This window comes from Megalops cyprinoides, chromosome 19 (genome assembly GCF_013368585.1).
Source record: "Megalops cyprinoides isolate fMegCyp1 chromosome 19, fMegCyp1.pri, whole genome shotgun sequence".
Lineage (NCBI taxonomy): Eukaryota > Metazoa > Chordata > Actinopteri > Elopiformes > Megalopidae > Megalops > Megalops cyprinoides.
In genome coordinates this window covers 15,734,044-15,846,862 of record NC_050601.1, presented here as the reverse complement: position 1 = coordinate 15,846,862, position 112,819 = coordinate 15,734,044, and the positions used below count along the sequence as shown (strand labels likewise).

At 42.6% G+C, this 112,819-nt stretch overlaps 2 protein-coding genes across 4 annotated transcripts; both read right to left on the bottom strand.

The window, feature by feature from the left end:
* Nucleotides 1-11,984: 11,984 nt before the first annotated feature.
* On the bottom strand, nt 11,985-76,196 carry LOC118794209 (signal transducer and activator of transcription 5B-like). 2 transcript variants are annotated; one of them, XM_036552414.1, is made up of 20 exons: nt 76,137-76,196; nt 35,323-35,385; nt 28,756-28,893; nt 27,917-28,073; nt 27,100-27,189; nt 26,020-26,194; nt 25,510-25,640; nt 24,802-24,953; nt 24,296-24,451; nt 21,133-21,312; nt 20,665-20,752; nt 19,949-20,071; nt 18,990-19,082; nt 18,310-18,516; nt 17,705-17,799; nt 16,956-17,098; nt 14,960-15,115; nt 14,462-14,513; nt 12,732-12,836; nt 11,985-12,137 (listed from the first exon to the last, which is right to left on the bottom strand). In XM_036552414.1, exons 3-20 carry the CDS (start codon nt 28,881-28,883, stop codon nt 12,014-12,016), a joined length of 2,355 nt encoding a protein of 784 aa, XP_036408307.1. In that variant the 5' UTR covers nt 28,884-28,893; nt 35,323-35,385; nt 76,137-76,196; the 3' UTR covers nt 11,985-12,013. The 2 variants fall into 2 exon arrangements, with proteins under 2 accessions (XP_036408307.1, XP_036408306.1); XM_036552413.1 differs by having other exon boundaries at nt 76,007-76,174.
* A 7,969-nt stretch (nt 76,197-84,165) lies between these two features.
* LOC118794210 (signal transducer and activator of transcription 3) lies at nt 84,166-109,788 on the bottom strand. 2 transcript variants are annotated; one of them, XM_036552416.1, is made up of 23 exons: nt 109,687-109,788; nt 101,094-101,253; nt 98,869-99,112; nt 98,414-98,506; nt 97,949-98,030; nt 97,617-97,717; nt 97,056-97,207; nt 96,103-96,261; nt 95,685-95,777; nt 95,418-95,477; nt 95,234-95,263; nt 95,000-95,093; nt 94,659-94,706; nt 94,251-94,334; nt 92,980-93,078; nt 92,648-92,783; nt 92,172-92,224; nt 91,978-92,072; nt 91,423-91,562; nt 90,704-90,919; nt 90,366-90,408; nt 85,610-85,716; nt 84,166-85,445 (listed from the first exon to the last, which is right to left on the bottom strand). In XM_036552416.1, exons 2-23 carry the CDS (start codon nt 101,219-101,221, stop codon nt 85,393-85,395), a joined length of 2,310 nt encoding a protein of 769 aa, XP_036408309.1. In that variant the 5' UTR covers nt 101,222-101,253; nt 109,687-109,788; the 3' UTR covers nt 84,166-85,392. The 2 variants fall into 2 exon arrangements, with proteins under 2 accessions (XP_036408309.1, XP_036408308.1); XM_036552415.1 differs by having other exon boundaries at nt 90,707-90,919; nt 109,687-109,759.
* Nucleotides 109,789-112,819: the final 3,031 nt, after the last annotated feature.

Sequence of the window (112,819 nt, the reverse complement as noted above, 5' to 3'; positions counted from 1 at the left end):
AAGGGAAATGAGATGGAGGGTGAGAGCAGCGGAAATGAACTTCCTCCACAGAACTCTTCGTCATAGGGTGAGGATCTCTGATCTGTGCCCCCGCTCCACCCATTTGAGCTTCCTCCACAGAGCTCTCTGTGATAGAGTGGGGATCTTCGATCTGTGCCACAGCTCGACCAGTTTGAGAGGAAGGAGTTGAGCCAGTTTGGTAAAGTCACCACTCGAGGAGTTCTTTATGGAGCTTTATTAGATGTGATGCTCTGGGCTGGGCCTCTGAGGTAGATCTCAGACACACTGAAGGTAAAAAAAATCTCTTGAAGGCCCTGGGTTTGGCTGGGAACCAGCCAGGAGGAGCTGGAACCACTTGCAGGGGGGAAAGGTTATCTGGTCCTCGTTTTGTGACATGCTTCTGTTTCAGCTTTCACTACTCAAAGAATGATGGATAAAAACCAATCTCCCCTAATGTAGGTTTCCCTTGTGGTCCAGCAAAGTACTATGATAATTATGCTTGCATTACACTGAATAATTATCATAGCCTTTCTCGCCAGGTACACAACAGCACTTCAGACGTAAGTCTGCAGTCATTCTTCATATTAAGCACATTTTTCCAAGTAATATGCATGTCTGTCAATTCCAACACTACTAACAGTTACTGTCTGTACTCTCAGATTATTGAATGATATAGCATACCAACAATAAAGAGAACAAATGTATTTGCATAATATCAAAAAGTATCTACAGCACAACCAAGTGAATGTAGAAGAAAACAGAAGATATTTTATCCCCACAACCATATGAGATTGCAATAAAATTTGACAATTATTGTCTCTGGGGATATATCGTACAACCACCTCCTAAACAAAGGAGTTATAAGAAGACATATGATGTCTTTATATGTGTAAGGGTCAGGGGTTAAGAGGAGAAAAATGTACAAAACATGGTGCTGAGTCAGTCATACAACCCAAAAGAAGAGCACATTTCAAGCATCCAAATGTGTTTTATTTAGAGTTCTATGTATGCCTCACAGTCATTTTGAAATATAGATAAATAAACTTTGTGGAACATTACATAAAGTGCAAATTACTTGTCCAGCACCATTAAGACCACATTGGTGATCATACATTGATTGTAAATGTAAGCATTAGTTATACAGAGAGAGAAATAAAATTCACACGTGTTATTTGTCTTAGGCTCACCCTATATATTCACAGATGATCATAAAACTGAGTCATTAGCATAGGTAGTTAATGTTAAGCAGTTAGCTAACTTTGCTGAATAGCACCAGCAAGGCAGATGACTAAACAGCCACTCTTGTAATATAAAGATGCCAATCCTAAATAGACGATCTGCTGTGTCACATGTACACATTATCACATAGTATTTATGTATGTGTAGTTTTGTATTTATATCCCATTATTGTGATTTAGCAGATGCTCTTATCCAGAATGAATGACAATTTTATCCATTTATGCAGCTGGATATACTGAGGCAGTTGTGGGTTAAGTATATTGCTCAAGGATATAACAACCATGCCCCATTGGCGAATTGCACCAGCAACCTTTTGGTTATGAACCCTGTTCCTTACCACTGCATTACACTGCTACCCAATCAGTGTTAAACCTGCATGTATCTAACATGAATACAATTGTTGTAACAACCATAATGCATATGCACACAGCGTTACCTATGTGGGTACAGTGTAATTAGGTATTGATGTAAATTATGATGGTATGTCCTAATTAAATTGTGAATAACCTGCATCCATATGATGTGCAGTTCTGTTTCATGTTTCTGTTACATATCACAAATCAGTCCAAGCACTTTACAGACACAGTGACACACAATAATGATTTCTATAGAGTTTCAGTGCTATACAGAAAATCCTGGCTGTATTTTCCATAAAAAAAGCTGATATTATTTGCATGGATCAAAAAAGCAGCATAGACATACAATACATTTTTTTCTAAACACAAGCCAGCACACTGCTCAGCAAATATAAAATTTTTAAACATTTTTTACATAAATGTACACTGCTGATTTGAAAAGCCAAAGAAATCCTATTCACATCAAAGGTTTCACCTTACTTCACCTTGACTGAGACTGACATGTTCTATATGTCTTAGGAACACTAGACAGCGCATGCTGTAATGAGATGAGCAAGGTGAAAAATTGATGCCTGGATATCTCCTTTTATTGTTGAGAATGCCAGAGTCATCCTTCTATTCCGGGCAGGGATAATGCATTATGCAGTGGAGGTGGGGCTGGAGTGAGGGTTGTGTCTTCTCGGACAGCGTTTCTCAAACCTCTCCTGGCGGCCCACTGTCCTGCGTATCTTCTATCTATCCTTGCTGCTTGATTAAATCAGGTGTGCTCAGCTAATCAAAAGTGCCACTGATGAGTTCAGTCAGGTAGGTAGACAGGTAGAAAGGATAGACAGAAGATATGCAGGACAGTGGGCCTCCAGGAGTAGGATTGAGAAACACTGTTCTAGGACCATGGTCATTAGGATCCAAAGTGGACTGCACTAATACGTTCTTAAATGAAAGTATAATTTGTGTGGTCCTGGGGGAATGAATCCAGGTTCTTGAAACCACACAGCACAACTCCCTACAATGGAAAGAATCAGATGAATTAAGTCTAACACCCGTGTGACTAGCACAGGAAACCAGTTGCGCTCTTGCACTATCTCTAAGTGGTGATGTCACCTTCTACAATGGACACACATGTATGCTGAGACAAATTAGACAAATTTCACTCAAGTCACTTTTTTTTTGGGTCAAAAAGTACCACCATGGGAAATATACAGGCTTAAAGTCCCTTAAAGACCCTGACCCAAATGTACAGTTGTCTCATTCCTCCAAATCTGCAACTGAGATCGAAGGATTTAAAACTAGTTGAGTCCTCTTACAGTAACTCAGCTGGCTGTTGGAAGGAAGTGCGGGGGGGGGGGGGGGTGGGGGGGGTGTCGGAGGAGGCATAGATGGTGAGAGGGGGGGCCCCTTGGTTCATGCATAATGTATCCTTAGAAATAATTCACACAAACTCTGGCCTGCTCGCCAGCCTCCCCTACCCAACCATTTCCCTTTAATGTTCAAACTGCAGCCAGCATCAGTAGCTTGAGGGGCTGGAGGATCCCTCCCAGCTCCAGCAAGACGCTGCAGATGCTGACTGAGAGCTTCATCTCACACGGAGGAGCCGCTGGCTTTCTAAAACGGATGCCCACAGTGTGCCCAGAGACAAAGAAAGGACAACGGTGAGGGTGCTAACACTGAGCAAGGGGAGCCCTACACAAACACTCTCCTCGGGACATCAGAGAGGGCCGCCACCGCCGCCGCCGTCGTCTGCGATGCTCTTACTGTAAATGAGGCTTTCTGTTTTCATTTGTGGGTGGTGCGACTTCCTGTGGTGGGAACAGAGACAGAGCAATGCGCAGACGCATTTGTTTTGTTCTCAGGGTTCTAGTCACCGGTTCTTCCGATTTCTCTGCAGGCATTGCCATGCCACCCAGTTTTACCATAAACTTTTGGTGGGTCTATTACAGCAAGTGCAGAAAAGCAGACCTCCAGGGATTGATGGAGCCAGGTTGTAGGCATGGAGACAGTTCCTTCCAGCTGGGAACGCAGAGTTAGTCTGTTGATCATCTGACCAATCCAGTTTAAGAGTAACAAATTAAAAAAAGTGTTAGATTTTATTCTTTTGTTCACTTCGGCAAACTGCTACCTCATAATATTCTGTAAGAGACAAAAAAAGGAACACTCAAGGGGAAAAACACACTGTAGTCATTGACATTTATCGCAGGGTTAATATTCAACTGATTCATGTTCCCTCATTAGGGTGTGGTGAAACTGTCTGGTATCAGGTGGAAGGTCAGGTGTCACAGATACATGGACACACTTCTGTGAGAAAATGGACTGTTCTGTCCAGCTGCAGCCGTTGCTTTCTGTGACCCAGCGCAGTACTTGCGCAACAGGCGCAGTCTGGCTGCACAGCTGCCTTCCTGGGAAGAAGACGATGCGCAGAGAGGTGGAAGAGAAGCGGGGTTCGTTCCCGGGGCGTATTGGAATGATGAGTCAGTCTGCTGATCTTTTCAGGAGCTAAGATGGTTCCCCTGTACTTCCTCTGCCTCCTCACATGACAGAGATGGGAGGGAAATGAAACCGGCCTTGTGCTGCTCTTATTGTAACATCATTCCTGGCTATTAAACTGTCAGCATTCTCCACTGATCTCAGAGCATTCAGGTGTCTGCAGGCCCCCACCAAGAACCCTGAGTGATTTGATTGGCCACTTACAGCACAACACTTGGGTTCAAGTCGATTGAGTGGACTGTTCTAATCACTGCCACATGCCAAACAATAGCCCACAAGAGGACAGAAAGTACAGCTAGCGCTAGCAGATGCAAGGTTATCTGAGGACTGAGATTCAGAGTTACCAGATTAGTGGAACTTGTGGCCTAGCTGCTGAACAGAAATAGACAAGGGGTATTTGCTCAGCGTGAGGTCATTAATCAGTATTAGCTTAATTAATGAGCTTTTGTGGACATTTCTTTCAAGCGCGATGTTGAAGGAACCAGCAGATCTGCTAGGTATTCTCACCAACACTCGGCAACTCAGCCAGCTCCTATATAACTGCATATTATAGGAGCCTGTTTTCGCCAGCAGCATCGGCTGAGCAGCACTGCAGTGGAATGATGCAGCTGTGGATGCTGACCCACTTTAAACTGTGGCACTGTTCCGTAGGCAGGTTCCTCACCACCCTTTAGCTCCAGGGAGACCTGATACTGGGGTCAGAACCCCAAAGGACTGGCCCACATTAACATTAGCTATGGAGCACCCTTACACAAAACTCACAGACACACAGCAACCTTGCTACAAAGGACCCTAAGGTGTCTATCCACTTCCCACAGCAGGGGAACTTCTGCCAGAGAATTAAAATCTGCTGTGCATGTGATGTACCTGACAGAGTATGTAACAGTTGTGCCAGTTTAAAGTGAGAGAGGGGGATGTAAAAGGGTAATCATTTATAGTGAATAACATAGCAACAGTATAAATTTATAAGTCAACAGAATTGATCAGCTTAAACTAGCACAATTGGAAATTATTACTATTACCTTCATGAGAGGGGCAAAGCTATGTTAGCTATGACAGTTGAAAACAAGAATGAAAATATTCGATTACAGATGTTGCTGGAGCCAAAGAAACCTCCACAACTATGTTCACAGAAACCTCACTAACATGTCCAAACTTATACTAGAAGCACATGAACCCAGAGCATACACACCTGGCATGGAAATAACAAAAATGCTATATATCCTGTAGTAGATTCACAGAATTTCTGATCTGAATTCGTGTTGGGCCTGACCTGAAACGACACAGCTAGGCATTGATTGCATAATCCAACCACTTTTCAAGGACGAAGTGTTCTTTGTGTGTATACGAAACCATAACGAGAATCACTGCAGTGTTTTGGTACACATAAACCACATAAGCTTTACTGGTTGCTGACCTGAATGGTATTATTATGTCAAGTAGGTTTTCGGTTCCTCCTGCACAGAACACCCGCTTATTGCTCATGAAATCATTTCTTAATCATGAATGGCTCTTTAGGTTTTACTGACATCTAGTGGTTGCTACTTGAAGCAACAACTTTTGTCAAACGAATTAAGCCAATATAATTGCTGTTGGTGATAGTAAGCACAGGGGTGCAGGCTGTTACCATTTTTATTTCGTTTTTCAGTAAACAGTTGCAAGCTTCAGGTCAGAGAGTTTGATTTAAAGACATTACCAGTGGTCTGCAGAAAATAAAAAAGGAACAGGAAAACATGTTGGTTCAATGAATAGTTTAGGCTTTCCCTCTAGACTTGCCCTCAGCAGCTCTTTGTCCAAACAGCGGTTCTTGTTAACACTTAATGTCATTTTCTTCTCTAAATTAAGAGAGACAGTTTGATTCATTTCAAATAGCATTTGATAAATAATGTTATATTTGTCAGTGATTATCCAAATTCATGGAACAGCCAAAAGGAGTTATTTACACCAATGTAAACAACTGGTGTGGTCCTGATCAAGACAGATTTCGTGCTCTAGCAGAGGGTTGAAGCTCATTCTTTGTAAAAATGGATTGGATGTTTGAGCTAATGTCATGTCATCTTACAGGCCCCAGTCATGCCAGTACTGTGATGTCCCTTGACGTAAGCCTTACAGCTTCTCCGCCATTGGCCCTGACAGTGGCTCTCGCCATTCATTTCCAAGTATTTGACAGCTGGTCATTATCCATCCCTGTCCCTTTAGCCTCCAGATCTCTCCACCCATATGCCAAGCCACCAGAGACGCCACAAGATGGCAGAGAACCATCCTGAGCAGCTCTGTTAGCTGGGGCAGGCATTGACAGAGGCCCCCATTAACCAGGGCATGAGTTGTTATAAAACCCTGTTTCGCAGGGCATGTATGTTATAAAGCATGGCTAACTATATCCTTGTCTGTCATGATAATTTCACCTGTTTGACAGGACTTTGACAAAAAGCCTGACTCAAAACCAACACATTGCTGGTATTCTGAACACATAGATACGTAGGCACCGCTTAATTGAGACGTGATTGAACAAAGCTATAATACCATGGAAGACACTGACACCTTCTCACAGTGCTCATTCCATCTGATATGCATGGACACCACAGACAAATAAGTATCTTTCAACATTGAACTACCTCAGTGTTTTCCCTCTTTATTTAATTGATGTCAGATCATGCACTGATGTAATTGATAAGTAATTTACATAGGTCCTAGTCTGAATAAACAATGCATCTCCATTTGGAACCATAACGCACGTTACACAGTTACTTTACGTAAAAGGGATTCGTAGGAACAATCACTCTTTATCCTGGTTCGAACAGCCACTTACCGTGATGAACATGGAGCTGGTGAACTGAATCAGAGAAGCACTGCATAAGGAACAAAAGCACTGAAAGAAAATTTGACCAAGTTCAAGAGTTCTCCTTGCATGTCTTGACAAAAGCTGTGGATGGAGAGCAGACTGTGACTCACATAAACTGCCGTTTTCTGTCAGTCACCGAACTGTTCCACAGGGCATCCTGTGCTGCCACTCATCTACAATCCTGAACCTACCATTTATTTCTTTTTCTATAACTGCTGAAGATTTACATATCACACTTCTAATATTTATGCCAGTCAGGCATCTCCCCAGATGAAGGCATCCCTTGAATAACAATAATAATGAATAAAATAAATTGGGTGCCATGACAACCAACTCTAAGGGTAATGGTCTGCTTACTGGCATCAATCCAGCTGAATCCGAAAGCCCTGCAGGCCAGACCAAAGCCACTGGGGAAATGATTAGTTTACTTTACCTAACTCTTATCAGCGTTATCTGTGAATAATCAAACATTCTCAATCTGTGGAGAACGAGAAGGAAGTCTTGTGATAGATTGTGTGATTACTACACAGCCTGACATAATATACATCATATTTTTATTACTGTTATTAGCAATGGCTTACATAGCTCCTTTGTAATATGAGGTATGTTTTTTTCCAGAAACAATGTATCCTTGATAAAAGGTATATCAACAGTGCCTCACCTACAACCTCCAAAATGCTGGTTACAAGGTAACATCTTCAACCACCACATTACTCCAGAATTTGTCATATTACTGTGCTATTAGCCTTAAGTAATCAATGTTTTTTTTTTTTTTTAATATATTGTTCTCATACATGTGCTCAGAGCACAGTAAACAGGTATATAGGTAAACAGATGATTGGTGTTCAAGTGGAGTATTGGTATTCATGAAAAATGTTTTGCATTTGAAAAGATTGATTGAATATAACTAATTTTATATTGAATACTTTGAATGAATAGGCAAATTGATTTTTATAGAAGAAGAAAGATTTTCAATGTGTTTCAGAATCTCAACAGCTTGAAGAGGGAAAAAAGGATTAGATAAAATACTGGACAGAAGGTATTCTATGGTAGTATTCCAAGAGCATGTAACCTCTAGTCAACTGCTTGGTTTGAAAAATCCCAAGATCCTTTCTTAATAAAGCCAAAGGCACTTCTTCAAGTCTGTTGCAGTGCTCCCTAGTTTAACTTGATTTGGTGCCAGCGGTTGGAGACAGTAGAGTATAGAAACAAAAAATTTCATTTTAGAATTGCATTGAAAACACAACTTGTTCCATGTATAATAGGTGGCCTCATTTTCTTTGTACTCAAGCCACTGCATCTGATTGGAGGAGGCTGGTTGTTAGAAGAGAGCAGGCAAAATTCCAGACATCCATACATAAAACAGGTTCAATTTACTGAATGTATAGTAAGCTACTTGTACGATGTTGTACAATTCCTCAGCCTGTAATTGTCCAATGGCATTGTTCACTATTCATAGAAGAATATGAGGCACAACTAACTTGTTATACCATTGACTTTGCTTATATACAAGTTTAAATACAATAATTCCTTTTCCAGAAGCTGTAGAAGACCATGTTACACAGCTATAACAACAGTATCCAGGCAGCAAGTGCAATATATTATCTAGACAGCCCTCAGGTATTGCCAAATACTAACCTGCAGACAGTAATTGCTTTACAGTATTGAAGTTCATGGCCACAAGCAGTTAAACATTCATTTATATTATCTGATTTGATGACAGAGAATCTCAGAAAACATGAATTCATAACTAATCTACAATGACTATTTGTAGTTTTTAGTATTTGTAAGCAAGTTGTGCTGAAAATAGCATATTTTATGAATAATTATGTTAATCTTGCATATATCAAGTTTAATTTCACGTAGACTGTAGGTGCTTATTGTTTCTGCATTTCATCTGAGTACAAAAAAATCATTCAAGTCAGTGATAGGTTAGTAATTGCATATTTCCGCCAGAGGGTGGCAGTAGTGAGAAGATCCTTCTAAGTGCAAGTGTGGTCCTCTTTTTCAGGCTAGAAAATTTGAGTTCCCTAATTTGGAGAAGACCTCAGGTAAATTCAACAGGCTACCCGACAGAAGCGTAGCGCACACACTTTCAGTTAGCCCTCCTGTGCTCTTTACCAGTTCTGCTTCTTGGCTTGGCTGAGAAGTTACCACGCAAGAAAGCAGCGCTAGAACAATACAATGCAAGTCCACTATATAGGATTTTTGCCCTCGCTAATGTACAGCAAATCAATCCTTGAAAAACATCTATAAATAAATCTTTAAAGCACTGGCAAGAAGACTGCACACACAACTAAACTTACAAGGCTAACTTGAAAATGCCTTGAAAATGCCTGGCATGTTCAACCTAAAGCTTTCCCTGTGTGCAATCTTCTCACACAACCACCCTTATTATCTTTCATGACAAACTGTGTTTGTGTACAGACAAAGTGTGTATGGCCAAGGGGTAATTCACCTTTAAGATATCCAGTGAACATTAACAGCTGAAATTGGTGTGTGTTCAGGTAAGACTGAACAGTGAATGCTCCATGTTTATTTAAGAAGCATAAATTTTCACTCTTCAATTTATTTATAAAACTTTATTTCCAATTGTTGTCTTCTTCGCATACATCCAAGTACTAAAACCAAACACAAAATGAGCGAGAGACATGGGACAGACCACAGCGCCATCTACAGGTTCAAAATGACACAGAGGAGGCTAGGTGTGAAAAGACCAATTTAAAATCAGTAACAGTTACATTAAAACAAGAGACACCACCCAAATTCACATTAAAACTCTGGACTTCATCTTCCAAACGGCATTAATGAAACAAGAATCGACATCAAATACAAAAAAATTGGAGACAATTTGGATTTAAAATAAAAAAAAACATCTTCAGACAAGCTAACCCAACTAAACCGCATCATCTACAATCGGTTTCTTTGTTTTTTTAATTTTTTTTCTTCTCCAGGTTCTTGTGATGAAAATCTACAAAATTGTGGCCACCATTTTTTAAAATCTTTTTATTGTTCTATGAGGGTCACATTCAGAGTGGCAAGCCGGCGTCAAGTGGTAGTAAAATAGTATTATGTTAATGAAAATAGATGCATATATACTGTATTGATAGGCTTTCTATAGATAGAAATTTCTTTATTAGCCATTTGGATTTGTATGACACATTTAATATAGTATCCTTTCCTGAGACTGCAGGGGCTGGTTAATGACTGTTATCGACAGCAAGGAGAGGGGTGGGGGCTTGGCTTACAGCAAAGTCAAGGCAACAAATGGCTCCAGTGGCTGCACATGCTCAGCAAGCCTTCTTCAGAAGACAGGGCTGCCTCTACGGCCCTGGGAAATACCTGCGTGGCCTCTTTACCTCCATCTTTGCGAGGGTGGAGGGGGGAAAGACCTTTACAGCACTGACAGAAATGCTGAGAACTTAATCACCGCGTTGGAGATTGTAAACTTTGGTGTGGCAGTTGAATGTGGAACAAACAGAATCGCGAGCTGGTTTCGTTGGAGAGCTCAGGCTGCCAAAGGAAGCAGAGATGAACCGACGGCATGCGAGTTCCTGCTTGATCGAACTCCACGTCTGCTATGTCAGCCTCCCATTTTGCTGCGCCTGTAGGGCTTACCACTTTGTACCCTTCTGATTCTGAGGTCTCGTGCAGTTATACAACTCCTCCTATTCCTATTATAGGTTTCAAGTTAATAGAGCTGAGCGTTAGTGCAGGGAACAATGTTGACAGTGTCACAAGAGCACTGCCTTCTGTGCACGGGCACACGTGACCCACCCACCCACCCATCCACACACAAACACCCCCCACCCACCCACACACACAAACACACACACAAACACACATAAACACACACACACACACACAAACACATACATTTACCAACCACTGTGACGCAACAATCCATAATCATTATGAATGACACGAGGTGTACTGTTGTACTAGACTGGAGGAAACCGCCTGTGTAACACCACATTGGACAGCAGGCAGGACAGCAATAAGAGAAGTGGCTGTATGGCAGCTGGATCCCCCAGTGACTTGAGAGTAGTGAGAAAACACAAAACGAAGGTAAAGATCCTAAATCATGCCAGACATAACCAGTGTTTTAGTGTACTATTGGAAATGAAGCTATTTCAGGGGTGGAAGGGCTGGTGGGTTTCCTCAATTTGAACAGTCACCCAAGGGAGACGTGCATTTTGTCCGGCCAGCTCCACTCACCCTACTCGCAGACAGGGGCACAAGGAGACGAGATACGGATGTTATACTACCACAAACCACAAATACTGTACCTGCAACAAATAGTAGCACGTAGCATCAGTGGCTTGCATGATAACCAAAAAGGTGGAGCTTCCATAGTTTTTTTTTTTTTTTTGGAGAGCCAATCAATGTCTGCATCTGGGTAAACAGCTCTATTTGCAAAAAAAAATAACCAAATGAAATACAGAGCGAAATAGTGGGCCACAGTTTCACTTGTTATTGTAACAGTTTTACACTTTTCTGGTTAATCCTGGTCAGTTATTTCCCAGCTATCCAAGCCTTTAGATTCTACATGAATCTTTGAAACGGACACTCCAGCAGATTTTGTGTCAAGAGACCTGACAGTGATGACTGATTCCTTTCAATACGGAAATTCCTCATTGAAACTACATTGTCAATACTGAAGTTGTTTTGGATTTACTTTGGACAAGAAATTATAAATCAAATCTAACCGTAAACTTTAGGAGCCACTGCCAGAAATACACACAGGTCAAGTCTTTAAAGGGCTTTTCTTGCACAGTGCCTTGTTTTTTTGTTTTAATTTTGAGAAAAACAAATAATTAAATAAAACCATGCAGGCTGTGAGGGGGCCTTCTACATGACATTTTTTCCCTCCATAATAATTAGTCTGTTTACAGATACACAAGGGAACATATAAACTGATAATATCACTTTCACATGCAGTTAGCATGCTGAAGAGAGAAACGAAAAAAAGGATTCACAACCCTTGTTAACATTTCACATTATTGTTAAAATAAAATAAAACATGAGAAAAACAAAACAATGGAATTAAGCTATCAGGATTCTGAAGGGTGCTTTCTTTTGACGGGGTCAGCGGTCACGACTGCTGGCCGCTCCACTGGGTCTCCATCGGCCGCCGCAGAAGCTCCTCCACATGCCTCGCTACATCCATGGTGTCATCGAGGTCAAACTCACCGTCTGCATCCAGCATCGAGTCACTCCTGTCAGGGTACAGCACGAAGGGGTCACGCACAAAGGCACCAGACACTGTGCACACTCACACGCATTCAATTCTATGGTGGTCTCTGTCTCGCGTCCAAACACGCACCACACACACACACACCACACACCACACACCACACACCACACACCACACACAGACACCACACACCACACACGCAAACACACACACAAACACACACAAACACAATACACACAGACACACAGACACACAAACACAATACACAATACACAGCCACACACACACACACACGCACACACAGACACACACAAACACACACAAACACAATACACAATACACACAGACACACACATGCACACACACACACACACACACAATACACAATACACACAGACACACACACACGCACACACACACAAACACAATACACACAGACACACACATGCACACACACACAAACACAATACACAATACACAATACACACAGACACACGCACGCACACACACACATACATACATACACGTGCACACACATATGGGAGCACAATGTCAGGACCCCCAGTATTGACTATTGACTCTGCTCTCCTGTCCCCCTTGTAGCTGCAGTACTCACATGGCTGGGTACATGCCGTAGTTATGAGGGTGACTGACAGCCGGAGAAGCTTGATCCATGTACGTGGGGTTCCCACCAATCGGGTCTGGACTGGCTGTAGCAAACCTGGGACATGAAACAAAGGCCTGGAGGATGAGCAATGGGCATGACGAGACGCACCACCCAGGAGACAGCACACACCATTACAAAATTGTCCTACTTTGTGGGCCTTCCTTCATAAATGCATACATTTTGAATACAAAGAACTGCAGAGCTTTTAAAAAATGAAATGTGGACAAATCCACAAAAATATGAAAAAATGTTAAAAGTATATCTATAGAAAATTACACAATGTCAGGATTTGGAGTTTGACAATGACTGCAATTCTTTATGGTACTGTTGATCACAAAGGTACATATAATCATTCTACATGAGCTTGTTATATGATTGCTTGTTTTTCATTGGTTAAAATCAGCAGCACTTCAACAGCACCATGCTGGCACTGGATGAAAAATCCAGAAAGATAAGATGACCTCAGCAACAGCTGTCAGCTCCTGCTGTGTTACAGATTAGATTGGCCAGGACATTTCGTCCTGGTAATGTGCAGACTGTATTTGTGTGGAGAGAAGGAGCCCACTCGGGGGCCATTAATTGGAAATCTGCATTTACAGGGTGGGGGGGTATAATGGCTGATCTGCATTCAGTGCTGGCTTGAGGGTTATCAAATCATGGCACCGAGGAGGGAGCCGAGTGGAACTAACATGCCACACTGTGAGGGGCCTGGACTGTTAAGTCAAAGACGGACCGTTCCCGAAACAGGCAGTTAATGAATCAGCTCTCAGCTGGGGAACAAAATTAGATGCTAGAAATGAGACGGATCATAAGGGCTGGCCAATCACCCTTCTGCTGTGCCAAGTGCAATCAGCGCTCCCCTGAAGCTTCAACTCGCACATTCTCCACCCACCCTGAGAGCCCAGCTGAGTTAGAGCTGCTTAATTAGCATTAACCAGCCCTTCCACCATCTTTTCACATTCAAGCCTTTGCTGTTTCAGCTGTCTACAGTCCTGGGTATGATTCCACTTGAGCTTTGAGCCCCTAAGCGCTGATTTCAAAAATAGGTTTTGGAAAACTAAAACGTGAACTGCGTCAGAATAATCTTTATCCTTTTCAAAGACTAAATTAATGAGCTGAAGTCAAAAGACAAGTTTCAAATATTGTAATGATACAGTAAATATGTGGGAATCTTAAGATTGGCACTGTCCCTCATTTATATTAGCCTTGTGACCAATGCGATTATGGAAATGTGAGCATAGTTTTGTGTAAGCCGATGGCAACGTTCATGACGCAGGTGAGAGAATTACATTGATGCAGACAGCACTGCTCACCAGTTAAACGAACCTCTGATATTTCTCTGGTGAGGAGCTAAAACTGATTTAGGGCCAGTCCTTGGGAGTACCATTTATCTCCCCAGAGAAGGACAGATAGATGTCATGTGCTTACAGTCTCTTACACCTAATATGCCTACAGTTCTTCCTAAAATTGTCATTGCCTTAGTGGAAGGGAAAAACCAAACTGAATGGAAAAAACAAACACTGACAGTTCATGATTACCTTGGTATGTATATAACACGGAATAAGGAAACCTACATGATGGATAACATATACATTGTATACAAATACATTTAGGCAGGAGAGAAGATTGAATGTACAGTAGGTAGGGGAAATGATGAGGAGAAAGGTGCAGTGTCTTACTCAGGTACGACTTGCTTGATCTGGGGTTTGACGTAGCCGTCCACTGCTTTCGCTGGGGAGAGTAACAGAGAAGATCAACTGAGTGGGGGAGTAAAACATCCAGCACCAATAGCAGCACAACCGACCTTCCATCCATTTTCACTAAAGAGAGCTGAAAACAGTAATGGAAGTAAAAAAATACAAGAGTATATTCAATATACCCACAATCTACCCATGGATAATGAATAATGAAGTTAAGCAAAACTCAATTTTTTCATGTTTTGTTTACAAATTATTTTGAGTTTTGGAGGTCACTGGAAATCAAAATGCGTAAGACTTGCTTACATTGTTAAACTAAGGACAAAGCAGATTACAGGCATACCGAACAGAGTCCAGAGTCATGGTCAGTCACCTTTTTCTGAACTGAACTCAGAGTGAAATTGAAAAGAACAAAGCACAAGTCCCCTGGTATAAAAACAGGAAAAAAAAAGGCTGAACCAATCACGGAGCGACACGTACACAGGGGAGGCGTGTAGTATTTGGAGAAGACCTCGTCCTTTGGCCGATCGGGGTAGAGGAACAGCAGGTGGTTGAGGTCGCTGATGCGGTCAGACAGGGAGCGTATAGAGAAGTCTTTGGTTGTGAAAGGCATGAGGTTCCACACCATTCTTTCTCCTGGACCATAGGGGAAACAAAGAAACAGGCCTTTTGGTCTTACCTAAGCAAAGCCATTTAATACTCAAAGCCAGCTACTCAGGGACTCAAAGCTGCTGTCAGTCTGGTATCATATAGATCGGATATGAAATCATTTATCTTCAATCTTTATCTATTATTTTTCTGTTTAGCACTCTCATACATGTGCTCTTTCAAAAAGGTACCGTGTTTTTTGCCTCTTGGAGGGTCAAACAGATGTCCTTGATGTTAAACTTTGTTTTTACCATGGGTGGTTAATTAAGATAATTAATCCAGGCAATTTCGAACACATTTATATTGTTCCAAACTGCCTCTGAGACATGTTGTGGGACAAAGCTAACATTAGCATCATTATCTGCTGGAGAATGGATAGAGAGAATTGTTAAATGCACAGCATCAAATGGGAATTAAAAAACAAAGGTGGTGAAAAAAGAGAGCTAACAATTTTCAAGTATGGCTTTATGAACGATACACAAATCTGTACACACTGTATATGCTTATGAGCGGTTTAACAAAGAATGGTAATTTAGGGGTTACTTGTAATACGAATCAGCTATTCGTCACATTTTCAACTATATCTTCTACCTTGTGTTTCCACCAACAGGAAATCTCACTGCAAGGCGCCATTACAAACTCCTCACAGAGCTGCACTCATTCATTTGTGGTCAATTACTGACCTCAATCAATCATTTAACTACTGCTCGTTGCACACTTACACGCCCATTAAATGCAATGTCTATCCATCAAACTTAATTCAGCAGCATTTCATATTACCTGTTGATAGTATAGCCAGCTAACTGAAAGTATTTAATTCCAAAAGGATTTCTGTGATTTCTTTTTATCTGTGAGATGGTGACTGTGCTTTTTGTAATTCTAATAAAGGCTGAAAAGGAAAAATATGCTACAGCAGATAAAAGACAGGCATGGTTAGGGTTCCAAAGAAGAAATGTTAATTGTCCAGTTTGTGCTTGTTCAATGAACCCGTGACAGGGGGCTGAAGAAGATTTATGTATTTTAACCTTTGGGAGCCCCGCCTCGTTTGCCCTGTAGCTACAAAGTTGTCCAGCGATCATTATTTGCATCTTGCTGTTTTCTCTGTCCTGTCACACAGTGCATGTCCCTACACTGTATATTTGCGCTGGGCTTTATATGCCAGAGTATATTTGTGTACATATTTCTACCACATCACATGGAACTCTATTTAACTTAATCCCATGTTTATCTGTCCTAATCAGGAAAAAAATCTATTTCTAGTGCTCATTCAGGAAAGTAACCCCCATAACATAACACTGCATTCATGAGGAAATTTGATCCCTGATGATCTTGAGGAGGAGTAGAAGAGCAGTTTCCTGTAATGGTACTTTAAATAGAGCTGAAACAATTTGGGGAAAATGTGATTCTGTTGTTAGAAAAAAAATCACTTATCTTTTTCTTTCCTTTAAGATACAATGCTTCGCCATTCGCCATTTTACTACATTTTCTGACACTGCATTAAAAATACTTTCCACAACACCACAGTCACATATTGCACATGCTATATGATGGCAAAATTCACAATTTAAAAACAGCATTTTCAAAGCACACAATGGTTAAGTGCCAGTGAGGAAAGGAGAGGAAGGTTCAGAACAATGACAGACAGGATTACATCAAACTATCATTGATCTCGATATCTAATTAATTACTACTTAATCACAGCCAATTACCTTGTTTAGTGATCAACCTTATCAGTTACAGAGATAGCTGTTGGACCTGAAATGAATTGCAGGTTGAAAAACCAGTCTGCTTGTAGTTATGATTATCTCCAGCGTAAATCAGGCCGTACCTGCTTTACTGGGGTTGTCAGCCACCCAGGCGATGGTGATGCCCCCAATCTCTGAGTCACTGAAGCGCAGCAGAAACGTCCCGTTGGGTTTAGACATCAGCATTTCCTGGGCCTGCTGTTTGTTGACAAAGCCGAGGATGGCACTGTGCCACCAGACACCACCCACACAGACAGGGGTACACACACACACACACACACACACACACATACGCACACGCACGCACACACACGTACACACGCACATGTGCGCACACACACACACACATGTACGAACGCACGCACGCACATGTGCACACACACACACACACACACACGCAAGCATACATGCACGCACATGTGCACACACACATATACACATGCACGCACACACACGCGTGCACACACACACACACACAGAGAGAAACATGTTACCACAATTCCACCATGTTTCCTTGCTTGCTTCCTCACCCAGCAGACAGATAATTTCTTCATCATCTGCACGCACTTCCACATTACTCTGCTGTTACTATGTATGGAGATGCAATTTAGCAGCATGGACAGACTGCCAGGGAGGAAACACCTTTACATATATACATATAAGTGCCCTTGACATCTGAACCCTGAAATCACTTTGATCACTGAAATGGCGAAAGTTACACCGTGTAATTTTATAGCACTGAGCAGCAATGATCTGGAATATTCTTGCATTACCACTGAACCTTGTCATTTCCTCATGCATACAATCTCACAGTAGCGATGCAACTATTTACCCATCGTTCCAGTGCGGCTTAAGGTGCTTTTTCGTGAGCTCCATGACTCCATCAAACCACTGCCAAAAGGTGAAGTTCCGGCCTGGCAGACTTTCCTGTGGACAGGACAGGTTTAGACATTGGGTTTAGGGGTTGGGATATGATGTTTTGTAACAGGGTGTATTCCCATCTACCTATCAAGTAATGACAAACACCTGAAGAAACATCGCTCAGAAAGTGACAAACCAACTGACTTTATATATCTGATGATAAACCTGACGATACATATGTGCTTGCAGTCATCAGAGGTTAAGGGTAAAAAATAAGGCAGATTGGACTCTACTGGAGAGTCCTGATTTCTCTGTGGAGTCCTGACATTTGTTAAAAACTGGAGACTACAAAAAACTGTATTAAACGGTGGGTGGGGGTTATACACTCCAAACCTGCTACTACAAAAAGACCTCAGTAAATAACCTCAAACTGGGTTTTTGGGGCATGTAGGAGATGTATGCACTCCATATGGCATTGGGCTTTGGGTCAGGACATATAAATAAATAAAAATACCAATAAGATCAGCCGTTTTAGGACAGCTATGGCTGGAACCCCTCCCAGGAGGTGTGGCCTACCCTGTTGAATTGCGACCAAGACATGGTCAGGTTGCGATAGTCCTCAGGGTTGATGCTAGAGCTGGTGAAGGCCTTCTGGGCCAGAAAGACCAAGTTTTCCTCAGAGAGCCCCCGGTTGCTCTGCACTTCAGCCTTGTACTTCATGTTGAGGGCCTCGCACAGCTGTGGCCACATCACCTTGTCAGGCACGATGAAGGGCACCCGACCCTGGGGGAGGCGACAGTTCAAGAGGGGTCATATCTCAGGTGCACACTTGTATACAATGCTTAAAACCTCAAGGACATCACATACAGTACAACCTTTAGAAGCTTCATATCCTCCAGATTTGTCTGGTTCTCAAACAGCCAGAAAGCTAAAACTGGCTCAGGACAAAAGTAGTATGTCCCCATCTCCATTAAGGACTGAATAGTTCAACAACAAGGCAACATATAGGTGTTGCACAAATGGAACAGTGTTTGCTAAACAGTAAATTAGCACACCTGCTAAAAATAATGATCTTTCTTGTCAAACAAAGGGACAACATGGACAGAGTCTTCAAGTTCAATCTTTTTCCCATGTTTTAAACATTAGGGAGCATCTAATACAGATCACTCCTAGAAGACTATCTATGGATGTTCCCTTCCTCCCTACAGGGGAGAGAACAAGGCTTGTATCACATACACCATAAACACCCGACTCACCGGCTCAGCAAAAGCATTATCCCAAAGCACCGTTGCTGTGGCATTGTTGTCTTGACTACCGTGAACAATCACCACCACAGGAAGCGATAATGTCTGGGTCGGGGGAGAGGCAGAGATACCAAGAGGAAATCAGAAATACTGAGCATTTATTCCCACTTTGAAACTGGACATGATAAGTACAACACAGCCCATACAAAAAAAATAATCAGCAGTTCCATATTCATTACACGTAACCAATCTGGATACAGAGCACATGCAGCAGAATTCCTCATGGCACACAAAATGAGCTAGTCAAAATAAAGACCAAGCTGCCTAGCCTACGGAATTAACTGCACACTCACTCTAGATGTAGGCTATGATGCAACTGAATTCCTTTCCTCCTCTGATTTCCTTTGGCAACCTCAAACAACCAACTTATTTTCCAATGTAACAGGCAGTTCTGCTGCTGGTTTCAAATCGTGACCCTCGTTGGCCACATTGCACAACAACAGATGTAAGTAGCTTGCTCATTCAGGCCATTGAACTATGTGCCTGGCTACTGATATAACTATAGTAGTCCCACAGTTTTTATGATCCAATACATATAACTGAAGATAGGTCTAACTAGAATTTTCAGATCAACCAATTTATTCTCTTCTGGAAAAAAAAAACTATGAAAAAAAATGTCAATTCTAATCAAAACATTGAGCTGGAGACACTGTACCAAGCACATAACAGTTCAAGGGTACATATATAGCTTGGTAGTTGCAGCCTTAGACTTTCCCATTAAGACAACAGCAGAGGTACATGAGCACATACCCATTTAACCATGATACCGTTGCCAAGGCAATATACTGCTGTGGGATGTATGTTTCCAGCCACTTAAGACCATGGCTTACTCAGACATTCATGTAGTCCTACATAAAACTATAAGAATGAAATTTAAAACGTCTTTTCATTCTCTTGCTCTTTTTTTTCACCTTGACTTGAAATACTAGCTCATTGCCACCCACGCTGAACTGCGACTCAAACAGAATGGTGAATTTCTCCTCTGTAACCGATTCGGCCCCACGCCTGTCCGAGCGCTTGATGCGTTTCAGAGACTGCAAGAAAGAGAGAGAAATGAGAGCACTAACAGACAGAGATTCAAAATCACATCTTTCAGTTAATCATTCCCTTTGTTTTCTCGTGTTTCCATACTGAATGTCCCATTTGAGTCAAACCTAACGGGGCCGGCCCTAATCTGATTGGCTTTGTATGTTCTTTTATATTTTATAAGAGCTTTATTTTCCCAGTTTTCATGCAAATGTGATGTTGTTAACAATATGCCATAATAAGTGCTAGCAGTGATTTTGGCACCAGGGTCATTTAATTACCATAGCTTATAGCAAAACAACCAGAACATCCTGGCAATAGTTTTGATTCTCTCCAACAGAGACTGGCCCTATCCTTTTGTTTTGGCCTCAAACTGGATTTTGGCCATATCTTTCCCCTAAACAAGTATCTGTGTCATGCTCACACACCATGATTTAGTGTTACGCAGTAAAGCCAGTGGTACACTCTGTGGGAATGTGCTTAGACCCGTCTACTTAAATCGCCACTGAGATCCCTCAGGCTCTTCCCACAAGCCCTCCAGCTATGCCCCCGTAGGGAAACCAATCACAGCACGGAAGTTGGGGCCCACCCTCCAGCTCACCATGTTCCTGAAATGGGCGCTGAGCGTCCCGGTCGTCTGATGGTACTCCATCACACAGTTGTTATTGAGGATCTCTCCGCTGCTATCACTGAAACAGAGTGAGGATTCAGACAACTTACTGAGAGGGCTCGAGTGCAGGAAGTCCTGCTGAGGTCAGTATGTACATGAAACCAGTGCCCGAGCTTTCCCAACACATAACACTATTAAAAAAATAATTAAAATATCTGCACAGGGACTTGTTTCATGTTCCATGAACAAAGCATATTGCCTTTAATTAATGACCGCCCATCATTCATATGCATATGTGGGTCTTGGCAGGTCTGGGATGCTTCAGTTTATCTCAGCGACCAGCTTTGCTCTCGATTTTGCAGTTATGTGCGACTCGTCAGTCTAGTCACTCGTCAGTCTGGGGTGGAGGCAAAGGGCCTGTGGGCAGTGACTCGGGGAGAAAGGGAGGGCCAGACTTACTTCCTGGTGTTCTCATTCTTCAGCAGGGCCTTTGCCTGCTGCTCACTGATGATGGTGGCCTTGACCTGAGGGGGGTTCATGTGCACTGTGAGCTTTCCCCCTACAAGCAGCCGCACCGTGGCTGCAAATTTGGTCTGCGTCTTCAGGACCTGCGGTGGCTGCTTCTCGATGATGAAGGTGCTGTGGGGGGGAGACAGGAAACAAATCTGAATCAAGATTATCCATGAGGAGCCCAGATCAGAGGCACAACAGGGGTGTAACAAATATTTGTGAAAAACAGGAAGCAATCCAACATGTTAAAAAAGTGGACTTAATAAAAACATAGCAACATTATTATATTTATTTGCCCTTATCAACAGCGTCTTACAGAGTGTTCATACAGTGCCACTAATTTATATAACTGTTTATTTATTGAAGAACCTCAGATTAAATACCTTGCTCAACAGTAAAATAGCAGTGCCCCACCCAAGAATTGAACGTGTGACCTTAGGGTGACAAGACATGCCCTTAAACACCTCTATCTCACACCTTAGAATGTATGTTCAATTTCCTTCAATACTCTAGCAAACAGACAAGTTGACTGAGCCAACAAATAATTGAACCCATTCAACAAAGCTAAGACCGGCAGTGAGAAAGAGGAAGTGCTGGGACAGAGGGCCTTCTCTTTTTAAAGTGGTCTCAATTTCTTTTCTGTGCCACGTATTTAAAATTAGGATTGTTATTTAACTCCGTTGTACAGATGTCCAAGTTCATGTTCATTTTCAAAAAAAATTGAACTACTAAACTATAAAACTAGCTATCTGAAAACTTTACATTTTGTGGTCGCTAAGAGTTCGAGAATATTACGTTCCGGTTACGATGGAAATGAACGTATGTTTTTTACAAAGCTGTGAGCAAGCAAACAAACAACTTTACTGAGAAAAGAGAAACTGTTCAACAGTGTTGTGTAGTTGCTTTGATGGTAAACAAATTTTCTAGGACAAAATCCTAAACATGTGTAAAGGGCTAATCATTCGGAGGTGGCATGCTCTACTTGTAAACACTACAGAAAGACACAGCGTATTCAGTATGAGATTTCTGGCGAACGGTTGCATGTGGACGGCTGAAAATTGCTATGCGCATAGTTATACTAGTTCTAAGGAATCTGAGTTGCTGTTTTGAATTGTGTTTTAAGAATATTTGACGCTTAAAATAAGATTTTGTATACACAGAACAAGCCCATCGATGGGCTCGCTAGGGGGCGCTTCTGAATGAACAGGTTTTAAGGAAACTGAACCACAGAACAGGAAGTTGAAGTGTACAAAACAGCAGTCCATTTTCTGATCTTAAAAAAAGTGCATGAGAAGGAACAAATGAAGAAAGGCTGATTGAAATGTTGATATTTTGAGGAAGATTTTCAGGACAAACTGGGCAAAGGCATTCTTCACACACATGGCCCTAAAAAATAAGGTATACAAATGAAAAGCACTGAAAAGGATTATTAGGGGCTAAATCTATGTTGCTTGTTGCCTTTTTCATTTTTGCCTTTGTCAGTACTAATAGCACTGCTGTGTTCTTTCTGAAAGAGACAGCAATACTGTAGGACAAGGGCTTAAGAGGCTGATCTAAGACTCACTGCAGACAGAATACAACTATAGTTGCTGTGCAAAGTACTTTACCTCAACGGTGCAGAATTAAAACTTCTACAGGCTACAGATGCAAAGGTAAAGATGATTCATGTAATTACTTAGAACAGTCATTAACAGGCCTCATAAGCTGCCCTGAATATAGCTGTCTGCAACAAAAATTTGGGTTCATGACAGAGGGAAGAAGGGGGTTAAGTCAAAGAGAGGGCAGTTGTATCAACAATGGCAGAACACTGGTTCTGAAATCAAAGACATCACTCAAACAGTTACACAGTGAGTTACACAACACTGACTGATGGAAGGCATCCAATACTTGCAAAACAAAACCAACTTCACTTTGTAAACAGACTGAAAGGCAACAGATTTTTGGCAAGAGCTAGTAACTCAGGGTGTGGGGTCTGAATCATACACTCATACAAAGCTGCAGCAATGTGATCTGGTGCTTCATGCAGTGAACACTTGCCACCAAGGTTAATGAATGAAAAGTGACCCAAAGAATACAATCACATACAGATGTCAAGCCATTAGCTATAATACGGTGTGTGCTGACAAAGTGGGGCTATGTTTAGAGTTAAGAGAAAGGAGCCCCTTTGACTCAGGCCATGAGAGGAAGTGTATTGGTAGCTAGTGGTTAAAAAATAGTGCTTCCAGTTACAGTGCACTTCTCAGTCAGCTGTTGATGGTGAAACCTTGATATATCAACAGTGAGTCATTACAGACACTTTCTCACCTGATCCACAATGTGACGGAGCGGCCAAATGCAGGACGCTCTACCCGAATAATCAGCTTGATTCTTGATTTAACACTGTAGTTTAAGGACAAAAGGACAAAAGTCCCTCTTTTTCAATGTGAAAAATTGTTTTCTTATTTTATCCGTTTTAACTGAAAATCAAAGCAGCTATGGGCACCGCATTCACCTCATGCACTGATAGCCATTTGATTGTTTTACTGTTTGGTTGCTTTTTTGTGTGTGTTTGGGTGCTCAGTGGTTTGTTAATCCAGTAAGAGTTGTGTATTGTCCTGTGATGTGCATTAGTAGTGATGTGATGTAGATTACCCAGTTGTCCAGAATGTTCCTCTTTGATGAACCACCCCTCTGCCTGAGCTGTACATTTTTGATTATTTATTTGTCATTAGATCTGTCTCTCTCTCTCGCTGTCTCTCTCTCTCACACACACACAAACACAAACACAAACACACACAGCGTTTGTGCTCAATGCAGTAACACTGTTCCAATGTTCCCTAAAATATACAAATGTCCCATTGAAATGTGCCTGTAGGTTCAGCCTGATGTTTCATGCATTTAAGTCTGATCTGTGCATGGCACGGCAAAGTCAGAATCCTCTCAGCTGTAGCTGAATGTATACTCCCATTTAGGTGTAGGTGGCGCCATTCCCTTCAGCAAGTCAAAAACCTGTCACCTGCAGGCTACAAGCAATTAGGAGTGCTGCAACTTACAGAGAGGGATGCAGACAGAGACACACAGACACACACACAGACACTGGCAGACAGAGACAGGGTCACAGATGCACACTGACCTGGTGACCAGTGCAGAGATGATGTCTGTGATGGTGCTGTTGAGCTCGGTCAGCAGCTCCTCAATGGGCCCCGGAATGGGCAGCTGCTGTCTCAGGTGCTCGGCCCGCCGGATCTGCTGCCGGTTCTGCCAGATCATCTCCGCCAGCTTCTCACACCTCAACAGTTCCAACACATTCAGCAGGCCCAGTCATGATCTCTGACATCACCGTCACCATCGTTTTCATAATCATCATCATAATTAACATCATCACCATCAAGGTTTTGAGAGGTGGATCTAACATTCACTGCAGACAGAGCACAACTATTGTATTGTTTGCTGTACAAAGTACTTCACCTCAACGGTGCAGAATTAAAGCCGCTAGAGGCTACAGACGCAAAATGAAGATGATTCATTTAATTAGTCAGAACAGTCAGAACAGGCATCCTAAGCTGTCTGTGGTCCACAGTGTGGATCCAGTGAAGCGGCAGTGTAGTACAAGGTTTTCAGGCCAAGGAGAGGACTCACCATGACTGCAGGACATCCAGGCCCCCCTCGGGCGGCCCTCCGTTTCCAGCAAGCTGCTGCCGCCTCTTCCACTGGATCAGCTCATCGTCCAGGATGACGGTCTGCTGTTTCCGCAGCAACTGCAGGGTGTTCTGATGCTTCTCCGCTAGGTCCTGAACACAAATGAGCAGCCATTCACACATGGAGACACACACACAGACATACACATACACAAGCAGGCATTCACACACGGAAAAGCACATACACGAGTGAGCAAGCACAGACACATGCACACGGACAGAGACAGACCCACACACACCCGCACCCAATAAGCACGTGCACACACGCCAACACACACGTGCACACACAGCCGAAGGCCCAGTATGGACAGAAAAAAGGTAGGATTATCTACTGAAATATCTTTCCCCTGACAGGTAATCAATCAAAGCTTAACTAAGATTCAAATCAACAACAGAGATGTGGGAACTCTAGAGATTGTAAATGCTGGGTCTGAATAATATGAGATAAAAAACAATTATTTTCTTCCATGCCTCTTGCTCCCAAAATTGAATTCTTTTTAAGAAATCAATTTTGGAGGCAAGAATTATTAGAATGGTGGTTGAGTATAAAACAGTAATAACTTTTTAGCAGTGGCGAATGGCATGCACAGAACAGTCAGAATTCCAGATGTGCCCCTCCGGGGGGGTGCGGGAGGGGCGGTGGCCGTACCAGTCTGTACTTCTGTAGTGTGTTGGCCTCCCGGGTGAGCCAGGCCTCCACAGTGGCCCTCTTACTCTGTAGGCTGGGCTCTCTTAGCAGCCGGTCGGCTGGGGGCAGGGTGGCCAGGCTGGACAGCTGAGCTAAGGGGGGGAGGGGCTGAGTCAGCATCTTCCTGCGCTTGTCCCACCTTCCAGCTCACCTGTCACACACCTGTTCACCTGTCTCTCACACTCATACACATACAGTCAGACCTGTCCCTCCCCTGCTCACCTATCTCACACGCTCACACACATACAGGTAGACCTGTCCCACCCCTGCTCACCTGTGGCTCACCTGCACGCACACCCTTCACCCAAACGATCACTCACCCTCACCTAACTGAGGTCTCATTCCTGCTGAGCAGCACTGTAATGATTAGCTCACAGCAGGGTCCGTTTGTCCCTGCCGGCCCTGGGGGCTGCAGCGGGTGATAGATTTAAACAGGCCCGTAAAGGGCGCCGGGCCGTGAACGGGCCTCACCCTGGATGCGCAGGCTCTCCTGGTACTGGATGATGAAGTACTCCTGATTGTGCTGCAGCTTGCGCAGGTCGTTCTCCGTGTCCTGCGTCAGGACCCGCAGCTCCTCGAACGCCTGGTTGATCTGCTGGTACTTCTGGGACATGCTGTCCATCATCCCGCCCACCGGTGAACTCGACTGCCAATCAGAGGGGAGAGATCAGGGCAAGGATCGCGAGGCGGCATCTTTGATTGGACGCTGCGGACTCTCGTGGGTCCCATCAACATCATGCAAACCTTGTAAGCTTGCCAGGGGGAGGGTGAGGGAGGCTGGAAGGGGGACTTAAATCATTTACTTGTGGAAATATCCTTTGCCAATAAAGTATTGCAAAATAACACATTATGTTTGGTTGGTGATTGTGAAACTTGCTCAATGAAAGAAGAAGTAAGGCCTGTGCACTTATGCTGTGTACGAAAAATTATACCACTAAACCACAAGGGTCTTCGCTATTGTCTCCTGGCAAAAATCTTCACGGACAAAATATTGTCCTGATGTCCAAAAAAAAAAAACATTACTTCAGGGCATTACAATCAATGGTGGGGCAGCAGTGTAGCGCAGTGGTTAAGAAGCAGGACTTGTAACCGAAAGGTTGCCGGATCGATCCCCCAATGGGCACTGCTGCTATACCCTTGGGCAAGGTACTTAACACAATTGCCTCAGTAAACATCCAGCTGTATAAATGGATAACATTGTAAAACCTGTAACTGGTGTAAGTGTAAGTGCATCTGCTAAATGCCAATAATGTAATAATGTGAAATCTTAATCTGAAGGTGAATTGATTGGCTTATCAAGACCTTATCATTCAGAATCAGAATACTAACCTGCATCTCAATGACCACTAGTGTTACTACATTCTGGTGAAAGCCCTGACAATGACATTGTGACACAGCCATGTTTCATCAGCAGCTGGAATTTCAAAACAGTTTGTGGTGGGGGGGCTCTCGTTTTCCCCATGATGTGCAGTATTTTACAGAACACACACTGTTTTCATAATGCAACGTGTGATTTTTCCATAAGATGTGCCTGGCATGGACAGTACTCACGTTGGTGGCCTCCTGTACCAGCCTCTGCTCGGTGTAGAGAATGTGCTTGATGCATCGCACTAGTTCCAGCGGGCAGCGGTCGTAGGTACTCTGAAAAAGAAAAGCTGCATTCATCATTGCCCACCACAACGCGCCCTCTTCAAGCAGCGGGGATTAACGCCAGTTTCACACCTGTGGCGCTCTCTCAGGCTACGGGAAGCTCATCAAAATGGAGGACCCCTCTCTCTCACATGCGGACGGTGTGATGTCAGGTCTGTGGACTTTTACAGGTCTCACGCACGGATCCCTTTTTCGGCCCCATGGCCCCCGGAGGGAGCGTCTGCCCCGGGCCGCGCGGCACGTGTGTTCCCCCGCTGTCTCAGAGAACATCACACTCCACTGATCACAGCGCAGCCCGTCCCGCTTTTAGCCCTGCTCCCCAGGAGGGGCCTCCCAGCCATGAAGCCATTTACGGCCCTGAATTTTTCAAAGGGCCAGCTTTTTGAGCGCAGCGGGCACGGAGCGCAAAGTAGAGACCGAATGGCACCAAACTTTGAGAGCCTTGACAGATTCAGCTCAGAACAGCCTGTTCAATTTACATGAATCGCTTCTTTTAACTATGAAAGGACAAATCAGAAATTGCATGCACAATCAATCTGACTCCTCCTGTTCTGTCTCAATCTCCTGTTTCTGTTCTCTGTTTAAAATATACACTTCTCAGAGCAGTCTGTGCTGCCCGGCTTAGATTTCTGTTTCTCAGAGGGTGTCCTGCAGAGCTTCGGGGTTTGCAACGCTGGGGAGGGCTCTGTGGGGGAGGGCGTGGGCGTCCGTCACTCACCTTCAGCTGACTGGCGTAGTGACCGAGCTTGATCTTGAGCAGGAAGCCGTCCTCGCCCACCTGGTGCTCCGCCTTCTTCTGCAGCTCCTGAATCAGGCTGTCTAGCAGACGCTTCGCCTTGAACTCCTCCTGCGGGTTCTCCAGGTCAATGGAGTCCCTGGCAGAGCAAACACGCACAGAGAGAGGCACATTCCTGTGTTTACCCTCAGCCGGACCAAACCAAACACCGGCGCGGCCAGAGGGGCGCTTCATCGGAGACGCTCTTCCTGGAAAACCGCAGGACGGTGTTTCACAAACAGCGCCATTAACCCCACAACGCGACACGCTGAACATCTGTTCAATTAAATCATGGCCGTCGCTAACAACCCATCCTCAGCTGGAACGAACGCAACAGAAAATGATTACGAGACGACTGTCTAACATTATATCCTAAACACCTTCAGAAACATGGTGATTTGACATAATATAGATGAAAGAGGGGAGGATCATCTGAAAAAAACTTACAAATCAACATAATGTGAGTCAGCAAGAAAAAAAGTATAAAAATAAAAGGAAGCAGCTCCACCTTGAGCAAATCATTTAAGCTACATCCACAGTTGAACAATAAAAGAGAAATAACACCTATTACAATTATTACAATTACACGATATGGAAAATTAGAATCCAAGAGACTTTTGGGTCCCTGGCAACCACAGGAAACTGCTTAGACTCACAGAGACACACAAAGTGCAGCTGGCATCACACAGACAATCCTGAACCTTCAGGCTTCAAGCACAGAACAAGCAGTTTCACAGGTCATCAAGGGGCAGCGTTTTTGAAAAAGGATGGCTCATACGCACCACATTTGGCCTTCAATCCACTGGGACAGGTAGTGGCGCACCTCGATGGGGAAGTGCTGGCCATAGAGGGACTGCATCTGATGGAGAGCGTCCCCCTGGAGCTGCTGGGCCTGGATCCATACTGCCATCTTCAACACCCTGCAGGAAAGGAGGGAGGGAGAGTAATGGAGGGACAAGGGACAAGATCAGTGAGTGACAAATAACAAGAGAGAAAGTTAGAGAGAGAAATGAAGAAAGAATTTCTTACTAAACAAGAAGTCAGTCACTCTTGCCAGCATCTACAGGCTCAGTATTTCAAAAGACTTAGCTTATTCATAACCATGGACATATGTAAGCAAAGGAATTCTGTATAACAGTTTTTTAAAGAAGCTATTGTCTCTGCACATGTATCAGTTTGAAAACATCGACACCAGCTAATATTCTGACTCATAAGTGATAACGTTTTTGTGATATCTGTGATATCACAAAAACGGGACCTATAGATTCCCATGATGAAAAGTGCAGGTGGGCTGCCTGCAGAGGAAGGTGTTTATAATGGCGTGAAGCAGGGAGAGGGGGGTGAGCTCGGGTGCCTTATTGATGCTGCGGGGGGGGAGCGGTCAGACCAGTTTAATCTGGCTGTGCTTTAGAGTGATGGCTGATTCTGCTCCTGCAGTGATATGGGTCCAAACAGCCTTTGCTGTTGCATCAACAGGCTGTCCCACATGGGGGCCCAAGGATGAGCAGACTGAGCAACAAATCAAAACTCCCCCTCAGTCCCCCCTTATCCTTTCCAGCTACTGACAAAATAACATCAGAACGGCTAACACTACCACAATGCCACGTACATAAATGAATAAATGGCTGTTATCAGCTGATGAAATGACATGATAGATGTGTCATAATCACTGTCCTTGTACCAAGCACGGGGCAGCAAAATATAAATCATTGCAAAGGTTGCAATTAACACCTATAACATCAGGTTGACAAATCAACTCAAATGAAATAAAGCAGATTTGCAGATACCCAATCGTTAGCATAGATATGAATGAGATTCCTGTACACTGTGGCATTTGCAAATCTCATCCAATTAGTTGAGCTGTCTGTCACAGCATACGCTGCGGTACAAGAGACTACACACACCACTGCGGACAATCAGATGTGAAACACAGAAACATTCATAGGTCATCAAAGGCCACAGTCAGCAAAAGGTGCAGAGTACCTACAAAGACACATAAGTACACGCAACAATGCACCCATATCTGGAGCAAAACTCATTAAAAACTATTGTTGTCAGTGTAGGATCATATTTTTAATGATTTAAATGATTTACACAGAACAGAAGGTACGGATTCCATGTTACCAAACATCCACAAAGCATGTACACAGGCAAACACAGTCAAGCCCCTATTAAAAAGCTCTAAGCAGCCTGTTCCACTACACTAGGCATCAAAGGAAAGTTATCACTCCATTCATGCATGTACGTTGTAAGAAAAAAATTAAGTGAAGAGTTTGATTAAATGTTATACTGATATTGATTAAATGTTTTTGGAGTCAATTTGATTAACTTTGATTAAATTTGATTAGTCGTTCATTACTGACTGCAACATGGCTGAGAAAATATGACTGCTGCAGGGAAATGACCAATAGATCTTACAGCAGACACCTCATTTAGCTGAAAAGACATGTTGGACATAACTTCATTATGGTGATTTACATTTGCCATTAGCAGAGTCAAAGGTCAGTACCTTGGGTTGCCAGTGGTAGCAGTATAAGCCCTACATGTGTGATGCATAGGCTGTGGATGCTGATTTCTCCCACACTCCTGTACAGCTGGGGCCAGTATGTATGTGTTCACTGGTCTCTGCGCTCTAGGTGCTACACGTCATCCAAAATCAGTCCTTAAGTGTTCAGCCGGGCTCAGGTGAGTGAGGTGTTTGTGTCCCTACCCTTACATCCGCATCAGAAAGAAAGCCTCAGAAGAAAACCACTGTCACACTGCCCCTGTCCTGCTGCGATGTTGACGTTTCAGACCCGAGCCCACGCAAGTGACACCCAGACACATCCCAGGACTTCACCAATGCAGCCAGGCTGCAATCGTTCACTGCAAATGGAGTTGCGCAGTGCCCACCATCTCACTCAGCACTCCCTGCTTTTGCTGTTCACAGTAATTATCATGTCATCCTGCACCTCCGCGCCACAGTCACGATACATCAGGGTGGTTTACACAGGGTAGTCTACCCTTGAGTCATTGCTAAAGAGGACTGCCCGCTTACTGGGGAGTGCAGAGGAGCTGCTGACGGCATTTCATTCCGTTGTGGCGATGAGCTTTGGCGAGCGCTGAGCCCTGACGCGGTTGTCTGACCTGGAAATGATGTTTCTGATGCGATGGAATTTGTCACGCAAACAACATTGGACCGTGACTGCGTGCGACCACCAATGAAGTCTTTGCCTATTAAGACTTGGCAGGTTAGAAATTGTCGGCGTCATAAAAGCCAGTCTGTGGGCAACAGCGCACAGTCGAGCCTCCTTCGTTTTAATGACACGCATAAGCTCTCCAGGGCACCCGGGTCCTTTCTGTGTTCTGCTGTGTTGGTTTTGCCCAGGTTTGACATTTAACAGGTCAAACTGCTTCAGCCGTGCCCAGTCACCTCCACGATTAATGAGGTATGTAGCGTTCACTCAACAGCTGAAGCCACTCGCACATGTCAGTCAGTTATGAATGGTCACTGAATCACACGGAACACGAAGACACTTAATAACTATTGAATAAAATACTTGCATGCAAAAACGGTGATCATTTTATTTTCATGTTCGAGATGAACACATCATTTGTGAGATCACCTGGGTCCCAACCCCTTGAACACTGCACAACTGGGTGTGAGGCCTAACAAAAAATTTTGCATACAGAGTGCAGGCCAATCAGAATAGGAAGGGACATTATTAGAGGGAACTGAACTGCATGTAAGTGCATGTCCTAATGGAAGTCTAATCATGCTACCAGTTTCTGTCTCACTCATCTCCGCTGCCCGATTCACAATAGTCACTACAAATTTCTTCCCCTCATTCCCACACAAGTCTGTCGTGAAGAGATGTGAGAGCGTACATTCAGTAGTTCTCCCTAAAATCTGCAGCCACTGAAACCCACCATTTCCAGGTTTTCATATCAAGGATACAGCTGGCTGTCATCTGTATTGTTGTAGTCTACAGTGGTGCAGCCAGAACAAAGTGAAACGCTGGGAGAATCAGATTAGCCCAGCCATCTGCAATACCCTGCAGGATACAGTATGCAGCTAATAGCAAAGGAGCTTTACGCTCAATGCCCAGAAGTGACTCACACACCTCTGTTCCTCAGTGAGTGATAGCTTCTTGGAAAGACCTGGCAGTGATTCAACCAGTGAACTAATATGACAAACAGTGGGCAGGTGGCTCGAGTAACTTATTACCAGTAACAAGTCAAAAAATTTTAATTCACAACCCCACGGCTCCATTCAGTTCACTCCATGTAATTGTTAAAATCAACGGAGCGAATAAACCAGCTATAAAGGTTTGGGCTACTTCAGCCATTAGAATGTTTCCATAACATCCCCAACCTGATCATTGCACTGTTGAGCTAGACAGAAATGCAGCGTTATGGGATATATTTCCAGGGGCAATGCATATGTGGTATGAGTCAAGTCAAGCGAGAGTTAAGCACTTTGAACTCCATGATCTCCCTGGATGCTGGGCAGCACTGAAGGGTAAAGACACCAAGAGGGTCTGCTGCTCTCACCGTGGTGAACAGCATTATTCACTACTTAATGTTTGAATATTTAGATAGTTATGAATTATGCCATTGTCCTACACTCTCACACATGCCTAATTGTTAGTGTACTGCAGTCTGTGCATAGTATGTTCTGTAAGTCAAACATTTACCAATAAATGAATAAACAACTGGCTGTCCAAAAAGCTGTCACTGTGCTTCGAATACGTGCAAAGCCTTTACTTTGACTCGATTTCTGTTCTGTAGGCCACTTTCACAGGGAAGTGAAAGGACACTATTTAATGTGTGCTGGCCTCTCTCCCTCCTTCATTAACTTCTCTCAGCCCTCTACAGAGCAAAGGACAAGTCCGCAGCTCAGTATTCATGTCTGCTCTCAAAACAAATGAAAGACCATTCACCAAACAGATGACAAAAACAGGCCATGCTACTATTTTAACTGCACGTACCATGTTGATTTCATTAATTTATGCATAGCACATTTACTTAGATCTGATACTGTGCATGTGGAGACACTGCCTGTCCTGTCCATGTCAAAAAGAGTCGGTTTGGGAGAGCACCGTGCACAGGTGAGAGCAGACATGAACATACCACCAGGTGGGTGTGCCGGTTGGTTATGGCTTACTGGTGTTTTATGGGGAGTCTGCAGCCATGTCTACTGCTTACAGCTGACCACATTCTGAATGCAAATTCTTTTGGGTTGGAGGATCCAGGGTGTGATGTGCCTCACAATTTGCATCCTCGTACGCTTCCTGCCTCCCTGTTCTTTTGATCAGACTTTTGATCAGTGGAGGGAAAGGCAGGCCAGAACTCACACCAAGAGCCTGCACTGTGGCTGCTGTATCTTCTGAGGGTTACCACCAGAGACAGACGACTTGATACCAACCAAACATTGTACATCTTAGTTTGACTGTAGTGATCAAACTAAAACAGTAAAAAAAAATCCCAATCGATCACTTCATTCGTGTACAATCAAAATGGATGCATCAGACAGACTCAACATAACGGACTTTTATTCCCATTTGGATTGCAAGCTAGCTAGAAATACTAAGTTATACACAATGACATTTTCGTTCCATTTGCAGAGCACTCCCCCCCCCCCCCACAGCGCCGCTGTCTGTCACAGTTTTCAACCCTCTAACCCTGACACTGCTTTTCCTGTCTGTGCGCTGATGATCCAGAAATGCGTCGAGGCTGAACTCAAAAGTCACAGCCCACCTATCTCCTGCTGCATCGCTCTCTTCTCGAGTTACTGGGAAAGCAGCGCAAGCAATTACCTTAATGCTGTGTTCTCTGCATTCCTTATGCAAGGTGCAGCCACCGGCAGCTGCAAAATCCTGGATGCGGACAAACATGGTGAGCGACCGTGAGCACTAGCTTTCACAGAGCACTGAAAGCAGGGGCATTTTTTTTTTAAATGGCAGCTATAATAGACAGAATATGGTCTCCAGCCACCATCCATTCAAATGAAACCCAGGCTCTGGATGCTAGCATTTGTAAACACACCGAAATCGGCTGACAAGCCGTTTTCCACAATTCTTAGAAATTGGCGAGGTAAAACATGCTTTGTGCAGATGGGAGCGTAGCAGTGCCCATCAGAGTAAACAAAGAATCTGCTGCTAAAAGAAAACACAGTTGCAGCACTGTGAAACACCTGTGAGAAACCTATCTGTTTAAACTTGCTCACACACGAGTAACTCCTCACACAGAAAAAAAAAAAAAAAAAAAAAACTGTTCAAAAGTTTGATGTTGAGGCAAAATCCATTCTAATTACTTTATATAAACAGGTCAGAAACAAAAGAATGATATTAAAAAAATAATTTTGACAGTGTCATTTAGTTAACAGATGTAGTGTTAGTGGCCCGAATTACTCAGTGCTCAGTGTGAGAACAGACATGTCTAGGGTGTGAGATAACTGTGCGTTAGCCCACAGATATAGAGTGAAAGGCACTGTATTCTCTACACCTGGCCCCTGAGTGACAGTGCAAGGGAGTCCTTCAGTGACACCAAGCCCTGTCAGTCACACAAGCTAGCCAGCTAGCGCATGAGTTACCAGCTGTGCATGTGCTCTGATTTCGCCATCAGCCAGCCTCTGTTGAGCAGCACCTCTCCAGCTCTGACAGGCAAGCAAGCAACAGACAGGAAGTCAGCTGATGAGAGGGGAAGCAAACAGGAACAGCAGAGCACTGCCAGCCTCTCTCTGTCCCGCCTCTCTGTCTGTATCCACGGCTGTCAGAGCGGATGCCCACCCTGCCGTTGTTTCCCGTAAATGCAGAAACGAAAGTGACAGTAACCGTAAGCGCCTGGGATGTGGGGTTCACTTACAGTGAGGGACCAGCCCCCGGCGACCACAGCGGGAGGGTGATGCTGCCGCAAGCGATCCAAACGAACAAACGTATGACATATGTGATAAGCTAAGCAGTGCCAAAAAATGCAGTGTGCCTTCTTGGGACATTGCGATAAGAATGCTGTTGGAGGAGTGCAATTTTTGGGTCTTTGAAAAAATCCAAAATCGTGGAAAAAAAGACAGAGAACATACTGTATCAGCTGAATATAATAACATGTCCCTGATTAGAAAAGGACCCCCCATTTTTTAACACCTTTTTTTGGTAAAAGACACCAAGGGGTTCTATGGGCTGCCATAGACTCCCATGGCAGAAAGTATAGTGAAAAATTCTAACAATTACAATAGGTGCCTTGTACCTTTGGTGTTTGGCCCCTAATTATCACAATAATATCACAATATTACAACCTAAATCACTCCTCCAGAGCTCTCATGGAAGTATGGGGGAATGTCCTGATAATGTGAATAAAGTTGCAGAAATTACCTCTATCTTCAGCGCTCTGTTAACATGTAAAAGCAGGATATTCTGAAGAAGAACACCACAAACCTGTTGAAAGAAAAAAAAGGAAAGGACATGATTCACTTTAGTGTTTTGTGGCAGAAATTCAACATGCGGCGTTTCTGAACGCAACAAAGCTGACACTGCAAGCCTAACATGCTGCATATAACATTGAAGAAACTGAGATCCAGAAAGCCCAGAAATCGTAGGCCCCTACCTTTATCTACAGCAACATTACAATTATTCAGCTATTCTACTCAAGATCCTACAGAATGTAATCACAATCATTCAAAATATGTGCAAACGTGAAGCAAAAAAGTTTGTGATCTTGTACGCTGTTAGCATTATTACTAACTATTACTACTATTGTGGGATATGACCCAAATGAACATAAATAGGCAATGAGGATATACTGACTGTATGTCATTCAGAAGAGGATGAGTAAGAGAATGATGGTCAGGGAATTTCAAAAACAGAGATTCTTTATGAAGGTCAACATGGTGTGTCACTTCCTGTTGGTTCCCTAGGCATAACAATAGAGAATAAAAGGCACCCCCATGCTCCCTTCGCGGTGACTTTGCATTCTTTCACCTTCTATTTCTCTCTCTTTCTCTCTCTCTCTCTTTCCCCCTTTCTCTCGTGCTCTCAGCCCAACAGTAAGTCAATACCACACCCTTGCGCATGTACACGCCATCAAGCTTATCAACAAACATGTGCAGGATACAGGTTTATGACTTTGGCAGCCAGCTTCCAAAAAAAGGTTATCGAAACGACAACCTTGCCAGGACCCAGTCAAGGTCCTGCACTTGCTGTCTGGAGAGCCGGGAAAAGAGGGAGGAGTCATGCAATCAAAAGAAAAGTGCATATCTAGACATCAATCACTATATCAGCAGCACAGGAGGAAGCACTTTTCAACTGTACTAAACAGCGTCTTCACCGATCAAGCATCTGATAATCAGACAGTGTAAATTAGGCCTTGTGATTCCACAAAAAAAAAGGAACTCGCAATGCTCAAAGGGGTACCACATTAGCCCACTGACTAATGGCCTGTGAACTAGCTTGGTCCAGGTTGTGCCCTCAGTGCATGGTTGATTAACAATGTGACAACCAGGAGGGCAGCAGGGTTTGCAGGTTTAATGGTAAAACTTCTGACTCTGCACACCAGAGCTCCAGGCTTAGGCACCTGCACCAAGCTAAAGACACACTGAGAGACTCAAACAGACTCTGCAGCATTTCTAGTGGAAGAGGAACTATAATATCACTTTCATTTGCACAGGTATATATGACATATCCACAACAACACCCTGCTGTTAAGGAAAGAGGCCTCATAAGCACTGCTTTTGTACACAGTAGTTAAGGTATTGCTGCACATCAAGCAGGGAGACATTTTGAAACGTTTTGAAATCTTTTTCTACAGAAATAATTAGTGCTGGAGCAAAACAGGCAATGTACCATGCTAGATGGCACTAAACCAGTTTCACTCCAGGGGTTCCAAACAACAATCCAACCACCTCACCAAACTACCACTGCTTTCAGGGGGCTGACTACTCTGATGACAGTGACTAGAGGTCAGAGGAAGAAACTGAAGCAGAACAGGTAGCCCTACGAGGGAGAGCCAGGAGTTCATACACAGCTCTCAGGGACACTGACATGGTTCACAGAGGTACAGATGGCAGCATCCGCTGGCCACCATCAACCAGTCACAGCAAAGCTAAACTGAAAGTGCATACACAGGCACCCACAGGTTTCAGTTCCCCTCCCTTGAACCCTCACTCCAAAGTCACCACTCAATATTAGGCTACTTCCAACTTCATTCTCCTCTCCAAATTTAGCACCACATATGTACACACACACACACACGCACACACACACACACACACACGTACACACACACTCCCACATTCCTGCTAATTCATTGTTCATTGTCATTAAATGGATGTGCAGCATTACCAATTGATTAGGCCAAACCATCTGAGAAATATTGGCATGTTTCCCTTCCATATAAACAAGCAACGCTTTTAGGATCTGTTTCTAATGAACATCCAGCCCTGCAATGTGGTAACGGCGTCTCATTTTACTATGCAAACTGAGGTAACTGTAACTACAACTGGTGCAGCAGACAGGATGTAATTTCACTTGTTCAACCGCTAAAACCAAGTTTAATTTAATCATTCTTCTGACATTGATGTTTTATTGAAACGCTGGGATAACATTGAGAAAATGTTGCATAAATGTTATGAGTATGAGAGATACACTATTGTGATAAGACACGGAGCTAATCATGTCACTTGCTGCAATGTCAATGTCACTTGCTGACTGCAAAGACTGGACACTAACAGACATGCTTAAGGCATTACACTGAACCTGTTTAGGAGCTTACAGATGAAAAATGCTTGTAACATGCACATTTATGATGTACACATGAAACAGATCTTGCAATGTCCCTCAGCTTACAGTCAATAATACAGTCCAACTACCTGAGACAGATTTACAGTGATATACTGTGCCTAGTCCTAAAAACTACAATGGTATCTGCCCAGTGAAGGGAATATGAGTCCCATTGTTTTTCATAAATTTGCTAACTTTGATCTAAGCATGCAATCATTCAAATTTTTTGTGCCCCTCCAGCAAATAGGAAAACATCTGTGGGACCGCAGATGGACTGTCTGTTTGAATTTAATGAGCACCAGAATAATTTGTTCAGCCTGGCATTCAATAACAACTATTAATATATAACAGATGGTTTCTCGCACACACTAGTTTGTGAAATGTGTTCTGGAGCTAGCTGTTTCCAGGATGTCACCAGCCTCAATGCACTTTGTACCTTTTCGCATTCAGCTATGTATGGGCACTTCAACAGGAAGGCCCATTTTCAGGTCTAGCTGTATGCAGATCAATAGAGGGGAGTTGTTGTGAGTGTCCAACAATTTAAAATGCATACACCCCCATGGAACAGGGGCAGGGTGTGGTGACACAGGTCTGGTCTGTCAATTGTTCCAAAATTAGCTTGCCCACAAATTAGTCTGGTCTATTATGGGCAAGAACACTGGTCCATGTGTACCAGATGATGATTCCATAAAAGAGTGCCCACACCTGCATGTATCTGTCACCATCTCTACACCACTGCCATAAAGTAATGAACAGGCAGTCCCATTGCAGGAAATGGCCACACCTTAACCCACTAGAAACATCTCTGGTGCCAAAGACAATGACTCAAAGGGAAGAGAGGGGCCATATTTCATCATGAACATCTTGACTACCAATCTGCGGCTTGGCAATCCAGTTGAAAGAGCAGAATGCAGAGTCCAGTTTTTCAGTGGTTCAGTAGAAGAAATTACACATCCAAATCTCTTATTACAGTCAGCACATTTTGTAAAACCACAGCACATCAGTATTTGTAAAAGCTGACCCAGAATGTTTCTTCATCCCCTTTGGCTGAAGCTGGTGTGTGAGAGCAGATGCCAGACCTTGCCTTGTCCTTTTTGGTTATAGTCCATACTTCCATATTCTTTCCTCTGAAAGCTCTGCATCTGGTTTCTTTCAGGTAGAGTAACAGCATGTTTTGAATTTACACCGAAGAGATCAAACTAGTTTATAAAAAAATGCTCCTGAGTGGCTCAGATAGTAAAAGTGCTTGTTTCAACAAGCCCGGGTTCAAAATCAGCCATGCCATTTGCTGACAATGACCAGGACCCCACACTGGGAAGAGGAGCCGGTAGGTCAGTCAGGGCACCCTCGTTGCTCCACTCTCGACACCCTGCGACTCATGGGGGGGGGGGACTATGAGTTACTCAGATAGTAATGGGAAGATTATACACAGACAACTGCTGGTGCACTATGGGACTTGCAGTACGAAAAAGAGCTATAGGCGTGTGTGTATCTCGGAAGTTTGCCTGCCCTTCGCCCTGCACTCTGAGGTAGATTAAGTGGTTGCTGTTTTGGTGGTGATGAGCTTAAACTACTGGTAACTACTATAGGTTGAGTGAAATGGTATGAATTTTTTTTTTTTTTTTAAATCTTAGAAAAGAAAGTTCTCTCTCTCGCTATTTCTCTCTCTCACACTCACACTCACACACACACACAAATTGTGTGAGAAAATTTCTGAAATTGTGGCCATATCGAAGGACAACTCACCACTGCACTGCACACTAGCAGACAAGGACGAAGGTGGAGGCATTAAACAGTACAAGTCACAGGAGGTTCGCTGTTGCAGCAGTAAGGCTTCACTGCTACCAAGGGGAAAATAAACAGTGTGACACCTACCTGGCAAGAGTGCCATGCACAAAAGCACGCTGAGCAACAGATTAAGGTTAATGTGTTGATGGAGCACAGGGGACTTTTCCAGCTGAAAGACAACACAAACACAAGGGGGAAGCCCATGCGCTCGGTCTCATTTCAATATCTAATAATAGCCAGCAGACAGACTGAGGAGGCCCTGTTGCTCTTCTCTGCACAAGAACTTTGTGACCCTCTAGAATCACTCATGACATGGGAGATGGGTCAAGTGCCTAAAATCACTTCAAATGCAAAATGCATGTGGCAGTGTCCTTTCTGAGCTCTACCAGGTTCTGCGTGAAGCATGACAAACACAGCAGGAATGGGAAAAGTCCCAGTGAGTCAAAAGGGGAGGATGGCTGGGAAAATAACGGTTAAACCTGAGAGGCCTCATACAAACAATGACTAAAGTCACCTTCATGCACAACATATGATGTACAACCAGAAACGCCAATATTTGTTTCTTCCCTTGGGCCTGACAAAGGCTTCAGCTTACATAAAACGGAACATTTATTTTCCCCCGCTTGTGCCAGATTCAGGCACCGACGTGGGGGCCAGCCAGGTCGCAGAAAATATTTCAAAACATGGTTTTGAATCTTGCAGTTTATGCTAACATGCTCGTCTGTGACTGACTAAACAAGTTCCTGAGACCAGAGCAGTTTGTAGCTGCTGCCTGACACTTCAATAGGGGGTTACCAAAGGTCAAGCATCACAGTTCAGAGCCAAGGAACTGTGCTCCTACATACTGTATGCAAGATAATCTTCAGCTCATCCTCCAGCTGACCAAACACTAAGGGCAGAGCGCTATAAGTGTGTATGGATCTGTTGTCATACGTTCAGAATGAAATGGCCATCTCAGGGGTCCTCATAAATTCTGCCTTTGAAGCAAAAATATTCCACATGACTCTCACCTTTCCAACACACATTTCCAGCCTCATTCAACCAATGTGTTATTTTCAGTAGAAGGTCTGTGTTTGCTACAGAACATGTTTGCCAATCGATGTCTCTGGAAAAGGGCCTCTTCTTCCCTCAGTTTCATGTTAGCTCCAGTATTCAGATTCTGAGCGCAAACTCGGGAGGCCATTGAAATTCTCATGGCATATGTGAAAGCTTCTTTAGAAGTAAGGGCCCCTGGCGGCATTTACCTCTGTGACAGGGCTCCTCTTGTTTGAGTCAGTGCGCTCTGATCTCAGATCAGCAGATGAAGGCACAGACATCTCAAAACACTGCTTGGCAAAGCGCGCCCTGAATGGTTTTACTCTGATTGCAGCTTTTCCACTAGGACTGCTTCCAACATTTTCAATTACCTCCAGTGTTTTCCTACTTGTGGTATATTTTACTAAGAAAACCCTGGAATTTGTCTGGGAAGTGATGACTTCCAGGAGCTGATGTTGCTTGACAGAGGTTGAAAGGAACCTATGAAAATGTGCAACTGCACTGGATCAAGTCTTATTTTTTCTTATATTACAAATGCATGTTTCAGAATGTTCCTCCTCAGAATAATCCCCTAAACGGTGATTGCATTTCCTGCTGATAAATGCCCTGTTTACACACTGATGACATGCTGCGGTCAACCACCCACCTCTCTTCCCTTCAGTCTGCTCTTTAATGCGATCTGGATTAAAAAAAATCTGACTTCACGCATTTTTCCCCAAAAAAGGGTAAATTGCAGAATAAATCTCAGCTGGCCTTCATCCAGTATACCTACAGAAACGATTGAGGTTTGGGGGGGGGGGGGGGGGATTTGCAAACAGAGCCATTGTAACTGTTTAGCAAACAAGGGAGTACGCTGCACAGTGCAACAAGCAGAGATGCACTTGCAAGGCTCCCACCTTCGGTTCTAATTAGGACAAAGAGTGATACAGCCTGGTATCAGATGTCCGGCTAGCTGTACTGCAGTCTTACAGCAGTGCTGACCTCCACCCAGCCACTTCACACGCTCAGTGTAAGGCAGGTGATCCCTGCCAACACTAGCGTGTGTGTTTGTGCATTATCACCCCAGCCTTCAGCTAGACTATAAATAGCATCTAATGTAACAGCTTACAGAGTGAAAAACGAATTGCCTAACCTATATCTGGAGCATCCACAGAGCCACCGTTAGTGTTTTGTCATTGGGCAGGCCAAAGCGTACGCCAAGTCCAAATGGCACCCGTTCAAACAGACTCATCAATACCATCGACAGCTGGTAAAAGTAATAGGGAAAATCAGCTCATGGACACAGCATCATTACTTGAACCTTAAGAGCGATGCTGTTGCGCACATTTTAAAAGCAAGCGGCCTGTAGCACCCTCAGCAGGATTCAGACCTCCACGGTGATGAGTCACGGGGACACAATCGGCACAACTGGTCAATACGACCTGTAGCTTTGAAAGGTCAACTATTACACTGCACTATGCAGCACTTCAGAAATCGCTGGCATATGTTTTACATTAGAACATTACATTATTGGCATTTAGCAGACGCTCCTATCCAGAGCGACTTACATTGGTTACAGTAAATATCCAGTTATACAGCTGGATATTTACTGAAGCAATTGTGGCTGTACTACCTTGCCCAAGGATACAGCAGCAGTGCCCCAGTGGGGAATCGAACCAGCAACTTTTTGACCATGAGTCCTGCTCCTTAACCACTGTACTATTCTGCCGCCCCTGCTTGTATTAACCATAAGCGAGGCCGCACAGGCCCTTACTCCGGGGCAGAGGGAATCACTTCCAGACCACTGCGGCCAGCCGAAAGCACACAACACAGCCCACACTGTATGGGGAGACCGGACTGTGGTTCCAGCCAGCTATTACAGATCTCAAAACTAACTGCAAGACCTTGGATTCTGAAGACATTACACCGTTTTAGTTCCAAATAACAACACAAGCCATGAACAAAGCGTCCAAGAAGGAGGGGCTTGTGGAATGGGTCAGGAGACAAGGTTCTTAAAGGAGGTCTCTGTGCCCACTACCCCCGAGGTTACTTTACAGCAATGTCTGAAATAACTGCCACCGTACCTATAGCCTTCTATTCTTATACCGCATAAAGATCATCTGTGCACAGGATCACGGGACACACCACCGGCATGGGTTTATGTTTGTGTGTACACGTCAGGTTTTTTCTGGGAATGAATTGTTTTCTTTGCTGCCGTACTGACTTGCCTTGTACTTGTGTTTTTTTTTTTTTGCAAAAAGACACAGCAGGGTGGCACATTCCACAGTGATACAGGAATTAAAATACCGCCAAACTGCTATTCATATCTGTCAGATCACTCGAGGTGCTATTTGGACATTTAAAAAGACAATCACTTCACTCTCATCTTGCAAAAAGATAAGGACAGCTTAATTTAAAGCAAAAAAAGGCTAATCACATGAAATGAACAGGAAAGAGAAAACAGCACTAACCAATCCCCTTTTGGTAAATACAGCCACTGGCTAAACCCTTGAGTCTTGCACATTGATCTGACTGTTCTCTGACTGCTCTGGGCCTTCAATGCTCATATGATGACTTTGCTGAGGTTCTCTCATTCTGTTACATTCTGTGATACTAAAGCTCAGTATGAAATTTCACAGTGAATTTCGAGCCCTGGGATACGTTCAATTGGCATGCACTGATGACAACGGTATGTAATTAAAAGCCGTGCATTTGATTATGACATAGCTAAATCTGAGCTTCCTGAATTTCTTTAACCTACAACCAAATAAATGTTTGCCAATTGGCCAAGTCCGTTATCTAGCTTGAGGAAAGACCGACTATAACTATAGACTTTAACTTGGTAGATCAGCTTGGTAGGTTTTAACTTGCTTGCTGCAAAAAATGGTATATGCGTAAAAACCTTTGGTCCTGTTTTGACTGTACATCCATGACACTCTCCCAAGATGGGCCAATGAAGCATCTGATGTCAATTTCAAAGGAAAATACATACAACAAGTTGTAAATTTTTAAACAAAACCTTGTAAATTCAAATGCCAAGTTGTGTAACAGAAGTAGTGCCAGCAATGTCAGTAATCCTTAGTTTGCCCTTTGGGTACAATCTACCTTCAGTAACTATTTTATGCAGTTACAATTTTACTTGATTACAGTGAACTGAAAGCAGTTTCCAGTAAGTCAGACAATAATAAAGGGAATACATGAAACAGCTGCCTAGTTTCACCACATCGTTGTCCATTTAAACCTGTGAAGAGATCCACTCTTAGACCCTGTGATGCAGTTTAATGCCATAGCCTTCATCATCCAGGTGCTGACATTTTCACTGAGTTTGCTGTTTAGTTTTCCCAAGTTACAAAATATCAAGTTGAAATTTTTCTCACATATGTAAATATCACAGTTGTGCCAGTTATGTGAAAGCAGATCCCAGTGAGGCAGGTGTGTGCAGAGGAACAGTGGGACAGAGGGAGAGAGAGGAAAGTCAGATGTCCTCTGATGACCTGGCTCCTGCTGTCCTTGCGCTGTTAACACTTTCTGTAGTTTGTATTCATTTCACACTGGTCCCTGAGGTATTCGCAAAGCTTGTGAATTTTAAAATGTACATATTTTGACAATCTGTGGTTTGCCCTCTTGCACTGCGATGGAAATGAATCATTCCACTTTAGCAGCAAAACAGCAGGCATGCAGTCAGGGCAAGAAAGTGAGCACCAGTTTCTACAGTAACACCGTTACAGACTTAATGAGGATAAATTATGGTTACTACACGAATCCATATTGTATAAATACATATATAGCAATTTCACAAAACATGGCACGTCAAAAGTTATATTATTTAGTAACTGCTTAGCAGACACACTTATACAGAGTGAATTACAATTACAAATGTTTAACAGTCAATTCTGGATAAGTACCTTGTTGTGCCCAAGGGTACAATAGCAGTGCCCCACCGAGGAATTTTGGACGTTTGGGTTCCAAATCCTGCTCTTTGCCACTATAGACACACTGCTGCACATTGTTAAGGTTAACATTACATGAGAAAACAGATCTGATACACCACATTTTTTGCACATAAAACAAAATCTAAAATCAAATGAGGTGGAGTGGGTGAGAGGGGGCTCTTCTACCTCCCACTTCCTACACCTTGCCTGTGTCTACAGACACCTCTGCCCAGGCACCAGTGTCAGAGGGCTTTGAGACACTGTTCACACTGTGCCGGGTACCAGCGCCACATCATGAAGCTCCTTACCCTGTTACCTGGTGGCTCTGGAGAGACTAGGGTGAACAGAGCTGTTCAGGGAGGTTTACTCTGGCCTGAACACAAGTTCACAGTGCCTGCTTTGGGGCTCTATGTGCCATTTGAGTGGAGGGAGCTGGGTCTGCAGCGCCAAAACAGAATAAACGCAGGGTTACGCTGTCATACTTTTCCCTGCATCAGCATCTTCTTCATAATAAGTGATCTCCATTACCTGCCAGTAGCCAAATATAATAACTAAATTGAAAATGCTACTAAAGATGTTGTCATCATCTGGGATACTTTTGTTGTGCACCCCTGACCCACCGGGTAATGGATGGAAGTGAAAAAAAGCATTATTGATTATCAGCAACTTCAGGAAATTTCTAACAAAATACATAATTCTGTAAGGAGGACTCCACTACTGTCCAAATTACTGAATTTAATGGAACAGGCCTCATAAAAAAATAAAAAAACACATTACTATTTAAGAGCGTGTGTAAAAGTGTGCTTTGGTCAGGGAGATGGAGGGGAAGGAGAGAGGGTCACTTAAGGGCACTTCACCCTGCAAGGGCTGCACTAGTGGAGAGGAAGTGCGGCAATGAATTTAGTTCTTTGCAATCCCTGATGGCACTGGATTGAATCCAAAAAACTCATTAAATGTTGAAAAAATTCATGTCTTTGTATTTTAGACCAATCTCTGAACAAACAGACACAGCACGGCTACGATCACAACGGGAATCTGACCTCATGCCACCGGCTCAGCTGGGGAAAAACAGGAGTGGAAAGTCACGAGGGCTGTGTAATTGGACACAGAGCCTCATGAAGAACGTGTAATGCAATTAGGGGAACAATTACCGACACTGCTCTCAGAAAAACAACAAAGATGCCATGGTGGGGAGAGAAACGCTGTGAGGTCCTGTAGTCCTCCACTGTCACTCCTGTAGAGTCGTTCAAAGAAGTTTACCTTATATCTAACAAGCTTTTCTTTTTTACTGGAACCTGCAGTTTGCTTGAAGTTGTCAGGACTAGGATTGTCAGGTCAAGTCATTGTAAAAACACCATAAAACAGGATATTGTGTAGCTGGATGGACCCTGGATCTACACCACATCTACAGCCTTTACCATGCTGCTTCACAAATACAAGTGCCGTGACCCGTCAAACCACTTTCCCTGGGTTTCACAGAACAACTTTAAGAGACCTTTAAAAAGGGAGAGGAAGTGGCCACCATGCTCCAATGCTTCTGTCTTAAAAGTCATGGCTGATCAGAAAGTGTGGAGCCTGGTGTACTCCTCCCAGTCATGACCGATCAGAAAGTGTGGAGCCTGGTGTACTCCTCCCAGTCATGACCGATCAGAAAGTGTGGAGCCTGGTGTAATCCTCCCAGCTCAGAGATTTCCACCAGTTCTGATAAGAATGCCTTCCTTTCTCAGGGCCTTTCTGGACTCTTAATGGCCCGAAATGGACTTTATTCCTGGATGATAAATGTCCCGCGGTTCTTCAGAGTGAAGAAAATGCTGTCCCATTCACTCAGCGAGACAGCGTGCACCGTGTGAATCAAAAGTGGAATAGCACTCCCCATCCCTCCATTCTGTTCAACCCAGAGAATATAATAATAATAATAACATTGATACTCACTGAAATTAATGCCACTCGTACTGGGATAATAATGCAATCAGGTCCACAGCAGTTGAAGCTGCAGCTTTCTGTAGTAGTTTAATCAAAGACTTGAATAGACTTCAGGTTTTCATTCACATAACATACATAGAATTTAAGCGTGTGTATGTGTGTGTGGGTTTGAGGGAGAGAAACACCTCTTTTCCTGCACCATTTTCTGCTGTTGCTGACGGCTTCCACTTCCTTCCACCTGTGCTCCTTTCCCTCATGTATAGTGTCTTGTCTGCCTCTCAGCCTCCCCCTCCCTCCCTGTGATCAGCTAATTGCATTCACAGCAAAGCCTCTGGCTACGGGTCTTGGGCTTTAAAGCACAGCAGGAGCTGAGTGTCCGTGATTTCTTCTGCGCAGCCGCCATTATGGCACATCCTACTATGTCCCAACGTGGGCACAGATCTCCCACTGAGGCACAGAGGGGAACGTCTGCCAATGATAGCCTGTTGAGACACAGGGATATTGGTATTGCAGGATGATAGCAGCAGGACTGCAATACCAATGCCTTCATGAGGCCACTGCCCCGGAGTCTTTGAGAGGCTTCTGAAATAGAAAAAGGCCTTCATGTTGCATTCATCTGATTGATAGGATAAAACAGGCCTTTAGCTGACAGTCAAACTGTAGCTGGCACAACAGCGGTGTGACGTACGGCAGTATAATTAGTCTAAGTTGGTATAATTAGTCTATATAATTAGTTTAGATGGCTAACATTCAAAACTGGAAATACAGTGGTCCCCCCTTATCCGCGGTTTCACTTTCCATGGCTTCAGTTACCCGCGGTCAACCGCAGTGTGAAAATATTAAATGGAAAATTCCAGAAATAAACAATTCATAAGTTTTAAATTGCGCAACGTTCTGAGTAGCGTGATGAAATCTCATGCCGTCCCACCCAGGACTTGAATCATCCTTTTTTCCAGTGTATCCACACTGTATCCCCTACCTGCCCGTTAGTCAATTAGTAGCCATCTCGGTTATCAGATCGACTGTTGCGGTATCGCAGTGCTTCTGTTTTATTACAGTATATTGTTATAATTGTTCTATATTATTAGTTATTGTTGTTAATCTCTTATTGTGCTTCATTTATAAATTAAACTTTATCATAGGTATATATATATATATATATATATATATATATATATGGGCTCAGTACTATCTGCGGTTTCAGGCATCCGCTGGGGGTCTTGAAACATATCCCTCACGGATAAGGGGGGACTACTGTATCCATAATGGATGGTTTTCATACATTATCAAAGTGCTATGTTGCCATTCCTTTGACTGTTTACTACAGAACTTGCCATTAAGTCATTGCATCAAAAGGTCAAGCTGCTTTGGGTCAAAATGCTCTTCCCAAGCAAAGATAGAGCAACTGTTGCATTATTTATCTTACAGCTGATTGCATATATTGATTCAATCAGTGACTTTCAGTGAGAATTCTCTTTAATGCCTAATTGTTGGTGCTGGAGCAGCTATTGCCAAAAAAAGTGTTGTAGCTAATGGTTAGAATACCACTGGGTCAGATCCCACTGTTGTAACCTTGAGCAAGGCAATAGCTGACATAAAAATCCACCTGTATGAATGGGTAATAATTATAATTGTACAGTACCTCACCCCAGATAAGAGCTTCTGTTCAGCAAATGATCAGAACAATAAGGAAACCTGATGTGCCCGAGTGGCTCAGTAAGCTAAAGCACTTGTCCCCAGCAGCCAAGGTTCAATCTCGGCTGTGTCCTTAAGCCAACGATGACCGGGAGCCCACAGCAACAGAACAAACTGAATAAATTCTGTAGGCAATTGAGGTAGGTATGTACGTTGCGTTCCCACAATCTCTCTGCTGCATTGCTGTGCAGAGGCTCATGAAAGCCCTCAGTGACTGCAACGTCCCACCCTCCATTAAGCATGTACCTTGCTGTGGTTTGGTGCAGGATTTGCAGCGTTAGAGGAGTGTAGCGGAAGATTGCACTCGCCTCACTTTAGTGGATGAGGAAATGACGATGGAGGGTGTGCACAGAGACAAGAATAGTGTACAATTGGTGATTACAACACAAAAAATGAATGAAAAAGGGGGATGAATTAAAAATAGTTACAAATTCAGTCAATCAATACACTCTTTCAATTACATCTAATCAACCCGTTATTCGTACTGGTGTGACAGAGTGTAGCTTATTTGTGAGCATGCTGCATGTCTTCCTTTTATTCTACCTCTTCTTAAGTGCTTCACAGCATTACGTCTGTATGATATTCTCCTCATCTTATTAACAACAGAGTAGGCTCCACCCAAGTGTTCCTTTGGGAGAACAGACACATAAAGTCCTCTTCCTGGGATCCAATTTTAAAAAGACTGTCAGGATCTCCAGGATCAACTACAGGTTCTACGTGGTTCAGAGTGTTAGCGAGTAATTATTTGTTGTTTACACATTTACACAGTGCTTATGCAGGCTGTTTTTCTTGGGGCCCAGCCAATGCTACAAACCCTGTCCCCCACATCTCTCTGACTCATCACTTTTACACTTCTCTTCATATGCTGTTTGACTCAAAACAAAGAAGTAACTGGTGATTGCCTCACTCCTATTTCCCAGCATGGATCATGAGTAAACTGAGATCTTCCCATGTAGCTATTTACTTTGAGATAACTTTACATTACAATACATTATATTCATTTAGCAGATGCTCTTATCCAGAGCGACTCCCAGCACAAAAGAACAGAAGTGTAGGGCGGCAGTGTAGCATAGTGGTGAAGGAGCAGGACTTGTAACCGAAAGGTTGCCGGTTCGATCCCCGCTGGGACACTGCTGCTGTACCCTTGGGCAAGGTACTTAACCCACAGTTGCCTCAGTAAATATCCAGCTGTATAAATGGATAACGTTGTAAAGAACTGTAACCTATGTAAGTCGCTTTGGATAAAAGCGTCTGCTAAATGAATAAATGTAAATGTAAACAGAAGTATATCCATTCAAGTTGAAAGAGTAACTTCAAGCAAAAGTGAGACTTTTCTGTTACATTCATCAGTTGACAGGAAAACACCCACATCTGACCATTACTGATCACAAGGGACTTGAGAAAGAGATGTACATTAAGAGAAACTGATTTTTCAGATCATAATGTTCCTAAGCAGAATGACCCAAATATGATGTCTACAGGCAGTCATCTGAAAAAGAAACCTCCTCTAAACTTACTTTCACAGCACTAAGTCTCTGAAGAACTTTAAATGCGTTCACTGCAACACATTAACAACTGCTTGTGCAGAATGTACATTGTAGTGCATTTTACCTTCACTGTATCCCACATGCTGTGGGATCCCAACATGCAGCATTGTGCAAAAACATCTGTCTCTATGCAACAGACGCAAAGGAAATCAGCACTCCACTTGGGCTTGGTGCAGATCAGAAGCTATTTCCCTCTCACTGCTTTCAAAATGAAACACAAGAAAGAGGAGACATGTCTTCATCTGGAATAGAAACCGGGAAGCGCCAGGGTAGACCCTCACAGCAGAGGTCCTTAAGAGTTTGCAAGGCAGTTCTGTGCATTTGAGGGAACCACAGCAGAAACTAGTGAAGCAACATCATGTTGACCTTGCAGTAATAACAGACCAGTCAGAAGAGTATGGGAAGAGCTGAGTGTACCATCTTTTGGAAAGCTGGTAAAAATGATCACAACAGTTACAAAGACAGAAAGAAAAGAAGCAGATACCCCTTTAAAGAAATGAATTTTTACATTACAAATTCCATGGTTGTTTGTTTTTACTCAGAACCATGACACTTGAGAAAATGGACATGGTCACATGTGAGTACCTGATGTTCATGAACTTATGGTAGGAAATGGACACAATTTAAATTGGGGATGTGCAACTAGCTTCAGCCCAAGGTCATGTGACAGCAGTTGACAGCCATAGTCATACTGCAGGTGTTGATAAGTATGGATGTGCCACTTGTGCCACATAAAGTAATTTCAATTGTTGTAACGTGACACTTTTGGATGTGGGCAATAACTACAATCTTAAACAGGGGTTGCAATACAATCTAGAGTATACTGCTCAAAGGATTTTGCCCATTCTTCCAATTTAAAAATAATCTGTAAAGCAGTACTTTCTGACAAGCAAGGAACTTAGTACATGAGCAGTGTTACACAGGAGAGGCAGAGAGAGAAACCTTTCTGCAAACTCATACGGGAATCCGGACTATTAAAAGAAGGCAAAGTGAGAGGATGGAACGTGAAGAAGGTCACTCTGAAAAGCACAGCAAAGGTCGCAGTGGAAATCCATTAGTGGTAACCTTTAAGTGGATGTAATGGTGTCTCTGGATACCTCTTGCTTTGGGAGCAGGGCATAGCTGGCCCTGCTGTTGTGTCACACATACCCGCCTCGCCCCCCCCATGCTCTCCTCACCCCCTCAACCACCCCCCCCTCCCCCCCCCATGCTCTCCTCACCCCCTCAACCTTTCCTGCATGCACAGTAGGAAGATAGCTGGATCCTGATGGCTTCAGCAGGATCCTAAATGACATTATAAGTATATGTATTATTAGTTGAACTAAGATTATATTTCACCCATTCATCATTGTTTATTGCTTCGCTTGGCAGATACCTTCACCGAAGGATGCAAGCAGTAACCCAACCAGCACAGCAAACAGAAGACCCTCATTTTCACACAAAGACACAAAGTCCTCTGACTCCTCACTGCGGCTCATGTCCCTGTTTGCTATGGGTCTCTGGCTATGCTGATGTGGAAATAAAGGAATCAGAAAATGAGGAGAAATACCCAGGTGCTCAAAAAGGCAATAAAGATAATCAAAAACACAGGAGAGCAGCCTTTAATTTGCAAGGATTGTTTATTGGAGGAGACACACATAACTCAGTGAGTTTGTGCATGAGAGAGTACCACCACTCCAAAATGCAAGACGGAGCAAATAGTGCAGTAACTAGCATGCACAGCATGACAACGCAATGTCTTCTTCAGGTGGCACACTGTTTTGGGCTTTCAGCTGTGGCAAACTCTTGTGCAAATTCAGTGAGATACATACTGTATGTCCTTCAATCCAGTGAAAGAATCAAAGATTGCTTTCCCTTTGTATTTCTGAAGTAAACAGACTGTCATTGGACCCTTGACCATTAACAGTCTTTACTGGCCCACACCGAACTGAATCACAGGGCTTCATTGGAGTGTACACTTCAGAGGAGGGGGCACAGGCAAACTTGAAGGGAAGGCTGGTGCTGTAAGGAGGGGCCTGATTTCTGCACCCTGACAATCCAGTCAATGTGCCAACTACCAATGGCCTTCTGCCCAACTGGACACACTGCAGTCTCGATTATTTGGAGATGGCCAGATGCCAAATAATGAGTGTGAAAACTGCTAAGGATTTATAGCTTAGAGCCTAATCAGAAAGGTGCTACACCCGTCTGTTGCCTTCAGTTACATTTAATATATCATTTAAATTCATTTCCTATTAACAACACCTGCCATGAACCCAATAAAAGCATTCTTCAGCCATGAAAATAAAATAATACATACAACTGGCATGAAAAAATATCCAAAATATTTATACAGTGGCTGCTTTCCTCACTCCTGAAGGAAGCCAGATGGTCTCTATGACAAAGCAGAATCGTTTTTAGCTTTCAGGTTGCAGTTTTCTGATCGTTTCCCTCATCAATGGCTACAAGGAAAACTCATCTGTCTACTGAGTGATCGTGCCAAACCTCCAGCTCACATTAGGAAATGTAAATGACATGGACACACTACAAAACAAAAATAATTTTACAGACTGTGACCTATACATTTTGAATTTTCGAAATATTTCAGTAGTTAACAAATATTGAAAACCACAGTACAGAGAAACCCTTGAAGGGAAAGGAAGGGGGGGCATTTACTGCAGTGTGGTAATAAAAGGGCTGCGAAGCCTCCTGTGTGCTGACACACAACAATATGAAGCAGTCAATCACATCCACCGAGCTCCCACTGTAATAACATATCCGCAGTCCGCTATAATTCAGAGAGCATAATTGAAAAGGAGATTAAAAGGCTAGCGGAGTGTATGTTGGACGACACGGCTGCACCGCTGGATGAGCCAGACGAGTCACTGTGGAGCGAGATAAACTGGTGTGCTGCACGTTCAGGCACCTGTCAAATGGCATAGATCAACCGACCACATTAGCAGTTGGCTCCACAGACTGCGTCCCTAAGAAGCTCAGTACTTGACAGTGTGATGTGAGCCGTAGGGTGTGAAAGATTGCTGCTTTCCAAAGTCACACCACACTACAAAGACAGCAGTGTTTCCTGATAGATGGCTCATGGCACTGTGGATTCTGCAAACAAACGGCCACTGAGACTTCAAAAGGGACTGACTGAGGAAACTAAGGAATTACACTGACCTTTGCGTAACTACAGGCCTACATACCATCAGTACATCTGGAATATTTTCACAATGACTGCAGCAAGAAGTTCTTTTCTTGCTTCCATCCATGAATTGAACACAGTTTTAAAGGTATTAGACAATCAAGGGTTCACGCTCAATGTCAATGTCATTTCTGTTAGTCAAGATAGCAATCTTCACCAGCGGAAACGACATTGTTGTTGCAGAACGCAACCTAACAGCCAGAAGGAGTGAGTTCTCGTTTGAATGGTTACATGCCATGGGTGAAAATGAATTTCTGTCATTGAAACAATGCTAATATTACATACGTTAACAAAAGTAAACCACCCGTTAGCATTATTTTTGCATTATTGTGTCACAGCAACATGCATAAGATATACAAGATCACGCTGTTTTTGCAGCAATATACCAAGGGAGCAATAAGAGGTGCAGTTAACCTAATCAACAGGATTTCTACACAGAGAAGTCTGTATACTGAATGCTTTAATTGTGCTTTTGTGTAGTCTATTCCCAAAGTAATGTTACATTCAGTGATGAATAAAACTTTCAAACAGCGCTGTGCTTTGACATTTTTGCAATGCCACCCCTTAATGTTTTGGGCACGTAAACCATTTGGATATCTAATCATTGTCACAATGTAGTCGACAAGTGACACATATGACACAATGATGACACATATTCACATCAACTTTAGGAATGAACATTACATACATGCTTGAGGTGAGGTTTTCTTGTTATTTTTTTGCACAGGTGAGTATCAACACTGAGACTCATTTTTCTCAGTCGTGTCAAAATCATGTTTTCCTAGACTTGGGATTCACGTGAACATTTTCCCCTTTTGTAGTTTTATGTCTGCTTCATGCAGTGTTGAATTATTGATGTATATAAAGAAAATACAAATCTTACACAAATGCAATTTATTTTTATATTAATTGTTTTCAACTTTTTTTCTCAGCACGACATGGGATATGGACATGTGGTTAGCAGGATTTACAAGGCGAGCCAGCCAGTGCCAAAAATGTGTAATTTCCATCACTGCAATATTAAATTCTCATATTTGGGACCACTGCATTTAACTGCAGCACGGGAAGTCTACAAAGCATTGGACAATGAAAGGACATCATAATCTGAGGGAATATTAAAGAGGACCCTCTCTCTGCGTGCTTCAGATACACTGTAAACTTTCAGTCAATACAAATGAATGTTAACACTCATGTTTTCATATTTGCAAATGTGCAACTCTGCTAATCAACAGGTTGCAAATGCACTGCATTTCAAGGTGCAGCAGAAGTGGAGGTGGGATTATCTCCATGTTCAAGAATTCAAAATATTTAAACACATATTTAAAATATTTGAATATTTGATCACCGGTCAATAATTCAAGAACTGAAATACAGACAGGTTACCAGCAAATGAGTTTAGAGATGCTGGATCAGAGGGATTGATGAATGCATGATAAAAAATTTCCACTGCAAAGGCTTTGGGAGAGTTTTGTGTCACATAGTAAGTCACAGTGAAACACACCACTGTGAGCTCCACACTCCTTCAGCCTGGGTGAGATCCCCTCAGTTGTACAGACAAGCCTTCCCCCACTCCAGCTCCACAGGACATAGAGTGCTTTGTATTTCTACCCAGTCAGAGGCCAGTATGTTCACAGAATGACATATGAAATGAAGTGCAATTCTAAAACACATTATTGCACTGCACTGACAAAAAAATTCTCAATCTTACACCAGGAAGAAAAAAAAATGTCTTGAAGATAATCATTATCTTGAAGGCATTTGACTTGCTCATAAAAGCGTAGTTTTCTCCATTGTCAGCTGTGGGAAAAAAAAAATCTAAAATGGGTATATGCAGTCATGTGCTTATCACATGAAGTCCATCTATATGAAAAAACTCAGATTAACATTTGAAGACTGTAGATCTGTCCTGTCCTTGTCTCTGAGAGCAGTTGGGGACAGCGTGCTCTTTGGCTGCTCTAATGTACACAGTCTGACAGCTCTATTAGAGTGAGGAATCAACATACTGTTTTGTCTGCTATTGCTGGATCAGTGCCCACAGATCAGCAGCCTGACCTAATTGAGCAGTTTGTGTGTGTGTGTGTGTGTGTGTGTGTGTGTGTGTGTGTGCCATTTTCCTGTACAGAACTCTGTCTGGGAGTGAGTTCACACTGGGTGAAATTGCATGTGTGTGTGTCTGCCTGCCTGTGTATGTCTTTGTGCGTATGTGTGTGCTTTTTTGTGTAAGAGAGTGTGTGCGTGTATCACTACAAATCCCCCTTGAGTCTGCTGACACTCCAAGTCCATCTGGCCAGGCTGTCCTAACAACATGCGCAGCAAAAGTAGCAAGACTCACAAGTCAGTGTCAGGACATGGTGGCGGCTGAGGAACCTACAGCAAGTGCCACACCCGTGCCAACACCCACAGGACCTGAAGCTCACTAGGTGACATATTCCACAGTAGAAAGTCAGTGAGTAGTGAGAGAGTGGGTGGGTGAGTGACAGGCTGACTGACTGAGAGGGAGTAAGTGAGTGAACATGCGCGCTTGTGTATATGTGTGTGTGTGTGCATGTGTGTGCGTGTGTGTGCGTGTGTGTGTGTGTGTGTGCGTGTGTGTGCGTGTGCGCGCATGTGCCCAGATTGTGTTCCGTCTGCCAAGCAGCTGCAGGAGGGGATTGAGGGGTGAAAATCCCTGCTCTACAGAACAGAAGGCAGACTGCCTCCTCACTGTGTCCTGAGATGAACTCCAGTCAAACAGACAGGCAAAGGAAAGCTGAGGAAAGGAAAATAAATACACATATACATGTGTGTGTGTGTGTGTGTGTGTGAGAGAGAGAGAGAGAGACCACTTCCGCTGGTTTCCAAAGCCTTTCACAGCTGAGCTTTCCCACCTGAGCCTCCACCCACTGTGAATAATTTACATCAGTTCAGTGTGGGTATGGGTGTTTCATACCTGTATCAGTTCTTATCCACACCTTGACTGCCACATACTTTAAGGGGTTTCTGTAGTCAGCTACCCTATTGAGCCATCTGCTACCTATAAATATTTCTTGTCACTATTTATGTAACTGCACCATTAGTCCAGTAACACTACCAAACAATTTGGACAGCAGCACTCAGAATATAAAGAACACATAACTTGTAACAAAATATGTTATACCTTGCAAAGCTACAACTAACATCCTCATTAATAAGAAGCTGAAAGATTGTGATGACCTCTCCCTGTTTCTTTTTTTTGTTAAAGCCACTTAACATTCTCTGTGATTTGCTAGTGACATAAGCGTCAAAAGGAAAGTTTGGAAAGTGAAGCTGAACCAAAGGAGACAGTCAACATAGGCTCAGAAAACATGAGAGACAAGGTGGAGTCTCTCATCACTGTATGAGAAGCATATGCCCCTTTAGGTGATTTGATTTTTTTTTTTTTTTTTTTTTACTATGCACGTGGCATCAAGTGATCACATGTTCACCGAGAACAGCAAGGGAGGGATCTGTGTCAAATTACCCACAGATGTGGCCAGCAAAAATCTGCTTGGCACCACTTTTCTCATGCACGTCAGCTCGCTTTTGCCTTCAGGCTTTGGGGCGAAAAAAATCGGATTAATCCACTGTTGTATGAAAGTTCCTAAACAGCTCATACCATATCACACAACCAGCCGTGGCCTGAGAGTAAAGGGCAAAGGTCCCAGAGAGGTCAAAGGGGTTTCCCTCACCGGCAAATGGGGAGGTGAGCTGTAAGATGATGGCAAAAACAACATCGGGGGTATCATGAAGCAAGGTCTGTTGGTCATGAGGAAAAGGGGTCTGAGAGGGGGATTAAGTCATTTTCTGAAAATAATCAGCTACTGGGCAGCTTAACCGACATAAGAATCGAAAACATAGGTCAAAGTACACAACCGGCTGGAGTAAATAAGTAAAATGGTACATGTGGGGAGCGGATCCTGATCCATCTGCTGCTAAAAAAATTGATTGCCAAATTTGACCTCTTCTGGCAAAAAGGCTTTTATTTCATTTTGAGGACATGCAGGAGAAATCATTTTAATGAAGAAAAAAAGCTTGAGTGCAGACCTTTTATGAAAGTGGTTACTGAAGTGTGATTTCGATCCAAGCGTCCCTGTTTTCAGCCTCTCTAGGCTGAAATCTGCATGGATGCACCGTGGTCACATGAGTGGGACATGATCACATTCATATGCATGCTATAGGCACTTGTAAGCCTCATCTTTCAGTCTGATAACAAAGGTCAAGGACTCCTTTGCGTTCAAGAAAGGATCATGCCAAATTTGACTGACTGTTGATTTTGTACTGTTTTGGTTTCATCTGACACAGCCAATCTGACAGAAGCAATCATGACAATACAACGAGTTCCACACTATTACACTGAATTAAATAAAATCAAACAAAAAAAGTTAATTTTCACCTCAAGCCCTAAGCGGTTACGCTTTATTGCTTGGTTTTTGGGGAACAATGTATGGTTGCGTAATCTGAGCACCATGAACAAGCTCTATAAATCTTCAATGTGTAGCGGTGCAGTTGTTCAACCTCAAACAACCCCAAACCATAAGCCTTTAATACGTTTCACAGTTGATCTATACACAAGCTTCAGTATTTTTTCAAAGGCTTAGTACAAACAATGCCCTTTTATCTAGCATGTACAGCACCTCTCTGAATGTCTACAGTGTAGGCCTATTTCACATGGAATAAACAAAAAGCTGTCACGCTTAGTGTTTTAACCAACTTGATGGCTTAATCTTGTCTGAATGGATGTTAGAAACTTGTTTTATTGATTGGTTTCCTCTGCGTTTAATGTCCATTTTATCCAATATTTATAAGTGTTTACTTTCAGTTTCCAGCAGGTTTTCTGTTACAAATATGCAGCAGTACATGAGGCATACTTCTTCTTTATGGACCAGTAAAAATATTCAATATATCTTCCTATCCTGTCTTCATCCACTGCTCCTTTTGTAACGACCAATCAAATTTAATTCCCGATAGCGTTCCAAGTTCAGCTCTTGTATCTTGGCACTGTAATATATTTTTCTAATTGCCTCTGGAACACTTGCATTTGCATGCTCCCCCATGTCTTGCACCTAGTAACGTACTGTCAGTTGGGTTCTGTGATGTGGTAGTCTGGCACTTGGCTCATTCATCTCTAACTCATGTCAACTCCTCGAAACTAGAAATCTTGGCCAAGGCCAACACTTCTGAATAAAGACAATGAAGAAGACAACTTCCATTCTAGTTGTAATTACTCTGTTCTCTCTTTGAGTAAATGGTCTACGAGAAAGGAAGCTTTTTCTCTTTATCAATAATCAATTCAAGCGAGAGGTCAATACTACCTGTGCCAATCGCACTAAATACAGAATCAATAAGCGGTACCTAGTTTTGGTAGGTGTTCTACGTAATAAGATCATAGACTCTACAGAAAAAGAGAAAACCCAAGTCTGTTTCCTGAAAGCTTCGACACTGAGATGAAACTTAAAACATGGGATGCGACCATCACAATGAGCTGAGCTTTACAGATCCTGTTGGGAGAGGAGAGGTACACACGCAGTCACACATGATGAGACTGAAACGTTTAAAAGCCCACACAGGCAGTCCGTGTGTGCACTGAAGTGGAAGCTCAAACAGCTATCCCTGAGTTTTATAGCAAGCTCAAAAAAACCTGGTCCAAAATCTAAGTGCAACTTGTTTTTGGACCTGGGATTTCAAGGAAGAGCCAACTCAGCAAGCCAGGGGGGGAGCTGGCAGCCAGTCTGCATGTTGCACCTCCCCTAACGACTCGTGTTTCACCAGTGCTTACGTTTTCATTCTGTCACGGCATGGTGGGAAAATGCCACCGGGCACAATACACCCACCCCCAGAGATGTCATTAGCTATGTCCTTGTGTTGTGCTGTTCGTGTGAACGTGCAGCACCTTGCAAATTTCAAAAGGCTGTAGCTACTGAATACATGTGAAAAATTCATTTCACTTTAAAAAGAGAGGCTATGTTAGCTGAAGTACTTAAGAGTGAAATAGCTTACCACCTCCCAGATGCAAATTCCAAAAAAATTTAGAATTATAAGCAAATACATTTTTCAGCTAAACTTGCAACACAAGTTGTAAAGTGCACAATAAAAATCCACACCTTCAAAGTTGTCTTGAGAGGGACTAACCTCAGACATCAAGGTGTTCAGAACAACCCTCAATAGGATCGTAATGATCCAGGATTATGAACAGAGACCGCCTCCTTACTCTATCTGGCAACTTTAAGCTTAATATAGGATATCAAAGTCTTAAATGCTTCAGAGAGGGGTACTGCCAGCTGAAGAGAGTTACATAATGCTACAGATGGAAGAGACGGGGGCGACCCAATAAGAGTGTTTCGAGCAGACATTAGTGCGGTGGGTCATTCCATTCCAGGAAAACCAGTCTCCTTGCTCCATCAGTCCCAGATTTCAATATAAGCCTCACCATGGGATTTTTTGGACAAAATGATAAAATCAGAATAGGTTTACCCAGCACAAATGTTAGGCAGTTAAATGTCAATCAACTGCAGTTGAAGATTGAGAGAATAAAAATAAACAAATCCACTGTTTTTGATCGGCCAGTACAGTTTTCCACATAAAATGAGAGTTTAAAGGTTAAAGCCAGCTGTCTCATGACAGTCGAACCCCAGATCATGTTCCCTATTAGTTAGTGAACAATCCAGTGTTGCTGAGGAAGGAGCCAACACTGAAGGACCAAAAAGCAAAGTTGCTATGAACGCTTGGCTGCAACAAGCCAGTTACGCCTGTTTACAGACATTCCTTATGCATTTTTATATTTAAACAGAAACACAAGTGCAGTATTAAACTCTCCAGCTGAATTCCTGTTTGTGGGAAAATTGGGGGTGGCAGTCTATTAGCTGTGAAATTGGTAGGAGACAAACTAGTCCAAGGAAGTGTCCCCACTGACTCCACTCATTGCAGCCTGTTTTAAGTGGGCTACAACGATAGACAGGTGATAGATAAGTGATAGACAAGTCTCTCTGAAGTAATTCTGCATCCCATTTTCATTCATATTCTACTGAACATGACACATATCACATGTAACCAGGGGTATCACATGATCATCACAAAGTGTTCATCAGAGCACACCATTTCCCCAAATACTGTGTTCAGTGATGTTTTTTTCTTTAGAAATAATATTAGAGTTATTGTTAAAATCACCCACTTCACTTAAATCCATACAATACTAGCCTGTTTTAGTTACATTTCCTGGAAAGGGTTAATCAATAGTTTATAAGTGACCCTTGACAAGGAGAAAATTTCTCCTTGTCCCTGGCTCTGACTACATGCATCATCGTGTAAAGCAGCTCACACGACTCATGTGCTGAGAATGTTCTACATATTGAGTACCTGGAGGGATGTATTCAGGGACTTATTTATGGCTGGAACGTGAGGGGTAAACGACAGGTTTTAATTTCAACTTCAGCCACATTGCCCAATGTGTGAGGGTTGCAGTTCCCTGACAAGTGCACACTAAGGATCAGTGATGCTAAAGTCTATGGATCGATGTTAACGAGCTGTACAATGCTGTCTCCCTGCCATGGACTCTCAGCTGGTTTTAATTCATCAGGTTTGATTGTGTTTGTAATTGAATACTAATCTCGATGTGACATCACTTACTTCATTACTATACTTACTTCTTTAACTAATTTGGCTCAGCTGTTTAGTAGCATAAACACTTTAAAGATACTAGAATATGCTTACAGCATGTAGCTGTCAAGAGATGCAAATCAGTCAAACTTCATTTATTGACTTCTCAGCCAAAAAGAAACCCAGTATTCATGGTGGCCTGCCAAAAAGCACTGCAAAAAGTAATCAAGCAAAAACACATCATATTCAGAAATGTAGTATACTGGCTGAATGACTCCTTGATTCTGAAGCACTATGCAATCCTGACAAATGGCATAACACGCTGTGGCATAGTCTAGGGTCAGATCTATGCCACATTCACAGCCTGTCATCTTTTCATGCATTACTTAGGTGTGAGACCAGGTGTGAGAAATCTGCTTGGTGTCACAATGGTTAAAAACCAATGTTTGGTGGCCACTGAGACATGGCACTGGTTTTGTACTGATACACGCTTCCTATCACACCATTGAGAATCAAGTCAATTTTACGTGCAAAATATCTTGTGACTGAATATGAGCTCACTAAAGGCATATTATTTTGTTGAAAAACAAAAATGATAAGAAACAAGTCAGGATTTGTATAAGCTCCAAGCTGTGTGTCTAAGCAAGTCCAGACAAGGTCACGTCACAGCTGCCCACAGCCAAACCTTAATTACATTAACCATTGAATATAGCTACAACACCCACTGTACATAAAATAAAATATTTTTCAACAAAAAACTCTATTGAGAACCGGTACTGTAATTTCAGAATGAGAGTGGCAAAAGAGAGGGGTGGCGGAGCCACGGAAGGGTTGTCACCAAGCTGCTGCATCTTACTCTGTGCTTTTATTGGCTCACCAACGTACCACTGCCACCAACAAGTATGGAGTGCAGACTACTTCCTGCACAGTACATAATCTGCCTGCAAATCTACCTCTCCGGAATAGCAATCAAACGCCTTCAGTTTTGCACAGGTTTCACATCAGGCCCAGTGCTCCTACAGCATGCACGAAGTGAGGCACTATTGCAGTGGGTACTATATATGTCAAAGCCATACTTGAGGAACAACTGCTTTTAGCTAAGAGATGAGGAGCGTCGAGGTCATTTTAACAGGGACAATTTTTTTCTGTATCCCATTTCTATCGTAATTTGAACTTGTTAACGAATTTGTTACCTAACATTTTGAAAACACACTCATAATCTTAATTCTTTCAGTCCTTCATATTTTAAGCATGACCAATAGGCCGGCAAGGATTCCCGGATGCAAGCTGTCTTGTTTTAATGTTGCATACTGTGGAAATTGGAGCCAAGTCTTGTCACTGACTGGAGCCATGGGACTTGCTTAATACAGACTGCTTACGGTAATTAATAAAATAGAACAGTTGCATCATGTCTTTGAATGCTGTCTGTTATGGCCAGACACCCAATCTGTACCTGCACAGCCAATTTTTGTAATACCCTGTGTACTTTGACTTGTGTGCTCTTGTTGCTAAACGGGTTGCCCTGGTTTGGAGGCTACAGAATGGAATGTAAGACGTCATCGTCTCCAGGTTTCACGCAGTGGGAAGCAAACGTGCGTTAGTGTGTCACCTCTGAAACCCTGTATGGGTTCACCGGATTGTTCTTACAGTGCAAGGGTGGGACCCGGCCCTTCTTCCCTTCCGGTAACACTGCACATTGGTCTAGCAGGCTTTGGCATGTTCCTAGGCACTCAAGTTTTATTGTTCCTCCACACATGGCTGGCTCTCAAAACCATTCCTGAAAAGCACACGAGGGGCGATCCAGGAAGCTGGCGCAGACAAGCAAATGAACGCTTATCTTCGAGCGATTACTAGAAAGCTAGCATTGCAACGTGCCACAGTGATGAGCTACTTCCAGTGAGCCGCTAGCGTTCGGTCCCGTGTTCGCGTTTTGCAAAGCAAAATCTTTTCTTTCAGTATTCAAAAAATGTGTGATACATCACATAAATATATACACCACCAGGTTATAGCAGAAAAAAGGCACCATTTTCCATATCCCTACAAAATGTGATGTGTCTCTTGCTTTGTACTGTAACTAGTTTTTGTACTGGGATGATGGACAATGGGCTGATTGATTCATAGGGAAAAAAAACAATCACGTAGCCTATGTTTTTCAAAATGTATGTGAAATTAAATGGGAACAAATTTGGTGACAAATAAAAACCAAATGGAAATAAAAACTGGCACAAAAAAGTTTTAGTATTAACCATAAATACAGTCGCACTCACCTCCACAATGTCAACCTCTCCAACTGCCCTCCTTCCACCCAAGTGATCTTAACCTCTCTCCAGACTGCAATTACCATAACAATTACACTAATTACAACAAACAACAGCGACAACAAACTGAAAACAAACTGTCATGACACCTCCATTGCCTTTCTTTCTGTGCAGAGCGTTCACCGTGTGCCCCTCAGGCACTGACAGGTGGCTGCATAGATGACTACCAATGGGGCTGTATGACCCTCCCACGGCAAAACTGGCAGCCTTTCAGTTCAGGTCATGCATGAAATGGGGGCAGGGAGCTGTTGGTTCTGTGCAGAACATGTCTGTTGTTCAGGTCTAAATACTACAGTGCAGAGGAAAACACATTTGTCTCAACCTGTACTGTCTAACAGTGACCACAAAGCTAAGTTTGCTATCGGAAGGCTTTTAAAATGGTACTTTGTCTCCATATGTTTCTCCTTCGCATCTTCATCAATAGATACAGACTTAACAGACAGACAGATACTTGAGAACTGTTATTGCATTCTGGTGGTCAGATAATATTTCTGTGTATGTATCAGTACCCCGATGCATCAAATAAGAGTTATGGCTGTTCGTATTTTTTAAGTTGGCAAATTCTGACTGGTGGCCGCAGAGCAGTGTGTTACTGTCACTTAGAGAGATTCAGAGCCAGCAGACTGAGAAGACTCATTTCAAGGTTCAGCTCTTACGCTTCAAATATTTCACCTGTAACAAGCCCTTGGGAATTGATGTAAGATGCATACAAAATCTAAACGCTCTAAAGGCAAGAATCAGTTTCAGTCCCCAAATCTTTAAATATCTGGACTAATCCTCCCAAAGCTATTCAAAATAGCCCTGTGGGACATATAGGAATCAAATAAGAAACCATTTAGATACATCCAACGAAAAACACAATTAGCCTCAGTTCTCAATGATGCAACAGCATACAGTGATAAAGAACATAAATCGGAATTTGTTTGAATCTGAAACTTGCACTTAGCTGGAAAGTATACAGTATACTACTCAAATCATGGTTATATCTAATGAGCATCTGCATTTAATAGAAAACAAAATGACAAGAATCTACTGCAGCACACAAACTTTACAACCATGCAGAGCCATAATAGGCTGGATTTCCCTGAAAAATTCTTTCACCAACTGAACTATTCTGCTCTGCTTTCACTGCAGTTCTAAAGCAACCAGAAACACTGAATGAATGTTGCCCCCACAAATACACACACAAAAAAATTTCACTGTCTTGTTATGGTACTGTTTTCAGTATACAGGGTTTTTTTTGCATACATGGTCCTAACAACGCTATACTACAGGGAAAAGGAAGTCTTTTGATGCCTTTATAGTTCCAGATGCTTCCACTGAATTTACAATAAACCTGTCCGTTTAGATTTGTTTTGGTGATTTTGTTTCAAATATTATTTAAAAGGTTTGAATAAATGTTACCCATATGCTTTCTGCATTAAAATGAATGATTTATGAATCTGAATTTACTGTATCGTACTATTAAGATTGAAGTATGACATTTTTACCTTTTTAAGCAGAAATATTTATCCAATGTAATGTATTTTTTCTGCATAGTATGTTTTTTTGTTTTTATTCAGTCAGGAGAATGAATGAATATGGAGGACACTGTAGCAATAATTATGCAAAGGATAACTGAGCATATGTAATCCTTGTATTAGGGAATTCACATGAATTTCCATTTGCACTTTGTGTTGCTTAATTGACATTAATACCTGAACTCTAAGCAGACAGTGTTCATGCTGAGGCTGGGCACCTTCACTGTGTCAGCCGTGATCTCTCATGCCCTTTCCCATAAGGCTCCAGGATTAGCTATATTGCACAACAGCCTTAGCCCAATCCCGGTCATATACTGTCATATTGTCAAGACTCATCTGATGTCAGTTTCAGCCCAGATACACTATATGGTCAAAAGTATGTGGACACCTGACCATCACACCTATATGGCGCTTATTGGACATCCCATTCCAAAACCTTCACTGGAACTAAGGGGCCTAGCCCAAACCCTGAAAAACAGCCCCAGACCATTATCCCTCCTCCGCTAAACTTTACAGTAGGCACTGTGCATTCCGGTAGGTAGCGCTCTCCTGGCATCCGCCAAACCCCGATTCGTCCATCAGACTGCCAGATAGTGAAGTGTGATTCATCACTCCAGAGAACGCGATTCCACTGCTCCAGAGTCCAATGGCGGCGTGCTTTGCACCACTCCAGCTTTCGCTTAGCATTGCGCATAGTGATGTTGGGCTTGTGTGCAGCTGCTCGGCCATGGAAACCCACTTCATGAAGCTCCCGATGCACAGTTCTTGTGCTGATGTTGCAGCCAAAGACAGTTTGGAACTCTGTAGTGAGTGATTCAACAGAGGATAGGTGGTTTTTACAACGCACTTCAGCACTCGGTGGCCTCGCTGTGTAAGTTTGCATGGTCTACCGCTTTGTGGCTGAACTGTTGTTGCTCCTTGACGCTTCCACTTGACAATAATAGCACTTACAGTTGACCGGGGCAGATCTAGCAGGGCAGAAATTTTGCGAACTGGCTTGTGGCAAAGATGGCATCCTATGACAGTGCCACGTTTAAAGTCACTGAGCCCTCCAGTACGACCCATTCTACTTGCAAGGTTTGTCTATGGAGATTGCATGGCTATGGTCTTGAATTTATGCACCTGTTAATAATCTGTGTGGTTGAAACACCTGAACTCAATAATTAGGAGGGGTGTCCACATATTTTTGGCCATATAGTGTACCTACAATTAGCAAAGACAGTTCTTGTGTATTAGCAATGGTCCTCTCTTTTATACAGATTCATAATCATTCTTACACAGTTCCTCAAACAGTTAATTTAAGGTGTCCTGCCACACACATTTATTGCTAAAAAATGACTGAAATAATTCCCTGTATAACAGTGACCATATGGTGTGGTAATTTTAAAATACCAGTTATTACTGCATATTTTGAAAGACTGCAACTTTGGATTTATCATCTGAAACAGGTCTTCTCAAAGCACTTGCTCATGTGAGCTTCCATGTGCTTATCCTCATAAAGCAATTTTACCCACTGTGAACATCTCAGAAACAATCCATCCATTTTACTAGGACAGAAGTATGAATGATTAATTTACAATATTTGACTGACAGTTGGTTCAGAGTCCACTTATAGTCATTGCTATAACAGCATCCAGTTATATGAGGAGGGGGACCAAAGAAGACTCTGTATAATCTGGAGAGAGCATGACTCCATGGCCAACTGCCCCTGTCAATCCCAGGTCAAGGCTAAGCAGTTCACACCCGAGGTAAACCTGTGATTGGCTCTATCTGCTGTGCGGGGTGAATGTTCGCTGCATATCCCCCATAGCTGCTGCATGGCGAGCAGCCGTCGCTGCAAGGCATCCAATACGCTTGCATGTTTAATCATTAATACCACTGCACAGCAGCACCAGACGGCAGGGAAAATCAAACCTTGTCCATTTCAATGTGAACGTAGCGTTAATATTTAATTTTTTCCCCCATGAAACTCTCCTCATCAGGCCTGTAAAGATGTGCTCGTTAGCTGCGGGGGGGGGACTGGCACCAGGCCAAGCAAGCTGCTTCAGAGCGGAAGGCCTCGGCCTGGATCACGTAATCGGATCAATAAGGCACTGGCCAAGCAAGCCCGCTTCCAGCGTGTGGGCCCCTCGCTAGGGCCTGGGAAAGTACAGAACAGACAGAACTCGCCAAAACAAGAGATGCCACACTTGGCTTTCTCTCTTTAGCGCACTCATCCCTTGCGTGGCTCAACCCCTCGAAGCCGCTGTCGTTGCCATGGTTGTCAGGACTCCATAGGTTCCCAGGCCTTGGCTCCCGCACTAAGCCTGTAATAGGCTTGGACGCAGTGAGGGGAGCCTGTCATCTTGCTTTGAGTTAACACCATATTGAACAGAGCTTTTCCCTGGTTCAGTGTCTTTTTTTTTTTTGCTGGGGCTTCACGACAAAGGACACTGAACTTGGCTATGATGCAACAGGACCGGAGGGAGGCAAACAAAAAAAACAGAAGCTAGCCAACACAGAGGTACTTTAACTGTAAACTTCGACAGGGAAGGTCAAATTCCAGTCACCATTAAAAAGACAGCACAGCCCTGGTCCAATCATGTCATCAGTGCTGTAGAGCCTCACCACTTCATATCTACAGATAGGTTGGGAAAGACACCCACAACGTGCCTTAGCAATGGCACTAATAACATACGGTGGCGCAATGTAATTCAGAAATTAAAAAAGAAAAATGAAAACCAAGGACAAGCTCCAGGTCATCCTGATTTCCCACAGTTAAGAACAAAGAGGCAGAGATTACAGGCCTCCACTATAAAATAAGATTACAAAACAAATACTGGTTAAAAAAAAATGACTGAATGATTCATTAGTTTCAAAATTCTTATGACACCTCAAAATTCATTTTAACCAACCACTAAAATAATGATGTATGACTAATAATGTATTCCAAGCATTGTAGAGCTCTGCAACATCACAGAGATAATGGGCGGGAAGCTGGCTTTCACACATCTAAGGGGAACATTACTAACAAACGCATCAGGAGCTTTACATTCCTGCATGCTTTGCGAAAACTGGGAAGAGTTCATATTCTCGATTTAGCTGCATATTTGCTAGAAATAATTATTACTGAAGATAGCCGCTGTCAGTTTGAATATTTCAAGTGGCTGTCAGCAGCCTATGTTGAAGGAAGGCCAGAACAGATGTCTGGGGTGTAGGGGTGAAGTACTGTCATCTTTAACAAAAAGAACAAGATGAAGGTAAGCAATGTTGATACCCTTCACTCTGAAAGCAGTGAGACTGCACAACCCCAAACGTACATCGCTCAAACATAAGTAAGTTTCCTTTCAGACGCTTCCCTAAGAGCCAGAATTGTACACAGCCTCAGCCTCTCATCGTGACAAATTAAAGTCTGTTCCTGAGCCTGAAAGAGTCATGAGTGCTGAACCACATCATTCCTTAGGCCTCATTTAGAAGCATACACAGTGTTTATATTCATAGGGTGTGCTTTTGGTTTCTCGGCTCATGGCTCCCCAAACTATCCATCTTAGCACTTACACTTGGCTTTTTTGTAACAAAGCTTAGCAGTACAGCACTGATTTGACACCTTTGTTATGTTCTGGAAATTTTAATTACTGAAGCACTTTCCTCTCGCTATTCAGAATGGCCCTTTGTTGTGTAGTAGTGTGTATGGAATACACATGTTTGTTCATATATGGTTTAATGTTTTCTGTGTGTACTGTTGTTCATATTACCTAACTATATGCACTCATGTTACTATATGCATTCTTACTTTGTAAGCCACTCTGGATAAGATCATCTGCCTAATGAGTGAATGCAAAATTTAAGAGGCAGGAGAACTTCAGGGACAGAGGAAAAGCTCTCCTCTCTTATTGGGCTAGAAGTTTCTCTTCCCTTTATATTAACTTTAATGCAGGACTTTCCTAGATGACAAAGACATTAACATGACAGCAGAATACAGCTGGGGCTGCCACTCAACAAGTCATTAAGGGGCCCTGGGACTTAACCCCCCAGTTTGCCTTAAGAAAGCAAAAGGCTTGTGGCAGGTGAACCCATGGGAAAACACAGAAGTTGGGGTTACGTAACCAACAGCTTCTTCTGCAGTTAACCCTAACTCAAACACTAGCGCTCCTGTGATATTGGATTTGAGGTCCTGAATGGTAATTTGTATAACTCTGGACAAGGGGACTTGCCCGTAAACATACCTCTCTGTTATTTGCTGTGACGTACTGGTAATTCCTGCTGTTTTTTTTTCCTTTGGGCATGCACACAGAATAATCACTTGAACACAACCCAGCCCATGGCCGTAACAGACACGGGTAACCTCAGCCTCTCAGCCAGCTCAAAGCATCCATTCAATATGCAGGAAATTCTGTCCCTCATCTGCTGTGCACCTGGAGTCATGCATGTCACATGCTTGAAGAATCAGCTGCTCTAGTGGGCTTGTTTCATAGTACCATATAAGAGAGCATAAGAAGGCTAAGCTGCATAGTCTTCAGTCAAGGGTGATGCACAATGTAGCTGGCAAAAGCAGAGCAGAGCAGTTTGTTTTGGTGCACTGCAGAAGAGAGTGTGGGCTTTATCTTGGCTTTACCTGAGCTTGCTGGGCCATATTGAGACACACAATGTTAAGATCACCGCTTTATTTACAGCTATTTATTTTTGAAAAAAGTAAGAGGGAGTATTTATTTGTACTCCACTTGATTGGGTGATACAGTTTATAATCAGTTCAAAAATGATATACGATCATAGCGCTGAATTCCTCAGATTACACAGGATCAAACACAAGTCAGCCAAGGAAGCTAAAACGGTGAGGAGAAAATGTGGGCTGTGGATAGGTGTCACAGTGATGACCCAAACTGACCTGCACTGGCTGCTGGAGGTTCCTAAGAACTCAGGGGCGTACTGCTTTTAGAAATAGAAATCATTTGCTCTAACGTGATTTTATGGGCGAAACTATGAGCAGGACAATATGAACTCTTGAAAATGAGACAACCATGTTTTTTTCACTGTCTGTTTTCTTGGCTAATTTTTTTTTCCTAGGATTTTGCTGCAATGGCTGGATATGGACATTAATAATAGAAAAGCAGAGTACCCGCAAGAGATTTCATACACATCTTAGCCTATACACTGTACCTTTCTACTTAAACTTAGCTTCACAGTGCTTGCAATATGCAAAATAGGGACAGAATTCAATTAGCCATAAGGGGACGGACTGGAACTGGCCCTGCCTTAAGGCCTTGTGCTGCCACTTCTTCAGCCAGCAGAGGCAAAAGGGAACCTGAGGACATATTAAGGGGTGACACTCTAGGACTGGAGCACCCCATCCCTACAGCTGTGAGTCACCTTCCTCGCTCCACCGACAAGAGAAGCTGAAAATGGGGTTAGTGACGACCATCCAGCATGCCACTGTTCCCTACAAAGCCGCAGGCTGCAACATTGATCACAGAATCAACATGACGGTCTTCTGGACACAGCAGGTCCCCCTTCTGCAGTCCCAATAGTGCAACCAGTGGCAAAGCATGGCCTAAGTATCCAGTTTGGGAAACCACGGTCGAAAAATGCCCAATAAAGGTATTCCCCATGTGAAACTCATCGGGGTAAATGATGATCTAACACAGGGGTTTCCATGCGCCTGCATTTGTTAAGGGCGGTTTATGTCACCCAGCTTCAGTGTGATGAAGTGGCGGTGAAATAAAGTACACTCACGCCCATTCAATTCAACCCTCTCGCTTTGTTCAAATACACCAACACCAAATGGACTTGGCATGGGTCATACCGGCAACACAGCTGTCTCACTCTGCGTGGACTTCTGTATGCGGCTCAATTACACAATATTAAATAATAGGAAACAGATGGAAAAACTGACGTCAGATCACAGATCTAAACATTTGGAAGTTGTGACATTCTTGTGGTTTACCTTGAAATTTAATATTGATTTCCTGTGCAATCATCTGCCAGGGTGACAGAAAAAAGTCTTCACGAATCTTACTTCACTCATATTTTTGTTTTCATCCAAGTACAGCAAGAGAGAACTATAGACTAACTTGACTGTGATGTTTCATTCTTATCATCAACTATATTTCAGCAAACATGGAGGCAAAGAACATAATGACAAAGAAAGGTACCTAATGTGGAAAGTTGCAGTTCAATGTCTTAGTCTTGGCACTCATTCAAATGAATGCAAAAAATTATGTACAAGTAACACAGATTTATTCTTGAATGCTTGAGCAAATATTGTTTGTTTTCATTTTTACTTTGAACATTAGCTTGTAAAGATCATTTACTTAAAAACCGCTTGTTGCCATGTTTTGTTTTTTCACAAGATGATCGCTTCTGAGTTGGCTCTGAGATTCTCCTGTCATCTTTCGGTGTTCTAGCCCCAAGCTAGCCAATTTGAAAGCATAAATAATGAATCCTTCTATTCCGTGGAATGCATATAATACATTTCTTAATGGAAATATGAAAAATGATAATGAAGTGGGACCTGGTACTACACACACACACCCACACACACATACACAAATACAGACACACTATATAATGAGGAATACGCATTTCCCAAAGCAAAGCTGGCCTGTGACAGTTCATCATGACGGTCACGCTTGTCACACCGTGTTTCTATATTATCACAGAGCCAACAACTCAGCTGTGTGTGATTTACATGCAGTTATAATTTAGTATAGCACAGTTTTCTCTTTACAGAAAATATAAAAGTAGTCAATTTTCATATATATTTGGGGTGGTATCAGCTCAACAAATCAGAATACCACAGGACCTGTACTTTAGGTAAAAATAAACGTCGGAATTTATATGCATATACATTACTTATATACACAAAGCACTAACTTTTGTGAATATATAACATAAACTAAAGGTACTTCTGTGTCAGTGAACAATGTGTTTGAGTCCAGTTTTCACTTTGAAAGCTGACAACTGACGACTCACAGACAACCAAAAATGTTCATTTCTTTTGCTGCTCATCTCATTTCATATGCCAAGTTCTCTTCTGTTCATGTAGCCTTAACGGTCTCCGGTTATCCAAACCCAGGGTGCAAAACCAGAATATCTTTTCCTATAAACAACACACACTGAACTAAAATGCGGGCACCAAAAGGAACAACAGATCCAGCCACAGGACTTCATTTGAATGAAATATGTTTACATTTACATTTATTCATTTGGCAGACACTTTTATCCAAATCGACTTACAAATGAGGCAGAGAACAAATATATACAGCAACCGTCACCCAATAAGTGCATTTCTATTGAAGATGGCATGCAGTGTTTTCTCACATGGCAGACTGCCACACAGCGGTGTATAACTGTTCACAAAGCGGTGCATATATGTGCACAGCTGGAGAAATCTCCCATTAAACATCCTGTTACCTGTTAATGGAACGGGAAACTAAACAAGATCTAGAACCAGGAGTGCAGACATGTAGTGCATTTAGGCGAACAGCCATGCAAGTTGCACATGGCTGTATGTTGGACCACTCCATTAGTGACCTTCCACATAAATAATCCTGTACATAGTCATATATGAGATGCATGCCTGTTAGATTACTCTGTTGGTGACCTTCTACATAAATAATCCAAGCACAGTTCTCCACTCTGAAAAAAAAAAAAAACACCGGCAATACCCTCCATGATCCCGGACAGGATTAAGGGTTGAGTTCTGAACGAGCTGCAGGCGTGGCATGTGCTTAGAAATTGACAGATAACAAGGATCGTGCCTGATGGATTACAAATGCAAGGCAAGGCAAGGCAACTGAAGGCAGCACTGTTTTCCCCTACCTTGAAAACTTAATTGTCAGTGCCTATGAGACAGACCACCTCAAACTGTGCAGCCACAAATCAGTCTTCTGCATTGAAACAAATGCCTAGGCCTGTGTCTCTGTGAAGATGAACATTTAGAGGTTTATCTTAAAATGTAGCTTCACATTAGCAAATGTTTGTGGTGTCACAATCATAATTAGTGTATTTTTCTTTATATCCCAGGTTTGTGGGGGGTAGCCTAAAGTACATGAAACACAATTAGGCCCACAATACAATTCAGGAGAACCAACACCTAGTTAGCCAGTTGGTGAATTTCTCATTAATGACAACTCTCATTGAAGCCTACAGGCATCCAATGTAGACAACATGACTATTTTAGCAAATGCTGTAGTAGCAGAAGTAGAATATTCTACTTTCAAAACCTGTAAATAGTTTTTGGAGGCATACTGGATTTTCAAACCTTGTGATTGGATTGCTGACACTATCTATGGTAAATAAGTTTTTCCCCATTGATGTCTTGATTAGAAATTCTCTAATGATTCTGGATCACCTCGTAATAGAGTCAATAAGATGCGTGAAAGATGATTGAGTTGGACTCAAGATGAAGCATTCTTACAAGTTTGAACACATACCACAAGGACACTGGGGCAGCCCCATCTGCTCTGAGACTTCCCCCCGCACACCTCCTGGGCAGGCAATCACTGAGATAATGAGTGAAAACCTGTGTGAAATCACTTCGGCAGAGACACCTTTGGCACCGTCCACAGGGGCAAGTCAATCGAACCACAACGCAAGTTCATTTTTTTTCAGAAGTGAAAATGCACAGAGCCCCTGATGTGCCTGGCGCGGGGGGTGGGCAACACGAACGACAGCCCCTCTGGCCCTTCCTCGCCAAGCACAGCTGCATCTCCCTGAGAGGCCGTGCTCTTGCTGCCCCCAGTTTCTTCAGTAGCAAAAAAAAAAGAAAGTAATGCACTCTCTTGCACTTTGATTTATATTTTCAAAAAGTAATCAATGTTTTGGCCCTAGAAGTGCCCGCCTCTGGATATGTCTTAAAGTATATCAAAGAGGCTGACAATGTCAGTACTGAATTGAAAAAAAGGAAGAAGAGGAGAAGAGAAAATAATCATGATTGATCAAAACACTAGGCCTCCATTATGGAAAGGGAGTGGAGTGGTACTTGACAGTTCTTCATCTTAAGTTTAGGCTATCTTCTCACATAGCTAGAGTCAACTGACTGAAGACAGCTTTCGCTGCTCATGTTCTCCACAGAACATTTAAAACTACTTCCAGTGGCTAGGAACACGGAGATAAAATATTTGAAATGGGAAATCATTGATTTCCCTCAAACTGATGGATTGGCTTGAAGGATGTAATGTGACAAGGAGAGTACATTTGATGTGACAGATTGCCAGTGTGAAATGACAGCCCGGGGTGTGCCTATGATTGGCCCATTGCTCAAGGCAAGAGCAGGGAATCAAACTGAAATATCATTCACTAACCAAACCAAAATGACCTTACCTCGGAATCCGAATGAAACCTATGGCAAGGATCCAATATCAACAAAAAACATTCACTGAAAGCTACACAAACTTCCATTAGAAATGTTTTCCCTTTCCCTTACTAAGTGTCAATCAAAATTACACAGCACAGAATGAGAGTCCAATTTAGACAAACAGCCATAGCTTGGAAATAATTTAATTTGTTGGGGTATAGTGTCTTTTGTAGGAATAGTGTTTTACTTTTATATTAGTTGAATGGTGGTTTACTTTGCATGCAAAGACTGTGTGGAGGGAATGGGTCTCCATTCACGATCAATAAAGAATGGCTGTTTTTTTTTTAAGGCTTGAAAAAAGCTTCAGTATGACACAAATACTGTTTTTCTTTCAAGTGCATATCACAAGTTAAGGTGTCTTACAGGAGGCTTGGGATGGGTAAGTAATGTCAAAAGATTATGCTTCAACTCATCAATTTCTAATCATATATCAAAACAATTTAGGACACAGTGAACTGTTTCAATGTTTAATTAAGCAATGGAAATGTATGTGACAACTTCCAAAAGAAATCTGAGGAGGTCTTGTCAAAATGAGAATGACCTGCTTAAATGTTCATTCGATGAATAGTCCACACCAGTAGGAGTGACGTACTTTCAAAAATTGGTCAAGTCTCTGTGGACCCCAAATGCCAAAGAAAGATTAAATTAATCCTTTGTTAGTGTACTGGGATTTACCTGTGTGCACTTACACTCGGTGGCTTTGAGGAGCTGAGAGACACCAACATCAAGTCTCAGATGTCAACAGGTAACCTGTTGGCAGCAACTGATATGTTGAAACAAAGACACCGTTTAGGTCAGCCCTGACTTCCTCTAAGCCAAAGCCAAAGAACACAAAGGACATTAATCAATGATATATGGCCACCATTACAACTTTAAACACAGACAGTTTCAGTGCAAATGCACTATTGTTGCCAAAATATTTAGCTGACTCCCCTTAAAAACAACTAGGACTTTGATCTTTGGCGCTGCAAGGGCATCGAACTCAAAATGAATTGGACCTAAAGGGGTGTAATCACTCATAGAAGCAAATCCCTGCAATTTCCACTGAAAAAAATAACGGTACATTTTGGCAGCCTCAACGATCCGTCTCACACAGCCGCACGTGTGATTGACAGCGACATCCCCAGCCTCTCGCGATGTTCTTATTTTCTTGCCTACTCACGTGTGATACCAGATGTTGTCTTTTGAAACGTCACGTAGTGGATTTTGCTCAAATTAGAGCAGAGACAACATTAATAGCTCCCTTTGATTAATACTTTAAGTGCCTTGTGACCAGTGAATATAGAGTTCCTCACACGGGAGTGCAGCTATGTTTAAAAAAATGTAATTGTGATTAAATTTTCGCCAGCGCTCTCCGTGCCCACTGGTAGATATCCTCGATTAGTGTAAGTTCATATTTAATTATGGCAAATTATTGTCACTGCCACTGTTTTGTTCAATGCATGCATTGAGAAAAACGTTCTCTTTTGCATAAAGTCGTCTAATTTGAGCCCACCTCAAGTGGCTCTTTACTACCAATAAGCCTCAATGAATTGTCATTTACGATGGGAACTGTCATTTCGCCCTAACACTCAGCCACCGACATTATCAGTTCTATACGTAACTGTACGGACAGATCACTTTATCCCTTTCACTTCCTATCACACTTTATGTAGCGTGGCTGTATAGCAGGCTGGTGATGAATGATCATTGCAGAGGTGTATCCAGTAATCATTCCCCATAAATTCATAACTGAATCGACACAGTCACCAGCTCCAACTTTTAGAGTGAAATGAAGTCTCCCTCGGAGCGTAGTAACAGTGTGGCGAAGTACGCGGCAGCGCGTCCTTCAGTCGGCAGTTCAGCTACTGACATAAAGTTTGTTACGATTAGCTATCTCTCTGTTTTTTAAATAAAGTTTCCCGTGCAAATACTAATGTTTATTAAAACGTACGGTAAACACTATAATGAACTAAATAACCACATGTTCAATTCAGAAGGCTGACTAGCTAGCTGAATGATCTCTCGGTCGCCAGTTGCGTTCTCGCTCAACTCGCCACATAGCGAGCAGGCTAGTAGTAAGCAAGTAAATGTGCTTCTCAGCCTGTTGATCCAATCAATTAAGAATTTCCTATAGCACAAACTATCTGACTCTGTCGACATAGCTTGCAATCTAACTCTGCAACGCTGTGATCAGTTTAGCGGCATTACGGACAAAACGACCTGTAAGGTAATTACGCTAGATAAACGGTTAGCAAGAAAGATAGCGATAAGACGAAATATTTAACAGTGGTGCCTGCAAACCCTATGCTGGACAGTGCAATGTTCTACAGAGCCTGGGTCATTAGTTTGTTTACAAAACGCGCAGCCATAGCAAGTAATTATTTCGCAACGCAAAAAAACAGCACGAGTACAGTGTGTCCAGAACATGTCAGAAGCTGAAATGAACACTGAACTCACCCCGACAGGACGATTAATTTCGTTGTCTTTTCGCATAAAAGTGCAGGAAAGGTCCACAAACGCGCACAGGACGAAGAACAACCTCACCTCGTCTCTCTCCTACAGTCAGTTAGGTAGAAAGCTAACTCACCCTGCTGCGCGGTTTTCTCATTCGCTCTTTTGCTCTTCGGTCTGTCTCTCTCTATCTATCTCCAACCGCCCACTTCCGGCCTTTTACTAGTCACAGAAGCATTTCGTACTGTAACATTTAGATCAGCTTAGTGTACCGGAATGAACTGCATTATGTTCATGTGTGCTACAGAGCGGCTCTCCATCCATTCTTGTTATGTCAGTGTAGACACATTTTCTGTACGATGACGGGAGTGATATTTACCCCTGTGTCATAACTTGTCAAATATTGTAGTTTGTTACGAGCCACAAACTATAAATGTTTATACTATAGTGTAGTGCTTAGACATCCGACCTATTAAAAAAAAACTCTCAGCCATGTTCTTGACTTCGTCGTGGTTATTCAGACCAAGCTGTAAAAACACGTGTGTTATGATTAACTTTTTTTCTGTCCAGGACTGGAAAGGTACCACAAGCTCGCTTCGCGGAATCAGTTGATTCTAGCGAAGGCGAACTCGTTACTGACAGGACGCAGCTCCATCGGCAGCCCCCCCCCGCCCAATGTCGCTCCACTGCGTCTGTACTCTGCAGCAGGCCTATGCCACGGTTCACAGCTATAGATCCCAGTTCTGGCAAGATAAAGAAAACCATGCCAATGATTGTGCTCATCTATGGAGATCTTATAACATCGAGAACATTTTGTACACGGTCTCATCTTTAATGGGGGTTACAATAGACAACACTTATTTTTGAAACATTGTATACATTAACATGCACATATAGGCTATTACATATATTGTATATTCTCAATGTACAGTAATTCTCAATGTAATGTAACGGGCCATGCAAAAGATTCAGTATGAAAGAATGTCAGAAACACTCTACTAAAAATCAGCTAACCCTATCTCAAAATTATTTTATTTTCAACTGTAATATTTTTTCAGTGGTTACCCAAACAATGTATGTGGCAATTTTCAAGACATTCTGCACAACTTTTTTTTTTTTTTTTCCAAAAACTGGTCTGATTTTTGTCTGTTATATGTAGTCATCCCATTACTCTGTCAGCTTTAAGTATACACTGAATTAATAAATTCATTGATATATATTCCAGGGGAAAGGAAAGGGGTCAAACCACACATTATTTAAAGAGCAGTATAACATTATTCCATATATTCCAAACAAAAAGATATATGTGTAGCAAAAACATCAATGACTGATCATCAACATTGTCCAGTGTTTCAGAATCTGCAGCAAAAACAAAATACGTATGCTGAACTGTTGGGAGTTGATCACTGAATATTGCGACAGTAAACCAACTGGATGACACAGGGATGAGCACAGTCTCTTGGAAACTGTCAGGTCAAGTGTAATATATACCGTAAACTGATACACTGTTGAAGTCCCCCTCTTTGTTAAAGCGAGTCTCGTCTCTCTCTCTCTCTGTGCTACATTACATTACAGTTCCTTAGCAGACACCCTTATCTAGAGCAATTTACAAAGCTTGTCATTTTTACATGTCTCACTTTTATATATCTTTTATATGTATTAAAATATCTGAAAATCTTACTGAAAAGTACAACAGTGGTTCCCCACTGGAGAACTGAGCTAGCAACCTTTGTTTTACAGATACTGCTCCTTACCACTATATCACATTGCTACTCGAAGCTGCCCTTTTTTTCTTTATTCCGAAATTGTTTTTCATCTTCCGACTGCTTGTTGTGATATTGATTATTCTTATTCTTCTGATTATAATTCTCCTTTATGGATGGTGGTTGTGGATAATTTACCTTTCTGCTCTCGTTGGTTAGGGAATCTCTGGCACCACTAATGCTTGGTGCTTGACTGTGTTCTTACTTTGCTGACGTCATTCAGCAGGTTTCTTGAGAACATCTCTATGCGCTAATAGCCCTCTCTCTACTGGAGTACTCCACAGGTCTGTTTTCAGTCCACTTCTGTCTTCTAATTCAGTCCTCTCCTCATTTCCCATGGCTTCTTCTATCACTTCTGTGCAGAAGTACAGAAGTTCCCTCATTACCCCTTTCTGAGTCACACGTTTGTTCTTGGATGTGAGCTCATCGGTAGGACTTATTCTGGTTAGCACCATCCTGACCATTCTCTGCTGCTCCTTCAGTCCCTTTGGCTGACCTCTCCCCTCCCCTCTCTCTTCCCCTATTAAGAACCCTATTTAATTTTGTTTCTTTATAATGTTTAAATATTTCTCAGTTTTATTATCTTAAGTGATATTTAGTTGCATACATGTTGATCATATGTAACATGCATGCAAAGATTCTGATTTATTCAAATACATTTTCATTCATGGTTTACTTAGGTGTAATTGTCTTAGGCAGAGAGATTCATGCTGGATAAGGGCACGATGACGACGCAATAATAGTAAGAGTAGTTTGCTCACTCTTCTACTTCTCACTCTACTTGAAATATTACTAACAAACATTCATTCTACTACAGCACTGCGGTATCACTTTCACAGAGTGTTCCAGTCTAGCAAAATTGCTAAAAAAAATCAAATTAATCAAATGTGTTATTTGTAAAATGTATTCAGATTTAAAAGTCAATTATCACAGAATTCCCACAGTGAAGAACATGAACAGTGTCAACAAACCCCCCAAAATGTTGTGTAATGAAGTTAAATGGTGGCAGATCAGACAAGCAGAGAGTCCAGTATCTCATTATACTATTAATTTATGCAAATCCCTGTGATTGAACTATAAACATGAATTCGGAGCAAAACAAACCGGTTGTGATTATGGGCAACGAGAGTGTGGACATGGGTTGGAGGAGAATCACAGCTGGCACGCGGCCTGTTGTTAGGGGCTGGATGGACAGAGACCGATCAGTGGAAGCGGAGTGGAGAGTGCAGCTGTTAGGGAACTGGACTCACCACAAAGCTGTGAGTTTAGTTGCAATTAATGGATGAAATGTGTGAGATGCTGTGAAAAAGGGGCTTTCGCAAAGGCAGTTAAGAAGTCTAATCATTTACAGTTATGAGGGTGACCTTGGATTGCTCTGAAGGTCCATATGAATGAAGAGATGAGCAGCTGGATGAGCAGAAAGTCTGCCACCCCACGTGGCACATTGTGTACCTGCGCTATTGCGACGGACAAGCCCACATATCCGTGATCAGTGTCTGCTGGGCCTCCATGGTGTCTTCCTCTCTCCCTTACGAGATAAAGCATGGCAATTCACAGATTTGTGACAGGCTCCACTGTGAAGGTCCCATCAAAGCAGAGCAGGCTTAGCGGGATGTCTCCCTGGCAGTTATCAGGATCCTTCAAAGTTGTTGAGGTTACCACGCTAATTGAAAGCATGAAATATGAAATATGACTTCAAGCTTGTGCATGGCGACACCTGGTGGCAGAAGAAAAATACTGCACTTGTGCGTTTGTTGTCTGAATGTCACTGGGCGAGCTTCTTTTGGATGTCGGTGAAGTGCTTTTGCTACTTCGAGGTGATGAGATTGGTGTGAATTTTGCAATAACAGCGCTGTGGCCCAATAAGGCATGTCTGCTGAGAGTGAAATACATTTGTGCTCAACAGTATAGAAGAAGCAACTTGATCAGACAGAAGGTTCAGACTCATATCATGGCAGGCTGTTTTATGGTTGGTTTAAGGATTCATCAGCTAAATAGACAGCAATTTTTCAATAAACTCAAAGTACCTGATATAGCTATGAAAAATTCCAAAGGAACACTGTAGCGTGATATTTCTGAGGACACATTATAAAAACAGTCATATCCATATTCAGAGTGAAATATTCAGAGCGAGAGAGTCATGCTACTCCTATATGTGTTCGTTTCAGTAGGGATAAGTTTGTATCAAATTTATATAAAAATGGGGCTTTAATTTCTCGAAGAATATAACAGAGTTTAAGATAGATCAGCTTCATACTGTATTGTGAAGCACTGAGACAACGTTTCAGCTGAACTGCAGCCATTTACGTTTCTTACCAAAAACATCACAATGAGCTCTTATTCACAGACGTGACACTGGAAATATGTACAGGTGGAGTGACGTGAAAGCACAAATGAGAGAAGCAGGAAGTACGAGATCCATTGAAAAGACCCAGTTGAACCCAGAGCTGGAGGCATCCAGCTGTACACTAACAGCATCTCTCAACAGAACAAAAACAACACCAGCGTGCCCCAGGAGACATTCAGAGTGAACGCGCGTTACGTGAGTGTGAGTCGTTGCCTAGGTGATTGCATCTGCCTCTGGCCCTGGTGACCTCTGAGCGTACCAGCTAGTCTTAAAGTTGTCTCGATACACATGCGCCTTGCCAGTGCTTGGGGCTTTGAGCGGATGTGTCAGAGGGTTGGTATGTGAGCGCGCGCAAAAATTCACTTGGTAGGAGATATCAAAGGTTTGAGAAGCGTACGGACCTGAAGGGTTCTCAGTAATGTATTATGCAGGAGGGTTGTGGGTAAGTTTTTCCATACAGTCACTCTTCAGATGAAACTGCTGTTACTCATCTGTCAGTGAAAGAGAATGTATGGGACACATGCAATACCAAAATCTCCAAGAGCCTTATTGTCGCAGAACTGATATCACAGGATATGTAAATTACATTAAACGGTAAAGACAATATCCTTTGTATCCTCAAATAAACACCAGTGGATTTACCCTCAGATTTGAAAAAATGTGCTTACCTTTAGATACTTACTGCATTATTCTTAGGTGAACATATGTATCTAAATCTATATATCTAAAACCTGGTCATTTGCATAATTTGGAAGTGATTTTTCATTGCTTGTGTTGTTATGCTGATGCAAAATGCTAGCCCCCCCGCCTCCTAGAGAGGTGTCCCAGAATGCACCTCTTTCTCCGCAGTGCGCTGGATCCTTGTATCTCATCGGACAGCGTCCAGGGAGTAGATGCTGCTGTCATTTCTTGCAGCAGCTGAGTCAGCGTCTGTTTCTCCTGGAGGCTTTTAATTTACGCGCCCGCCCCCGTCCCACGTCTGAGCCTCACAGGGCCACTTCGCAACACAGCGGCGAGAGGTCCTCTCCTTATTTTCTCCTTCCTCTATCACTTCTGTGCAGATGTACAGCTACTCCCTCATTGCCCCTTTCTGAGTCACACATTTGTTCTTGGATGTGAGCTCATTGGTAGGACTTATCCTGGTTAGCACCATCCTGACCATTCTCTGCTGCTCCTTCAGTCCCTTTGGCTGACCTCTCCTTTCCCCTATCTCTTCCTATATTAAGAACCCTGTTTAACGATTTTTTTTCTTTATAATGAGTAAATATTTCTCAATACTATTATCTTAAGCCCTACTTAGTTGCATAAATGTTGATTATATGTATCATGTGTACGAAGATTGTGACTTATTCAAATTAATTTTCATTCATAGTTTTTGTCTGATATTGCGTCAGGTGCAGTTATCTTAGGCAGAGAGATTCATGCTGGATAAGGGCACGATGATGATGCAATAATAGTAAGAGTAGTTTGCTCACTCTTCTACTTCTCACTCTACTTGAAATATTACTAACAAACATTCATTCTACTGCAGCGCTGCAGTATCACTTTCACAGTGTTCCAGTCTAGCAAAATTGCTCAAAAAAATATTAAATTTATCAAATGTTATTTGTCAAATGTATTCAGATTTAAAAGTCAATTATCACAGAATTCCCACAGTGAAGAACATGAACAGTGTCAATAAACCCCCAAAATGCTGTGTTATGAAGTTAAATGGTCACTCTATTTCAAATTATTGATGCAAAATTAATGTAAAAATTCAGGGCCACGGCCGCGAGAGGTGCATGACTGTATGAGACGCCACCGCGTGAGCATCAGGTCATGAACGCCCCACCCTGCAGGCGCTGAAACCCTGCCCCCCCACCACTGCAGCCACTGGCCCGAGCTGTGTGAGAGAACAGGGACCCACGTCTCTCTGACAGTCCCCTCTTCAAGGCTGGGGATGTCACCATTTTGACATCCCCAGCCATCTTCACACAAATTTACGCGCCCGCCCCCGTCACACAAAGGCCCATTGATGCTCAGCGTTTTCGGTTATCATTTCAGGTGTAGTTATAGCAATGGTGGAAATTCTACTGAAATGTGATGACGCGGTAACGCAAGTAATGGTGACCAAATGCCAGGGAAACCCCTTGTATATTCCCACTGCTCTAACACTGTCACTGCAGCAGATTAAAACACCATGTATCAGTAGAGTAACATGCCTGCTGGACAATTTCCAGCTGGGCTTTCCAGTTTCAGCTGACTGATGGAGACCTCAGAAACTGAAACTAACCAAGAGGAAGTGATGTCAGCCTGACTGAGGAGCATGCTGAAACCGAACAAAGGAGTGCATTAAAAAAAGGACAACTTTGTGCCTAAAAACACCCTGTTACTGGAGTGCCAGGCATATTATCTGCCTTTTGGTCTAAATTCTTAATTACATAATTGGACCAATTATTTTATGCTACATTAATGGTGACAATGTGCATCTGGTGAAATGTGGAGTACCCGGTGCTCATGGTTTCTGTGCATTAAAGTGGAGCAATAACTGTTATAATTATGTTATTAGGGGGCTGGATGGATGAAACAAAGCTAAGATCTCCAGCACTCCGGAATCATGCCTCCTCATCATTGCGCTTTCATCCGATACGTTATTCTTTCAAACTGACAGCACAATCAAAGTCACAGCATAATCATCAGTTCCACAGGATATGACAGAATAATGTGCGCTTTTCACTTCTCCCACTAGCCAACTGCACAGTGAAATGCTGTTTGTTTATCAAATATGTGAATCGGAGAAAAAAGTACTTTTTCTAAGTCTTTGTGATTGGGAATTTCTGCTTAAAAGATAGTTAGACCTACTTCCCTGTAAGCAACTAGCACACCAATGGCAGATGAAGATGAATTAGTGGCATTTTTTTATAAAAGGGATCTGAAACCCTGAAATGAAATGCAGCTTTTTTTCTTGCAAAGGAAACCCTTGGATAAACAACTCTTTAACCTTTCACAGAGATATTACATTATTGTCATTTAGCAGAGTGAATTACATTTTTTTTTTCCATTTAAACCACTGGATATTTGCTGAGGCAAGTATGGGTTAGGTGTCTTGCCCACGGGTACAGTAGCAGTGCCCCAGCAGGGAATGGAACCATTGACCTTTTGGTTACAAGCCCTGCTCCTTAGCGCTATACCACACTAATGGTCACTTGCATCTGAGTATCCCCGACTTGCTCAAAGTAGCAGACTAAAAAAAAATGTCTGAAAGTAATCCCATGCTTTATCGTTTTGATTAATAATAACAGCAATCATTTTCAGCATGCTATTTCAGCAAATGCTACTCATGAAATTTACGTGAATGCATTATGAGAATCAAACCCAGCCAACTGGAAGACCGGACAGCGGGAAACTTTCCTGGTCACTTATAGCTGGCTGGGAAAGAACCTACAGTCATCAGGGACAACGAAATAAAAGAAGACTAGGAACAGAACTTTTTAACAAAAACTGTGATGATTTCTTGTATGCATCCTGCGCTTGAATGCTGGATTGAGAATAGCAAAGTGTGTCCTGGAAGGCTGAAGCCTGATCCTCCGCTCCCTGTCAATGACGCAAGCGGCTCCCGCTACCAGCCAGAAACCTGCATTTACAGGTAACACTTAAACGTGAAAAAAAACCTCTTTTTTAACAGACAGATTTCTTATCCCTTCATGAAGCCGAGAATTCTGTGAATGGTCTTGTGATTGTAACACTGTGTGGTACATGCACTGTAATGATTTCGTCCTTTAGGCACTGTGTGACAAGAACGGTTTCCCCTTTCATGAAGTCATCCTCCATCCTCCCAAGGACTTCACAGCAATCTGGTTTCCCTTTGTCCGTTTTGCTTTTCACAGATCCTGAAAGAACCATTTTCATGTTTTGAGATGTTGTGTCCTTTCTGATTCACAATGGCAATTTAAGGTCCCTGTTAGTTCAGAGCGAAAAAACTTCTCCACCTAAAGGCAGACATCACTATCTTTCTGCTGAAATACACAGGAATTCAAACGAAACGCCACATATCCAAAACAACCATTTAATTTCAGACACTACTGAAAATGCACGGTACAGCACAATATTCTGCATGGTGATGGCAGTTAACAACCTCTGTAGTAATGGTTGGGCTCAGCCTCAAGTGCTGTTTATCATGATGACCAGTAAAAGATAAATATTTCAAACATGTTTATGTGAAAAGGCTTTAAGGATAAGAAATGTTCCAGCTGTGAGTCAAGATACTTGTTTTCTAAAGCACCATTCACCACAAATTACTACTGGGTGCTTTCAGAAAAAGATAAACGGGCAGAAAAAATGGTCTTTACACAGTAAATATTATTCCGTTATTACATTAATATAAATTTTAAAGCATAAACGCAAAAGAACCTTTCTCTGAGGCCTTGGGCTTGTTTTCATTTGGTCCTGGTAAGTTCAAAAGTGGTATTAGACAGTTCTCCATAGCTGTGATAGTATTCTGCAAGTTTGCCAAAGTTCCTCACCCACAGTCTCGTGAGATAAGGACAGTTCAAACCTCTTGTTTAAAAAAAAAAGTTATTGGACTGCTTCTATACATGACCCAAACCCAATGGTGCCAAACAGCGAACTTGAACGGCACACAAAGAGCAAAGAGTATATCATACAAATTACATTCAAAAACAAAAGCCTACATATGCCATTTGCAAAGCATATACTTAACAACCAGCTTCTCTCCCACAGTATCAATAGCTTACACAGCAATATCTAGCTCACAGCATTTCAAAGAAACATTTACAAGTTACATTACATTTCAGAAACCCTTCCTGACCACCCACGCAGGGAAGTTAAAAGATACATATACAGTATACAGTATAACTATATTCACTACATAAAAAAATAAAAATACTTTCATAATTGTTTTTTTATCATTAGGGAGATGATTATGAAATACAACTGACACAAGCAGCTGTTCTGCCCATAAACAAACTGATCCAACCCAGTGAGCTTTTTGAGTCAGCATTAACCAGAAAAATAGCATTGGTGCTTCTGTGGCATGGAATGGTGCCGCTCCAACAAAGTGCTGATGCGTCATTAACAAAAATGAACAATCAAACAACAGTAATAATAAAACGATAATAGTCATGGTGTAGGGGACTGCTGTGCAGCTAGGTTTGGGTGGAGAGATAACACCCACCAATATAATAGGTGGGTGAGTGAGACACATGCATGACAGGGTAGGAGCCTGAGGAAAAATGAATACACCGAATCGGCACGGCGCTGTTTTCACCACGCGCAGGTCCGCCTCACATGGGCGAGGCCACGTCAGAGCTGAACTCCATGTCCAGAGTGAGGGATTCTGGGAAGGCAAAACAGAAATAGCACTGAATAAGACATCCAGCTCAGTGGCATGCAGCTCAACCCAATGCCCCCTCCCCCTCCCCACCACTACCCCATTAACAGTAACATTAACGGAAAATCCCTGGGCTTGAGACAGGATTCAGGAGCCTGCGGTGAGCTCACCTAGCGGACCCCCAGGGTTGGCTTCTGCCCCATCGTTGTGCATCAGCATTGAGTCCAGGGTACGAGGGGACATGGGGAACAGATCGCTGGTGTTTCCAGAGTTAGTTCTGTAACAGACCGGAGAACAGAAATGAAAGAGGCAATGCAAACATGGACGCAGGTTACACCTGCAGGTGCATCTATTTTAATACTAACAATCTGTAATAGAGAACTAAACCCAGTCTCCACCAAGTGAAAGAAATCAAGAGAGCCATCACACCCGTTTGAGGTAAATACAGAAGTACAGAATAATTTCGGACTGGTCAATATGTTTCTTGATCCACTGTGCAGGAGGACTGTGATTGCTCAAGTTTTTTATGGTTAGTGAAAGATTCTGAGAATGTGTCAGTATCCAGGCCTTGAACGAGGAGAGTGACAGCGCTGCAGGCATTATGTGTCACTGACAGAGTTTTTCCAACCCTGAAGCAGCACGCAGCTGATGGAGCCTGTCTGTGTGCTGTTTATGAAGGCACACACTGCACTAGAACAGTGTGTTCCTCCTGCTCTGCAGGTCATCACTCCTTTTCATGATTTGGACTCACTGACACATAATATTTGCCGAAAGAGTTAGTAAGACTGTTAATGACCCCCTCAAAGGCACGGCATTAATAAGGTAAGTGGGTGAAATGAGGAGCTCCCGCAACTACCAAAAATGGGCATGGGCTTGACCCTCACTTTAAAAATGGTTCAATGTGGCGTTTCGGTTGCCCTGCCCAACACTGAACTAATATGTGTCATGGAAACAATGTCCAACTGCGTCATTGCCAATGTACATATTAACATTAATTTATTTTGCAGACACTTTCACCCAGAGCAACTTAAAAGTGCATTCAATAGGGTTATGCGAGGGGCCGCAGAGATACCCAAGCATTAGTGCCATCCTTGAAATATGGTGCCACTATGAGAAACACTGTCACAAAAGGAATAAGTGCCGTCATAACAATAGTGGAAAATGACTACTGGTGTAACCAATCGAACAAAGTTACGGTTATGTGCAGGGGTAAGACACATCCATGTACACATGAAAGAGCTCTGCTTTCATTTTCAACATACTCATTTGCTCAACTCTGGGGCATTTTACTTGAAATAGCAACATTTTGAGACTGATTTAGCAACGTTTCTGGCCCGAGAAGAGAACTGAACCCTCAACAAAGTGTTCTTACATCCTCACATGTGGCAGGAGGACTGCAAAACCAGATTATTTCCAGCACTGCCATCACCACTCCACAGCAGAACCTTCTCCCCTTGTTGGCCAACACAATTTACTAAGCAATTAAATGCCGCCAGTGGGTATGATCTGGACCGTGTTTCCCAACCCCAACCACTTCAATAATGCCAAGACGATCATCCAAATGAAATCCAAAGCCATAAAAGAGAAAAAAAAAACATTTTTCATAAGACCCCTCATAGCACAGAATCAAAACAGGATGCGATTAGGAAAGAGAGTACATCAGGGAGATACATGGACACCTGAGGTCCAAACCCAACCACACCCACATACACACATACACACGAGCATACCCGCACACACACTCTCCATGTCACCGCCCTGCCCTGCCCAGCAATCCATCAGCTCACCCTCCAGCATATCCAAGAAGAGGTAGGTGCGCCTACGGAGACAGGGCAGTTTCTCACTCAGCACCGCCACAAATCTCCCTCTCTGCCCCCCCCCCGAACTGAACTGATATGAACCCTTTAATGCAAACAGATGCGTGGAACGTAACTAGCTATAGCGTTGAACATAGGGGCAAACATAACTTGAGGAACAGCAAGAACATTTTGGGTTTTTTGTAACTCGGTGATGGTTTCAACAAATTTCTATAAAGCTTTCATACATTCTTCTACAACTCCCTATCGACTGACATGAGTGAGAGTGTTGTATTCCAAGAGCTCTAAACACTAACTGCTTTCAGTTCCTCTGTCATGGGCAATGTTCACATTTTTGCTGCTGGCTGACAGAACAGGTGACAGTAGCAGAGGGAGAGCAATTTCAGCCTCTTGATTGGGAAAGATATGAAAGTCACCAAAATAACTTGGTTGATTGAGAGAAACGTTTCTTTCCAGATACGTGTCAAGTAACTTTCAGTTTCCATGGTGAAAAAAAGCCTCAAGATCTTAAAGGTCAATGCCCTGAAACTTAGGGGCCTAGAAAAACCCTTCACATTAAAATGTGAAAATTTCACCATATCTTTTTGACTCAAAAAATATAAGCTCTCCCAAATTCAGGTGTTTGAATTACTGTAATATCTTGTTCAGAACCCAGGTTATGACATTTAACTTCCAAAATAAAATGGAATACAATCGGAATGGAGATTTTAAATGTACTTTTGTCCAATTCCATTGAGAGGTAAGAAAAATAAGACCCCAACACTAAACTTGATTGTCGGTAAACAAGTTGCAATTCTGTGTTTCATTTCTATAACAATATAAAAACAACACCTGCAAGCATTTTACATGAAAAATACCACCACTCTTAGGAAAATATAATGAAATGATAAAACAAATTTAACTGGACACCAACGGAACTGACCACTGAGCCAAAATTTACAAAGGCAGACACTTGAAGCTGATCAGAGAATGGATGTTAAATATTTATATATAAAGGTTTGAAAGAATGATTAAAAAAATGTTCACCATCCTAGATGAATTTGCAGAGAGTGAACATCAATGGCACTGATGGTACACTATATGGCCAAAAGTATGTGGATACCTCTCCTAATTATTGAGTTTAGGTGTTTAAGCCACACCAATTGTTAAAAGATGATAAAAATCAAGTACATAGCCATGCAATCTCCATAGACAAACCTTGGAAGTAGAATGGGTTGTACTGGAGGGCTCAGTGACTTTAAACGTGGCACTGTCATAGGATGCAATCTTTGCCACAAGCCAGTTCGCAAAATTTCTGCCCTGCTAGATCTGCCCCGATCAACTGTAAGTGCTATTATTGTCAAGTGGAAGCGTCTAGGAGCAGCAACAGCTCAGCGACAAAGCAGTTGACCACGCAAACTTACAGAGCATGGCCGTGCTGAAGTGCGTAGCACGTAAAAACCGCCTATCCTCTGTTGAATCACTCACTACAGAGTTCCAAACTGTCTCTGGCTGCAACTTCAGCACAAGAACTGTGCATCGGGAGCTTCATGAAGTGGGTTTCCATGGCCGAGCAGCTGCACACAAGCCCAACATCACTATGCGCAATGCTAAGCGAAAGCTGGAGTGGTGCAAAGCACGCCGCCATTGGACTCTGGAGCAGTGGAATCGCGTTCTCTGGAGTGATGAATCACACTTCACTATCTGGCAGTCTGATGGACAGATCTGGGTTTGGCGGACACTAGGAGAGCGCTACCTACTGGAATGCACAGTGCCTACTGTAAAGTTTGGTGGAGGAGGGATAATGGTCTGGGGCTGTTTTTCAAGGTTTGGGCTAGGCCCCTTAGTTTCAGTGAAGGATAACATTAATGCTAAAGCATACAAAGACATTTTAGACAATTGTATGCTTCCAACTTTGTGGCAACAGTTTGGGGAAGGCCCTTTCCTGTGCCAGCATGACTGTGCCCCTGTGCACAAAACAACATCCATAAACAAATGGTTTGATGAGTTTGGTGTGGAGGAACTCCAGTGCAACTGCACCGACCCCTGACCTCAACCCCACCGAACACCTTTTGGATGAATTAGAACGTTGATTGCGAGCCAGGTCTTCTCGTCCAACATCAGTGCCTGACCTCACAAATGCTCTTTTGGCTGAATGGGCTCAAATTCCCACAGACACACTCCAAAATCTTGTGGAAAGCCTTCCCAGAGTGGAGGCTGTTATAGCTGCAAAGGAGGGGGGTGGGGGCAACTCCATATTAATGCCCATGGTTTTGGAATGGGATGTCCAATAAGCTCATATAGATGTGATGGTCAGGTGTCCACATACTTTTGGCCATATAGTGTATCACTGAATGAATCCTCCCTTGATTGACTATAATACATTTTTGGACCAGCAGTAAAATAACCTGTTATTAACTCAGTTAAACCAGAGCTGCTAGAAACAATGCTCACATTGATACAAGCTAAGTCATTTAAAAATCTGGCTACAGTATTGCTATACATAGACATCTCTCCCAAAGTTTTCTGTACTCAGATATTTTTATGACAAGGTTGCAGACAAATCTTTCTAGGGACATTGCTTACAAACAGAATTTTTCCATGTCAGAAACATGAGAGGAAAAAATACACAAAATTGGATCTTATGTTTACAGCATTGCTTGGCTATGTTTGAGCACTGTTAATGAATTTTGGTAAGCTAACACCACACAATTGCCGGCACCAGAAAGTAAAGGTAACCTGGCTAAATGAAATGAACAGATGTTGGCTGTCCTGGCCAACATTTCCTGGTTATTATTTCAACACTGAAATCCAACTCTGGTTGTGTAACCAGCTACTTAATATCCTTGGTAATAAGTGATATGTTAGTTTTCAGAGTAACAATGGCTATCTGGGGGTAGCTAATGTTAAAGTTAGCTAACATTAGCTAAGGGGAAGTGAGTTTACATTACATAAAAATGAAACAATTTCATCCAATGCTTCTTATAAACTGCAGGGTTAAAAGTAATTTTCAATCATTTTTGGCTATTTGCCAAAAACACAGGGTAGCAGCATCTGACAGGCATCTGTAGACTGCCAAGATTTATCACCATGTGGAACTGGATGGGCTACTGAGGGTAAGGATACTTACGGGGTAACGCAGATGAACTTCGTCTTCAAATATGGCACAGTGGCTGTTATAAATGAACAAAACAAAGGACCAGGTTAGAATAGCACAACACTAACACTGAGTGTACTTGCTAATTAGATAAATACATAAATAAATAATATGCACATCAATAAACAAATAAACCCCAGTAAGGACTAGTTGAGAAGCACAAGCAAATCTATGTGTTGTCTGTTACCTCTCGCAAAACAATGCCCAGATACCGAGTTGGGTTTAAAAGGGGTGATGGTTTTCTCCTCATTCATGGCTCGACTGGCTTCCACAGCAAAAGGAGAGTTTTACAGGTAAGGAAAACTTACTACTACCTGGGTCGGTCAGGTCGGGCTGCTCCATGGCCTCGGCGCGGCAGTACTTCCCGAAGGCCTCCTCCTTGGGGATCTCAGGGAAGAGGTAGACCAGCGGCGAGACCAGGATGTTGGTGGCGTCCATTATCTTGTAGCCCATGATGATCTCGGCGAAGGACATGCTGTTGAGCTGCTGTTTGGTGTAGGGCTCCACTGACTGGATCTGTGTTTTACCTGGAGACACGCATGCACACACAGACACATGCTGCGAGTTACAGAAAGAGGGGGCAAGTGTCTTACCTGGAGATACGCATACACACTAGGCACAAATTGTGAGATGAAGAGGCAGAGGGTAACGGGAAGGGCGGGAGTGCAACATTCAGAGTGAGAACATTGGTCCCATGTCAAAAGCTCCTGACACAGGTCAATAATTTACTGCTAAGGAGGATGTGTTTCCCAGAACTGGTGTTCTGGGAAGAGAGTGTTGGAAGAGCTCATGCACCCACCAGTGCCGGGTTCCTTTGGTTTTTTAATGACCCTTTTACAGGCATCCAATTTAGACACGGGAAAGCAGTTCACTTGACTGCCTCTCCCAAAGAAAGCCATCATATCAGGCTCAGGCAAAATGAAAAGATAAGGTTAATGTTAATGTCTAATGCACGGTGCGTTCTTTAGCGCCGACCCCTTGGTCTACGCTTCCCAGGGAGGGTCTGTGAGGAAAACTGCAGGGGTCATACCGCTGATGTCCTTCTCCACCCAGGTGAAGGTGATGCCGCCCTCCTTGCTACTCTCGCTGAAGCGCAGCAGGAAGGTCCCCGGGGGCTTGGGGCTCAGGATGGCCCTCTCCCTCTCCTTGCTGATGAAGCCCATGATGTACCTGCGATGTGCAAATTAGGACGCACGGAAACGTCAGCTTCCAAGGCGTGACGCAATCCCCACAACAAGACGTGACGCTCTGCTTTGTCTCCTGCTCCTGTCTGGGCCACTGCGAAACCCATCTGCTGAACACAATACCCTGCGGCTACATTTCTGTATATTACTGGTGTGTTAGGCCAGGACAGTGGTGGTGATTACTTACAGAGATTATAACTTAAAACAAACAACTTATTGTCTCATTAATAATGAACACTAGTCTGTTTTCATGTCTCCAGGATGAACAATACACTGACAGAGGTGTCAGTGGGAAAGTACTGGTAGCCAACAACCTCACTAGTGTACAACCTGTCTCTAAACATTACTACTGTGCTGTGAGTCCCAGAGAAGCCATCTCAAATCCGTCTGTAAACTCTCACCCTTCATTCCAGAGTGCCAGGATGTACTTCTTCACCAGGTCGATGATGTTGTCCAGCCACACCCAGAATGAGAAGCCTTTGCCAGCCATGTTTTCCTGGGTTCATGCAAAACATAAGGAGGTAAATCACTTAAAACCCAATGGGGAAATATACGTGCAACCAAGTCAATGGCTAACAATGAAAGTTGTACATACTTTGCAGAACTTGGCCCAGGTGATCTGGCATCCAGAGTAGTTCACACATGGCCCTGCAGAAATCACACAGAGTAAGGATATTATGGCCAACAAGAAGGAATGAAGGATAAAAAGGAAAAAAGGGAGAAAGAACAGGGAGTGAGATCAATTAAAAAAGATCAATTAAAAGGGGTAGCCAGAAAACACATGTATACAGCAGAGTCATGGAACGTGGACAGTGATGTCGAAGCAGTGATGTCGAAGTAAAGAGAGTGTAGTGACAGAGAAAGTATAGAGACAGACGCGGTCAGTATACTGACAGAGACACCACAGGTACACAGACAACAGTCAGACTAATGGCAGAGATAATGTAGTGAGAGACACAGTCAGAATAACAATACAGAGACTGTAGTGACAGAAATACATTCAGTATAACAACAAAGAGAAGGTAGTGACAGAAACAGCATGGAGCAAAGTCCATGGCGTCTCTTCCTCACCCAGCAGTTTCTCAGCCAGTGTGGTCAGCTGATCGATGGTGAGCCCCCTCTTGGTAGTGGAGGAGAACTGCCAACTCAGGACCTCAGCCACCTGGTCCCATGTTGCCACTGGTGGCTTGGTAAAGAAGTTCACATTCTGGAGTACAGAAAGGAAAATGCATCAAACACTTAATACAGATAGTACAGCACTTAAGACAGCTATACAAATGCTTATTCAGGACGCACCAGCGGCCCATGTATTTCTAACATACTGAGGTATTGCTACTTTTTACAATAGCAAACAATACTAGCAATGGAGCAATGGCCAGCCACCAGGGGGCATACTGTCTTACCTTGGGATGGTTGGTAAGCATGTTGTACCACAGGATGGAGGCCCACGCATTGGGCATCTGACAGATGTTGGAGATCACAACCACTGGCAGGGAGTGGGTCTGCAAAGAGGGAAACACACAAAGCCCTTAGCACCACTCCCCTCTCCTAACAACATTTAGACATTGCAAGTAGCAAAAGAGAAGGTGGATCAAAATGTCTCTCTTTAAAATGCAAGTCATAAGCATATATGCGCTACTCTATTTCCCTCTTGCAAGCCTAAATCACATGGGGTTTTTCCAGCCCTTAAAATGGCTAAAACTATGACATGAGGAGGAAAACCTCTCTGGGTCAGTCAATGTAGACAATTATTGGTTTTACATCAACTGCTAAACTGCACAGTTGAAATTAAGGCTTAAGACACAGCGTTCCTTCAGGATGAGGGTTTTGTAGCCCTGTATTATTGTCAAAAAGCTTTAGAACAAAATGATGCTGATATAACCAGCAGGAACCAAGGTGTGTCTCTGTTGATGGCTCATTTGCCATTTTAGCATATAATGAATAGGGCAATACAAACAAGCAAATAAAATCAGTGCCCGCTAAATTGCCAGTATAAGTGGAAACCACATTCTATATTGGGCTAATACATCATTTACAACATAGTTCCGCAGGCTGCAACACAATCACACAATGAGCAATAAGCAGCTTGTTTGGCGCTAATGAGTTGTCAGTGTGGGGGCTGAACCGGAACACACAAAGACAATTTTCCCCCTCAGAGAGGGATAATTACCGCGGCAAATGCATTTTCACACAGCGGCGCTGGGAGCTGCTAACAGCGCTTAAGAAGCTCTGCTTCCTCCCAGCCTACTCAATCAAGAAATTAATTCCTCTTTTGTCTGAGCCGCAGAATGGCTTTCTGTCAGGGAGGATTTTGGGTGGGGGGGGTTGGGGGGGGTTGAGTAGGGGCCTGAGTGAGAGATCCCTCTGAGGCACGCTCTGCTCAGCACACAGAAGCCTCAGCTTGAGGGATGGATAATCAGCTGTAACACCTGTGATAGCCCATGATTACAACCTCGCCTCCCTGCTAGCGTGAAATCCAATCTTTGGTGCCCGTAGGGCAAGATTACACGCTATCTGCTTAATTAGCGGGGGCTGGGAGCCGCGCACTGTCAGACGCAGTATAGTTGTTACAACCCCATTGAAAGAAAGGTTTTTGATATTTAATTACATAATAACAGCAAGGGCATGTTTGGGATGGAGACTGTTTTCCGGCAAATTCGCAGAGAGTTCTCACCTCCAGGTCCATCTTCAAGCCTTGATGGTAGACTTCTGTCTCGAAGGTAATGAGATGGAGCTCCTCTGTCACAATCAGAGACGCCTGGGGACAAAGGGTCAGAGATCTCACACACACACCATAAACTTCCCGTCTGCAGAAACTGATGTGGACAGCTGTGTAAACTGAGGCAGCCTTGGCTATAGATGATTGTGTTAGCACTAACAACAGCAAGTGACAGACACGCAAGCAACCCTTCCATTAGAAAGCACTGCGAAAAAGCAGTGAACTTTAGTCTCCCAATAGCAGTGTTGTAACGAGGCAGCACTGGAATGCTAGAAGCAGTACGGGAGGCCTGTACACCCAGGCCAGGCCAGGCCAGGCCAGGCCTAACCAGCAACAGGGCCTTAGCTCGAGCGCCATACTCACATCACCATTGGTCCTGCCACCGTTCCCACACCTCTGCTCCCTCAGGGTCTGGAAAGTACAAACACTTGTCAGTGCCAGCTTTCATCTACCAGGAAATATAAACCTATATATAAACATAACTTCCCAAACAATTTAATTTCATTCAAAAAAAAAAAAAAAAAAAGTGCCGTGAAAACTCTTGAGGGCAAAGAAATATTGTACTGGATACGAAAAGTGTTTTCGTTTCAGTTAGTAGGATCTGAACTTTTGTTGGGGTTGTTGTGCCATTTATGTGTGTCACATTTTAGAGTTATCAATGACGACATACAAACAGAAAGTGTCCCATAATTCCCTGCACTCACCAGATGTTTGAACTCTGCAGACAGACTGCCATTGTTGGACTCCTCCATGTTCATTACTTTCGTGTTGGTGCCAAGGATGTTGAACTTACGGGACCTGGAACATCAAAGTTTATAAATGTTCAAGTGTCAGAATCCTTGAGAGCACCCTTCTGAATTTTCTAGGCCTTGTGACTTCCTTGTGAAATGTTGAAAGGTATGCTTTTGCTATCTGCAAAGCAGGAAATAACATCTTACCCTCGCAGGGCGGCTACATCCCCTGATTCTCTGTAGAAACAATAACAATGAGATGATTATTAATATTTATATATTAAACACATGCAAGTAGTCAGAACCACAACAATAGATACAGAACTATTCATGCAAACATATTCTCTGAATACCTTAAAAGTATCAAAAATTTGGATGATCCATAACTCACTTGTCAATGCACACTTTAATTTTTAGCTGGTAATTCAATTCAGGAAACTTCACCAGTAACCTGTGAGAGAAAGCAGCATTTACATCCATAAACTAACAAAAAAACACAACAATTTCTACAGTACAGAAAACTATCAGCAACAATGTTAAATATCTGCACGTACACATGAATTAATAAATTGTCATACTTAGAATCCTCAATAACAAGCATTCAGAATGGACAGCAAGTTGATGGCAGGCTTCCGCATGGCTGGAATGTGGCATTTACCTGACTTTAGTGGTGAACTGAACCCCGGTTTTGATGACGAGAGGCCTGTCCGGGTGCATGGGCATACAGGGCTGACGCTCCACCACGAATGCACTGCAATACCAGCACAAAACAGGAGGGGGAGTGCATTAGAGACTGTGGGATGCTGGTGGCCAAACATATGCTGAAAAAATAATGAGCTAGCGGAGAAGTAGTTTAGCTTGTTATTCTTGAAATGGCTGTGTGCTATTTGCTAAAGAATTGAAGGAAATGAAAGCATACACATAAACTTACACTGTTACAAAGAAAGAAAAGATGAGAACAGTGCAAAGCGAGTACAGAGTATAAAGAACTGGAAAGTGCGTGTCCATGCAGACATTGGCTCTTCACAGCGACAACGCTGGCTAGCAGTGAGCTCCAGAACAGGCAGGCTGCCCACCATTTCATGAGGTTCTTGAAGATGTCCACGATCTTCTCCTCCAGGGCAGGCCGGTGTTGAATGATTGGGTCCCCCTTGTAGGACACTTTCTGCTGCAGCTCCTCCAGCTTCTTGATTTGCTGGCGAATCTGCAGCTGGGACTCGGCCAGGGACGTGATCCTGGGAGAGGGGCTCATACAATCACTACTGCGCTGACAATCCGGTCCATTACAACCTATATATGGAAACTCCAGTCCAGAGGGGGCAATATAGCTCGCTACCAATTCAGGGATCTTCTACACTGCATGTATGTGTCTTACATTTACTCCTTTGGCACATGCTCTTATCCAGAGCAACTAACAAATACATTCTTAAGACCACTGCAAAGATGTAAGTCATACCATTCATGATAACAACATATCTATACTTGCCTTACCAACAATGTCTGGTTTGGCTTGACATCATTATCTTTTATAATGTTACTGACCATACAGCTAACTACACATCATTAAGGTCTCATAATGTGTGTGACACAGGGATAAACAAAGACATTAGCATGGAGAAATGGATGTGGCATTTTATACTCTTATTAGCTCTTTGGATGAAAAAACTACTGCTTTTCAAATACCACACACTGATTTTGAGCTAAAATGGCCTATCTGGATATCGAATTGTATTCTTCACATCAGTCAGACACATTAATAGACTATGCGCTCACATAACTGCGGTAAACTCAGCATGACACAGCAATAACTCCAACATTATTGGAAATATTATGACGGGTCGTATTTCTGAAAGCATTAACATCCCTTTTTTTAAAATAATGAAAAAAAACTTCAGAGCCTCACAGGGGCAAAAAAGGACACCAACTGCCAAATCACAGAAAAAAAATAAGGCAATGTTTTACTGCAGTGCACCACAGTGTGGGGACTGACTGATATGTTATGGTATGGAGGGCAGCACTGGTGACCTACCAGGTCTCCAGGCGGTCCAGGCAGATGTTGGGGGGCCCCCCGATACAGGCTATCTGCTGCCTCCTCTTCCAGTCAGCCAGCTCTTCATCCATTAGATTCTTCTGCACAAAGTCCATGGCTGAAAGCAGCCCGGCCATCTCAGTGACGATTTGCTACAACAAGAGATGGAGAGGGGGCAGTGTTCAACCTTCAGAATCTTCCATCCACTTGTGACCTTCCATCCACTGTATTTCATCGTAGCTGTTTGCACCCATTTCCTTGCTTTTACCACACTTTTCCTCATTTCTGAGGTGTTTCTTATTCCGCTGTTCTACTTGGTCACTTGTTAATGCCTTTCTCTATCTCCAACAGACTGACATAAAACCAACAGTGTCCAACAGACTGGTAACAATTTTGTATTTTGGGCTGCAAATGATAAAGAGTATAAAATGCCCCTCACCTGTACCTTCTGTGTTGGTTGCAGTTCTTAATCTGAAAAACTGCCCTACTAACTGCCATTGCAAATGCAGGCAGTTTGCTCTTTTCTAGATGGGGGGCTCTGTACATGGGTGCAATGCCTACCCTTCTGAGCTGGTCCAGGGCGCTCAGCATCTGCTCCAGCTGAGACATCTTCTGCCTGGTGGCTGCCGCCTGGCTGTTGCCATTCAGGTCCTGAGACAGCTCTGTAGTACAAGAGTGTCATTTTGCAACCGGTTACGCATCACCAACTGAACTGTATTTCCTATTTCAAAATCTGCAAGATACTCGTGCAGTCCAGTAGGATGGTTCAGACCTCTTAAAATATAAATATGCGCACTTGAAGTAAACTTTTTAAAGAGCATTTGATTTCCCTAAAAGCAGACTACAAAGTCATTGCAACCTGCACTCCTGGCAATCAATGCCATAAACCTCACCTCCTTGGCTTTTCAGAGTCTTGTAATTGAAGTCAAAATCATCCTGCAGGTTCTCCAGCATTTTCATTTTTTGCTCCATATCCTGTGAATAACAACAGAGTGATAAAAATCTATAAATCTAATAAATGTCTGGCAGTGCAACTCAAACTTAACAGCAGAGTGCTAACCAAACGTGAATCAGGAAATCCATTCAACAAATTATTACATGCTGGTTGTACTATACTGTATATTACAACAGTGAAAGCATTTCTGAGGGGTACTTTCATGGTTTTTTCCTGAAACATTAGCATACCAAAGCTGTGTTAAAATTTAACAGCTTTAATTGGCTTTGTATCCGTATCTCAGAAAAAGGTCAACAAGTAGTAAAATGTCAACCCCACGGAGTGGTTTTACTGGATGTGAAAAAATCTGCAACAGGCAGCCCTTTGTGGAACATGGACTGTTTAGTGGGTTTTGGTACCTCACCTGTACCCTCTTCCTGACGTCCTGCAGGTTGTGCTCCAGGATCTGCTGCTTTTCTGTCACCACGGTCCCCGAGGGGTGTGCCACCTGCCCTTCCTGTTGGGACACAGTTTTAGAGAAGACTGTGAGGAACACATACATCTGGAACCCCAGCTGAGTTATATTCAAAGTTGCTACTTGTGGGGTAGATGGTGCTGATCAGTGTATGGAAGTGTGGGGTGGTCAGTTTCCATGTGCCGCTTAGTTTGTGGAGTGTAAAGAGGTACAATACTGCATGCCGATTGGTCGAGGAGTGCTTGGAGGTGCATTTCTAAGTGCTGATTTGCTGGGCAATGTAGGGAGGTGTGACATTGCGGGCTGACTGATTGGGGAGTTAGATGGTAAGTTCATACACCCTGATTGGTGGGAGGCGCATCACTTCATGCCGATTGGTCAGGACACGCAGGGCGCTCCGGTACCTGAGCGGCGGCGGTGGCGGTCTGCAGGAGGCGCTGTTCCTCCCACAGGCAGCGGGCCACGATGCGGGCGATCTCCACGGGCTTCTCCAGGTACTTGCTCTGCAGGTGCTGCTTGATCCGCCTCAGGTTGTGCTGGTACAGCACGTTGTTCTCCTGCAGGAAGCGGCTGTACTGCTGGTCCATCTCCCCCAGGAGGTTGTGAAACACCAGCGTGGCGTGGGACTCCTTGTTGGCAGCATAGGCCCTGAATAAAGGATACATATATATACATACAATAAGGAAGTAGAGATAGCCCTTTCTAGATGATGGCTGATTCAAAATTCCAATTTTTGCTGACTCAGATGGTAAAAATGTGAATATGAAGCCATGCCATAACTTCTACACCAAGTCACTTACAAATAAGCATCTACACAACATCAGTATTCACATTACGGGGAGGGAAATAACACTGGTTTTGAATTGCAATTAGTCTACATTATAAATTACGTTGATGAATTACCTTGATATTTACTGTTCAGACTCTGTTCAGATGCAAATGAATAAAATATCTGATGGCTAACTAGTTTGATGACTAGTATGTTTATTTTGTCCTCTGGTGTAATGGATGATGTACGAATATAAAGTAATACATTAACAAATGTTAATATTAACAAAACAGTCCTAGTTTTACTTAGCATTCACTCCATTTTAATGTGCCAAAGCATATATTTCATTAAAAAGTAGCAAATAATCTATGATTCAAGTAAAATGAACAAGACTTATTTCCATAAAACTGGAAGACATTTGTGTCATTATCAGTACAGCTGGTTCATAATCAATTTGAACTGTTTTCCATCCATTTTTGTGATATAATTCACAACAGCCACCTTTTTTTTTCTTATTCATTCATGGCACATCAAAGGACAATGTGTCACAACAAAGGATCTGAAGTGAAAAAGTAAGCTAAGCTTTTGGATACTCATGCAGACATGTATTCGATATTTCAAACAGCTTTGAGGCAGACACATAAAACACAAGGGAGCATTTCATCAAAGGTAAGTATGTCAGATTCTCTAAACCACTGGAAGTTGCTGGTGGTCAAAGCTTCGTTAGCTAGAAATTCACATATCTTGGGGAAATTCCAAGTCACTGCCACTACTATCATACGAATCTGCCATCCTCTCAACTGTGCTTCACCTTTTCAATGTGCCTTCTCTCCATGCAATGTTTTTACAGCCCTGCATACACATAAATGAGCTTATGAGGTAGAAGTTGCTCTCGTTTCGATAATGAGTAATACAGCACCTGAAAAGGAAGGCATCTAATTCTGTCCCAAGCCCAAATACATTATTCAGTCACTCGCTGAGGAGTTCCCACAAAGCGCTTTCATCATGTCATAAAGAGTCTGATATAGACACATACCACTACAAGCCACGTGATGAGTATGATGCCAAAATGTGAACTGTAGTCTCTTGCCAGTTCCCTCCAAAATAAAAGGCCTGGGTTTCAGAATTCACTTTGCAGGTGTAGTTCTTAGAAAATTCCGTATGTTGGGATATTTCACTCTCATTCTCATTTTAAACTTTCTTGTACACACCTTAATCTTTTGTCTGATGAGGCTACTTAAACAAATGACAAATGAACTGGATTACATGGCTTTCTGCCAAAACACTACGCGCGCACGTGTGTGTGTTTGCGTGCAGGTGTGTGTACAGACAGCATCCTTTCATTTAGCAGAAATGGAAAGTTTAGCTGCAACTGTATGGGGGTGATTTGCATGAGAGACAGGTGGCACAAGGGTGAAATTGAGAACTACTGAGGAAATGAGAAGTTTGATCACACAAAAAGTTCTTTCGATGGGACAACATGACACCTGATTTTTCACAGGCCCTTGGTAAAGTGATGCAGTAGGGCAAAGTTCACATGGTAGCCTAACTTGCATAATGCCAACAGAAACACCAGCACCATCTGTTCCCATTTTGTGGGGGAATTCCACATGAACGTTCAGCCGTGCCACGTGAGCCTAAATCCCTTTCCCCCACATCCACATTGTACATTACATTACTGGTATTTAGTCGACACTCTTATCCAGAGCAACTTACTTTTTTTTTTTTTTTCCAATGTTATCCATTTATACAGCTTGGTTTTTACGGTACCTCGCCCCAGAGGGGGAACGAACCGGCAACCTTTCAGTTATGAGTCCTGCTCCTTAACCACTATGCTACACTGCCATCCATTGTACTCACCAGTCCTGGCTCTCAATCCATGGGGCGAGGAACTGGCGCAGCTCCATGGGGAAACTCTCACTGTACAGGTGGTAGAGCTGCTCCAGGTATCTGGGGTCCAGCTGCTGCAACTGGTTCCACTGGGCCATGCTGACCTTGGGCTCCTCAACCTGGACAGAGACTTGAGGAAGGAAAGAGGACAGTCAAGACGAGACCAGGAACAGAACGGCTGACTTTGTCCAACCAACTTTCCTCCTTCAGAGACAAACGTAACAAATGGCTTGGACTTCACAGACACATCGGCTTGGTTTGTTGCTCCCACAGACGGCCTCGCATAGAGCACAGCTGTGGAGGTACCAGTGGCCTAGCACAGCCACACTTTATTCAGAAAAGTCAACAGCAGCAGCACACATCCGCACATGCTTGAAACCTCAAAAGCCTATGCCAAAACGGCTGACGATACCCCAGGCTGTTTCCCAACCAGCACAGGAACTTCCTGTTTAGCTCAAAACGCAAGCTCAGTCAAGAAATGGAGACGAGAATGTCGCCCGTCCGGCAGGACCCTGCGGCTTTCAGATGACGCTTCAGCACATAACCAGCACTGAAGAGGAAAACTTCTCACACAGGCTAACCAAGACTCAGCTAAGGCTTCTCTACAAAACGAAACTCGCATGCACTTCCCCCAAGGTTTTCAAAAGACTGACGCACAGGATTTTTTTTATCAAATTTTTTTTAAGCACTGAGGTGACTCCTTAACAACGACATTATGTGACTCCTTAACAACGACGTCAACTACATCAGACAAGCAATTACTAGAAGGATATAGGGTAACTGATAAGAGCGCCTACTATGAACCAAAAAGTTCTTTCTGAGTAAGGTTATGAAGAGGAAGGGTCCTGACCATATTCTCATCAACACCAAAAGCAGTGCTCACACAACTGTAGCCAGCTGTCTGGAGCCCCAGGTCTAAGACCAGTTGAATTGTACACCTCAAACCATGAAGGGAACATACACAGGGAAATCCTGTTATTCAGATGCTCTTGTTTTGAAGAGAATGCTTGACTTGACTGACTGTTTTCATTACAGGGCACCGAGTTCAATCTGATCCTTCCATTCCATTCTACTTTATTCATAAGGAATAAGGAGATGTGAGCTGTCACTTTCGGGTCACATACTTGTAGATTTCCACAGGAATCTCTGAAATGATGGGGGCAGCCCCCCGACTTCATTTCCCGACTCCATTTTCCTTTTCAACATGAGGCGCAATGGACAGCCATACTGGTTTCACTCCTGAACTGACGGATAACAGACCGCTCTGTGTACTGCCAAACTAGTTCCATGGAATTCAAGACATTTCCCAACACTACTACCATCTCTACAGCAAACAGACAGAGGAAGAAAAGGTTCTGCCAACGAGTCACACACCAAGGAGAAGCGCATCCTCAGTGAATGCCTCACACGATCTTGCTATGGAGCTGCGATGCAGAAGTTACATGCAGATGGCTCTGTTCTTATATTTTTTACTTCTTGCTCTGCATCTCATTTGAGAGAACTTTCTGCATCATAACCGTCTATTGTAAACCAGTCAGACCAAACTCTTGAGGCTTAAATAATCTGCCGGTTGGTCTGTACACCTGTCCTCTTGTGGAGGTAGAGGAGCGTTCAAAGTGGCGCAAAGTGGTATGTGAAGAATTACAGCATTGTGCCATCAGAGAACTTTCCATGAACCTAAGTATCAGGCTTAAGCACGTAGCAACTTCAAGAGCATGAGGAGCACAGAGAAATGAATTCTTTAAGTCTCACTCTGAAGATCCCCATCCCTCCTTCTAGCATCATAAAGTTTTCCGGCTTGAAACTTTAATGTGTCTAGATTGCAAATATAGTCCTTGGTGGAAAAACTTTTCTTTTACTAATGTACACATTGACAATAGAACTAATATGGCTAACTTTGTTTGGATCTTTCCAATTGAAAACAAAACATTTCAAAATAACAGTAATCTTAGAATGTGCAGGACGTCACAGATGTGTCCCCTGCCATCTTGCGAGTTAAACTGAAGTTCAACCAGTGGAAGAACGCATCATCCAGATTTTCAAACTGAATGCAAATATGGTGTGCAGTATCATGTGTTCCATTGAGTGGCATTAGTTAAAAACGTGCTTTGTCAAATGAGAAACATTTTGAAAAATTCTTGAAAAAATAAAACTTCAACAGTGCTAGTAACTGCTAGAACAAAAACATCATTACACTATTTTAATCTAAATGGCCAAAATAAAACAGCTAACCCTAACCTAGCAATCGAAAATCTAGAATGAAAAACTATCAAGTAGCCAAAAACTGGCCCATAACTTCCTGCTATTTCACCTTCAATTCATTTCACGACAGCTTGACTTTTATTTTGTATATACAGGACTCATTAATCATTGTGGTTATGTCATGTGCTCCCACTTTGTGGGTCTGGACGCACTGGCTGTACGACCTATATGTGGATGCTTGCTGTGGTTTGAGTGAACTACTATGTGCAGCGCAGTCATCTGCATGTTTTGTAACTGAGCAATACATTATTCACTTACACTTCAGCACTGTTCTGAAGGTTTGTGCACTGATGTCACATGTATGCGGTGTCTTGTGCCACTGACAACAAATTGTGTTCAAAATAAGGTCTGCTGCCCTCACAGAATATACTGTGTGAGAGAGACGTCAACTAATAATCTTTATTATGAGCCACTAGCGAACAAGCATCCATTACCAAAAACGGCATTAACAAGACCTGGCTGATGGTGAGAGCATCTGCACTTAAGGAGACGTGTAATACGACACTTATTATACAAGTCATACTAAATTGTACCTCAGTCCTGAAACCTCGAAGTCCTTCAGAATGGGGCCGATGGAGAAATTTTGGTATCTTTGTTTTTCGATCATTGTGATACGTGGATTCATCAGCATAACGCATGGGAGGGGAACGCTACTTTTTTAAGAATATTCTTTTCCACTTACCAGAATGATATTACCAAACAAACAACCAACAACAAAAAATCTACTGACAACTGAAGAATCACACCAACTTGCTTTCGATTTCATGTTTACTTTGTCTGGGGCAACAGAAAAGGGACAAGGTTTCAACTTCAGGTGCAACTTTTGAACAGCATGTAACAAATGAAAACATTATTCCTTCCTCATCCAGTATGGAATCCAACCAAGCCAGGACACCTTGCAGGGAATTTCCAGCCTGTTACTTTCCATCACTTCCATGCATCTTAGCGATGAATACAAATAGTTATGCTGGTTATTGTTGCAACTGGCGTGTGAATCGACAGCAATTCACTACTTACAGCGACCACTCAGTCATCAAAGCTGCAGTCTAACTTCTGTTTATTCTGCAGACACCAGACAAACACACTTTCACTTTCTTTGAATGTTTCACGAAGCCACCAGACAACACAGCTGGACTTCAGCCAGGGTGATCCGGTGCACTGACTGGACAAAGCCTTCTCCAGTCTGCGGCATTACTCAGACCCACGGCATGAACAGGGCTGCAATCGCAATCAGAGTGACACCATCAAGAAGGAACAGATCAAAGCAGCTCGAATGGTCCACTCATTTCTAATTACGCTGAGTAATACTGGTCTCTGACAGCCAAAGGCGTACTTTTGATCTTGTGAGTTAAACTAAAGATCAACCAGTGGAAGAATGTACCATCCGGATTTTCAAACTGAATACAAATATGGGGCACAGCATCATATGTTCCACTGAGTGACAGGAGTTAAATGTGCTTTCAATGTTAAGCACATTTTAATGTTAAATGTGTTTTGTCGAATGGGAAACATCTTGAAATATTCTTGAAAAAAATAAAACAATAAGGCAAAAGCACATTTTTGATGACAAATCACGCTACCATAATACTGGAAAGGAAGAGACAGACACTCTACATTCTTCTACAGTAAGAGATGATGTAGAGTGTTCTTCAGTAAAAGATAGACCAGCCAGTGTATTCAGCAAATATCACTGATACTTAAGTCTTCCTGTTTTCATTTCCTCTGGTAGAATTTAAGGCCATCTTTTTATAACGGCATATGCCACCAAAAGCCACATGTGAAATGCTGACATGTGCTATATAGTTGTATAACATCCTGAGTGTCGTCACATGAAATTAGCCAGCATGGGGGTGTCATACTTATCCTCACAAAAAGCACAACGACTCATAGAATTTCTATGTGAATTTCTATTTCTAGTGAGTTTCAGTACCTAGGAACACGTCTTCAAAACCACACCCTATTTCAAATATAAAAAAGCTGGTCTGAAGAGTAAAGAAAAAATTACTGGCCCATGGAAAATGTAGTAATTACTGCACCACAAAGCCACAGGTCTGGCATGACATGAACATGCAAACTGCAACTTTTACTGGTTTATAGATAGTCTGTCGAGCTTAAAGTAGTATCTCAGGACTCAGTGTTCAACATCCCTTTTGTGTGGTAGCTGAACAGATACCTCAAGGCAACTGCAAGGCACAAACTCCATTATCACCAAGAATAAATGAGAAATAATATTATGATTATTTTGAGATCTTAATTACATTCCATGCCATTGCCAAGAAACAAAAAGTCTGCATTACAAATAATGATGTAGTAGCACCAATCGAAGCATCAGAGCTTGATTGTGGATCACACTGTATTAAAATACAAGAACCCATCTCTGAATAGGCTTTAAACTTTATTAAATGACAGAGTAATCAAATAACTTACCACTTTTTTCAAAAACTCTAATAACCAGATAATATTCTAGAAAATATGCTAGATGAATTCTAGATATTACCTTATGAAGGGTACCATACATTGTACTGACCAACGATTACCTGTCATTACCTGTCATTTACTCACCTTTGCAGACCTAAGGTTTGACTTAATTTTTTTATTCCCGCCTCTCATTTTGACAGGCAAAACAGAAAATGTGATTTAAAGAGTGCTATTGCGTTGCTTTCCCACTTAAAAGGTGTCATTTTTTTCCTCTGTTCACATTCACTCTTTTGTTTGTTATGTCACAGCAACAATTTTCAGAATAGCACTCACCACTAGAAAGGCCTCAAAGTCTGTGTTCAAAATATTCTCTACAGTACAAAATATAATCTACAGTTAACAATGTCTATCATTACTACAAAGAGCCAATGACACACACCAAGAAGTGACTAAAACTGCAGCAGTATAGAAAACAATGACTTTATCAGCTTACAACAGTCTTGCACAATTCAATGTCAAAGAACCAGTGACTGACTCAATATATTAAACACTACATAGCAGCAGACATTTATGAGGATGACCTATCAGAGTCGAAACAGCATAAATATTGTTGAACATGTCATTTCAATTCCCCTTAATATTCAAGCGTTGATGTTCAAAATTCATTTGTAAAATATATGCGTAACATACTGTCTTTGTGGTGATAACCTAATTGATGCAAATGACATAATGATTTTCTGACCTATTAACATAACTGACAAAAATAGCTCTGCCACACAGTGAGATAAATTTTTATCTTAGCAGAAACCCCGTCATACGTTTGATTGTTGATGACATCCGGAGAGACATACTGGGACGTTAGTGCTGACTGCTTTTGTTTTACACCTGACTATGTACTGTCAAAGTTGGCAATAACTGAGCATCCATAAGCTGGACCAAAAAATATCCAGTTTCAAAGGTATGCAATTGTGGACACTGGCAAAAATGCAAGCTGTGAAGGTAGCTGTGAAAACATGGGACATTGTAAAGTTGTTTATTTTGTGCTGTATAATAACAGCACGGTTAGGTTAGCCATCCTGAATTCCTAGACTACATCAAAAGGTCACTTATGAGACACATTAACAACCAGCTTGCAATGATTCGCTATGAGAGAGCCCTTTGAGGCACCAGCACTTCAAAGCTACACTGTTCTATGAAAGCAGATTCTGCAATATGGCGTAACGAAAAGAAATCCAAAAAAGACCTTTTCTGAAACAGCATAAACCAAGTCAAGCACTTGATGAAACTGACCCGATTAGAGGACAAACACCTGTGGTTCCCTCTGCAGGTGGTACAATATCCCTCCATAACCAGGAAGCTGGAACGAGGAGCGGCAAAAATTGCAAGGATGTTCCCAGCAATCCACTCACAGGCAATAGCGCTCCCATACTGGCCCTTTAAATAGAGGGACTACTACAGAGACAGAAACCCTTTTGAAGATCTTCTGTAATCTGCTGGGACACAAAACACCGCAACAGCTGAGAGCTAGTGGCAGCTACACACTCATAACACAAAGGCAACTTATCTCTGGGGTACGAAATGAGTGTGCACGCGTGAGCAGTATCATGTTGAGCACTGGCGCCGTACTGCTAACTTAGCCTAGCAATGGTTCTGCTGCAAATAAAGTCTCATTCAACTGCAGATTTACGAGCACATGTCCCACACCTTTACTACACTCATAACCCAAACAGAGCTGCCCTTCGTTTAGACGATGAATGAGCCTCATATGAAATTACCTTGATTTCCTCCAGCTGACTCCACACCAATCAAACCATTAAACAAGCCCTAGAATGCATGTTTCCATCTCGTATTCTCTGAATCTGCACCACAGCAGAACCACAGCAGCAGAAAAATCAGGCTGAAGACCACTGAATTATTCACACAGCAGTGCAAGGCCACCATCATGCTGCCAGCCTTTCTGACCTTCACTTTATTTTTGTAAGTGTGACACGCGACACTAAAAGTCCAAATAGTCCATTTCATCTTTGTTAGTGGACATCTTTCGGAATTCTTGCATAATGACATGAACTATAGAGCTATTAGATTTTACCAGAGGAAAGCTGACATGAAAACAGTTATTCTCAGCCTGTGCTCGTGAGAATGTTAGTGTGAACATCAGAAAAAGAGAACCATCAGGCACCTCATGTGAATATGCCAGTGAGGGAATAAGGGGAAAGATTTTCCTTGCTGGACGGGGAAAGGAGACAGAATGATCACTGTTTAAACTGAAATTGTGAGACACAACATCCCTCTAAAACACCAATGACTTCCAGACCTGAGCATGCCTTGAGGCGCTTCTAATTCACTGAATAAGGGCACCCAACCACAACTCAGACGTCCATGTCTGTTTAGTTTAATTGTAGGATATATTTTACTGGAGTAATGTATTGAATTACACAGCCATATTCACCGCAACAAAGCATAAGGTGCTAACGCTTGTTCGAACGTGATGCATGTGGCCAGCTATCGTCTTTTCACGCCACATTAGATGTTATGTGTTCGTATTCTGTTCTTGCTAAGTCACTCCGGCTGTGACTGAACAAACATGGAAGGTAATTAACAATTTGAAAATACATTCTGCGGTAGTGTTAGCGTCAAGTATTAGTCTGAGCTTCTCAGAACGAAAACAAAAAGGCCGACCATTAAAGATTTCACGTGACGAATTCTGATTAATACCAATGCGGAAATCCCCAATACAGTTCCGTGACACAGGTAAACAAATACACAAATACAAATACACAAATGCTCCTGTTGCGGAGGTGTGAGCCCATGCAGACCAGTGCTCACGCCTTGTTTTCATCTCACATCTTTCAAACCCATCACAATTCACATGGTTCGAATTTCATATGGACTCAGAAAATCATCATTACGCGCAAAAAAAAAAAAAAAAATCGGAATATAGAAATGTCAGCAGTTCACCAGGCAGTGGCCTAGCGGCGGAGGTATTTTCTCTTATTAATCTGTGGCGTCTATGAATGGATAAATTGACAGCGAAGAGGCGCAAACTAGCAAGCTACCCAGAAAAAACAACAGTCACAAAACAACATTACACATTATACAAGTATACATTAGCTATCTGGTGAGGTAACATGCCGCGCTTAGACACATAGATACCTACACAGCGGATTTTATTATTACAGGGTTTTATTCTTGCAAGTATTAGCCAGCTCGGTTACTGGGTGTATTTTTTACACACAGGGTATAGCTAGGCAGTCTGCATCAGCTATTAACGTTACTTGAGGGGACAAGCCTATCACCAATATTTAAAACATTAAATAAAACACCGAAAAAGATCCACTTTAAATGACGCTGATGTTTTCAGACTTCAACACCAACAACAACAAAGAAACAACCGTTAGCTAGCTGTTACCTGAATTTAGTAAACTGACAATTTGTAGCCATCGTCAGCTACCACTTGGTACTTTTCCGAACGGTGTGTCGTGCAACAATCATGCATCCAGGACACGCGACAGTAATCACACAGCTGGCTAGCTAACTGGCTAGATCTAGCATTTCAAAACACTTGAAGAACTGAAACACTGATGCCACGTTGTCCACAATAAAAACTGAGTGTTTCGTTAACAACAACATACACACTGTTGAATTAACGTTAGCTAACAATCCTTTCAGCCTGGTGACAATTTGTCTATTCGAGTAACGTAACAGAATGCAAACACTTCCCAAAGTAAAAACGATACCCCGGGCTGCTAGTTAGTTTAGCTACCAAGACTAACCAAGACGTCAACCAAATCTAACATGACACGATCTGAGAAAAAAAAAAGTTACGGCAGTATAAGAAGTTTCACCAACCCTGTCCCCACAGCAGAAAAAGACGACATCTTACCTGATTTGATGCTTGTGGAAATGTATATTATTCGGTTCGAAAAGTTGACTTTGCTCGACACGTTCCTTCCAACTCCGCTAAGCAAGCCACTCCTCTTTAAAGCAGAACAACCAAACTACTCGTAGGAAACGCTTAACAGACAGGTTGGAGGAGCATTAGCTGCTTCCGACGGGCCTTGATCGCTGAATTAAACATGAGTTTGTTCAGTCTTGTCCAATCCGTGTGCCGAAAACTCTTAAGGGGAGGTCTGAACAATCTGTTTATTGCTTACACCCACCGTTGCTGTTTCGAGAAATGCTTCCTCCCCCCGTTTCGGTGGGAAATTGTTCTTTTGCGGCTCACTTAACGGGGGAGGAAGTACATGTACTTAGAAAAGCCAGGCTGGAAGTCATCTGAATTACTGGCAGTGATTACGTCATCAGTAGTTTAATAAGACAAATGTAAGCTGGTGGTATTTCGAGCGACCCAAATTACTTCTTTTATTAATGCAAGAACAAAATATTTACATTACAATACCTTTACATTACATTGAAGCAACCATAAAAAAACGGTAGCATGGAAAAAAAACAACGTGAAGTGTCGGGGATGGCAACATACAAGCATAAAACATTACTAAAGGACGTATTGGTTCTAATACATTAAACACAGTAGACTTACATTTACTGAGACAAGATTTTGTGTTACCCCAATAACCTGACCCACTGCTTCTCACCACTTTGAATCCCCCCTGACACACACACACACACACACACACACATTATTGGACTGATTCATACACGATCTGGTAGCATAATAATTCAGGGAAAGTTTTCGTTGAATGTGGAAAGACCCCTTTATAAATATGCCCCTAACCTCATACATCTTTGTAGGATTAAAAGGAAACCACTGGCCCACCTAGATTCTAAACTTGATTTATTTTCCACAAATTCAGAAATGCCAACTGTATCACCATTCCCCTGGCTAATTATCATGAAAGTTTGCATAACCTTGAAACTGTATGAGGGCGGAGAGTGCACAGGGCAATGACATGTTCCTGTCAAATGAGGATAGCCTTGCAATATCCAATAGTTTCAAAATGAGTCATCTGTTCATACAGGGTATTGAACATAAAACGATTCACAATATTCTTTGGAAAGCAGTAGCCTTATGGGGAATTTTTGTTTACTCAGTTTAAGCCCAGCAAATAATTACACATCAAAGTCCACAATCCATGGAGTTGTCAAGACAGCTTTAATTTTTTTAATCTGGCCCACCTCAATACACACACATATACATACATATATATATATATATATATATATATATATATATATATATTTCATTTCCATGTCTGGAATTTCCCAAAGTGTCATTGGGTCATAGATCTTGACAAGCACAAATCATGTAGAACCTAATATGAAGGAAAAACAGTACATCCAAAATGTTCTGAAAACATTACTTATTGTTCAGTTGCTTCCCAGACTCAGACTTCATGTCTGATGTCTCCAGATAAATTCATGGTCATCTTTTTAAACAGCCATCTTTTAAATCCCTCTTTGTCTTCCTTTCCTTCTTGTTTCTCTTTCTATCATTCCTACTGCTGATCACATTCAGAAAACCCCTTCCCTCCATTCTCCCCTCATTACACAAATCAAGGGTGTAGTTTTGGTCTCAACATTGGTAGGGACACAACAACTGAGGGGACATTGGAATTATGTAATATGACTTCACTCCAAAGACAATGGAAACGAGTTCGCTCAAATATTGGTAGGGACATGTCCCTACCGTCCATATGCAAAATTACGCCCTTGACACAAATAAGAGGACTTTGTGCAATTGCCCACGAAAGACCAGTCTCAGGTGTCAAATACCATTCCAGCTGCGTTCAAGGTTTGTTCAGATGGATTCATGAGCAAACATTGTAACCCATTTTGTGAAAGTTTGGGATCCTAGATTATTAACAGGGGCTGCCATAAGCAGTGTGCTTAAGCATCACAAAAACCTTACCAGGTTAAAAGCTCACTCTGCACCACAAAAGAAGAATCAAATCTACTTCAGTTTATGACCTGTCCTTTATGTCATTGTTTGAAGCCTGTTCAATTAAATTTTATACGATGGTTGCTTCCAGTACACATTCCCTAAAAAACTCCTCTAACTTTATCACTGAGTCACATTTTCTCTCCTTTGAAGATGTCTCAGGATGTAAGACAGACTGCAGCTTCTATTTATGCTCTTTTGTCATATGTGTTTTGTCTAATTCAAACAGAAAAAAAGGAAAAAAATGTTTGTGGCTGGGCAGCATTTTCTAAGCATTCAACATGTCCAAGGCTGATTTGTTTCCAGAGTCCTTGTCAGTGTTAAGATGATTCATTTCAGCTGGCAACAATGAGTACAGACATTTTTTGTCTGTAAAAAATTATTGCTTTCAGCGCTATGTAAGCATTGTCTATTGGGCCTGCAAACCGATGGTGAAGGTACATAGAGTGGTAAGACATGTTTTAGAAAACCTTGCATTTTGTGACAGAGGAGAGGTCAATACATACTTCCCCAGCCCAGGCCATGCCTTCCCAGGGGATACACCAGACAGATGTTTGGGTTCATCAACACCAGATAAAAGGGAGGCCTTTCACCTGTGCTGAGTGTGGCAGTGAGTAGGATTTGCTGTTGTGAGTGGTGGAATTAGTGTGTAACACAGAATATACATTAGTGTGTGACCTTGTTTGGAGGAGATTCTGGTTTGTGTTTTGACCTGTGTTTGGACCGGACCTGCCTTTTGGAGTCCCCCATTGGACTTGCATGTCTGATTTTTTTGCTTTTTTCCTCCCCCTGTTAAACACCCAGTGTCAGCACTGCGGGAAGCATATTTGCTGTGGTATTGTGGCATTGTCCTACACATGCTCGCATTTTGAGGCTCAGTCTCTCGCCGTGTTACAACTTGTCACAAACAAGGATGGCTTCAGTGCATTTACCAGCAGCATAATTGAAGGGTAGGAGTGGACTTTGCTCAATGTATGCGCAATCCATTTGTCACTCGGAACACTTAATAATGGATGAATGACATTGCTGGAGTGAATCAAGTTTGTTTTATTGATAGATTAGTGATTAGGCAATGAGTCATTATGTAATACAGGCAGTAAGCACCATTATTCACCTG

Excerpts from the sequence above, each read along its gene's own strand:
- LOC118794210 (XM_036552416.1), bottom strand. The coding sequence starts at position 101,221 with ATGGCCCAGTGGAACCAGTTGCAGCAGCTGGACCCCAGATACCTGGAG. Across the intron at positions 92,784-92,979 it reads TGCTTACCAACCATCCCAAG|AATGTGAACTTCTTTACCAA; the intron begins GTAAGACAGTAT and ends TCTGTACTCCAG. Across the intron at positions 90,920-91,422 it reads GGTGGAGAAGGACATCAGCG|GTAAAACACAGATCCAGTCA; the intron begins GTATGACCCCTG and ends GCGTGTCTCCAG.
- LOC118794209 (XM_036552414.1), bottom strand. The coding sequence starts at position 28,883 with ATGGCAGTATGGATCCAGGCCCAGCAGCTCCAGGGGGACGCTCTCCAT. Across the intron at positions 24,954-25,509 it reads CACTACAGAAGTACAGACTG|GACCTAGCGGAGAAGCATCA; the intron begins GTACGGCCACCG and ends ATTTGTGTTCAG. Across the intron at positions 18,517-18,989 it reads ATAATGCTTTTGCTGAGCCG|GGTCGGGTGCCCTTCATCGT; the intron begins GTGAGTCGGGTG and ends CGCCTCCCCCAG.